The following is a 144,179-nucleotide window of genomic DNA, read 5'->3' on the forward strand; positions in this document are numbered from 1 at the left end:
CTGTGGAAAAGTTCAGTGATTCCTCAAAAATTAAACATAGAATTATTATATGATCCAGCAATTCCCCTCCTTTTTATGTGCCCCTGCGAATTGAAAACAGGTACTCAAAAAAATACAGTAAGTTCTCACTCAATGTTCCCGATATGTCCTTGGAACTGTGGCAAAACTACATATAAATGAAACCAATTTTACCACGGGCTAATTGATATAAATAAGAGTTAAGTTCCTACGGCATCTCATCAATGTTATAATGAATTGACGTTGAACAGAATGACAGTTCAGGACCTACTGTACTTATATATGAGTGTTCACAGCAGCACTATTCACGATAGCCAAAAGGTAGAAACAATCCAAATGTTCACCAACAGATGAATGGGTAAGTTTTATGTGTATATAAAATTGTTTTTCAGACATAAAAGGAATGAAGTGATGATAAATGCAACAATCTGAACAAATCTCAAAAGCATTATACTAAATGAAAGAAGCCACACTCAAAAGGTCACATGTTGTATGATTCCATTTATATGACATATTCAGAATAGGTAAGTCTGTAGAAAGAAAAAGCAGATTGGTGATTGCCAAGGACTTGAGGAAGGGAAAATGGAGGACTAACTGCTTAATGGAAATGGGTTTTATTTGGGGGTAATAAAAATGTTTTGGAAGTAAATAGAGGTGGTGGTCCACAGCATTGTGAACATACTAAAGGTCACTGAATTTTTCACTTTAAAATGTTTAATTTTATGATTTGAGAATTTCACTTCAATTAGGAAACATTTTTTTTAAATATGCATCTGTTCAATGCAAACTTCTAATTTCATCACTTTTCTGGGTTTTAATTTTATGATTCTATTTCATTTAAATTCAATGTGAGAGAATAAAAAGATGAGTTTATTTTAATTTTTTTGTTTTTACTTGCTTGTATTGTGAGTTTCCCTATGGATTTGAATTGATCTTATTAGTAAAAGAATTAATTAGAATCAGACAGTTTCTGTGAAAAATTAGTGTACTTAAATTATACTTATGCACAATTTTAAAAACTTTTTAAAGTTCATCTTACTTTTTGTTACTGATCTATTTAGAAATATGATGTCTGTTTAATCTTTAGAAAATTCTATCAGGAAAATATTCTATGTGACACTTGGAACTTAAAGTATTGCCCACCAGAGGGCTCTCATTTTTCTTTTCAGAGAAATGAAAATCATGTTTAATAGATTATAGCTTATACACCATTCAGTAAATCAAATATATTTTCTGAGTATATATACAAGCTCTCTGAATAGTATATTTAAAATAAACTTATTGTGATTTAGATGCAAATAAAACATAATTTATATACACATATTCACAAATGTTTTCTACATTTCTCTATAAAACTCTCTGTGAAAGGGGATTTGTAGAGTGAAGTATTATGACTTGAACAAGAGGGAAATGAAACAAATGCCCTTTAGGAATTCATAGAGCATGATCCCTAGTATAACTTAAATGTATAGTTAATTTTAGATGTTAATCTCCATCACCATGAAAGGAAATTTTACCAACTATGTTTGGAAGCAGAGCCTTAATCTGTTTAGAAGTACAATATAAAAATATAGGTACTACAAAAATAATTTTATTGTAGCTATATTATATACGATGGACATGAAGATGACTAAGATAGAGTTCCTTTACTTGAGAAGCTCAGTCTACTATGAGAAACAGGCCCGTGGATAAATAATAATAATCTACTTTAACTGCTATAAAGAAGTGTGACAATCAAAAGACCTCATCATTAATTCCGAGGGAGATATGAAGAATGCAATGGTGTACAAGTCCCTAGAGAAATTCTCATCCCATTCCTCATTCCACTGCTGAAAACCGCTGTGCCAAGTGAAATTATGGAGAGAGAAACCAGCTACCTAGGAGAATCAGGCAAGTTTCCTAAACTAGAAATTAAAGATAAGAGTTCAGTCCAATGAGCAATCAGAGCAGCGGGAAGAGAGTGATCAATGTCACAGAGCTAAGGAATTAAAAACAAAATACATGAAGGCCACACGGTGTCTTCGGGGATCAGAGCATGATCCAGGTGTCTGGGAGAACTGATTAGGACACAGCACATGGTGAAAGGGGCCCTTGGAGAGTGAGTTTGGGATCATATGTTGACAAGCCCTGAAAGCATGTAAGAGTTTGACTTTATCTTGTAGGAAAGTTGAAGTCTGAGATCATTTTTTGAATGAGAATGACTTAAGCAGATCATTAATTTAGTTGGCTAACTTTGAGGGATTTGAGAAGCAAATTAGTGGTGTGGAAGAGCAGAAGCAGTAAAATGTGAGACAGAGAATTGAATTAAGAAGGCATTTAAAAGCATTGAGTAGATAAAGGCCTTTTAATCCTGGAACAATGTGGATGGTGAAAAGGATACTGAATAAAAGACATCACTGAAGAAACATTTCAACAAGCTACAAGCCAAGCATATAACTTTGTCTCTCTGTGAGCTTGCTAGAGATTTATACCATTCATCCCAGAACTCTTTGAGAATGGTGCCTTGGTTTGCAGAGGTAAACCAGAGAAATAATCAACCCCAATGATATTTTATTATCCTCTTCTCAACCAATCAAACTATATCCTGCTTTATTTGAGGAACATTTCCTCCCCTTATCTTGTTAACAGAGATATGGTGAGGTGGGACCTGTAAAAGGACAGGTGGGTGTAACTTTAGGCGGGAGAGCTAATGGCATGTTTATGAGCAGGAGAAAAGGAACTAGTAGAAAGTGATGGTTGATACCAAAAAAAAACCAAAACAAAACTGAAAACAACAACAAATAAAGATCTGAATTACAGACCCTATTCCTAGAATTATAGTAACATTTAAATTTTTCAGCTAATATTATTGAGAACTCACTGTATGCCGTGTACTACTCTAAGTACTTTACATTTGTTAACTCATTAAATCCCCAAAGTAATTTCATTGTAGAAAATTCAATTACTAGTATGCCCATTGTGCAGATCAAAAAATGAGCTATTTATTAAGTAACTTGCCAATCATACACAGCCAATGACAGTAAAGCCAGGATTGGAATCCTGGCCAGGTGGTTATGAAGGCCATACTCTTAAATGCTATTCTAACCTGCCTCACATTCCAGCAGGAGGTTGTGTAGGACAAAGACAGACAGAACAGCAGGCTGGAGGAAATCTTGGCCTCTATCCACCAAACTTCCTGGTAAACATGCTAATGGAAGATTTTGTGGAGTTTTTATTTAAAAGATGATTTGAGCAGGATGTGCCTATCTATCTATATGGATTACTCTAAATAAATATGGAATTTATGCAATTGTGGGATTTAGATAGCTAGAGGTTGGAAATTAGTCTTGTAACATCTTTGCCCCTGAATGACTAAACACACATAAAAACTGAGAAGCTCTAAACCTAAGTGGCTGAGCTGACATGTACATCACCCGTTGTTGGTACTTGTTTGCTACTCCTAGTGTGGGAAAAGGAACAATTAGGAAGCTGGTTTGAAGGCTCAAACCCCTCAGGAAAGGAATACTACATGGGTGCGTGCTTCTTGCTTGTATCTTTTGAATCATTAGTAGTTTGGTGTTGGGCAAGACCTATGATTCACGTGAGTTTGTTTTGACAATTTTATCTTTTGTGGAAACTCATTGTGGGAAGAAAAGAGCACAGTGGCTTTTACCAGCTTGAGTCTAACCATAATTTAATCTATGATGGTACAGAATACAGTGGAACACCAGTTCATGCCTATAAATGTACTACCATGTCAACAATTTCCAAATTTCTTTCTATGAGTCATAGAGTCAGGTTTTTAGTTGGGCAGAATTCAGAGCACAAATTTTGGGCTGGTGCAAGTTGTTTGTTAAAATAAAAATAGCTAATAGTATTGAGCAATTAGTTTTTGCTTATGTGGCATCACTGTTAAAGTGTTTACTTCTCATAACAAAATTGTGAGGTCAGTACCATTAAATATTTGTTGTTTTATAGATGATGAAACTTACTGTGGCCCAATCATTGTGCTCAGTCTGACCAGTGTCTCTGTCCCACAGAGTAATGAAGAGGCTGGACCAAGGTTTGGAAAGAAGTATCCACCCCTTCCCTTAGAAGTATTGTGTATATCTCTCTCAGGTTCTACCATGTTTCCCTGAAAATAAGACCTAGCCAGACCATCAGCTGTAATGCATCTTTTGGAGCAAAAATTAATATAAGACCAGGCTTATTTTAATATAAGACCGATCTTATATAATATTATGTTATATAAGACAACTAGTCTTATATAACATAAGACCCAGTCTTATATTAATTTTAGCTCCAAAAGATGCATTAGAGCTGATGGTCTGGCTAGGTCTTATTTTGGGGGAAACACGGTATTCTGTTTGGTCAATTCATGTGGTTGCATTAGTCTTCTCAGTCTGCCACCACAGCATACCATAGACTGATGGCTTAAAGAACAGAAATTTATTTTCTCACCATTCTGGAGGCTAGAAGTCCAAGGTCACGGTGTTTTCAAGGTTGGTTTTGGGTCATGTTCTCTTCCTGGCATGCAGCCTTTTCACTGTGTCCTTACAGAGCCTCTTCTCTATTTGTTCAGAGAGAAGGATTTTTGGTGTTTCTTATCACATTAGGATCCACCCTTATGACCTCATTTAACCTTAATTATCTCCTTGAAGGCCCCATCCCCAAATATACACACATTGGGCCTTAGAGTTTCAATGTATGAATTGGGGGGATGGACACAATTCAGTCCATAACAATGGTTCCTCTATCTTTCTTTCCATCCACGGTTCCTTTTTCAGTACTTTCCTTTTGCTTTGACTTCAGCCTCAAGGGACTCAAAGGGGTGAGATAAGTTCTCCCTCTTCCTGCTAAGAATGGGAAAATCAGAGACTACCTTCGGAATGGATTCCCTTCTAGACTTCAGTCTCTGTCTCTACAGTAAAATTTCATATGACAACCAGAATTAGCCTCCTAAAAGTTAATTAAATGTCTCCCAATTAGCTAGACAATAAAATCAAGATTCTTCAGCATGGCTTTACAATCTTACCCAATCTATTTTCCTTGCTTTATCACTCTGTTGCAGACAAGATCTAAATCCCACTTGCATGCATCTGTCACTTTCCTTCCCACCATTCAATGCTTTTTATGTACCTCTGCTATAAGAATTAATTCCTTTCATATTGAATAAATGCTCATTGTTTACATCACTCATAAAATTAGAAACTCATTATGGCAGAGACAATATTTATTTATGTATGGATAATGGATACCTATATAGACAAGCATATACAGGCCCTCAATAATTAATTTTTAAGTTATACTATCACTCAATAATTATGTATTAACTACTACTATATGCTAGGCTCTCTGTTTCAAGATTAAAGCAAGGAATGTTCTCAGTAAATTTTTTTTTTTGCAGCAGAAAATGATTTCTTAATTTAGATGACAGTTCAAAGAGTATGACAAAATGTTTTAAGATTCTGGAATCCTTAGTCAAGGTTTCAATGGGTTCAAGCCTTAGCCAAAGAATGACATGGCTTCTCTTTTGCATCCATTAGAATTAGACATAGCTGAGTGTCACTACATCAAAACAGGTGGTTTAAATAAAGTACCTTCCTCACACAAAGTAAGCCCAGAGGAAGGCTTGCCAAAAACTGAGACACAGGGGCTCTGAGGTTTTCAGGCACCCATCCACCTCCATCGTTGGACCCACATTCCTTGGATATCAACCTACCTCCATGATATTCCAACCATCCCATGTGCTTTCCTGGCTGGCAAGTGGAACATGAAAATTCAAGAAGTCCCATAAAATAGTTCCATTTAAATCTAACTGGCAGCACATTATCATATAGCCTGACCCATGTTAGAGGGAGGATGAGAAATATAATCTTTTAGCCAGGGACATTGCCACCTTAAAGAAAATCAGAAATTCCATATTAAAGTAGAGAGAATATATGGATTTTTGAGTCTTGTTAGAAGTACATGTAGACTTCTTTAATGAAAATAAACAAGTCTATAGATCCGAAATGAAAAGGGATTGCAAAATGAGCTTTTAGGTATAACTGAGCTGAACTTAAACTGTTTACATTCAATGAAATTACAGCTTGAATAACCACATTATTAAAATGGAAAAAAATTGTCAATTTACTTGGTCAATGGTCCGAATATCTCTCTCTCTCTCTCCCACCTGTGGTCCATTGTCACCTCCTGACAATCTACCCACTCACATTCTCATTCACTTACTTTATGTCCTATGGACTGTCTTCCTAAGTACTCTCCTTCACAATCCCTTTCCTTGGCCTATATGACCTCTTACCACCCTTGACGTATTCACAGCTTTAGCTAAAGTTTAATAGCTTTCCCACACAGATTTGGGGTGATTAAGATTCATTTGCTGAACAGCAATGGAACTAATTACTCAAGTCTTGGGAAGAACCTGAAATAGACTTTTGGAAAACAACAGTGAGACTTGTAGGGATGGGGAAAAGAAATAGAACAGAAGTAAAGTCTAAACGAATGACTACAAATTCCTGCACTGGAAAGAGTGTTGTTTTGAGAGAAGAGTTCTAAGTGGGAAAAATATAACTCTGTAACTACAATCCATTTCATTTTTATTCTCTGTTGGTCCAGAATACCAGTGTTATTCTTCCTACAAATGTGCCTGGAAAAATTTAATAAATGTCATGTACAGTTTTGTAATATAAACCAATTTGAATGTTTCCCAAGGAAAAAATGGGTAAAAAAGAAGACAGCTGTTAGAAAAGTTAAATTTTCTGTAATTATTCTAAATGTATTTGGGTGATTAGCCAAGATCCTCTATCCTCTTACTTCTTAATGTTACTATCTTTAGTAAATATGTTCAAAATGTAAAATCACAATATCTTCTTCTTATAGACCATTCTGAATTATAACCAACCAGTTAAATGTTCTTCTTAATTGCAGATCTAGTACAAAAACAAAAGGTTATAATAATAGTTGAGACTCTTTACTAAGCATGAAGATTAAACATATGTGTTGACCTCCAATACCTCCCAAAACTACATTAAAATTACAGCAAATACATATATATGACACAATTTTTTATTGAGTTAAAATTCACCTATTTTAAAGTATAAACCCACAAGAGCATGGAGGATAAGAGAGAAAATACCAGAGAAAAATCATCAAATTTTTGGAAGCTATAAAGTAGATTGGTGAATGGTAACTGATTTGGCAGAGTATATAAAGGTGATATCTAAGTGTCCACCGAAGGAAATATCAAGTGGCAACACTCAAGACTACAAGGATATAGTGTCAGAGAGGATAAAAATAAAGACACAGAAGAGACAGAGAATGAATTAAAAGCCTATATAGGAGAAGTTAGATCCAATAAATCCTCTAGAAACTCTACCCATATAACCCTCCCTAAATGCAGCAAGAAATTGAGATTTGCTCCCTGGATAAAGTCCACAAAAAAGGCTTTGTGTATGGAAGCTAACAATGTACTAAACATATGAACAGAGAGAGCATCTGGGGAAATCCTACAGACCAGCAGGAGAAAATCAACACACAAATCCCTTCCCTATGTTTGGCCCCAAGTTCCGGCAGCAGGCCTCATCCCCATGTAGAATTATTCACAAGAGAAACTGACTATCGAAAGAGAGAGGACATTTGCAGAACTGCTCACGAAACAGATGAACTTAGCTCTGCCTCCCTACGTGAAACCAAGCAAAACCCTTCCACCCACAGACATTGTCCAATTTTGCCTCCTTCTGAAGGGCAGGCAAAATCTTCAGGCCTATTAGGAAATTCTTCACATAAAAATGAAAAAGATAAAGCAATCAAATAGAGGAAAACTTTCAGAAGAATACAGAAAGAGGGACAAAGGACATATATCTTAAAAAAATATATTAATTCACACATAGAGGGGGAGAATAAAGATGATATTGCTTCACTGAAAAGATTTTCAAATAATATCAGATCAAAGAAAAAAATGAATTCTTAGGAATTAAATATAGTATATATGTGTAAGTATATATCTGGAGGGTGTCAGATTAAATATTCTTACAAATTCTTTGCTTTTCCTATCATTGAGAGGTGGGGTGGGTTGGCCTCACTGGGCCAATAAAATGTAGTGGAAGTGACATTTGGGACTTCTATCATTAGCTCATCAGGATAGATCCCTACAGTTTCCACTGAAGACAATTGGCATATATTCTCTGAGTGCCACAGACACTGTGTTAGGCATTTGACTACCCTGATACCACCATGTTGAAAAGGCTCTATGTAGGCACACTGGTTGGTAGTTGGCCTCCTGCCAAGGCTCCAGACAGTGAGTAAAACTATTTTAGACCATTCAAATCATCCCATCTACTAAATGAGTATCACCAAGAAACCTCCATCATCATCACTTGAAACAAATGGGTGGTTACCTAAATTCTTGGTCCACAGAATCACGAGATAAAATAAAATAGATAATATAAGGCACTATGTTTGATGTAGTTTGTTATATAATAGTAGATAACCATAATAGGATTGGGTGATAAAGTTAAAGAAATTTTCTGGAAATTAGAACAAAAAGATCAAAAGCAAAACAAACAAACAAAAATACATGTAAGATTATTAATCCAGAGGTCCAATATTTAATAGAAGCTCTTTGAAGAAAGAATAAGTGCTAATGGAAGGAGGGAGATTATCGTTGAAAATATACAGGGAAAGTTTTCTTGAACTGGAGAACGAGTTTCCAGACTAAATGGATTTGACTGTCCAGCAAAGGAATATACAAATTTAAATAAATATAAATAAAAGTAAAATTATGAAAGTTTTTAGAAGGAAAAAAGAGGTGACCTATGTAGGACTGATGCTATCAAATAACAGCATCAGACATCTTCATGGTGATACTGCAGCAAAGCAATGCTTTCAAAACTCTCAGGGAAAATGGTTTCTAACCTAGAATTCTATACTTCTTTAAACTATCAATCAAATTTGGTGATAGAAAAAACATATATTTTCATTTCACAAAATCTCCAAACGTATATTCCCCATGAACCTTTACTTTGAAAGCTAGTTGATATGGCCTATCATCATAGTGATGGCATAAATTCAGAAACAGCAATATATGGAACCCAGAAATCACAGAAGCAAGGCAGAGACAACTGCCAACATGTAGGCAGGGATATAGCAGCTATGTGACTGGTATGGAGAGCAACCAGCCAAATTGGAGCAATTGGACAGAAGTCTGCAGATGGATATAGCAATGGAACTGACAGAGTAACTGATGCATGCAACTGTTCCGAGAGGGCTTGGGGCAGCTCTCTAGGAAAGTTTAAGAATTAGTACTAGTCACACAGAAATTTAAACAAATACAAAACAAGGTAATTTCCAACTCCAAGAAAACCAAGTTGTCAAAGAAAGGAAATATAATGGTAGTGTGCAATGAGTCTCAACTACAAAAACTGCTTAATCATAATGATGTAAATGTTGACTATTGATGCAATAAGAAATTGTGGTATTTTGAAAAGTTAGGGAGAAGTGCACATGTGCATGTGTGAGTATATACTAAATGCTAATCCACTTTAACAAACACAAAGTAGATAATATTAGTTTTTTTAATTCAAGGAATAGCATTAAACATATTATTTAGAAATGTAGAGGCTAAAAGAACAAAAAGTTGAAAGATTTCAAAGTGGGGTAAACTTGGGAGGAAGAAGAGTAGGCAGGAAGTCATTCTTTTCCTTTTAGACTTGGAGTACTATTTGTTCCTTTTTAACATAAGCATATGCATTATTTTAATATGAAAAATTTACATTTTGTTTCATTTCTTTATTTCTTGACTCTCTTTACTTATCATAGATAATTGAATTTCATTTGATTTAGTTGCAAACTCTGCTCCTTATAAAGTTTTATCAATAAAATATATTATTTGTACCCAGAAAATATGGACAATGTCCACTTTGACGAACAAAGTTTAAAATTAAACATCCCACAGCATCATTTCTACTATAGGGTATTATCAGCTATTGTGTTATTTATCCCACATAAGAGATGAAAACTTGATTTCTCATTGTTTAAATATGTATTTATTTGATTACGAATAATAGCTAAAGTAAATAACTTGCCAGGCACACTTCTTAATGCTTTATATATATATTAAAGGCTATACATGTGCTTTACAAATATTTACTCAGTTAACATATGAAGTATGCAAATGAGCTTGAATTAGATTTGGCAGCAAATGAGAGAAAACCCCAAATAACAGTAGCTTAAACAAAAGACAGAGACAACTGCCAGCATCTGGGTAGGGATATAGAAGCTATGTGACTGTGCACTGCTCTCACACATAAGAAATGCCTGAAGGTGAGAAGGCAAAGGCTGGCGGAGGGCTCTACTCCAAAAAGTCTGCAAGAACCCAGGGTCCTCCCAGCAATTTTCTGTGTCGTGCCCAGGGGGTGGCCCACATCCTCATGGTCAAAGATAAATACAGGCAGATCTCAGAGATGCTGCAGTATCTCTGACCTCCACAATAAAGAGAGTACGGCAATAAAGTGACTTGTAATCTTTTTGCTTGTGAATGTCTTGCCTTCAATTTGTAAGAAATGCAACATCTGTGAAGTACAATAGAACAAAGCACAGTATAGCTACATATGCCTGTACATTACAGACAACTTCTAGCCACAGGGTAGGACAATGGATGAAGAAGAAGGGAGGCAAAAGGTAAGCTTTGTCCATTTTTTCAAGAAAGCTAACCAAATCTCTTACATGCCAGTTTTGGTAATTTCCTGTGGCTACATATTAGTCACAATCACACAATCTCTCTCTCTCTCTCTCTCTCTCACACACACACACACACACACACACACACACACACACCTTGTGATACTGGGAGAACCATCCATATCAGTTTTGTGCCCCTCCAGAAAAATTCACTTACTACAGAATAGCGGGTTAAGTGATATCAGAGTACATTTGATTATTTCCTTTTTACAAATGAAGAAACAGAAACATGGAGGGGTTAAGCATCTTGCTAAAGGTCACAAAACTAGTATATAGAGAATCTGGATTAAGAACTCAGTCAGGATGGGTTTTTAACCCTGCACTTGAAAAATTCACAATTTACTGCCTTTCAATTGTTCATATGTTCACTTGTATGTCTCATTTGTGCTCTTTCTTGTAAACTGTGCCCATGAGTTTTGACTATAGTATCTCAATCAGGGCCTCTGCGTCAAGAATTAGTTCAGTGATTAGGCTTCAGGCAGGACCAGGTGACCCAGACCTCCATGACTCTATCAGGTTTGTATTCATACCTCTCATTCTCACATCTATGGCTTTAAAAAGCTCCCAATGACCAGTTGGAGGAGGAAACAGCCCAAGCCTATTTCAAGAATGAGTCACTTTCACATGCAGTGGCAAGCTGGAGATGAACTTCTGTTGCACTACAGCCCCATTCTCTGATGGCTCTGACATACAGTGTAGAAATGAAATCCTCCCAGGGCAGAACTTTGGGTAATGCCCTTGGTCATCCATTTTGCATAGAGAGAGAAGTGCTCTGATATTGGGATATGCAGGCAATCCTCACTTTACAAAGGTTCCAAATGTATAGATTTCAGTTACCATGGTTTGGTTAAAAAGCACCAGGTTTCCAACAACATGGTTCAAACTCCAGTTACCATGGCATATTAACTGTGAGTAACTCCATAAAGTACAAGCTCTGCTGCTAACTCGTCAGTCCACAAATCACTATGTAAATAATAGATGTGTTTTGTGATCAGTGACCAAACACATCACTTCTTTCAAAATATAACAGCAATCGGTCACTGCAGTTTGTTATTCAGTTCATGCGCAGATAGCAAAAATGCAGTTGTGTTGCCAACATTCTTCCCAGTGAAAACCCATAGGACATTTTACTAAACTGGGTATTTAAAGAAGGGAATCAATGAACAAAGATAAAAGTGCAGCAAAGAAACAAAAAGTGATAACATTCATTGTGAAATTGAATGTGATGACCAGATTTAGAAATGGCAATAGCAAAGTGAAGATAGACTGAGAGGTAAATCGACATGAAGCTACAACATGAATCACATCGAAAAAGTCAGATTAAAATAAATATAGAGATTAGGTCACTTCAACACCTTTCATTTTAAATTTCACTAGGAATAGAAAGACATTTATAGTTAAAACAGCATTTGCTTCTACTTTAGATTGTGTGTAGTATGGTAGAAAGTTTTACTATGCTGTAGAAACAATTTTGCAGGATTTGAATTCAAATGAAATTGAGTTGCAGAAAGAATAGTTGGCCATGGAAATCTTGACATTGCCACCCATTGGTAAACTCCAGATACTCAGCCAGAGAAACTCAGTGAAGGTAAACTTGTGAACGCAAATGAGGAAAGTAGTTGTGAGGAAAAGGATGAAGATGTCCTCCAAAAAGTGACCCCTGTAAAAAGTCATCACATTAAAGGAACTCTTGGAAGCATTGCTTGTCATTAAAGGACAAAATGTTTGAAATGAAGGCATGGAAAAATCCTTGTTCCATATTGTAAGTTATACAATGGGAAAAAGACAAGTAACGTTCAAATTACTCTTAATAATTTTCACAAAGAAATAAAACACTTTTAGTTACAAGATGAATAAGTTCTGAAAAGCTAATATACAGCATGGTGACGATAGCTAATAATACCGTATTATATATTTGAAGTATTTTAAGAGAATAGATATTAAGTGTTCTCACCACACACATATGAAGGTAGGACAATTAATTTCATGAACTTTCCACCATGCATTCACAGTGAAAAGTTCGCGAACTTAATTGTCCAACCTCCATGTGTGTACACACACAAACACACACACACACACACACACACACACACACACATAAAGTTAACTGTGAGGTGATGGATGTGTAAATTAACTTGATTTTGGTAAATATTTCACAATGTTATATGTATATAAAACATCATGTTGTACATTTTAAATATATATAATTTTATTTGTCAATTATACCTCAACAAAGCTGAAAAAATGCAAAAAATAATAAAGCACTTTAATTCTCAGTGTTTCTAATGCTTTAAATTACAGTGTACTAAAGATTTGCTTTACAATTTTCTTTTCATTTTTCTATATATTCATTATCATCAGAGTTTTTACTGTCTTTTAAATATTTTCAAAGGCAATGGCAAATGGCCTGGATAGTTGGTCATGGATGAAAAAGGAGAAAAGGAGAAAGGCTGGAAAATCAGAGATGAAGATGCCCAGGAAAGAGACATGCAGCTGAGCCTGTGGAAGATAGAACAACATATGAGAATCTTAGTATTGTAGTTCAATGCCCACTAGAGACCATCCACTGTATAAATGAATGAAACCACCAAGTCAACAGAATGACTCCACCAGTAGATGTCAGCCAGACTCTATCCTTAGCCACCCCAATGCTCTAGCAATGAGGTCATAAACAGAGTAACCATATTGGGAGAAATGGATGATATCAATGGGCCCCAAAACATGAACTCCCTCACATCAAAGCATTTAGCTATTGCCAGCAAAAGAATCCAATGCTGATCCCCTAATAGGGTAACATCCTTTAAGGAAATCAAATTTGAAGATAGCAGTAGATATTTTATAGATGCCCTATGACAGTTTAAGTTCCCTCTATTCTTAGTTTTCATAATGAATGCATATTGAATTCTGTCCACTGCTTTTTCTTAATCTATTGCAATCATACAGATTTTCTTTTTATTCTGCTAATATGGTAAATATGTTGGTAAAATATGGTAAAGTGTTTGGTTTTCAATTGTTAAACCAACTGTGCATCCTAGGAATAAACAACACTTGGTCATGATTTGATTTGTTAACATTTTCTCAGTAATATTCTTGCCATCTATAATCATGAGGAATATTGGTCTATAGTTTTCTTATATTGGTATCAGGGTTGTGCCAGTCACATTATAAAAAAAAAATTGGGAAGTGTTACATTTTACCATTGGGTAAGGTTGGTATTATTTCTTCTTTAAATGCTTACAAGACTTCACCAATGATGTCATTTGGGCCTTGGGCTTGCTCTGTGGGGAAGATTTTAGTTATCAACTTTTCTAGTAGACATAGACATATTCATTTTTTTTCTTCAATTTTGTCAATCTTTCAAGGAATTTGTTCATTTTATCTAAGTGATCAATGCATTCACATAAAATTATTCATAATATTGTTTCATTATTCTTTTTAATGTAGGACTTTGTGATATCCCTTCTTTCATCTGATATTAGAAATTTGTTTCTTCCTTTTTTCTTCATCAGTCTTTCTACAGGATTAACAATTTTATTGATAGTTGATTTTCTGTCATGTTTGTCCATTTCCTATTTAATCATCTTCTGATCTTGTATTTATTTTCTCCTTTCTTCTCATTCATTTTATTTTATTTTTTTAACTTCTTTAATTGGAAATTTAGATCATTGATATTAGATCATTTTTTTCTAAGTAAGCATTTAAAATTATAAATTTTTATTTAAACATTGACTTAGCTGTATTTCACATAATTTGATATGTTTAATATATTGAGTTTTTACTTTCACCCAGTTCTAAATATGTAACTCCCTTTGCAATTTCTTTTTTAATCCATTGATTATTAGCAAAATATTATTTAATTTCCTAATATTTGGTGATTTCTAGATATTTTTCTGTTATTAATGTCTAATTTAATTCTTTTTGATCAGAGAACATATTTTATACATTTCAGTTCTTTTAAATTTATTTTATAGAGTAAAAAGGTAAATTTTAATGACCTGTTTTAATGACTTAGCTTGCAGTGTATTTGGTGAATGTTCACATAAATTTGAAAAAATCTGCCTTCTGCTATTGTTAAGTGTTCTGTTAATATCAGTTAAGTCAAATTAGCAGATAATTTGTTCAAACTTCTTATTCTTACTCATTTTATGTCTACTTAATAATTCAATAAATTGTTGGAAGAGTAACATGAACATAATTGTAGATTTTTCTCTTTCTTCTTTCATATCTGTTAGTTTTTGCTTGCTGTATTGTGAAACATTATACGCATAGACATTTCTGATTGTTGTATCTTTTTGTTTAATTGATCTATTTATTTTATGAAGTATTTTTCTTTATCTCTGGTACTGTTTCTTGTTTTGAAGTATCATAGTATATGGCCAATCCTTTGGTTTTCTTATAGTTCCATGGTATACATTTTCCAAACTTTTAACATAACTGTCTTTAGATTTAAAGTGGGTGTCTTACAGACACGCTATAGCTGGGTCTAGGTTTTTTTTTTTTAGTCCAGTTAGACCCAGTGAAATTTTACTGAAGTCTTTGCCGTATACCTTTAACGTAATTACCAATATAACTGAGTTCCCATCTGCTATCTTTATGTTTTTTGTCTATTATTCCATCTGTTCTATATCCCCATCCCTGGCTTCTCTGAGATTAGGTGAATGTACTTTATTATTGCATTATTTTCCAGTATTAACTAGCCATTCTTAAACTTTTAGTGGTTTCTCTAGGGTTATATTGTGCATTCTTAACTTACCACCATCTACCTAAAATAACATTATGCTTTTTCACATATAGTGCAAGAATCTTACAACAGTGCATTCCATCTCTCCCCTCTTATTACTGTTTTCATATATTATACTTCTATATATGTTATTAACCCCCAAATACTTTATTTAAATAGCTAATTACTTTTTGAGAAATTTAAAAATAAAAATAAGAGTTTATATTTACAAACTTTTTACCATTTCTAGCATTCTTTTTTCATTTCTGTAGGTCCAAGTTTCCATCTGGTATCATTTTTCTTTAGCCTGAAGAATTCTCTTTTATATTTCTTTTGGTTCAGATATGCCAACAACTAATTCTCTCAACTAATGTATTTCTGAAAAAGATAATTTGGCCTTTGTGGAGGATATTTTCACTTGTGTTCTCTGGCCATTTTCACTGGGAATTCCTGGTTCACAATTTGTTTCTTTAAGCGTTTTGAAGATGTCATTCCAATGTCTTCTGGTCTGTATAGTATCTGATGAGAAGCCAATAGTCCTTCTTACCTAGTTTTCCTCTGTGTATCATGTGTAGTTTTTCTTTAATCCATTTTTAAGATTTGTTTTACACAGCTCTTTTTCAGAAATTTGATTATAATTTACCTTGGTATGATTTCTATACATTAAATCTGCTTTAAGTTTCTTGAGATTCATTGATCTATGAGCTTATAATTTTCATCAAATTTTGAAAATTTTCAGCAATTTTTTTTCCTAGCATTAAAGTATGTCTCTAGCAATTAAATTAATACCTGGAGTTCTGCATCTTAACCAACATAGAACCTAATTTCATCATCATCAGTAACCCAACATCATCTAAACTGTGATAAACTGATAGCATGTAGCTCCTAATAAAGTACACTGAGAAGGATATAACATCAATTCAGTGGTATTCCTGTCAAAATAAATATAAGGTAAATCTAATCATGAGAAAACCAGAAAAAAGAAAGAAACAAACTGAAGGACATTCTATAATATAACTTGCCCATATTCTTCAAAGATGTCAAAGTCAAGAAAGATTTTAAAAAATGCTGAGGACTGCTCCAAATTAAAAGAGATAAAGAGACAGGAAAACAAAATGTAATACATTATACTGGTTGGATCCCAGAACATAGGTATGAAGGATATAATTGAAACAATTCATTATATTTGAATTTTGTCTATGGATTCAATAACAGTATTATATCAATGTTAAATTTTCTGATTTTGATAGGTAAACTGAGATCATATAAGGTAATGCCCACATTTTTAGGACATATGCACTGAAGTATTCAGGGTGAAAAAAAACACAATCTCTCAATTTTCACTTGTTTTAGAATAAGCAAAGTGTGTGTGTGTGTATGTGTCTGTGTGTGTGTGTGTGTTTGTGGGGAGAGAGAGAGAGAGAAAGAGAGAGAGAGAGAGAGAGAGAGAGAAAGAGAAGAGGAGAAATAATATGATAAAACAAATGGGGTAAAAATATAACCAATTGGTAAATCTGAACAAAAGCCATATTTGAGTTACTTGTAACTTTTCTATATATGTAAGAGAATAGTACAATAAAATTTACCAAAATTCATCATAAAAACAGTGTTATAGGGTTGTAGTTGCTAGGATTGTGAAGTAGCTACTGAAAAGATGTACAGTTCTGATTTTTTTTATTATTAAATTTATTGGGGGTACATTGGTTAGTAAAATTATATAGGTTTCAAGTGTACATTTCTATAATACATCATCTATATACTGCATTGTGTGCTCACCACCCAGAATCAGTTCTCCTTCCATCACCATATATATGACCCCTTTACCCTGTTCTACTATCCTCCTACCCCCCTTACCATCTGGTAACCACTGAACTGTTGTTTGTGTCTATGAGTTTGTGTTCATTCGTCTTGCTCGTTTGTTGCTTTCCGTTTTAACTTAATTAAGTATTCCTTGAATTGAAAGTGTCTACATAGCGCTAAGTTAACACTCATTTAATAAAATTTAATAAAAAATAAAAGCAGTCATTATTTAGATCTTATTTTGTACAGGCACTGGACAAAATACCATTCATTTTACACACTTTGTGTTTATTTTGCACAGCAATTCTTTATCATCAGACTGTAATGGTGCCCATTTTACGGATAAAGAAGTTGAAGTGACAAGAACTTAAATAATCTACTGAACATACAGCTAGTAAGTAGAAAGGTAAGGATTTGAACCTCAGATTGTATCACTATAAAATGTTCTCTGTTAAGTATTGCATTATACTGATTTTCAAATATAGTGTGTGTGTTTGGAAGTTCTGTCCATTAATTAGTTACTGGAAATTGATGTGTTGGGATTTCGGGGTATTAATTTCCAATAGCAAGACATATAGTGTGTTTTTCACTTTAGCAGAGGATCTGCTCAGGCTTGTCTAAAACGTTGTGGTCTTTGGCTCACACCATCTTAATAAAACCCAGGTGTATTTAGCCAGATTATATGACACATGCTCAGGTTCATGTTTGATTTCAAATTAAGTACGTAGATTATTTATGGTAAAGAGTATACCTTCTTCTTTCCCATGTGTATTCTAATTCTAATTTTCAATCTGCTCTTCCAACACTTTCAGCACTTAGAGTTTTCCCATTTAAATCCTTCATTATTATTTTTATAATCACAAGAGACTTACCTAGCCCAGCATCTGTTATTTCCTTGATTTTTTCTTTTAAGAAAGAAACTTGTAGTAAAATGATTACACTGTATTTTACCATATTTCTAGGAGCAAACATTGTTTTTTTGGTCCCCTAGAAGTATTGATTACATCACTACATAGCTTTATAATAATGGGTGTCATTTAAGCCGTTTAAAATTTTAAGTAATATCAATTTAAATTTTGATAATATGTAACTATATGAAATTTACTCTATATTTTTTCACATTTTGGAGAAAAGGCAAATAGGTATATTTTAGGGACAGATAATTTAAATTCCAATATAGTTAATAAATCATAGATTACACAAAATCTAAACATACTAGAGTCTTCATCACTAAGATGAACTGAAATCCAAACCTACATGAAAGTTGAAAACCACTTTATGACTAACTTATTTTATTCATTCTAGTCTTTTTATGGTTCCTGATTAGCCTAACGCCAGAGTCACTATTTCCACAATTGTGTAAGACCAGCTTTTGAGCTGACTAAAATTAGGAAGCAGAAAAAAGTCTCCAGCCAAAGGCTGTTTTCCATTGACTTTGTTTTAGTGCAGTTTTATGTACTTGAGAAACCAACAAAGAAAAACCCTCTTTCACGAGTTTTCCAGATTTTTTTACAGATAGAAGTTCAACAAAATATGTAAACACTGGCATTATTACTAAACTCTGAGTTGTTGAGTGTCATTTTGGCTCATTAGATAAGATCCAGCAATTTCAGATAAAGTTCAAGCAGTAGGTAAAATTGTCTCCAATGCATAATGTAGTTGAAAACACAGGTTTTGCTGAACATGCACCAGTGTGCCATATCATTGAGAGGCCTGGTTTCATCTGCATCAAACTTAGTTTCTTTCCTTAATGGGCAGGATAGTCATGGCTCAAAGTCCTTTTAGAATATGAGCTGGTTGTCCATTAATAGGATCTGGTTTAGACTCTGGTAGTTTTAGCTATGCCACTGCTAAATTTTTCTAATTTTGGACCCAGATGAACCTTAAAGATAAACTGATCCCTAATTTTGAGTTTATATATTAAAGAAAAAACACTCAGGTAGATTAACTGACTTGTACACTGGGGTTTTGTGCTCTAGCTACAACATAGATAGAATACTTATTTCCTGATTTAGGACTTATTTTGGCAGTGTGTGTACACCAACAAAAGCAATTACTTTTCAGATTTTAACTCATTCCTCTCCGTGGAAATGTGAGGTGCCTATAGTAATTGCCAAGTTCAAGTTTTCTTCCATCCCTCTTCTCAACAGGAATGGCCCTAAAGCATGTGAGATAAGCAAGTACCATATCAACAACAAAATATTCATTCATTATGCATTTAGTGTGTTCAGATGTTGATGATGATGTTGGTATTCTCTCCCCGGAGTTCGATCCTCTTTTCATGCAAGGACTCAACTCCCGCTCCCCGCACAAGAAAGCAGGATATGGTGAGGCCAAAAAAGAAATGCTCAACCTCACTAACCATCAGAGAAATGCAAATAAAAACCACAATGAGATACCACCTCACCCAGTCAAGATGGCTATCATCAATAAATCAACAAACAACAAGTGCTGGTGCGGATGTGGAGAAAAGGGAACGCTTGTGCACTGTTGGTGGGAATGCAGATTGGTGCAGCCACTATGGAAAACAGTATGGAGGTATCTCAAAAATCTGAAAATGGAACTACCTTATGATCCAGCAATCCCACTCCTAGGTATCTATCTGGAGAAATCCAAAACTCCAATTCAAAAATCTTTATGCACTCCTATGTTTATTGCAGCACTATACACAATAGCCAAGACATGGAAACAACCGAAATGCCCATCGGTAGATGACTGGATTAAGAAACTGTGGTACATTTATACAATGGAGTATTATGCAGCCATAAAGAAGAAAGAAATCTTACCATTTGCAACAACATGGATGGACCTAGAGAACATTATGTTAAGTGAAATAAGTCAGACAGAGAAAGACAAATACCATATGATCTCACTTATATGTGGAATCTAAAGAAAAGAATAAGTGAATGAACTAATCAGAAACAGTTTTGGAGACAGAGGAAAAACTGAGGGTTGCTAGAGGGGCGGGGGGCTGGGGATAAGGGGGAAGGTGAGAGGTTTAGAAAATAGTCGGTAACCACAATATGGCCACGGGGTTTTGAAAATTAATTTGGGGAACGTAATCAATAATGTAAAGATTTTGTAGGGTATCCGATGGACACGTGTCCCATTTGGGAGACCACCTCAGGGATGATGTAGATGCCTGATCTCTGCACTGTACACCTCAAGCTGAACAATAATGAATGCCAACTATAATTTTATATAAATATAAATATATATATGTATATGTATATATTTGTATGTATATGGTTACAGGAAGCGGAGTACAGCATTATGAATAGAGACAGTGGAAATGTAATGGCTCTGTGTGATGTCAGAGGGATAGTGGATGGGGGAGGGGGGTTCAAACGGTGTGAGGGATATAAATGATAAACGTCTAAGTTTTCCTTTGTCTTGTGCACCTGAAACTAATAAAATTATATATATATAAAAAAAGGAACACCAACGAAGCCATGAATGGGGGGGTTCATACCCCTATTTCTCACTGGCTGCTGGATTAGAGATACAGGAAGCAGGAGTCACACAATCTGCAATCCGCCATCCGCATTTGCTAACCCCACAGTAATCTGCAGCCCACTTCTCTGCCAACCAACCCGCTAGCCTCAATCCGCACTTGCTAGCATAGCCAGTTATATTAGTGGCTAATGGCTAACTGATTACAGCTGATGGCCAACTAGTCACAGCTGACAGCCATCTACTACCTGAGTTAGCACCTTTCCACGTGAAGCCAAGAGCCTGGAAACTGCTCTCTGGGACTCTGTCCCCACACTCTCATAGGTAGTTAGAACAAGGAGAACTAACTAAGCAATGAGCCAGCTCACACATGTGGTAAAAGAAAAGATGTATTACAGAATTGTACACTTGAAACCTATGTAACTTGAGTAACACTTGTCACCCCAATAAACTTTAATTTAAAAAAAAGAAAGAAAGAAAAGTGAGCCTTTATGTTTACTCCATTCTGGTATCCTCCAGGCAGGGGCATTAATCAGTGGTACAAGAGAGGTAACCTGCCTCTGCAATTACATGCTTTATTAATTATAGCTACCTGCATAGAGAGAGCAGGTGCAGCAACTGGTGTGAAGTTCCCCACATGTGTGTTCTAGTGAATAGACTTGAGTAAGTGTTTCCTTTCTCCACTCACAAACCTGGGTCTCTCTTCACACATCTTCCCTGAAGATGGAGCTAACTGCATTCTTAAATGCTTTATGAATTACCTCATTTAGTTTTTATCATAATATTGTGAGGTAGGTATTATTCTTTCAATTTTACAATGGATAGAAACTGAGTCTTAAAGAGGTTAAGCAACCTTCCATAGTTCTCTTGGTTCTGCATTGTGAAACCACCAGTTTAAAGCCCTAATTCCTAATCAGTATGCCTTATATCTTCAAATGTGATTTTAAAGTACCAGGAATGGAAATATAGTAATAACCTTAGGATTAAAGTTCCTTATAGTTAGGATAATTTCTAGTTAATGTATTGACTTTGAAGTGCAAGGAACATAGTGTTTTTAATCTAAGACCTGCAGACAAAAATGTGAAAGAAATAAACTAAAATGTTCCATGAAAAGATTAAACTAGTTGTTACCTTCTAATCTAGTTAGAGTGCATTGGCACCACAAAATAGCTAAACAGGTAGTAATTCATCAAGGATTTCTGTACAGTTAATAATATAAAAGAAAAAGCTATATACATCATTTTCCAGCTCATTTTCATTTTTTCCTAAATCAGACTGCACATTACATATTGGGAAACCCTTTAGAACTCAAGTGAACTATTTGTTTACCCCATTAACTAAAATCCACTTAATTGAAGGGAAGTGTGTTTGTGTGTTGGAGTGGAAGTGGAAATAATAATATACATGTTAAGTGTACTAAGAAATTCAAAAAGTGCTTCTTACACAACCACAATATATATATACCAAATGAGAGAGAGAGAGAGAGAGAGAGAGAGAGAGAGAGAGAGAGAGCTGGAAAGAGTTAAGTAAATTTTAGATCAAAATTTCTTTAAAAACAAAGAACATTAGGTTTCTTTCAATATAAGAGCAACAAAACATTCGTTTTAAAACACACAATCAGTGCTTCATATTTGTTGTAAGAATACCGTATGTTAACTGCTATGCTGTCCTGTTCTCACGCATATTAATGATTTTGGTTTTGACACAACACAAATGGGAACTGCACAGCTAAAAGCTGCTAAATCCACTACTTCTCGTTAAGCTTTTCACATGGCTGATAGAACTAGGTTATTTAAGCAGTAATAGTTGCTATAACTTTATTGTTGAGGTCTTTACCCACTATTATCACCCTTGAAAAAGAGGAGCTCTGTACAAATGATAAACAGTCAATTCAAAGAACCAGACAACTTTTATCTGTTTATTGAGAAAATACATGCTTCAGTTTTCTATCTATGAGAACCTACACACCATTTGGATAGCTCACAAAATCTTGTTTTAATGAAACACATTTGGAATCTGATTTTAATGGAACACGTTTTTAGCTTTATGTCATGTTTTCTGAAATAAATTACAGGTTTGCAGCACTACCTGCGGCTCATCCACAGACTGCTGGCAATCTCAGCCATTAACAACCACCTGCAAACCCATCTCTCATCAACACTTTCATTTCCTTTAGTTTATTATAAGCCACTCTACATTTCCCAAGATGAAAAGAAAGGAGGAAAGGCTTCCTTACTTTAAATTAGGGTTTAATCTTCTAATAATAGTGTTTTATATCTATGCAGTGCTTTTCTCTCAAATGTAACCTACATGTACAGTAATTAGATTGCCTCCCTGTTCTAGCTTTACTTTTAAGGCAATATAAAAATGTTGAAATGACAGGGTGTATTGGAAAGATCTTGCACAGAGGAGCTTACTCTGAGCCAAGTGTTATAGGGGTATTTAAGAACCCAGGGAAAGAGATCAATTTACAATTTAAGAAATCCATGAATAATCCACAAATAGCAATATTAAAAGTCTACTGTCTTTTACATAAAGGAATGTTTGTTTTGAAAATTGTAATAAGCAAATACATCTCCTTCATGTGTTAATTGTTTAAAAATATGTGATAGGATAAGTGAATTATAGATTATAGCAGTCTTGTAAACTGAGATTAAACAGAAGCCCCCTATAAAGTCTCCCCCAATTTAAAATCACACTACAATATATTGTATTTTCATGCTTGAATGTAGACCAGATCCCAACTGTATGAACAATGATATTTTAATCGATGCTCTTCTGCCTGGTCATCTTTTCAGCTCATCAATACAACTTTGAACTCCAGTTGATAGTAATTAATTGTGACAAGTTAGTTTAACTTTGTATTCATGAAAGAGACCTGTCAAAGATATCTCTGACATAACACCACTACTTGATGACCAGACACCAGATATACTTTATTCCACACTTTTTATAGCATTTTCATACTTTCAACTACATCAGAGGAAATCCAAAGCATACACAGAAATTGACATGAAAGAGTACTTTTTTAAATGTATATATTTCCTCAGGTTTAAAAGTATTTTTCAGGTAAATGAAATTAAAGATGAAAGGCATTAGCTTGCTTCAGGGAAGAAAAAAATCAGATGGATATACCCACTTATACTAATCATTGTGTGATATTCTAATATGAATATAAAACATAGATAAACTTGAAGTTTGTTGGATTTGGAATACTTTTTATTTCTCCATTTATTATTGGTCATTTCTTCAGCCTGCACAGCAATAATTTTTACACTGTAAACCTTAATTCTAGTTTCTCCCTTTTCACTCTATGGACATGACACAGTCATATAATTTTCCAAATTGAAAAAAAAATCATGTTAACTTTCCACAATGAGAACCATCAAAATGATTAATACAAACCAAATAATTTATGAGCCTATTGCATCTTTTATGTTCTTTATCTTTTACGCAGTTGGTTAATAACCTGTTAGCAATATTCCAATTGTATTCTGGTCTTTTAAATATCCATTGATGGCCTGAAAAAATAATCTAATGCCTTCTGTAAAGTAAAAAAACAAAAACAAAAACAAAAAAACCTCAAAACATTTGAATGCTTGCTGCTGAACATACTAAATGAGCTAAATAATGGGAAACACATTTACAATATATTTTAATGGTAAGCCTATCCAATTTGTGATTTAAGAGGTCAAGCTATTGGTTATTTTTGCATTCTTAGTAATTTAAGGAGAAGCAGTGGGGAAATATACACTCACAGGCCTTATAAAACTGCCGCAGTTATTTTGACTAATGGACATTTATGGCCAATGTTCTGCTGGTAGAAAAACACCCTTGTAAGGTTGTAAACTAGCAGGAGAGCTCACAGAAACTTGAAGTGTCCATAGCCACAACTGTGCAGATGAAGCCATGCAAGGGATGAAGCAATCATCTATGCTAGTGAGTTTACATAATGTGGATAACCCATTAACAAGTCAAGGCTCATTCTCGTGTGTGTGTGTGTGTGTGTGTGTGTGTGTGTGTGTGTGTGTGTGTTTAACCTTGGTCACCTAAGTCAACAGTGGAGATTCTGTCAGTAATTTTCTATCCCCTGAAACCACCCTTTATTCCACATCATTCTTGATTGATTAATAGAACTCCCATTTCCCCCACTTGTATCCTGTGCTCCAGTATGGGAAATGTCTATGATTAATAAAGGCAAAAACTATTAATTTTGCTATACTGAATGATTTCTTCAAATAGTGTGAGCCAATAAAAGAAATATCTGTTTTGGTCACATTCCCAGAGAAAATTACATACCAGAAATTATAACTGAAAATAAATAGATTCTTAGGTACAAATACATTCATGTTTGCCCAAAGGCTTTCACTTGAAGAGTGAGAAAGAGACAAGATGCAGAACATTAACTTTTCAACAATTGACTAAAATTTGTCATTTCCGTCCATACTATTCCCACTCAGTCTTTCTGAGGGGAAATGTGATTTGTTAAGAACACATAAACATTTTCAACTTAGGCAAATATTGTAATTGCTTCCATTTCTTCCTTTATTAGGGATTTTTTTCTGCATAATGTATTATACTCTATTTATGAACAGTTAAAGCATCCTTTTCCAATATTTTTATGTAATACACTCAATAAAATCATTTAAATGCCTGTCTACATTTCAGATATAGGGATAACTATGAAGAATGCGTGACAAAGAAAATCTATTGTGTTTCTCTCTCCCAGAATGTGTCAATTTTATTTTAAGGAAGAAATTTCTCTATGCAATTATGAAAATGCTGTTGATATAAAAATATTTGTTCATAATTTATTGGAGAATATAATCAATTCTTTAAAAAATAAATTGAATAAGGAAGAATATGGACCAAAGACGTTATGCATAGATATTTGAAATTATACATTATACAAGAATCTATGCAGATAGTTAAATTTGGCATGATATATTATCAATAATACAGTTAAAATTTGATGAGCAGTTATTACACATCCAGAATTACAACTATTCACATTTTATCTCACAATAATCGTACTATTTTATCCCTGTCATAGCTGTGGAAACTGAAACACAAGAGGTAAATAGGCTTCCAAGGTCATGAAGGGGCCACGGGGTCAGTGGTGGGTCCCTCCCTCCTTCCTAACACTGCCTCTAACGATACACCCTAGACCCATATTACGAGTAGGGTTTTCAATATGTATTGATGTTTTGAAGTTTTCAGGCATAAAAACACATTATTAATGAATTTAAAGAATGTCCTGTCAGCACATTTTAACCAAGATGCTTGTGACTAAATGTTCCTTTGCTGCACTTCTACTCAGATAAATTTAAAAGGTATATTTTATCCACTGAATTTTGGCTTTCTTCACTTCATTCTGCTGACACTGTACTTTAATGAAAGAAACTGCTTTTTCAACAAGTTAGAGCTTTGGGTACATACCTAGAGTTGTTATCAATTTTTATTCCCTTTTCTTTTGTTCTTAAGGGAGTCTATTAATAAGGTAAATGTCCATGTGGTGGCCCCAGTGGTCTGGGCTCTATAAAAAATAACTGTAGATTATTTGGCAATGATAATCTTCTATTAACAAGGGATAGAACTGATTTATTAATAAAAATTCAAGTGAGCAAATACTTATAAATTCACACAAAAATAATATATCAAATGTTCTGCCATTCAATACTGTAATGCATAACATTGTATTATGAGGGCAATTTTATTTTGTATTATCATATATCATTTTTAAAAAATCTGACTTTAACTCTGAATTACTAAAATCGAGTCAACGATAACTCCAGATTTATTACCTTTGTTGGTCAAGCCAAATGATAGGAAACCAAGGAAATATTTTCCTGCATAATGTCAGTACCCTCCACACTCCTAAAATGTATAAAACTTAAAGCACTTATTTAGGCAATGAATCCTGGCAATAAAAATAACAATGATTAAGCAATAACATCAGTATACATCAGGGTTTTTAGTGGCTGCAGGGAATAGAAACCTACTACAGTGTTTCCCCGAAAATAAGACCAGGTCTTATATTAATTAAGGTTTGCTCCAAAAGACGCATTAGGGCTTATGTTCTGGGGATGTCATCCTGAAAAATGATGCTAGGGCTTATTTTCTGGTTAGGTTTTATTTTCGGGGAAACACAGCATGTGGTTGGAAATGGAATTGTCAAGGAAATTCGATAGATCCTACAGTCTTTAACAGAAGTGGAAAACCAGGTTAAGCAAATAAGTCAATCCAAGCTTTGTAGCAAACATAATATACTCAAAAAACTGTGTCCTCATTATTTACAAATCCCGCCACTGACCACAGACCTAATATCTACAAAGCAAATCTCAGCTTTCATGTCTGTCTGACATTCATTCCAGTTTCAAATTCAGTAGAAATAGAGTGTCATTAGTGAAGGTATCCTGGGTAGGGGAGGAAGGGTTTCTCCTCTGCTAAGGGGGTGGGGTGTCGGGAGAAGGGTCAGGAATGGGAAGGACAGGACCAGGAGGACTATGGCTCCCACCACTCATACATTGGGAATTCCACAACACAAGAACGATGTGCCCAACACTGGAAGCAACCTTTTATAAACAATCAAAACCTGTGAAGCAGTCATTATAAAAACTATAGCAGAAATTTTTTCTAGCTCTGTGTCAACTTTCCCTCAATGAAATGTTTATGATCATACTTGGGGTGGCAAGATACTAGTGCCCCATTTCCACTCGCCAAATTCCAAGAATGCAAAACATTTTATAAGAGTTGTACATAAGACAGATCATCAGTGATAACATAAAATCAACTATATAAAAAATAATAGTTCTATTTGTTCTATAATGGTATATTACATTTCCACCAAAATAGAAAACATTTTTATAATACTATAAACATGGCATAACTCATTTAGTGATTATATTCCAATTTTGCCTTCTCTAACAAACTTGGATTCTGCTATTGCACTTCTCCACTCAGAACTTTGTGATTTTGAGTTTAGCCTAACATTGACTCAGGAAGGAGGTGGAGCTATTGGACCAAGTCTGGCCAATCAAAGCACTATATTAACCTCAGCACAATGATTGGTTTAAGAAGGGGTGGCTTGTGGTCATCCTGAGAGCTTCTTTCCCAGACTTTCTGTGTTGGAATCCTTTTCACGATTTCCAAATCTTTTTGTTTGTTGGTTTCTTTGTATCCTTTGTTGTACTTACTTCCTAAGTAAGGGTGGAAGGGATGTATATTTTGTGCTTTTTTGCTTTTATGAAATGTATTTATTTTACCTTCTTACTTTATTGTTAATTTAGCTGTTTATTCAACTCTGTTTCCTCAGAATTTTTAAGGAGTTGAAAAACCTGTTAAAAAGCAACTGCCTTTCTGATGATTAATTTTATGCTACCAGACAATTTTTTTCTTAAAATTTTCACACATAGTATGAATCTATTTTTATGCATTGTTTTATTTACTGGACCCTTTTAATAAAAATACTTGTATCTCTTTATAATGAAGAATTTCCCATTACTTCTTAATATTATTATCTCTCTTTTTTCTTGAACTCTGATATAATGAATATTTGGATTGATCCTCTGGGTCTCTTATATTTCCTGTCCTGTTTATAAAAATCTTTTTTTATCTTTTGTGCTATTTTCTGGGGATACCTTCAGATTTACATTCCAAAATACATGTTAAATTTTTATTAGTCAATAGTATTTTTAACTTCTAAGAGTTCATTCTTTCTGCATGATTGTTCCTTTTTCAATTTGTTTTGCAAATGCAATATCTTGTCTCATCTCTTTCATAATATTACTTGCATGGTTGTGAACATGCACTGAATTTCATGAGTAAGGAAAGATAACTCAGAAGGTCATCTGAGCTTAGAAACACAAAATGAATTTCAGTCCTTGAAATCAAATAGAGTTACCTGTCTAGATATTGAAATTGCTTAGGAGAAGTGATTTCTTTTCTCCTTCTAGTTTTTCTCTTCCTGTATCAATGTCTATTACTAGTACCCTATGACTGGCCCACTATTGTTTAATTGAAAAAAATAACTTGTTGCTTGCTTGAGTTTCACATGTTCACAGATGGAGAGAATTGTGACCCAGGGTAAATTACACCCAGAGTCTCAGCTTATACCTGACTGAGATGCTATGATTTGGGATTTTTGAACTGATCAGACTTAGATGCAATTTGGACTTTACTTGATGTCTAATTAGTTGAGATTTTGGGGTATTTGGGGATAGGATAAATGTATTTTACAAATGAATCTTTGAAGGCTAGGAAGTGCACTGCAGAAGCAAAATGGTAACATATTAAAGATATCCCTGTCTCAACCCTTGGAAACTGTGAATTTGTTAGGTTACATTACAAAGGGGATTTGAGGTTAACTACATAAGTAAATATAAAACACGGTAGTACAAAAGTATTTTTTAAAATTTGTTCTCCTATCTGATTTAATAGCATAAAAAATTATTATGTATAATATATAAAGATGAAATTTGTATGAAAATATAGCACAAATGTGGGGAAAGGAACAGATTTATACAGAAACCAAATTTTATATATTATGGAAATAAATTGGCATTGATCTGAACTAGATTTTTATAAATTAAGATGTTAACTGTAATTCTCAAGGGAACCACTAAGAAAATAACTCAAAATATATTGTAAATAGCAGGGAATTAAAATGGTACACTAGAAATTATGTGGCACAAAAGAAGGCAGTAGTACAGGAATAGATAAGCGTAAAGACATACAGAAAAATAACAAAATGGCAAACATAAATTTTATTTTATCAGCAATTACATAACATATACATGCATTAAAGATGACAAGTAATAGGCAGAAAATGGTAAAATAAATAATAAAAGCAAACAAACAAAAATCCAAAATCCAAATATATGATTCCTACAAGAGATGCACTTTAGATTCAATGACTAAATATGTTGAAAGTTGGACGATGGAAAAAAAAATGATATGCAAACTATAATCAATGAAAGCTAGTGTGGCTATACATACACAGACTTTAAGATAAAAAAATTGTCACTAAAGAAAAAGAGGGATAGTTTATTGACTGATAAAAGTCAATCCATGAAAAAGGCATAGCTATTATACATATATATACATCTAATAACAAAGCTCCAAAAAACATTTAAAAATTGAGAGAACAGAAGGGAGAAATAGACAATCTTGCAATCATAGTTGAAGATTTGATACCTCACTTTTAATAATGAAAAAACAACTAGACTGGTGATTAAGAAAATAGAATATTTGAGCAATACTAAAAATACCAGATGTATAGAACACTCCACCCCAAAGAAGGAGAATAAAATTATTTTGTTTTAATTAAAGTTTATTGGTGTGACAATTGTTAGTAAATTTACACAGATTTCAGGTGTACAATTCTGTAATACATCATCTATATATCACCTTGTGTGTTCACCACCCAGAATCAGTTCTCTTTCCATCACCATATATTTAATCCCCTTTACCCATATCTACCACCCCTCTACCCCCTTTCCCTCTGGAAACCACTAAACTATTGTCTGTGTCTACAAGTTTTTGTTTCTTCATGTATTTGTCTTGTTCTTTTGTTGTTTTTGGTTTTATATACACATGTCAGTGAAATCATATGGTTCTCTATTTTTTCTGTCTGACTTATTTCACTCACCATAATAATCTCAAGATCCATCCATGTTGTCACAAATGGTACTAGCTCATCTTTTCTTATGGCAGAATAGTGTTCCGTTGTGTATATATACCACATTATCTTTATCCAATCATCTATTGAAGGACACTTTGGTTGTTTCCATGTCTTAGCCACCGTAAATAAAGTTGCAATGAACATTAGAGCACATATGTCTTTATGGATCAATGTTTTCAGATTTTTGGGGTAGATACCCAGGAGAGGGATTGCTGGGTCATATGGTAATTCTATTCTTAATTTTTGAGGAAGCTAGTCCCACACCCATGTATGGCAGCTGAAAATCAGGAGAGCTACCTTGGCCATAGAGGTTCCCCATGAAAGAGTGAGGGACCCCAGTACCCCACACCAGTCTCCCCAACCCAGAATACTGGTGCTGGGAAGAGGAGCCCCCCACAACTTCTGGCTGTGAGAAACAGTGGGGATTCCAACCATCCAGGAGGGACAGAGAGCTGAAGGAAACCCAGAAATTCTTTTAAAGGGCCCATGTAGGGACCCTCCCTAGACTTTGGCAAAGGGACAGTGACTCTGGGGGCATCCGAAACATATGGGGAGAGACTGAGTAGTGTAACTTCAGGGCGAGGACTGCAGGGACAGTCCCCATATTCCCTTTGTGGGGACCTCCTCCCCTGCAGCCATCTTTCCTGTGTTGAGCCCGTCCTCACAGATCAATCTGATTCTGATTGGCCTGGTGAGCTCCGCTGCTCCACACTGCTGACTAACTGAGACCCTGCCTCACCCAACTTGCGTACTACAGGAGGCTTTCTCAGCAGCTGAAACTTAGAGGAGCCAGTAGGTAATAGAAAGCCTCAAAGTGTCCTGGCTTTTTGCAGAGCTACCCCAGGTCCCATACTGGTGGCAGCCATCCTGGTTCAATATGTGGCTCCGCCCACATGCCTACAGGTTTAGCACAGGCAATGAACAACTGAGGATCACTTTGTACCTCCTACCAGGATCTCCCCAGCTGGTAACAGGCAGTGACTGACCTGGGCCAGCACTAGAGCTCCTCCCAAGAGGCCCCAGAACCATCATACTTGGAAATTGGCTTCAGACCACAGCAGAGCACCACCCAATTAGTGTCATACATCATACATACAAAGGGCAGTCTCAACAGGGACCAGAGACCACTGGGGTAAATCCCACTCCATGGGGTAAATCCCCACACCCCCTTGCACAGGAGCCCATAAGCTGTGGACATAGCCAAACCCCACAGCCAGTCAGCCTGAGGGTCAATCCCACCCACTGACATGCCAACAGTAATCAAGGTTCAGTTATAACAGGAGGGCTCACACAACACACACAAGAGACATTCATGGAGCACCCAGACCAGGTAACCAGTGAGACTGTGCCAAGACCCCACAGGGAACCTACCACATAAGTCCACCCGGCAAGACTAGGAGACATAGCAGCCTTCCTAATACATAGAAACAAACACAGAGAGGCAGCCAAAATAAGGAAACACAGAAATACATCCCAAACAAAAGAACAGGAGAAAACTCCAGAAAAAGAACTAAACAAAATGGAGGCAAGCAACCTATCAGATACAGAGTTCAAAACAGTGGTTATAAGGATGCTCAAGAAACTCATTGAGAACATCAACAAAGAGATAACAAGCATGAAAAAGGACATAGAAACCATAAAAGAGGAACAGTCAGAAGTGAAGAATACAATAACTGAAATGAAGAATGAACTAGAAGGAATCATCGGAAGACTAAATAAAGCAGAGGATCAAATCATCAATGTGGAAGACAAGGTAGCATAAAACACTCAACTGAAACAGCAAAATGAATAAAAAAGAAATAAGGATAGTTTAAGAGATCTCTGGGACAACACCAAGTGTAACAACATTTGCATCATAGAGTTACCAGAAGGAGAAGCAAGAAAGCAATGGATTGGATTGAGACCCTACTTGAAGAAATAATGACTGAAAACTTTTCTTACCTGGTGCAGGAAATACAAGTCCAGGAAGCACAGAGTCCCAAACAGGATGAACCAAAACAGGCCCACACCAAGACACATTATAATTAAAATGGCAAAGGTTAAAGACACAGAGAGAATTCTAAAAGCAACAAGAGAAAAGTCACTAATAACTTATAAGGGAGTTTCCATAAGACTGTCAGTTGATTTCTCAACATAAACTTTGCAGACCAGAAGGCATTGGCACAAAATGTTCAATGTGATGAAAAGATAGGACTTACAACCCAGTCTACTCTACCCAGCAAGGCTATCATTTAAAAATCAAAGGACAGATAAAGAGGTTCCCAGACCAAAAATAAAGCTAAAGGACTTTATTACCACAAAACCAGTATTACAAGGAATGTTAGATGAACTTCAAGATGAAAAAAAAAAGTGAATAATAAAATGGCAATAGCTACATATCTATCAACAATTACTTTCAATGTAAATGGATTAAATGCTCCATTCAAAACACAGAGGAGGGCTGAATGGCTAAGAAAACAAAACCCTTACCCATGCTGCCTATAAGGGACTCACTTCAGACTGAAAGACACACACAGAGAGAAAGTAAAGGGACAGAAAAAGATTTTTCACGAAAATGGAAATGAAAATAACAAAAACAATCTGGGGTAGCAATACTTATAGCAGATAAAATAGACTTTAAAACAAAGGCTATAAGAAGAGACAATGAAGGACCCAGTAATCCCACTTCAGGGTATTTAGCTGAGGACACCCAAAATGCTACTTTTAGGGGACGTGTGCATCCATATGTTCATTGGATTGTTTACAATGGCCAAGATGTGGAGGCAGCCTCGGTGTCCATCAATGCATGAATGGATATAGAGTATGTGGTACATGTACAATGGAATATTGCTTGGCTGTGGAAGGGAATGGGTTCTTGCCACCTTTGGTGGCATGGATGGATCTGGAGGGTTTTTTGCTGAGTGGAGAATATCAGACAAAGGTAGACAGCTACAATGTGATTTCACTTATGTGTGGAATAGAAGAACAAAATGAACAAACAAAACAGAAACAAACTCATAGATACAGAGAACATTTTGATGGTGTGGGAAAAAAGGGGAAGGGATTAAGAAGTACAATTTGGGTGTTACAAAGTAGTTATGGGGATGTAGGGTATAGCATAAGGAATATTGTCAATAATATTGTAATAACTATGTATGGTGTCAAATGGGTACTAGATTTGTTGGGGTGATAGATGGGAGGGGGTTGAGGGCAGGGTGAAAAAGATGAAGGGATTAAGAAGTACAAATTGGTAGTTACACAAAATAGTCATGTAGATGTAAGGTAAACCATAGGGAATATAATTCCTGATATGGTAATAACTATGCATAGTGTTAGTTGGGTACTGACTATTCAGGGGGATCACCTCTTAAATTATGTAAATGTCTAATCTATAGGCTGTGCACCTGAAATGAATATAAATTAATACTGAATGTCAACTGTTATTGAATATTTTAAAAAGGGGGGGAAAGGTGAAGCGGACTAAGGGATCCAAATTTCCAGATATAAAACAAATACGTCATGGGGATGTAATGTGCAGTATGGGGAATATAGTCAATAATATTGTGACAACATAGTATGGTGTAAGATGGTTGCTGGACTTATCATGGTGATCACTTCTTTAGGTATATAAATGTTGAATAACTATGGTATACCACTGAAATAATATAATAATGTATGTTACATAACTATATTTTTATAAAAATCTTTTTAAAAAGAATTTAGAAAATATGTAACAATTTGGGTTTCCAATTTGATGTGATTATTTTTCTTAAACCACAAAACCACAGAAATTTATTTACTCTCAGTTCTGTAGTCTGGAAATGCAAGATCAAGGTGTTGGCAGGGTTGGTTTCTTCTGAGGCCTCTCTTTGGCTTACCAATGGTCACCTTCTCCATGCTTCTTTATATAGTCTCCCCTCTGTGTACCTATGTCCTTATCTGCTGTTCACCATTGGTGTTGAATTAGGCGTACTCTAGAGACCGCCTTTTAATTTAATTACCATTTAAAGGCACATCTTCAAATACAGTTACATTCTGGGGTACTGGGAGTTAGATCTCCAACATATGAATTTTGAGGGAACACAATTTAGCCCAGAACAGGTTCTCAGAGTTGAAAATGGAGAGTATGACAGACAAGCTTTGACATCCACAAGAAAAGAGAGCACACAAATAGAACATTTCTATCTAAGGTGGAAGAGCACAGGCCTAAACTATAGCAAGAGCATTTTTAATTTTTTTTATTTATTGAGGTAACATTCACTAATAACATTATGTAAATTTCAGGTATACAACATAACTCCATACCTGTATCCTCTATTGTATGCTTACTGTAAGTCTAGTTTCCTTTCATTACAGTATATTTGACCCTCTTACCCAGTTTTCCCTCCCCCCCAACCCCCTTCCGCTCGGTTAACCAACATTCTGTTGTCTGTATCTGAGTTTTGTTTTGTTTATACATTTGTTTCTTTTTTGTTTTATATTCCACATGAGTGAAATCATAGTTTTTGTTCTTTTCTGTCTAATTTAAATTGCTTAGTATAACACCCTCAATATCCATCATGTTATTGCATATAGCAATATTTCATCCCTTATGACTGCATAGTGTCCCATTGTGTATATATACATATACATATATATATATATATATATACACATATATGTATATGTATGTATATATATATATATATATATATATATATATATATATATATACACACACACACACACACACATATATACACTGTAACTTTGTTATCCATTTACCACCCGTATATTGACACTTAGGTACTTTCCATATACTGGCTGTTATAAATAATGCTGCAATGAACATAGGGGTATATATATTTTTTAAAATTACTGTTTTCACATTCTTCAGATGAATACCCAAAAGAGGAATTCCTGGATCATATGGTAGTTTTATTCTTAATTTTTTGAGGAACATGCATACTGTTTTCTATAGTAGCTGCACCAATTTACGATCCCACAAAAAGTGCGCACATGTTCCCTTTTTTCCACATCCTCTCTAATACTTGCTCTGTCTTGTCTTTTTGATAATAGCCATTCTAACAGGTTGAAGTGATATTTTATTGTGGTTTTGATTTGCATTTTCTTAATTTGTGATGTTTAATATCTTTTTCATATACCTGTTGGCCATCTGGATGTTTTCCTTGGAAGAATGTCTATTCAAATCTTCTGCCCATTCCTTGATTGACTGTTATTTTTTGTTTTTCATTTGTATGAGTTATTTATGTATTTTGGATATTAACCCCTTATTCAAAGTATCATTTGCAAATACCTTCTTCCATTAGGTTGATTGCCTTTTTGTTTTGTTAATGATTTTCTCTCCTGTGCAAAAGCTTTTCAGTTTAATACAATTTCATTTATTTATATTTTCCCCCTTGTTTCCTTTGCTTTTGAAGTCAAATTCACAAAAAACACTACAGAGACAAGTGCCCAGAAGCTTAGTTCCTATGTTTTATTCCAGGTATTGTATTGTTTTAGGTCTTACATTTAAGTCTTTAATCCACTTTCAATTAATTTTTGTGTACAGTGTAGACAGTGTTCTGATTTTATTCTTTTGCATGTGGCTATCCAGTTTTCCCAACACAATAAATTGAATAGACTTTCCTTTATCCATTGTATATTCTTGGCTCCTTTGTCATTTATTAGTTGCCCATATATACATGTGTGAGTTTATTTCTGGGCTCTGAATTCCGTTCCATTGGTCTGTGTGTCTGTTTTTCTTCCAATACCATACTGTTTTTATTACTATAGCTTTGTAGTACAGTTTGAAATTGGGGAGTGTGATACCTCCAGTTTTGTTCTTCTTTCTGTAGACGGCTTTGGCTATTTGGGATCTTTTGTGATTCTATACAGATGTTAAGATTTTTTGGTTTATTTCTGTGATAAATGCCATTGGGATTTTGATAGGTATTGCATTGAATCTGTAGATCGCTTTAAGTAATATGGACATTTTAACAATGTTAATTCTTTCAATCCATGAACACAGAATATCTTTCAATTTCTTTGTCTCTTGTTCATTTACTTTTAACAATGTCTTGTAGTTTTTAGTGTACAGGTCTTTCACCCCCTTTATTAAGTTTATTCCTAAATATTTTGTTTTGTTGTTGTTGCAGTCGTAAATGGGATTGCTGTCTACATTTTCATTTCTGAGAGTTTGTTGTTAGTATATAGAAATGCAACAGATTTTGAATGTTGATTTTATATCCTGCAAATTTACTGTATTTGTTTATTATTTCTAATAGTTTTTTTGTGTGAAGGCCATAGTATTTTATATATATAAATATATATACATATATATACATATATGTGTGTATATATGTATATTTATATATATACATATATACACACACATATATATACATATATATGTATATATATATATATATATAATCATGTCATTTACAATCACAGTTTCACTTCTTCATTTCCAATTTGGATGATTTTTATTTCTTTTTTTTGCTTAATTGCTCTGGTGAATACTTCCAGTACTATGCTGAATAAAAGTGGAAAAAGTGCAAATCCTTGCCTTTTTCTTGATCTTAGAGGAAGAGCTTTTAATTTTCACAGTTAGGTATGATATTAGCTGAAAGTTTGTCATATATGGCCTTCATTATGTTGAAGTACTTTCCTTCTATACCTATTTTGTTAAGAGTTTTCATGATAAACGTATGTTAAATCTTGTCTAATGCTTTTTGTGCATCAATTGAGCTGGTCATATGGTTTTCATCTTTCAATGTGTTAATGTGACATACCACATTAATTGATTAGCAGATGTTGAAATATCCTTGCATTTCTGGAATAAATCCCATTTGATTGTGATGTTTGATCCTTGTTAATATACTTTTGTGTTCAGTTTGCTAGTATTTTGTTGAGGATTTTTGCATCTATGTTCATCAGAAGAAGGGGCCTATAATTTTCCTTTTTTTTTTTTGTGATGTCCTTACCCCATTTTGTTATTAGGGAAATGTTGGCTCCATAAAATGAGTTAGGAAACATACCCTCCTCTTCATTTATTTTTAAGAGACTGGTGAAGATAGGAATTAAATCTTTTTTGAATGTTAGGTAGGATTCTCCAGTGAAGCCATCTGATCCTGGACTTTCATGTTTTGGGAAGTTTTTTGCTTACTGTTTCAATTTTCTTAATAGTGATTGATCTATTCAGATTTTCTAATTCTTCATGATTCAGTCTAGAAAGGTTATATGTTTCTAATAATTTGTGCATTTCTTCTCGGTTGTCTAATTTTGTGGCATATAGCTTTTCATAGTATTCTTGTATAATCCTTGGAGTTTCTGTGGTATTCAGTGTAACTTCTCCTCTTTTATTGATGATTTTATTTATTCTAGTCTTCTCTCTTTTTTCCTTAGTGAGTCTAGCTACAGGTTTGTCAATATTGCTTATCTTTTCAAAGAAACAGCTCTTTGTTTCATTAATTCTTTCTATTGTCTTTTTATTCTATATTTCGTTTATTTTCACTCTGATTTTTATTATTTCCTTCTTTCTATTGACGTTGGCATCTTTTGTTCTTCGTTCCTAGTTCCTTAAGGTATAATGTTAGATTGTTTACTTGATATTTTTCTTGTTTCTTGAGGTAGGCCTGCATTGCTATAAAGTTTCCTCTTAGCACCACTGTTGTAGCATCCCAAAGACTTTCGTATGCCACACTATCATTTTCATTTGTCTCTATGTATCGTTTGATTTCTTCTTTTATTTCTTCACTGACCCAATTGTCCAGTAGCATGTTTTTATTCCTCACATATTTGTAATTTTTCCAGCTTTCTTCTTATAGTTAATTTCTAGTTTCAAACTGTCATGGTTAGAAAAGTTGCTTGATATGATTTCAATTTTATTAAATTTATTGAGACTTGTTTTGCATCTCAAAATATAGTGTGTATCCTTGAGAATGTTTCTTGTGCACTTGAGAAGAAAATGATCTGTCATTTTGGGATGGGAAGTTCTGTATATTTCTATAAGTCCATTTGATTTAATGTGTCATTTAAGGCTGCTGTTTCCTCATTGACTGGATCATCTATCCATTGATGTAAGTGGTGTGTTGAAGTATCCTACTATTATTGTGTCACTGCCCCTTTCCTCCTTATATCTGTTAATAATTGCTTTATATAGTTTGATGCATCTAGGTTGTATGTATATATATTAATAAATGTTATGTCTTCTTGATGGATTGTCCCCTTTATCATTATAAAATGTCCTTTGTCTCATTACCTTTTTTATCTTGAAATCTATTTTGTATGATGTAAGTATGAATATACCTGCTTTCTCTGGATGCCATTTGCTTGCAGTATGATCTTCCAACCCTTCACTTTGAGACTATGTTCATCTTTGGAGCTAAGATGGGTTTTCTGAATGCAGCATATTGTTGGATCGTGTTTTGTAAACTATCCAGCTACTCTCTACCTTTTGATTGGTGAGTGCACTTTAATTACATTAAGGGTGACAGTTGATATATGAGGACTCACTAAAGTAATTTTATCTTTTGTTTAGGGTGCTCTGTATCTCTTTTGTTTAATTTCCCTTGTGTTTTTGTGTGGTATTAATTTGGTGATTTTTTTAAATAATGTTTTTCTTTGTTTCCTCTTTTTATGTTTTATGTCTCAGCTTTGAATTTTTGTTTTGTGGTTACAATGAGGTTTGTATAAAATGTCTCATAGATAAAATAATCCTTTTTCTTTTAATAATATCTTATCATCATTCATTTATACAAGTTCTGGCCTTTTTCTCCTCTCCTTTTATGTTTTTGTTGTCACAAACTATTTATTTTTATGTTGTGCATTTGTTATCAAATTGCAGTAGCTATAGTTACTTTTAACACTATTATCCCTTTATCCTTTATAATTGTTTAACACTGTTGAAGTGGAGTTGCAATTTTCTACTTCTGTATGCTGTTTGTTATCTTACTTAATGTTTTGTATACATTTGTCTATTTTTAGGTAGCAGAGATCCTTTTAACATTTCTTGTAATGTAGGTCCTGTGGTTGTATATTCCCTCAGCTTTTGTTTATCTGGGAAAGACTTTATTTCTCCTTCAGATCTAAAGGACAAATTTGCTAGATATATTATTCTTGGCTGGTGGTTTCATTGTTCCATATTTTGAATACATCATTCCTCTTTTTTTCTGGCATGCATGGTTTTTGATGAGAAATATGGTGATAATCTGATGGGGTTTCCTTTGTAAGTTACTGTCTCCCCCCCCCCCAACTTCCTTGAGAATTCTTTCTTTATCATTGATTTTTAACAGTTTTAATGTAATATGTCTTGAAGGTCCTTTTGTGTTGAGATAATTAGGTGTTCTGTTACCTTCTTGTCTTGAATGTCTTGGTTCTTCCCTAGGTTTAGGAAGTTCTCATCAATTATTTGTTTGAATATGCTATCTGTTCCCTCCTCCCTCACTTCTCCTTCTGGGATACCCGTTATCCATATGTTGCTGTTTCTAATGGAGTCAGATTGTTCCCATAGAGTTCTTTCATTAAGCAAACAAACAAAACAAACAAACAAACAAACAAAAAATCTTAGTTCTCTCTCTTCTCCTATCTGAATTATTTCTAGATTTCTATTTTTGAGCTCACTAATTTTCTTTTCCAGATGATCTGCTCTATCTCCAAACTTTCTAATGCATTACTCATCTCATTTATTGAGTTCTTCAGCTTCAGTATTTCTGTTTTTGTTTTTCTTTTTTTAGTTTAAATCTCTTTGGTAAAGTACTCCCTTTGTTCATTAATTTTATTTCTGAGCTCATTGAACTGCCTTTTAGAGTTTTCTTTTATCTTGTTGAGTTTTTTTCATTAACAGATATTTTGAATTCTGTCATTTAGGTCACAATAGTCCATTACTCTGAATTCTGGAGAATTCTCATTTTATTTCTGTATCTCCATGTCACCTTGGTTGTTTATGGTGCTTGATGGATTGTTCCTCTGCTGTCACATTTGAAATAGTGAACTCTTTTCTTATTTAGGTACCATTTTCATTTTAATAATTGGGCAGGTTGATAATGGTCTTTCTTTTGTTTTCCAGTAGATGGTGCCATAGCACAAGTTTTTGTTTTCTTTCACCTGTGCTACTTGTGCGTCCACCGTGGTGGTGAGGGACTGTTGCTGTGGTCCATGGAGTTACAGCCTGACTGACTAGGGTGGTAGTTGTTCTTGCTTGTCTGTGTTCCTTCCATTTTAGGGCACCACCATCCATGACGGGGTATGTGGTGTGTGGGAGGTTTGGGATTCACTAGACCACAGCACTGCTACCTCATTACCTGTGGATGCTGGTACATCTGTGCCATTGCTGGGAGGCTGTAGATGCATCTCTGTTGCTGCTATCACCACAAGCAATTGGGGGAGGGAGACAGATTCTCAGGTACCAATGCTGCTTCTGCCCCTCTTAACCTCCACTGCGATATAACATAGGAGCCACACCCAAACTCTTCCACTGCTACCATATTAGCTGGGGCCAAAGGCTCAGACACAGCAGGCTGAGAACCATATCTGTGAGTGACATCCCTGTCCTTCCCCCTGTCTTGCCTCCCATGCCATTCCAATATGCCCATCTTCAGATGTACCAATGTGTGGATCTCTCAGGCATGCTAGTATGTTGAGCAGACAAACCTTTGTTGGGATATGGATGTCCAATTAATTGCAGATTTAAGGGAAGATACAAAGGGGGTCAGCTCACGCTACCAAGGTGTTGCCATCACCTGATGTGTTAACTTCTAAATGTAGCTTTATGATTCTAGAATGTCAAACCCAATTTACAAAGTGCTGTATCATGGTTAAATAAAGTGAAAGATATTCATTAAAAATAAAATAACAAAGGATAGACCTTATATTGAGACGTAAAATCAGCCTCAGCAAATTTAAGAAGATTGAAATCAAACCAAGAATATTCTCTGATTACAAGGCTTTGAAATTGGATGTCAACTGCAAAAAGAAAGCAGGAAAAACCATAAATATGTAGAGATAAAGAACAACCAGGTGAAAGAAGAAATAAGAGGCGAGATCAAAAGATACATAGAAACAAATGTTAATGATAATACATCCTACCAAAATTTTGGGGATGCAGTGAAAGCAGTTTTAAGAGGGAAATTTATATCATTACAGGCCTATCTCAAGAAACAAGAAAAATCCCAAATAAATAACCTCACATTACATGTAAAAAACTAGAAAAAGAAGAACAAATGAAACCCAAGGTCAGCAGAAGAAAGGAAATAATAAAAATCAGAGCAGAACTAAATGAAATAGAGAACAAAAAGACAATAGAAAAAATTAATGTGACAAAGAGCTGGTTCTTTGAAAAGATTAACAAAATTGACAAACTCTTGGTTACAGTCACTAAGATAAAAGGAGGAAAGACACTAATAAACAAAATCAGAAATGAAAGAGGGGAAGTTACTACTGATGCCACAGAAATACAAATGATCATCCAAGAATACTATGAAGGACTATATGCCACCAAATGCAATAACCTAGAAGAAATGGACAAGTTCTTAGAAACATATAGCTTCCTTAGGCTGAATCATGAAGAATTGGAAAATCTAAATAGACCAATCACCAGTAATGAAATTGAATCAGTCATCCAAAACCTTCCCAAAAGCAAAAGTCTGGGACCAGATGGCTTTAATAGTGAATTCTACCAAACATTCAAAGAGGATCTAATGCCTGCCCTACTCAAACTCTTCCAAAAAAATTGAAGAAGAGACAATACTCCCTAACTCATTTGATGAGGGCAACATTACCTTGATACCAAAACCTGGTAAGGATAACACACAAAAAAGAAAACTACAGACCAATATCTCTGATGAATATGATACTAAAATCCTAAACAAAATTCTAGCAAATCGAATGCAACAATGCATTGAAAGGATTATTCATCAAGACCAAGTGGGGTTCATCCCCGGGGCACAAGGATGGTTCAATATCCGCAAATCCATTAATGTGATACATCACATAAACAAAATAAAGGACAAAAATCATATGATTATATCAATTGATGCAGAAAAAGCATTTGACAAGATACAACATCCATTTATGATTAAAACACTTAATTAAATAGGTATGGAAGATAAATATCTTAACACAATAAAGGCCATATATGATAAATCCTCAGCTAATATCATAATTAACAGTGAAAAACTGATGCCCTTTGCTCTACATTCAGGAACATGACAGGGCTGTCCCCTATCCCTTAGGCTTTTCAACATAGTATTGGAAGTCCTCACCAGAGCAATCAGGAAAGAGAAAGAAATAAAAGGCATCCACATTGGGAATGAAGAAGTTAAATTGTCACTCTTTGCAGATGACATGATGTTATATATAGAATACCCTAAAAACTCCACCAAAAAGGTATTAGAAACAATCAATGAATACAGTAAAGTTGCCGGCTACAAAATCAACGTACAAAAGTCCATGGCATTCCTGCATACTAACAATAAAATCTCAGAAAAAGAAATTAAAAAAAAAAATTCCTTTTGTAATTGCAGCAAAAAGAATAAAATACCTAGGAATAAACTTAACCAAGGATGTGAAAGACCTATATGCTGAAAACTATGACATTTTTCAAAGACATTGAAGAAGACAAAAAGAAATGGAAAGACATTCTGTGCTCATGGATGGGAAGAATCAACATAGTTAAAATGGCCGTATTACCCAAAGCAATATACAGATTTAATGCAATCCCCATCAAAACCCCAATGGCATTTTTTAAAGAAATAGAACAAAAAATCATCAGATTTGTATGGAACCACAAAAGACCCCGAATAGCCAAAGCAATCCTAAGAAAAAAGAACAATGCTGGAGGTATCACACTCCCTAACTTTAGCTTGTACTATAGGACAACAATAATCAAAACAGCATGGTATCGGCAGAAAAACAGACATGCAGACCAATGGAATAGAATTGAGCCCAGAAATAAACCCACATAAATATTGACAGATAATTTTTGACAAAGAAGCAAAAAACATACAATGGAGAAAAGACAACCTCTTCAATAAGTGGTGCTGGGAGAATTGGATAGCCACATGCAAAAGAATGAAACTGGACTGCTCTCTGTCACCATGTACCAAAATTAATTCAAAATGAATCAAAGACCTAAGTGTAAGACCTGAAACAATAAACTGCATAGAAGAAAGCATAGGTACTAAACTTATGGACCTTGGGTTCAAAGAGGATTTGATGAATTTGACTCCAAAGGCAAGGAAAGTAAAAGCTAAAATAAATGAATGGGACTATATCAAACTTAAAAGCTTCTGCACAGCAAAAGAGACCATCGACAAAATAAAGAGGCAACCAAACTAATGGGAGAAGATTTTTGCAAACAACACCTCTGATAAGAGGCTAATACCCAAAATACACAAGGAACTCATACAACTCAACAACAAAAAAACAAACAACCCCATTGAAAAATGGGCACAGGACCTGAAGAGACATTTCTCCAAAGAGGACATACAAATGACCAATAGACATATGACAAAATGCTCAACATCACTAATCATCAGAGAAATGCAAATAAAAACTACAATAAGATATCACCTCACCCCAGTTCGAATGGCTATCTTCAATAAGACAATTTGTAACAAGTGTTGGAGAGGCTGTGGAGAAAAAGGAACACTCATATACTGTTGGTGGGAATGCAGATTGGTGCAGCCGCTATGGAAGGCAGTGTGGAGGTTCCTCAAAAAATGTACACTAGAATTACCGTATGACCCAGCAATCCCTCTCCTGGGTATCTACCCAAAAAATCTGAAAACATTTATCCATAAAGATATGTGTGCTCCAATGTTCATTGCAGCTTTGTTTACGGTGGCCAAGACATGGAAACAACCAAAATGTCCTTCGATAGATGATTGGATAAAGAAGTTGTGGTATATATACACAATGGAATACGATTAAGCAGTAAGAAAAGATGAAATAGTACTATTTGCGACAACATGGATGGATCTTGAGATTATAATGCTAAGCGAAATAAGTCAGACAGAAAAAGTAGAGAACCATATGATTTCACTGATATGTGGTATATAAAAATGAAAACAAAAGAACAAGACAAAAAAATGAAGGAACAAAAACTCATAGACATAGACAATAGTTTAGGGGTTACCAGAGGGTAAGGAGGGAGGGGCTCTAGAAGAAGGGAAATGGGGTCTAATACATGGTGATGGAAAGAGAACTGACTCTGGGTGGTGAACACATAATGAGTGATATAGATAACATATTACAGAATTGTACGCCCTAAATCTACCTAACTACTAACAATTGTCACCCCAATAAACTTTAATTAAAAAATAAACAAGTAAAATAACATGTATCTGCTTAAGTTGTAGCCATGAGAATATTTACATTATTTTTATATTTTATAACCTACATGCAATTATATAACATTTTTTGAATATAAAATTATTATATTCATTATAAAAAGTCTGAAAAATACAATTAAAGAAAACAGACATAAAGTATGTATATACATTTGAGTATATGAGTTGCATATGTGTGTACACACAAACACAAAAACTAAATGTGTCCATTTTTCTGACAACCACAGGTGACTAATAGACATTTTCATGTAGAGTCCCCTTTTTTCTTTTCATTCAATTTTTTTCTCTTTTATCAGATTTATGTTCTTTCTTTTGGTTTACTTTCACCATATTTACAGTATATATTACAATAAATTATGAACTACTGATTTATAATCCTTGAAATAAACCTATTGAAATTTTTATTTATCTCTGAAAATCTCTGAGGGAATTTTCTTCCTGGCACAAAGGGAACCAAGTCAAACAATGAAAAAAGAACAAATAAGTCTGAAAATACCAAGTGTAATAATTATTTCGTTGTAACATAACAGAAATTATGTATTTGATATCTTCTTGGATGAACTCCAATGCCAAAACAAACTGCAGAACTGTAAACACATAGTACTTAGGCAATTTTTCGTATGCCCTTTGCTTATTAAACCAAAAAAAAGTTAATATTTAGAAGAAACTGGTCTTTAAATTCAACCTGTCAATCCAACACAAAGAGATACTTTATAGCCACAAAAAAGCACATGCTTTGGTGGGGAAAATGCAATTTTTTTTTCTTTTCGTTTCTTATTATTGACTTTACCTTGCTTCATGAAATAGGTTTTTGAAATTTCTCAATGAAAAATGACAGTGAAGATTTGAAAGGCTAAACAATAATGCTTCTAGAAGGACATTTTCATGAGACATTGGAAGTTAAAAAACAATTTAACAGGACATAAAATGGATTAACCATAAAAAATTCATAAATATGTGTACATTAAATCTAATAATTCTTATTTGTTAAAAGATACTAATGTGTACATTAAATTGAATAATTCTTATTTGTTAAAAGATACTATTAAGAGAGAAAACTGATCACCCAGAGATTGGGAGTTTATTTGAAATGCGTATTATCAGCCAATATCATTTATCAAGAATAGATACAAAGAAATAAGAAAAAGTCATAGAACTCAATAGAAAAACAATAATTTTGAAAGGCTGTTTACACCCGCCACTCCAAAAAAGCCTATCAAATGATTAATAAACCTCTGAAAAGAAGCTCAGTTTCTTTATCTGAGAAATACACGTTAACCATTATGAAATACCATCACACACACACACACACACACACACACACACACACTCACACTCACACACACACACTATAATGATTCAAAAGAGATAAAATACTAAGTGTTGGCAAAGATATGGAGCAAGATATTATATACTTTTTTGGTGAGTGTAAATCAATACAATCACTTTGAAAAAATTGTTGGCACTATCTAATAAAACTGAACCAAAATATATCCTATGACTAACAATTTCACTCCTAAATATTAATAAGGACAACCTTCGACAGCAAGTATTCCTAAAAATAAATTCATATTTTGAAATGAATTTCATAGTGTAGACATGTATGTACTGACTTCCAATAACAAACAAAAAACAGGTTTATGCTTTTATTTTGTATCTAACAACAAAACCTACAATAAAATGTTGAAACAATCATCACTGAATCCTAACAACAACAATACAACACAAACAACCAGAAATGCATATATATGTTCAGCTCATTACAAAAATATGCACAGAAGCATCATTTATAATAGCCTAAAACTGGACAGAACACAAATGTCCACCGACAGTAGAATGGATAAATAAATTGTGGTATATTCATATAATGGAATAATATATGGCTATGAAATGGACAAATTAATATGACACACAAATGCTACATGTATTAACAGATAAATCTCATTAGTGAAAGAAGCTAGATACAAAAGAATACATGCTAACTCCATTTTTATAGAGCTGAAATTCTGGTATAAACTAATCTATAGTATAAGAAGTTAGAACAGTGGTTAACTTTGGGATGAAGAATGGGAATAAGTATGCAGGTGACTTTTTGATTCTTGATAATGTTCTTTTTTTAACTTCAGTAGTAATTACATATCTTTTTTTAATTTTTTTTATTTTATTACAATGGGATTTATAGATGATGTAATACAGAATTGTACACCTGAAATCTATGTAATTTTACTAACAATTGTCACCCCAATAAATTTAATAAAATAAAATTTAAAAAAAAAACAAAAAAAAAATATCTTTTTTATGCTGTAATAATTCTTGAGTTTTTCACTTATGAAATTGTACTTTTCTGTACGTATGTCATAATTTAATTTAAAAAATTTAAATGAAGTTATAATGCCTTAATTTGTTTCTAGTTCAAAGCATTGGCACAGAGATTTATTTTGCCTAATACTTACAATATTTGATCCAAATATGTTATCATATATATGTATATATATGATACATATTTTTAAATTTAGATTTAGAGCTATTTTGCAATTTACTTATTATCAAATGCTTAGTAAAATTTTTTAAAAGAACACAAATATTTTTGTTCTCATTTGTGTGTGTGTGTGTGTGTGCATGTGTGTGTGTGAGAGAGAGAGAGTCAGAGAGACAGAGACAGAGAGACAGAAAGAGACACAGAGAGGAGAGAAAGAGAAATACAAAAATAGTTCTTTTTCTAACTGTGTGGCAATATGTTGTGAAATTATTTCCCAAGTCAGATTTTTCAAAGCCTTTGCCTCAGTTATCAAAGCCAAAGTTAGTTTTCATGGACAAATGTCTTAATTACCACAATTGTTGGAAAAACAGAGTTTAATGCTATTAGTGAAATTTTTCAGAATAAAATTCTGAGACAAGATTAAATTTGATCACCAATAACAAACTTTAAAACAATCAATGTGGTATGTATACAACTTAAGGAAACAAAATATATAATCTAAATTTACAAATCTAAGAATTATAAAAACTAAAAACAAGTAAGAGAGGCATAGCACTCTACTTCACTTAGTCCAAGCCTTTCATTACACAAATGAGGCAACAGGTCTAGACAGTATAAATTAACAACCAACATCAATTTATTAATGGTGGATTAGGTATGCTAGTACTCCTGACATTGAAAGCACTTTCCTATTCATCATTGGGTCTCCCAATGTGTGTATACTGTAATGAACCTGTGGTTAGAAGAAATTTTTGGAAGTAAATGCCAGTGAGCCTCTATTTATATTCACATGGAGTTTCAACCCTGTACCAAAACAAAGCAAAATAAAACACATTCAAATCACTTGGTACTTTGAACATAATCTAGATTCTACTTCTCTATATGACAAATCACCACATTGGCTATGAGCTTTGTTCAAAATAAATGAATGAATTATTAATAAAGGGACAACTCATCCTGAAGTAAGATTCAAATTCATCTTGCCCTGGGAATAAATGTCCCTGAAACATAACTGTTATGATAACACACACCGGATTACCACAAACAATAACTGTAGGTCAAGTTTCCTTAAAAAGAAAAACCAAAAATAATATTTATATCTCTTTAAAATTTTGTTTAAAAAATATAAAATGGTGAGATACATTGCATTTGCCAGAGGTTACTAAACATTTTTTCTAATATAAATTATTGCTTCTTTTAATGATTCTCTCTATGGAAAACAAATAAACTTTTTCATATAGATGGCCTAGACTTGTCTAAACCTTTAAAAACAATTTTCTTCAGAGTTGAATTATTTTATTCAATAAATATTATGGGGTAACTATGACATACAAATCAGTATGCCATTTTATGGTGGACATAACATCCACTCTTCCAAAAAAGTTCTCAGCCATTTTACAAACTTCACAATTCCTCTAGCTGGTGGTACCCAATGTCTTAGAACAAGATCCGTCAATCATTATTGAAAGCTAAGATCCTTCTAAAAAATATGTTATCTAAGTGGTGGTATTCTGTAATACTTTGGATTATCCACCTTTTCATAGCACTTCTCCAGGAATACAGCAGTGGTAGGCAAAACACACCTGCCCTATCAAACAACTTCAAATTTAATTTCATAAGCTTTCATATCAAATGACTACTACATCCTAGGCACTTTCAGATATCCACATTGTCAAGTAAATTTTTCTATACACGTTTATTCTACTATTCAGCCTTGTACGAATTTTGTACTCTTATTCCACATTGAGTATATTCTTAAAGTGTTGCAGAAGTCATACTAGTTTTCATTCTGCTTTTTTTATCACTACAGAAATACTAAGAATGTGAAACTGGTCTCTTTAAGTTATTTGAACCATGTTTCTTTTCTAATTGCAATAATTCTGGCTCTTGAGTGTGTTCTGCTGACATTTTTTCATATCTAACATGGAATTGTTGAACTCAAAGTGCACTGAGAAAATATTGACGTTAAACTCACTATACACAACATATTAAATCCATGGATCCATGATACTCTAGGTTCCCCAACATTAATGATGCTGAAACAAAACCCAAAACTGTTTCCAACTGTAGAGTAGCACAATTCTCAATGGTATTTTTTCAATTGAATACTTATTTTATGACTTGATAAAGGGCTCATTCCTAACTTTCTCTCATATGCTCTGCCTTGGAGAATTAAAGAAATCCTGCTTTTGTCCTTGATTTTTTTTAACTCCATCATATTATTATTTCAAATTATATGTCAAGGTATAGATTTGCAAACAACAAGCACTTGAAAATGATTTCTTAAATAGTCAGGAAATTTGTGGTGTGAAGATTATATTTATTACAACTTATTAATACCTTTGTGAGCACACATAGACAAGCATTAGCATCAAGATGCTGGTTTCTACAGAGTACAGCAAGTTTCCCAACTTTAATATTTATGTGTGTTTTTCTAGATACAACAGTTACCCAAATTTTAAAATGTGACCCATAACTTAAATTTAATGTTGACAAATGTGTTATTGCTACTTATGTTTCATAACAGATTTTAAACCACTAAAGAAAATACCAAATTAAAAAAGCTTCTTTTATTGAAAATAGCTGTTGCAGACTCAAAATATTTCAAAGATTCACAAAAGGTTCTAGAAGACAGGCCAACAATTTAAATGATGCAGAATTTATAGCATTTTTATATCAGAGTTGTAGGGTAAATATATATTTTCACTTTATAAATTTTATTTGCTTGAGGATAGCCCATACTAATATTTCTATGGTCATTTTAACACATGCATTATAAAATCATTCAAAACATATTGCATATATGTATATTTTAATTAAAAGAATTATAGAAATAAATTAAAATGATCATAGGTAAATAATAGAAAGAACATAGGAAGAGAGGGTAAAATCAGTAAAGCTTTTTAAGCCTCAATTTTCTAATTTACACAATTAAGAATACTAATACCTGCTATGGTCTCCCTATAGGGTTATTACTGTGAAGGCAAATGTGTCCATATAATATAAAAACACTTGTAAACTATAAAGTGAATTAAGACTAAGACTTGAAGGCATCTGTTCAATTACATGAGAAAGGCTTCAGCTCATAAGGAAATAAACAGCTAGTGTGACATCTTCATTGGCAATGAAATTTATCCCCTAGTATTCTCCCTAGTGACTCAATTCCAGAAGACTGAGCAGAACTCTATGGGAAAATGCAGAACCAAATCTGACCTGGTTCAAGGGTGGTGAGAGGCTGTGTGGCACAGCTGGTTTTTCGAGGAAAGCCTGCACTGATACCCTGGGGAAAGGAACACAATGACCCACGGAAGAATCAAGACTCCTATATGCTCGAACAAAGTGGGATTGGGGAAGAAGTGTTCATGTCCAGATTGGCACTAGATGATTGAGGAAAATTCACATCTCAATTCCAGGTCTGCTTTCTCTCATAAGTGGTTGTGCCTATGAACATTAGTATTGTCTCTTCTCAGCTCCGGTGGGTTTCTTTTTTTCCTTCTTCTTTTTCATTTATTTCAATCATCGACAGCTTAGCAAAACTTCAGAAGTTAGCCAAAAAAGTTACTTCATTTTGGACCTATGGTTATAGTTTTTAAAATAATGTTGACTTTGGCCCACATTTCACTTTTGTTTATATTTTTCTCTGACAATCTAAATTATACTTGAAAAGAGTCATTTACAAGGCAGCATCTGATGCTGGCCTCCAAGAATAACATGAACAAAACCTGACATCAGCAATAACCAGATATGCCATGTGAAGTACTGTAAGACAGTTTCTCAGACTTAATTCCTAAGAGCTTCCTTATAAAATTTATTGACATAGATGCACACTGAAAACCGAAGAGTGTTTGTTTTTATTTCCCTTTCTTTATTAAACTTGATCTTTTTGATAGATGGATCCGTAAGGGAAACATTAGAAGAAATTTGGGAAGAGGTTTGGACTCTACAAGATATTTACCTATAGGGCTTGATGCCAGAGATCGTTAATAAACAATATGAATTTATGATAAAGTAATCAGGAGAATGTGATAGACTTCTGGGAGCTTTAGAACAAAAGTTTTTTGCATGGTATTCACTGAAAAATGTTCACTTAAGAGGTCATCTGGAGATTCTTCATAATAGATATGCTAATTTTCAAAGCAAGCTTATGCTTGTGTATCATAAGTAAATGTGTAAAAAGACATTGTAGTTTCAATGCATCTGAAGAATTAAAGTGATTAGATTGTCTTTTGCTTTAACTTTCTATAAAAGAGAAAACAATAATTTTTTTGCTGCCATCATGGCCACTTTTATCTCCATTTGATGCATGCATGCGCAGTGGGTTGCATGCCAGAACAAGAACCCTGGGCTCGGAAGATTTTCTGCTTTTATAGACTGCTTTTTGTCCAGAGAAAGAAGTGTTACATCATCCTTCAAGGTGCCTTGCAGCAAAGACCTGCTGAGAAACACAGTCAGGGACTTGCATTCTTGAGATACTCAGTGAGAATGTGCATGGAAGTGCATTGATCATGGCAGATGGCTTCTCACAACAGGTGAGATTTTTTTATATGCCCACCATTATCCCAGCTATGTGCACTGGGAGATTTGAATCCAATCCAGCCTGCTTTGTAAAGACAACTTTTTTGACAAGCCTTTATGATACATTTGAAAAGAAGTAATCAAACATTTAGGTTCTGAGATAAAAATGATACTGGCAAAAATATTTAGAGATAACAAATGGAATCTTAAAGTAACTCCTTCTTATATTTGACTACTAATCTGACTAGCTCTGAACTACATCTTTTCAAAAAAAATCTATTTTTGAAAAGTGAAAAACATGCATATAACTACTTTACAGATTAAGAAATTAAACATGAAATGTATCCCCAGATAACCCCTGACCCTTCTTGATAAGAACTGAGATATTTATACTAGTGCATTTACCAGTCCATAAACTTGGTATATCTCTCAATTTATTCAGATCTTCTTTGATTTCTTTCACTAATGTTCTGTAAGCTTTTCTTGAGAGGTCTTACCCACATTTATTTTACAGCTTGGGTTTGTTGTCTTTGTTCGTTTTGTCCTGCTTTGTTTTACATTTTTTGAAGCTATGCCATTAGGTAAACTCAAATTTAGAATTACTATACCTTCTTTTTTTTTTTTTTTTTTAATTAGTTTCAGGTGCACAAGACAAAGCAAAACTTAGACGTTTATCATTTACATCCCTCACACTATGTGAACCCCCTCCCCCCATCCACTATCCCTCTGTACGTTCCCCAATGGATTGGCTTTTTATCATGAATAAATGTCATTCTTTTGTTAGATTCCTTAGAAGAAGAGCATGAGATGAGGATTCTTGTGTAAGTGCTTTTTTGAGAGTGCCTTCTGAAAGAACCTGAGAGGAAAAGAAAAGCAGGAGAGCAAAGGAGACAAGCAAAGATTTGGGTTCAGCTGGAGTCTAGCCTCAGCCTGATCCCCTAGGAGAATAGAGTATCTAAACCTGTCTGCCTTAGGGAGTTTGAGTTTTTATATCATAATGTTCGCTACATTTGTTAAGAGTGTAGATTTCATCTTATATGTTACATACAATGATATAGATACAGAGGGTGTCAAAAAATGTATACACATTTTAAGAAAGGAAAAAACTGTATTAAAATTGTAATACTCAATATATACTGGTAACAAAAGACAAATACAAGTCACATTTGACTTTTGCCATTACAAGAGGTACTCAAAGTGATTACCATCAGTGTAATTTTAATACAGTTTTTTCCTTTCTTAAAATGTGTATACATTTTTGGTACCTTCTGTATACATTATATAATATATGCATATATATATATATATATATATATATATATATATATATATACATATATATGCTGCAGGTCCTGCCCAGGGAGGGGTATAAACCCCCAGCATGCTCTGGGTGACATGGTTCTAGTATTTCTCCAGAGAATAGTGTAGCTGAGAGCTAGTAGCTACCAACACTCACAGGAAATGAAGGACAGGAGAACTAGCCTGGGAAAGGGATCTGCACTGGACACCAAGAGTATACAGGATAAGATTCCAGTCTACCAACTCTTTCTTTACTGTGTACCCTATTACCTTAAGCCCATCATCTATTGAGTCCTTATTGTCAGTGTAGGTAGTTTTCAGTTTTATAATTTTTTTCTTATATTCTAGTTCTCTTGTGTAATTTGTCATTTTTTCATCTATATTTTTGAAAGCAATAATCCATTTTTTAAAGTCTGTATCTGATAACTCCAATATCTGGATCAACTGTGGATTTCTTTATATTGTCTCTTTTCCTCTTCATTCTGCCTTGAGGTTTGTTGTTGTTGTTGGTTTTTTCTCCTTTTCAATTAGACATTCAATATCATATTGCTTTCAGATGTACAGTATATTGGTTAGACATTTATATAACTTCCAAACTAATCCCCCAAATAAGTCTAGTACACCCTGACATCATACACAGTTATTACAGTATTATTGACTATATTCCCTATGCTGTACTTCACATCCCCACAACTATTTTGTAACTGCCAACTTGTACTTAATCCCTTCACCTTTTTCACCCATTCCTAATCCCCCTCCCATCTGGCAACCATCAATTTGTCCTCTGTATCTGTGAGTTTGTTTCTGTTTTGTTTGTTCATTTTTTTTAATATTCCACATTTAAGTGAAATCATATGTTATTTGTCTTTCTCTGTCTTATTTCATTTAGCATAGTACCCTCCAGGTATATCCATACTGTGACAAATGGTAATATTTTGTTCTTTTTTATGGCCAAATAACATTCCGTCATATATATGTACCATTTCTTCTTTATCCAGTCTATCGATACACACTTAGGTTGCTTCCATATCTTGGCTATTGTAAATAATGCTGCAATGAACCTAGGAATGCTTTTTTTTTTTCAAATTAGTGTTTTGGATTTCTTTACATAGATAACCAGAAGTGGGATTGCTGGGTCATATGGTAGTTCTGTTTTTTAATTTTTTGAAGAAACTCCATACTGTTTTCCATAGTGGCTGCACTAACTTGCAATCCCACCAACAGTGCATGAGGGTTCCCTTCCACCAAAACTTGTTTGATAATTTTTTTTTAAATTGAAGATCAGTGTTTTTTATAAGGTGTAATAGAGGGACTGGTTGAGGTTATCTCCCTCAATAGCGAATTCACTCTCTACACTTGAAGGCAGAACTGAGACATATTACCCCAATCAAACCAAATGCCAAGCTAATTGAGGTTTGATTATACTACCAGCAAAACGCAGCTACCTTTGAGGTTCCTCCTAGAACATAGCACTTGATAGTTTGTAAATGAGAGCCTTGCTCTTTCCCCCTTGAATGGTCTTAAATTAGAATTTTTGCCTTTCCAGGATTACAATATAGAAAAAAAAAAGAAAAAAAATCCACTCAGCTCTGCTTTTCAGCTACTTTCTACTTGACTTTTAGCTTCCCTTTCTGTGGAGTTTAAAACTAATGTTTTTTGGCTCACTCCAGTTCCCTAGTCCCTCAATCCTTGGCTGCCTTGGAAGCCTCATTCCAGTTTATCTCTTCAAGACCATGAAATTGCTGAAAATGCTGTTGGGTTTTCTATCTCTAAGGCTTTTCTGCTTCTAAGCAGCCATCTTCTGCCCAGTTTCTTATTTTTTTCTACTGTCCTTTGAGTTGAAAAATGCATACAGAATATTGGGCTTACTCAATACAATTATAAAATCTCTGGAAAGCAGGCTTCTAAATTTGTGGCTGCCTAAGCCATTTCATGATGCCTTGGAAACTGAATATATATATATATATATATATATATATGTATATGTATGTATATATGTATATATGTATATGTGTATATATATGTACATATATACATATATATGATTATATATAAAATCTATCTAATCTATATCTGGCTTTTCTTTTGATTTTTGCTAGAGTAGTTGATGTGCTACAAGCTACTCAATCATAACTAAAGCAGCAGTCACCTTAACAAGTGTTTCCAAACTTCAATCTTCAAAATAGTTCTCAATATTCATTAAGCAACTGAGCACCAACCTTGTTAAAAATTTTGATCCAGATGTTGGTAAAATAAGGAAATAAATAAGGTAAAGTCTATACTTTCAGTAGGATCTTATAATCCTCTGGGCTCATTGGGAAACCTTAATATATAGTTTCCTATAAAATTTCATTATTTCTGCCTTAATGACAATGCACTCCCCACCCACCTCTCCATCTCAGAATGACTCCATGGCTATTCTTTTATACGGTTAATGTAAGAAAAGTTACTAACATTTATGGAGCATTAAACGCTTTCTATATATTATCACTGATAATTTTTACTGGTATTAAAATTTTTTATCCCTATTATATAACTGAATCTACATCAGTTATATAGATATATACTGTAGTCAGTAGCTAACTACAATGTTTATATCTTTCTGCTACTAAGCATATTCTCTACATGGTGTCTACCTAGGATAAATGCATTATAAGCTCTCAAAAGCACATAGTCCAATCAAAATTATATGAAGTAGAAAAGATGCTTTATTATTTAATTTTTTGATATTCACTTCTTCTCTGCCTCATTTTTATTAGATATGCTGTCGGATTTCTATTTAGTCCTCTACCACTTTATTAGTATCTAGTCAAATCAGCCTCTATTTCTTCTCTATAATTTATAAATGTATGTGTTACAGCATGAATAGATAATCATAAGATATTTTTCTATATTATCATGCCTCTTGAACTATAAAAGCCTTGAGAGTAGAGATTGAACTCACATTATATTAAGCATGAAGCTTGGGTCAAATAGGTCCTCAAAAAATAATCAGTGATATAGACTCAACAAATAATGTTTGTCTTCTTCAACTGAAAAAAATGTATATGTTTAATATTATTCTTTTGCCATGTAATCAAGAACATTGCAATTTGTTCAAATGTATGAAGCTAGTAATCAATTCTCTCTCATAATTCCTGGTATCTCAGATAGCTTGTGGGTCTTTTCCAGAAGCAAACAGGTGGATAAAATTATTTCTCCAGGTTCTTTTCAGACTTCCTTAGGAATCTATGCTCTAATGTCTTTCATATTAGCACCTGTAATAGAGTTCACGGTTAACAGAGAGTTAACACATGTCCCTCTATACCTGGTTCTTGTCTGGGATGTGTGAGCAATTACAAGTCCCTAGACAAAGATAACAACTAAAGCTGGACAGATGCTTGGCTCCTCCAGTGCAGTATTTCTTTTCATCTATGATAGTCCCTGATACTACCCCAATCCTCTTTTCACTGAAAATGTCAAAGCCACAAACACAGTATTGGGAAATAAGGTGCATGTACTATCTAACTGTATAGTATACCTACAACATGAGATTATCAGTATCACAGAAGTACTTTCACTCTTAGGAAAATAATTTTAGGTGGCTTGTTTACAAATGAGACTCAAAGAATCTCTTGCATCTTTATCAGCTATGAAGATGGATTTTTTAAATGTGTATATCGATCTAAGAAAGAGATAACAAAAGCATTATTTCCTATAGACAAAGAAATGCTGTTCTTAAGGAATAACTGAATTTTGTTGGGTGTGATATTGGTATTATTATATTTGGGGGGAAAAGTAATAATCTATTAGATATATGTAATGAAACATTTATAGATAAATAATGTGATTCTAGGATTTGCTTTAAAATAATTGAGAACAAAAACAACACATGATGGGGCAATAGGCAAAACAAGAAATGTCAGGAAGTTCATGATTGTTGAAGCTAAGATGGCACCTGGTGGTCCATTGTGCTACTCTTTCTATTTTTGTGTATATTTTACATATTCCAAAAAAAAACTTTAAAATGTTTTTTCTTCTCCCATGATGAAAAACAGTTAGTTTCACCTCTAAAAGTCAGTATTGAAATATGTCTATTTCAAATGCAACTGAAGGATTTCTTTCATAATGTTTCCCTATTATCTTGCTTACTTTTCTATTAACCAACATGTTAGATCGAATCATAGAATATGGTCTCCAAGAATTCATAAGATCTAAATGCTACATTGAAAGAACGAAAGGAATGTAATTTAATTAACTTCCCCTGCAACGTTTTTTGCATGAAAAGAGCACTTTTCACACCCACATTGTTTCTTTCTACAGGCTTTTGTCCTACATAAACTGTTCCAAGCCATTCCCAGTTTCCAGTTTTTGTCCCTCAATCTCTGTTTCTTATTTGTCATGCCAGGATCCATCTAAGCAACCAATCCCTCCTACCAAGTTAACCTCTCAACAGCATTTATCTGAACCACTTGCTCAAGGAGAAATGCAAAATTGGCTTGCTTCTCCTAAATAGGTATTTCTTGCTGCATGATTTCTGTTACTTGGTACTGACCCCACTGCTGACTGGTCTTTAAATGCCTGTGTTGCTTTCCTCTCTGCTAGCAATAATCTATTGACTCATCCTGGCTACTAGGTTTTGACTCTCCTCCTGAAATAAGCTCAAGCCTTCTGCTCGAGTTTCAACTCTAGACAAATTGTCTGGCTCTCAGCTTTGATTTCCAGTTTCCTGGCACTCACCTCTACCAGCCCATTCTGGCACTTGTCCTTAACCAAGAGTTTCCAGCTTGGCAAGGTACTCATGGTCCTAACTCATCTCTGTGACTACACACTTCTCCTGAGATAATATGTTTAGACAGAGGTGTTGGCTTTTGGGGAGAATACTACCAACTTAGCTTTATAGCGAACATTCAGTTTCACGTGGGTATTTCTTATATAAAAAGGATCACACACATGCGAATGCACTCATAATTTTCTATTTTGTGTCATTTGATAATAGTGAAATTATATCATACATTGATACTAGAAATACATTCACAGTATATAGATTCTTCTGGGTCTCAAGCATATATCACTACCAAGTCAGAATTGAGACAGATGCTTAATATTTTCAGTTTTTCCCAAAATAAGTGTCTGAAGTGTTGACGAAAGAATGTCCAAACTTGTAGAAAGCTTTATAAGAATTTATTTGAGCCAAGATTTGAAGACATGCCTGGAAGCGAGATCTCAAATGGATTGAGAAAATGCTCTGGAGAATGGCACTTTTGCATCTTATTTTATACATTTAGAATCAAAGGGGGAAAATGTAAGGAAGGTTGCATGAAATCTATTAGTGGTAGATTAAGGAAATGGGAGAAAGCAAAGTGGGGAAACTCTATGATTGGGTAAAAAGCAAAATAGAAGGATACATGTTTCTTTTGCATTGGTGGGTACATGATAGTTAACATTTAACATTAAGTAGAGATGGTATGTTGGCCACATGATAACAATAAGGAGTTTCTTGGTCTCATGTTGGTGGTCTTGTGCTCTGGTACTGGTGGTTATGACTTTGAGGGGTCTTGAAAAAAATGTACTCTGACATTTCAAAGGTATGTTATCCTAGATGCATAAGAACAGTGTACAGGGCTGCTTAAGGTAAAGACTGACCTTTGCTAAGGAAGCTATCGGCCTGGGATGTAACCAACCACCATGACTTGCCCAGTATTATGATAAGACCATCCTATGTGGTTGCTTTCAGTCACTGAGCTTCTCAAGCCTGCCTGTAGCATCCTGAGCTTGTCAGGTTTATTGCACAGCCCCTCTTCCTTTCAAAGAGAAAAGACTCATTTCATATCAGTCCTCTCTACAACTATAGCCAATATGAAGGAAAAAGGATAAAAAATAGAGTACCTCTTGTAAAACAAAATGAAACAAAACAAATATATAGTAGATAATTTCTCAAAGAAGTGCTTGCATGTCTTTTTTTCTATTTATTTATTTATTTATTTATTTACCTTTTTAATTAAAGTTTATTGGGCATGTCTTAATAAATTATTTAAAATATAGTATAGTACATGATGATGTTCGTTAAAAGTAGATATTATTTATATATTGTGAATAAATCCATTTATGAGCTTATAGTTTATATAAACTTTTAAAATCACAAACCTTTTAATTAAAACTTTTCAGTGAAGAAAGTACAGAAAACAAATATCAGAGAGCATAAAATAAGACAACAAAACAAAATATATTAATTTATGACAATTCTAAGAGTTAAACCTCATCTATTAAAATATTTCAAAGTAGATCAAAATACACACACACACACACACACACACACACACACAAAGAAAACTATTATATCTATTTTCAAAAGTGATATTGGCTCTCAATTGTCCTACACGTGGAAGATACTTGTCAGTTTGGGTCATCCGGTGTCTATTTCCCCTCTCAAACAAAATCACAGTTCGTTCCACACCCCCCAATAAATGAACTAAACTTGTGCAATTGGATAATATCTTCTGGACCTTCAATACTGAAATCATTATACAAAGATAAAAGGAAAATCATTAGCTAATTCCACTCAGTGGCAGCACCTGGTCAGTGCTGCTACAGATCTCTCTCTCTATTTTGAGCTCCTTTAACTCTCCAGAATTCCTTGGTTTCAATCCATTTTCCAACTTTGTTCTCCTGCATTGTCCAAAATTCTGAAAATTCTCAATGTTTTCATTCTATAAGTTTCTTTATGCTTTCAACAAATTTGCTTATTGCTTAAGTTAGACAAAATCAGTTTCATTTGTTTGCAAAGAAAGACTCCAAATAATACAAATATTGAAACAAGAAAGAGAACCAAAAATTGGCACTTAACAGAATTATTGGGTATTTGGAATAGTGCTGTTGAGATGTGGTGAAAAAGAAATATATATTTAAATACATATATAAAATACATACAGATAGATAGAGATAGAGATGTAGAGATACAGATACAGATATATAGACATAGATGCAGATACAGATAGATACAGATAGATGTAAGTATAGATATAGATGATATAGATAGATATTGAGAGATAGAGATAGAGACAGAGATATACACATATTTAATGTACTCCAGGATAGAAATTTTGGAGTCCTATGAGAAAATAGCCAATTAAAGTATTCCTCTAAAACACCTAAAGTATTCCCCTAGAACACCTCACTGAGAGCAAGTTACTGGCACCATAAAACAGTTTGAAGAGTATGAGGAATTCAAGCACGCTATGGTAAGGTGGCTGATTTCCATAACATCACAAAAGAATGCCAAGCTTAAAACCCCAAATTACTACTTTAAAGAATGAACTTATGCTCACTCATGGAAGAGTAGGTATTCAACTGATTCTGTAGTTTAGTAAGGAACCACTTAATTCTTTGTTTTCTTTCTGTTTCAGGACCTAAGAAAATGATCACAAAGACAGTACTCTGGCTACTTAAAAGGAGAAATATGAAAGGAAGGAATGAGTCACCCAGCCTCTCCTATGAAGCACCCTCCACTGACTGTCATTGCCTAAGAAAGTTATTTTCATTCTTTGTAAGTTGCCCTTCCTCCTTGGCTTTAAAAAAAAAAAAAAAAAAAAAAGAAAAAAAAAAAAAAGAAAAGTTATTATTTCCTTATTTCCTTGCCTGAGGAAGCTCACTTTGAAAAGGTCGATCATTATTCCTCTCATGCCTTAGCCCATTGTTATTAAGCCAGTAAGGAGAATTAGAGAATTAGACTCCTGAATGTCCCAGGGCATTATGTAAAGGACTAGACTAAAGCTGTGTAGAGAAGAATACAAACCAAAAAAAAAAAAAAAAAACGGGGGTGGGGGGGTAAGAATTTATTCATTTATACTGTCAAAATATATTATTTTACAATTTAGATTGGTTTAAATTTGTCAAAATTGATGTATTTAGCAAAAATATATTTATAACTTGCCATCTGAAACACCTAGTTTGTTCCTAAACTTTATGCTTAACAAACTAGGACCCGACACTGACACTCTAAAGGAACTTGAGATGCCAGAAATCCTTGAACATAGTATAGACAGAATTCAAAGTCGGAGAGATAATAAAAATAAAGTTTTGCTGTTACCATTTATGAATGTCTCATCATTCTCTCTCTAACTTGCCCTTAAAAAGAGCTTCCCTTTGCTAATATGTTGCAACATATATCAGTACAAGAAGCATCAGTAGCTGTAAAAGTCACATTATTGATGGTTCTTCCCAAGTTTAGAACCACCATGAAAGACACTATAGTTAAAACAAGCTCTACAGTCTTAGTGGGAATGACAATAAAAATAATACCTATAAAGTCTAGGGCATGACACCAGAAGGAAAGTTTTTCAGATGATAATGAACAGGACTCCCCAAGATGTGCTCCTTTGGTATGTGAATTATTTTGAGTTGAAGGCAATCAAGATCTTATAGATTCAAGAGAAACTTTTACCTCTTCCTTAAGGAATTTAAAATAGGGGCCTTGCCCATAATAAGAGTTATTATCCAACATGACTTTTTGACGTATTTAAATGCAGGACAAACTTCTAACTACTGAACATCTGCTCTTATAATCCTCTGAATGACCTTCCTCCCTTCTGAATGTCTAGGCACCTTACCTCATCCATATCTCAGAAGACCACATAGACATTTTAACTTTCTGTCTTTGAACACTTTATGTATGTGGGGTCTATGACTCTATCATATATGGGGGGTTCCCATACACACGTAGGTAGTTAACTTCGGTTACTTTTTCTTGTTAATCTGTCTCATGTTACCTTATTAGACCAGCTGGAAGAGCCTAGAAGGGTAAGGAAAAATTTGATTCTTCCCCACAGTTGCTGTTGTGGTCAGGATACCTCACTGGTGGGGCATTATTCATCCCAAAGCTGCTGTAGTCGAAAGATTGTGGCCCCTCTAACATGAGCCATCAAAGGTAAGAATTCTTGCCAAGTCAGATTCCTGGATCTCTACCTGCAGAGTTTGGTGGAAGTAGGGTGGTGACAGTCATATTTTGTTCTTTTCTAAATTTATATTAGCAGGAGAAAATATTTTTGGAACTTGTTGCTTGGGCTTAGGGACTCTGGGTTATTTGGCATAAGTGCTTTTGGTTTTTATCAATTATTTTCTCCTATAGATGGTCACTGTTCTGTCATGTTGTTTGTCTTGTTCTATATTTTAAGAGCTTGGCTGGGCTTCCTCTTTGGTCTCTGCCATCCAGAAGGTACATGTTTTGACATGCATTTGGCAGCCAATCCAATTAACTCTAGATTTCAGGCAGCTGAATCCAGTATGTCAGCTTGTGGCTGGCTCAGGTGTCACCAGTAAATACAACTGGCATCTCTATTTTTTGTCCAACTGTGCTAGCTTTCAGGGGAATTTACCATAAAGAGTCCTGGTCCATTAAAGACCTTTTGTTGTCTCAATGTTCATTGCTTAACAGCCTTTAGCAACAAAAGGCTTTTCACTGTCTTAGGTTATTCTGGGAGTGAAAAACTGAGGGCTGCATTTTTTTTTTTACACTTTCATGTGGCCCTTGAGTAAGCCATAAACAGGCTTATTGAATTGAATTGCTATAGATCCTACCACCAGTGGCTAGAGGATGGATGCTTTGAATTAGAAAAACTTCTAAATTTTAAACAGTGGTTACAAAGAAATATAAGACTTCGACTTAAGAATTCCCTTTTAAAAAAACCCAGTTTGAGAAGATATCGAATTTGCAGTTTCAGCTTCTCCTCATGGGTCTTGCTGATGAAAATATTAGGCTAATTAACAAGAGAATGAGAGTAACCCTAGGGGAGAATCAAAGGACTCTTCCCAATAAGGTGGACATCAAAAAAAAAAATTATTAAGAAATAGGTAAATAAAGGAAATATTGATAGAAGTGAGACACAGAGAAATAAGAAACGAGACTAAACAGGACTTATCCCAGCATGATGGAGATCTTTAGAGGGTTCTTTTTTAAAAAAATGGGATAAATAAAGTGGACACAATTGAGATTAAAACAAAGGTTTTACTACAGCACTACCAAAGACTGGATAGACCAAAGTGACCCCTGCTGATCCCTCAACACTAAAGAGCCCCAAACAAGTCTACTCTACTTACCTCAGTTTGGAGAAATTTAAAAAGCTGATAGGCAGAGGTTATCATGAGTAACTGACCAGCAATTGTCTGGGGCAGCAGTAAGGCTGATTACTCAAGTTAAAGACTGACAACAGAGATAGAGTCCCTTAGCTTGACCTCTTGAAGCTTGACCTCTTGCTAGGGACCCAAAGCCTTTTGCACAAGAGTGGGTAAAATGGACAAAGGTGGAGAAGAGAAGTTTCAAGGACTCTTTGATATAGGAGTCCTATAAACTGTGACACCAAAATCCAGTGGTGAAGCTCTGACTTATGCTACAATTAGATTAACATAATATAGAAATCTAAGGATTGATAAGATTATGAAAAGTGGGATGGTTAAACAGGCTTTATGTAAATAAATTATGTCAGCTTTATCTGAATGATTTATGGGAATGAATATTATTTCTGGCTAGAAATAATTGTTCTATCCAGAACTGTAAAACCAAAACCTATGCATAAAGTCCAAATGGATGCTAGAGTTAGCAATGTAAGAGTTGATGAAATTAAGATTAAAGTTTCAGGAGAATTGGTGTATTTAAACAGGCTTCACGTGAAGTGATTGTGTCTCTTTCACCTGATTGCATTGAAAGGTTAGACATTGTGTCTCACTAGGGAACATGTCCCCAGCCTAATATTTTAACGCAGAAGACACATAAATTCCTTCAAGCAATATTAATTAGATGCTAAAGGAAAAAAAAAATAGATTTCTTAAAAGATTTGTTGCAAAAGGCTAATGAAAAAAATAAACAGATAAAAGGTATCTAAACAAAAGACTAAGAATAACATTACTCTTTATAGGTAATTCTCCCCATAAATCTTTATCTCCTTGGTGTAAAGGGTAATCTAATGGCCACAAATAGAGACTTTCTAAAACCCAGGGAGGATCCTCAAAACTTTTTGTAAATGGATTAACTGCTGAGTCCAGTGAGAGAGGGAAATAAAACGTCACATTGTCTCTTCCTTCCCAAATCCACACCATTTTCTCCCATGGATAGCTATTACCTGGCCTGTGTCCTAAGGGCTTGACTTGGCTTCTGCCTGCCTGGGACACGCAATTTGTCAGTTTTTTCTTTCAACTCTCAGAAAGAATGAACTCTGGAAGTTAATCACTTTGTGCCCTCTTGAATCCATAGAATCATTTAATACTGTCAGAAATATTTACTTTTTGTCCTGGCTGAAACCTGATATGACATTGAATTTAATAGCTGTAATCAGATATTTGGCAAAATTGGAAGCTGAGATTCATATCCTTATAGGAATTTTTTTTTAGACTTCCTCCCCTAAGCTAAAATAAAACTGTGTTCCCAGAGGGAAATAAGCAAATTAGGGACGATGCAGTGGATCTGTAGTTCAACCTATGATGTCACTTAAGTTATAGCCTAATTCTTTGGAGAATTGAGAGCATTTTTTTTCTGGACCATTTTCTTTTGTTTTTATTTTTAATTAAAATATGTTAGGGTGACAATGGTTAGTACAATTCTGTAATACACCATAAATATATTACATTGTGTGTTTACCACCCAGAGTCAGTTCTCCTTCCATCACCATATATTTGACCCCATTTTTCGTTGTTGTTCTAGTTGGTTTTTTATCTTACAAACTGTTATGAAACCAGAAACACAGCATTAGAAGCAGTTCGAAACTCACCTATCTCTAGCATCCTCAATTCCTCAGACTGAAGAAAAAAATAGGAAACAAGTTTGTTTTCCAAAGCACAACTGCTCTTTTGGCTCCAAGGCTCCCTTGCGAAGTATGAATACAAATCTTAATTGTTTTCTCCACAAATATTAATAAGAAAAAGCTTTAGCAATTTAATCAGATACTTATTTTAACTGTTCCTTTATAACTAGTGAATTTTACCTGTCTCATGGCAGTAATTTAAAATGAAGGCTCAGAAGTCTCTGTTTGCATCTGTCTGTATGTTCATCTGCATCGTGTGGCATTTTCTCCCTCAGGATAGTATTGTCCATTTGTAAAAGAGCCCTGTTTAATTGGCTTAAACAAGTGCTTATATAAAAATTCTCAAACATATAATAGAAACTAACCCAAATGTTTTTCAGGTTCATGTGAACTGGGGAAAAAATATTTGGTATTAATGCTAATTTGTTTATGGATTTAACTAAAATAGGCATGTCTTTAGAGTTATCAGAATTAAATATAATACTTTATTTACCTAGGTTTACTGAAATAAGTTCATGTTATCTCTTGTGCACAATTTGTCAGCCAGAAAAATAACTTAAGATGATGACTGATTTTGTGTAATGGCTAATGATGTGTTTGTAGGTAATCTAGATATAATTGTTAAGGAAAAGTACATTAAATAGATGTAAGCAGAATAAATGGTTTTTAGGTGAAACATTTCAGCAATAATTATGTGTTATGGTATGTACATAACATACCATGGTATGTACAACACATACCATGTGTTATGGTTATGTACTTAAAGGCAGTTTCCCAAAATCTGTGGTAACTTGAAACATTAGATTTTTGCTAAGTTAATTGGTAGAAACTACTGACTATCCAGATCATTTCCAAATAAGATACAATAATAAAACATTAAAACTGAACATAAGTTTATCTCCTTTTGGTTTCTTATTATGGAAAAATTGAAAAATAAATTTGGGTTTGTTACTACATATGTCTTATGATATAATGAAAGATTGTACTATGAAAAATATGTCTTTCTAGAGATGATAAAAAGTATTAATAAGAGTTCACAATTGCTTATTTCTTAGTTTTCACAAGAAACTAAGGTTTTTAATGGTTACGAATTCTAATGTATGTAACTAAAGCTACTAAAAATAATAAGGGAAATGTCTCTGTACACAAGAATAGTAGGATATGTTTTGGCTTTAAAAACAAAAACAAAAACAGGAGATATAGAGATACTCTTCATTAAGATAAACAAAAGTAATTTTGTCCTGTTTGTTTCAGAATGGAAAGAGAGAAAGATAATTGTACCTTGTGCAATTAAGCTGCCTATTTAAATTGTTATTACAAGGATTTTAAAGTTGAGTTAAACTAAACTTAGTTAAACTAAAACACAATTTTACTCCATATGCAAAAAGGAGAAAGTTTTCTTGAAGTGTCAATTTGCTTCTGATAAGATATTATAACAGATTTTTCTTTTCAAAATAATTTTCTCCATTTGATGTCATCTTAATCAGGTCTTTGATTACTTAAGAAAATGGAATCTTCTTAATAGTAAGAGTTACTATTTGACTTTGAAATCTTTTATTGTTACTTTGGTCAGATAGATAATTAAGTATTGTTTTTTGTTTTGTTTTGTTTTGTTTTGTTTGTCATCTGCCTAGTCTCTGAAAAGCGTTTAAATTACTCACCCATGATATAACAATAAATGTAAGTATTATTTCTTTTAATCATAAGGTAATAATTTTCCAGCTTTCTGCAAGTGGATGAATAACTACATGTAGTGTTCCCCAGTAGATTAGAAGCAGAGGAACTATCTGATTTTCTGTGTGTACATGAGGGAGCCAATTAAGTGCTGTTGGGTTTTTTTTTTAGTATAAATTATTAAATATTGGGAATAGGGATTCCAGAGGTCAGCCTGAATTGGGTGTGATAAAATTTCAGACATTTGTAAGCATATACAATAAATTAGTAAGGTAAAACAGCTGAAGGTTTTGCTTGGAAGCTGGCAAACTTTACAGAAATAAGACATTCCTAAAGGAAAGTGGAGTAAATACTCACTAAACTGGTCTAAGAAGAATAGTCAGTCATAAACACAATGGGATGATTTTTGAGTTTACTTTTTCCCAATAAGCTCCTGGTAATGAATGCAGAATAGGAAACTATAACAGATGTTATATCTCAAAGGCAAGATCTTAGGAGAGTTGATTAATATCCAATATAGCTCATGCCATGGAAGTCAAGCAATAATCCATTCAAATCCTTATTCAAAAGAGAAAGTTTAACAGCTCCAATAATTATATTATTTACAAAGCTTCCTCCCAATTCTTCCACCTTCCAGCAAAATCTAATAAATGTACCCATTCATCTCATACCAAACCTCAGATTAGGATGGTGGAGAGGCTGGGGAAAAACAATTTATCTGGAAAAATAACTTTGCTTTTCCTCGGAATTTCTTCTCTAGTTTTCTCTTGTGAGCTTATGTCACCTTTCATTTTTGGCACACATCAAAGAATCTAAGTGTTACTAGACCTCTTGTGCTTAGATTTCGGAATATGCCCAGCATCATCAGGAGAGTCAGCCAAGACCCAGGATTATCTAGACCATCTTGGGAAAAGATGAAAGGTGAGGAGGTTATCATAGGGGGACTCCATTAACTAGATGTAATGCAGTCTCAGGAGCCCATACCACTCCACTCTGGAACAGCTGAGACTCTGGACACTAGAATACTCCCCCAATATCTTTGAACCCTCCTAACACCTATATCTGCCTGAAAAGTCCTAATTATATTTTAAGTCACAATTCAAATACCCCTTTCTCAATAAGACCTTCACAAATTGAGTTAATCATAATTTGTCTTTCTCCCTCCCTCCATTCCCTCAAGGCTTCAGTTTTACCCCTATTACAGTATTCATTGCCATCTTTGCTATACTCATTGTTTATATCTGTCTCCCCAACAAGACTGCAGCTTCTGGGAGAAAAGATCAGTTTTATATCCAGTTTTTTCTTAATGAAATTGACTACATACAACCATGAAGCTCTTGAGTTTGGACAAGTACAGCATTTCTCACTCTTCCAGTCTGTTCTATTTAAAAGTTCCTCATTATATCCTGGACCTAAGCCAACCTCAATGTTAAAATCTGATTATCTGGCCAAAGAAGTAGAAGAAAAAGATCTAACTGTTCAGTTTTCTCATTGCCTATATCTTGAAGTAGGTCTCACTATTATCATCACTTCCATTTAATAATGGAGGTGGTTAATAAATGAACTGTTCATATGGGAGATGGTTTCAAACTGGGGAGCACAATCCCCAAATTAGGCAAAAAGGGAAATTGCTTCACACAAAATATCATCACATTCAGGAAGCATATTTCATAGGAAGGAAATTATTAAAGAGCATAGGTGAGCTCAACTAATACCTAAATTTATTTTTGGAACCAATCAAGGAAAATAAATAAACACAAATGGGAATTCTTTTAAATTGTAAGATTCCAATATTCTAATAAGTTAGAAAAAGACACTAACTGAAAACTCTGGAATCTTCTCATTTCTAAATAGATATTCAATTTTCCCCTTGCTCATAAATTGTCAAAGATGGAACAGATTTACATAATGGATATGTTTTCCAGAAGAACATTTAATGAGATGAACCCATTTCTTGTTTGTAAAGATAAAATGTTTAAGTAAAGGAAAGAAAATCATGAATTCTAAGGGCTATAAAATTACAAAATTTTATATAAAGATGATAATGATGTATAATTAACAAAAAGATATAATCCTGGAAAAAAAATCCAAGCACTCTACCCTAACATGGAACTCGAATACATAATGCTTTAAACTCAGTTATTGTCAGAATTCAATTCATGACTGTATGTGAGAACACTTGTATTCAGAGAGAACATGACTTGGATAATGAGCATGATAATAAGTTTATTATTGTTCTTGAAATATTATTTTTAATTATGAGCTCTCTATGTACTTATTACTTCAAGTTAAGTCTCTCTAAGTCTCTAATACCCATACATTTATGGGTATTAAACAAACTACATGGATTTAAGATGGTTATAATCCTGAAACATAAGGAAGTATATTTCATTAAAGATCTCCTCCACTCTTTCCTCCACGTACCTGTACCTCACTTCAAGAAATGCACCTACAAGCACCTGCTAGTTAAATTTTGGTTTATCATCACTACTAAAATATCAATAAAAGTTAAACATAAGTACCCATCTCTTCTAAAATCACTAGAAGGTCAACTCTCCTCTAAATAAATCGTACAACTATGTTATAGGTTTTAACGACCAGATGTACTTTGTTTCCTCAATTATCTGATAGCATAAGAAACATCTGTTAGCTCTTCCAGAAAATAATAGTTTTTCTCCTTTTCATTCTTTCTGAAGCTCTTGGGAGCCCAGTCTCACTGAGCAGCAAGAACAGAATAGAACCTTTCTAACTATGTTTATTTGAACCAATCAGCTGGAGTTCAATTATACAGCAGTAAAATTGACCAAGACCCAGGAGCATAGGTTGAAATTCAGCTAATAAGTTCACCCTACATCATCACTGCAATTGTCCTGTAATTGTTTTGCTGCTAAATTGTACATTCAAATACATGTTGCTATGCAAAGCTGTCTCTCCTCAAAAATACAAACACTCCCATTAGAGTTTTATCCTGTGTGCTACTTCCTCTCATCTCCTCCACTCTTTTTTTTTCATAATTTTATTGTGTTAAGAACACTTATCATGAGATCTACTCTCAAAAGATTTTTAAGTGTAAAATACGGTATTGATTTCTATACAGACAAAGTTGTACAGTGGATCTCTGTAATTTATTGATCTTATGTAACTGAAATTTTATACTAGTTAGTTAATCCCCCGTTCCCCTGCCCTCCATCCAGAGCAACCACAATTCTATTGGCTTCCTTGAGTTTGGCTGTTCTAGACACTGGGGATAATAGTATGTAAAAGGCAGACCCTGCCCACATGGAGCTTACCTTTATGGAGGACAGAGACAATAAAAGAGAATTCAAAAAAAAAAAAAACAAGAAAAGAAAAGAAACCAGAATTCCTTGGTTCCACATAAACTCGGATTCTCCTATCTTCTGCTGGAAACCCAGTGTCCCAAAATAATAAATGTGATCATCATCACTGACTTCTCATTTTCGTGCAATTTCTGTAGCCAATTAGTCATCAAGTTTTGCTATTTTACTTCATAAATCTCTCTCAACTTTATCTCTATTCCTACTGATAATACAATCATTTGGTTTTCATTTGTCTTCTGAACATAAATTCAAAATATAACCACCATATCAGCTGTGACCTTGACTGACCTTAACCTATCTGAACCTCAGTTTCCTTATCTGTTAAATAAGAGATATTAGATTCTGTTTACTATTTTGTTTTGACTATGAAATATAATGACTATAGGTTAAGCACCTGGACAATGCCTACGTTACAAAAAGTACTCATTAAGACTATATTTCCAATAGATTTTATTGATTTATATACATTAAAAAAAAAAAAACCTGTAAGAGTCCGTGTTACAAGTATCTGGCAAAGCACTGGACAGAACATAGTCCCTGTAGCTCACAATGCAGACCAGACAGGCAAGTATTTAGATAATTTCATGAGTGTTTCATTAGACATGGGCACATAGAGATACATAGGCAGGACATTTGATCAAGTCTTCAAAAATCTTGAAGATTGATTGCTAACATATGAATATAAACTCAGGAATCAGGAGGAATTAAAAGAAGAGTGTGAAGAACTTTCAGGAGATAGAAATGGCATGTGGTGTTTAGTGAATTAGCAAGGAATTTATCTGAGGATCTTCGAATTTAGTGAGATTGAAGCCAGGAGAGTGACAAAAGTATTATTGTTGGTGTAACCATATGCCTGGGAAACCCAAAAAAATAAGTGAAGAACTTTAGACAATCTGAGTATAAAATAAGATAAATATTTTAAAATATATGTATATGCATGTGTATGCACACATACACACATTTCCCTGTATTCTCTAAGTAATTAATTAGTTGATACGGTAAGAAAAATATCCCATGTATAAAAACAAAAAAGTGAATGTATAATATGTAGAATTATAAAAGAAATATAAAAGACCATAAAAATATGAATTCATAATTCTACGTAGAATTATAAGTTCTACTTAGGGATATTTAAGAGACCTTAAAAGAGTGAATGAGATTCTATGCTCACGAAAGAAAAAATTCAGTGTTACAAACATACCAACTCTGTCTAAATTCAAATATACATTTATTGTATAATAATCAAAATCCTATGAGCATTTTGTATATTTGTTTTAATGATGGAAAAGTACATCTAGAATTCTTTTGAAGAATTAACTTTGGATGAGGATAGTCAGAAAATTTATTTAAAAAGAAAGTTAAAAAAATTACTTGCCCCTAACTATGGAAGCTACTTTAAAGACTGAGCAATAAGTAGAAGAAATATTCAAGAAAGCAAATATGTTGTATTTCTATGTTATATTACATATAATATATGTGATTTTTGTTTATAGTAAATTTGGACTGTAAAATCAGTAAGAGATGAATTACTCAGTAAATAATGTAGATACTTCTATTTATTTTGCAAAAATTGAACTAAAGTAATATTCTACTTCACATCTCAAACAAAAATAATTCTAGAAAGAAGAAAGCATAGATTCATTTCTTTTCATAATATTTCGGTGAGATAGATATTTCTAAACATGGAACTAAAGGAAAGCATTAAAAATGATTGACAAATCTGATTGCACAAAAATCTCCATAAACAATGAAAAACAAGCAACAAACTAAGGTTGTGTTGTTTTCCACCAGATCTGAAATTGCATGATGCTGTATATTTGTGGCTTTTCTCTTCATTGCACAGTCCTTGGTAAGGATAGCTGGCATGCCTTAACACCAAAGGAAATCATATCCTTCAGTTCTGGAAAATTCTCTTGATTTGTCTTTGATTATGTTTCTCTCTTCCATTTCTTCTGTCCTCCTTTTTCAAATTCCTGATTTTAATGTTGGATTTTCTGTATTCGTCCTCTAATTTGTTTTCTTTCTTATTTTGTATTTACCTTTTTGCTCTGCTTTCTCAGGAAGTACCTCAATTTTATCTTCCATTTTTTTAATGACTTTTTCAACTCTGCTATCATATTTATAATTTCCATGAAACTTTCTCGGTTTTCCAATTAGTGTTTATTGTTTTTTAGCATCCTTTTGTTATTTAACAGATGCAATATTCTCACTTTCTACCTTCATCGGGCATTTCCTCCAAGTTTACTTTTGCTTTGGCATCTGTTTCCTCAATAATCTGATGTTCTTTTGTTATTTATTCATATTTATGTATGGGACCCAAAAAAGCTATATGCCTGAAAGTAGCTCATCAACTGTTGGCTGTAAAATAATCCGCTGGGTCATTTCAATATGAAAACCTGGACATCTTTATCCTTAGATCTAGTCCATTGTACTATTCAGAATCCCAGAGGACACACCATAAATCTGCTTCCTAGAAAAAATAAGCCTCGCTACCTAGCATTCTGTGAAAGAGATATGGAAGAAGTTTGGGAATCTGAGTAGCCATAAAATAAACTTTTACTTAAACTCTCTTTGCACTACAGTACCCCCTCCCAGCTGGGACTAGGTTTCCCAATAAACAGAATAAACCTCCAGTTTTCTCTGGAGAGAGACAGTCTGCTAGTCACAGAGTAGAGGAGGAAATCAGAGGGTTCAACTCATTCTTAATCTAATTTCCAAATAATTCATCATATTTACTCCCCACCTCAAAGGTAACTGGTATTACAGATTTATTAGACTTTGGGGTTTGTAGTGCAAGTTAGCATGCTTTAGGCTTTCTCCATGTCAATCTTAAGATTTAATTTTCTCAAGTCTAATATTTCTCAGTTACCATTCATCCATCTGTTTTCTAACTTTCAAAAATGTTTTCCTGATTATCCCAATTCATGCACTTAATATCATTTTAGGGTTTCAGGAAGAAACAGAACCAAATGAAAACCTAGTGAGTGCTTCAACGTACCATCTTTTCAGCAAGGCCGACTTAATGCTGAACACTTGAAATAGCAAATCCAGTACATGATTAAGCATGTGGTTCAGGCAAAAATGAACCAACCAATAGAGATAAATTGTCTAGCGGCAAAGGACAAAGAAACTTAGGGTCAGAAATACAGATAGATGGTCCTTCATTATGTAACAATGAAAGGATTATTTTATTGTTAAATAGATGCTTAACTACATGCAGAAATCCAATCACCAGAGACAAAAAAAAAAGGTAAAATTCTAATAAGTAACCATTCTTAGAAGCCATGTTTAAAAAATTGACCAATTAAATTTATTCTGAAAGATTAAAATAATGTCAAAAAATTTTACATTGCTAAAACTATTCAAATAATATGGTAGATAATTATTAGCAAATGCTCTAAATCAGTTCTTCTCAAAATTTTTTTGACACAAAAATTGTTCATCTTTTATCCCGTCAACACTGTCGATTTAAATAAAGAAGGTTCACTGTTGTTATTGCTGTGTTTTTACACAGAATTAAGAGTTTCTGGGTCTGAGATGTTGCATAAATCCTTTTAGACACGGTGTCCTGAGATAGAATCACCTATGATATGACAGTGAGTCTTAGTTTGTGTCTTGGTGGTAAAGGAATGACCCTTCAGTGATGGGTCAGGTGTATTGGTTCAATTTTGGGACCTGGGGACATTTTTAAACAAGTTCCCAGGTAATTCGGAGGCTGCTAATCAATAGGCCTCACTTTGAGTAGCTACCCAGGCATTGCAATTTTTAAAAGCTCCTAGATTATTCTAACATGCAAAATAGTTTGGAAGCCATTAATCTAATTCATTTCCTTCAAATCAGCAGTATTAATAAAGCAGGGTATAACTTCATCATGCTAACTGTGTTTTAGGTAAGTTGAGCCATTTGTGAAAGCAAAATTCCTCTACAGTTATTCTTCCTCTTCTTTGATTTACTCTCTTAAAAAACTATCCATTCACTCAGACAGAAAACATTTATTAAGTGCCCACTCAATGTTGGGTGCTGCCCTAGGAGAAACAAAGAAAAATAAGACTTGACAATTGAAAAGACAAACAAGCAAATAAATTGTTGTAGAAGTCCTATACTAAAAGATTCAACAAAGTATTATGGGATTGCAGAGGCACCAGTGATTGGTCCAGCAAGGCAAAACAAAGCTTATGTTAAGAAATAATGTCACTAGGAACTGACTCCTTATCTCACTTAATCCTATTGTTCAATCATTCCACCCCGGGAGCAATTCCCCTGACCTGCTTTCTTTCCCTAAAGCATTGAGTTGAGTAATACAGCCTTCTGCCATTTACCAAATGCAGCATACTCTGAACAAGAACAGCTTGTGTGGTGTTAAAAAAAAAAAAAAACAATGTTCAACTCAGTAAATTTTAAAGGTCTTATTGGCTTTACCCAATGATTCCTGAATCAGACAATATTCCATTTAGCGGACAGAAGGGAGCTACAAGGAGTTGCACAAAATGCAGACTTTCATAGGCAAAAGGAAGTGGAAACAAGGAGTTATCTTAGCAAAACGCAGATTCGTTAATGGTCACTTTCCCTTAGGGGATGGCAGGGACCTATCAGGCAGATTATCTCGCTATTGCTGATCAGATGATTCCCAGTTAGCAGGTTTAAGATTCTATTTCTGAGAGAGCTGAAACTGTAATTAATTTGTCTCATTTTGGTTATGTGGGAGCCTTAGCATAAATGACTTCATTTTGGGCCCATTGTCTCATTTTTAACAATGGTCCCTAAAACAGGTACGGACATTAGATAAAAAAAATAATTGTTGCAATATAATAAATTTGAACTATACTTTGATCCAAGCAAACTTGGAATTAATCATATTACCTATATCTTTAATTAACTCTCTAAAGCGATTTAAAAACAATTTACAAGAAGAAATATAGATACCTAATAGGGCTGTGTTGCATTCTGGGATAACTGGTCATCTGGTATCACCTAGATCAAGGGTGGAGGCAGAACGATTCTAGGACCAGTGTATTTTGGGAATATATGAAGTCTGACAATTAAGTTCACGAACTTGTTGCAATGATGTTGCTAACCTTTTTTGATATCAGAAGGATTATTTATTTTGAGTTTGTACCAAGTGGACAAACAGTTAAACAAGTTTACCATTTGGGAGTGCTGAAAAGGCTGCGTGAAAAAGTTAGACGACCTGAACTTTTTGCCAAAAATTCATGGCTCTTGCATCACAACAATGCACCATCTCACAGGGCACTGGCTGTGAGGGAATTTTTAGCCAGTAAACAAATAACTGCATCACAACACCCTCCTTACTCACCTGATCTGGCCCCCAGTGACTTGTGAAGATAAAGGAAATATTGAAAGGAAGACATTTTGATGACATTCAGGACATCAAGGGTAATACTACGAAAGCTCTGATGGTCATTCTAAAAAAAGAGTTCCAAAATTGCTTTGAAGTGTGGACTAGGCACTGGCATGGGTACACAGCTTCCCAAGGAGAGTACTTCGAAGTTGACCATAGTGCTATTCAGCAACGAGGTATGTAGCCCTTTTTCTAGGATGAGTTCGCGAACTGAATTTTCCACAGTGCCTGTATCATTTTACATTCCCACCAGCAATATGCAAGTGTTCCAATTTCTTCATATCCTCACCAATACTAATTTCCTGTTTTTATATAGATATACCATACCAGTATAATAACCATTTTAATGAGTATAAAGTAATATCTCAATGTAATTTTGATTTGCACATACCTATGGAATTAATGATGTTGAGCAACTATTCGTGTTCTTATTGGCCATTTGTATATCTTCTTTGTGAAATATCTATTCAAATCCCATGCTCATTTTTAAACCCAATTGATTAATTATTTTCATTGTTGTTGAGTTGTAGTTTATATATTCTACAGACTAATCCCTTATGAGATATGTGACTACAAAATATTTTCTCTCCTTCTGTGGGTTACATTTTTACTCTGTTGATTATATCCTCTGAAGTCCAACTTATCAACTTTTTCCTTTTGTTGCCTGTGTTTTTGGTGTTATATCTAAGAAATCAATGCCAAATGCAGTGCCACTAAGCTTTTTCCCAATGTTTTTTCCTAAGAGTTTTATAGTTCACCTCTTATGTTCAAGTCTTTGATCATTTGAGTTAATTTTTATATGTGGTATAAGGTAAGGATCCAACTTGATTCTTATGCATGCGGATATTCAGTTTTCCCAGCACCATTTGTAGAAAAGACTGTCCTTTGCTCATTATAAGGTCTTAGCACTCCTGTTGAAGTTCTATTGACTACATATGTAAGGGTCAATGTCTGGGATCTCTATTTTATTCCATTGGTCTGTATGTCTGTCTTTTTGCCAGTACCATAATGTTTTGATTACTGCAGCTTTGCATTAAGTTTTGAAATTAAGAAAAGTGTGACTTCCAAATTTGTTCTTCATTTTCAAGATTGATTGTCTATTTGGGGTCCCTTGAATTCCATACGAATTTTAGTATGGGTTTTTTCAGTTCTGTAAAAACATTTTTGTTACAATTTTGATAAGGATTGCATTAAATCAGTAGATTGCTTTGGGTGATATTGACATATTAACAATATTAAGTTTTTCAATCCATGAAACTTGATATCCTCCCATTTATTTGCATCTTGTTTTATATTTTTAGTGTACAAGTCTTTCACCTCCTTAGTTAAGGCTATACTTAATATTTTATTCTTATTGATGCTATTGTAAATGAAATCATTTTTCTTAATTTTCTTCTTGGATTGTTCTTTGTTAGTATGTAGAAACACAACTGATCTTGAAAGCTGAATTTGTATCTTGAAATTTTTCTAAATTTGCTTATTAATATAATGAGGTTTTTTGTGGCATCTTTGATATTTTCTACATACAATATCATGTTGTCTACAAACAGATAATTTTAGTTCTTCCCTTCCAGTTTCGATGTCTCTTATTGTTTCTTCTTGCCTAATTGTTCTGGCTAAGATACCCAGTACTGTGTTGAATAGACGTGGCAAAAGCAGGCATTCTTGCCTTGTCCCTGATCTTAGAGCAAAAGCTTCAGTCTTTCACCATTAAATGTTATGTTAACTGAGAGTTTTCACGTATGGCCTTATGTTAAGATGGTTTTCTTCTATTCATAGTTCTTTGAGTGGTTTTTTAAAGTCATGAAATGTGTTAAATTTCGCCAACTGCTATTTCTGCATGAGATATTTTTCCCCTTTATCCTATCAATGTAGTATACTACATTAATTGATTTTCATATGTTGACTCATTCTTACATTCCAGAAATAAATCTCACTTGGTCATGGTGTATAATCTTTTTAATAAACTGTTGAATTCAGTTTGTTAATATTTTGTTGAGGATTTTTAGATCAATATTCATCAGGGATATTGTTATGCACTTTTCTTACAGTATTTTTGTCTGGTTTTGGTATCAGAGTAATGCTGGCCTCATAGAATGTGTTCCCTCCTCTTCAAATTTTTAGAATAGTTTTTAAAAAATAGTGTTAATTCTTTAAATGTTTGGTACAATTCATGAATGAAGCCATCTGGTTTTGGACTTCTTTTTTGGTGGGGGAAGGGAAGTTTATGATACCAATTCAATTATCTTACTAGTTATAGGTACATTCAGATTTCCTACTTCTTTGTGATTCGGTCTTAGTAAATTATGGATTTCTAGGGCTTGCTTCATTTAATCTAGATTATCTGATTTTTGCCACACAATTGTTTATACTATTCCTTTATAATTCTTTTCATGCCTACAAAATCAGTAATGATGTCCCCTCCTGCATTTCTTCTTTTAGTTGAGTCTTGTTCTCTTCTTATTCACTCTAGCTAAATATTTGTCAATCTTATTGCATAGTTTGAGTTTTTGCTATTCTAATCTTACCCACACACTTTTTTTTTGTTCTTATAATTCATAGATATAGATTATTATTATATGTTATCATCTTATAGTTTATTTTCTTGTAAGAATAAATTGTTATAGTTGAATTTGTTTTTATCCAAATTTGTAGCATGCATTCATATACCTTCTGAATGAATGCTCACTCTCAGTCATGCTACAGCAAATTGAAGTCTTAATTCTATTTAAATGTCTAATCTATTTGTTTACATATTAAAAGTCATTTCTTAAAATGGAGATGGTATATGTGGTTGGTGTGTTTTCTGACCCTTTACATTTGAAAAATTAATTCTGTTGCTTTCACATTTTCCTTCAAATTTCTGTAAACTTTTTTTCCTTCTAAGTGTTAAGTGTCAGAGAGAAGACTGAGATTAGCTGAACTTTCTTCTCTATAGGTGTCATGTTTGACCCTGTTTCATCTGCCTAAATACTTAGAGGACTTTTTTTTTTACCTTTACTATGCTAACAAAAAAATTAGTTGAAAGTTTTGTTTGTTAATTTTTTTCCCTATAACTTCCTGAGTTCTTTTGTCTGATTATTAAAATGTGTTACTTTAGCTCAGAAAAGTTTTCTTATATCAGAGTTTTGATAAGAGGCCATATTATCATATAATTTTTTTGGCCCCAAAAGTATGTCTTCTAAAATACTGAAAAATATGTACTACATAATATATACTTTTGCACCTATTTTATAACAAGCCACATAAAATATCAATAATTTGTAAAAGTGGAAATTGTACAGATCTGATTTATGATTACAAATTCATTAAATTTTAAAATTAATAAGAAATTAAATTTAAAAATAATTAACCACTAGGAAATAAATGATCTTACACAACTCTTGCATCAATGAGAATATAAAAAAATAACAATATGATCTTTTTTACAATATAATGCACAAAGAAATAGAAGGTATGAGGAGAATTATAATCAAGATAGAAGCTAATGTTTGTTCAAAGAATTTTGTTCATAAGGCATATCCACATCAATAGTTTTACAACTGTGTTCTCTGAAACGCTCAAGGAAAAGATAATTCTCATCTATAAAATGTTTGAAAAAACAGCTATTAATATGATAATGTCAAAACATAACAAGATAATTTTAAAAATGAAGCAAGCCAATTTCACTGATGAGTATAAGTGCTAAATTTAAATAGCATTTTAGCAAATTGAATCCAGCAGTCTCTCATAATATAATACATTGCCAATTTTATTTTAAAAATACAAGATATACTGCACCCCTCATTCTCACAATTGATCTCTCCTCTTCACTCAGAAGACAGAGCTCATGCAGTGTACTCTGTGCTTTTTTTGTTTGTTTGTTTAATATTAAACATCTCTGCAATGTTAGCCCTCCAGCTGGCCTTTTAATCCCAACTCTTCTTGATGCTGTTAGTACTTTCTCCACTATTTTATTTGACTTCAATTTCTCACATCTTCAATGTGACCTCTCCATTGACTCATTCCTTTACATCTGCAACATCACGCTAGGACTACTTTTTCTCTTCACAGAAGTAGTTTTCTACTCCACTCATTCTCTTACCTTGTTCTTGTTTCTCAATCATCTTCAGTTTATATTCTGTTCCACCTTTGTCCCACTTCCCTCAACATCTCTAACATAGCATTTGTCCAAACAAATAAATTTTTCTCATACTCTGCAGTCATTGACTAATTTAAAAAACTAATGCTGTTGACCACTATCCTTTCCAGTAGTGACTCTACTCTTTCTTGTGTCTCCTTCTCTCAGAATGCTTTTCTCATGCTTCTTTGCAACCTCCTCTTCTCTAGTCATCTGTACTAAAAAATAATAAAAGTATCTGTCATTGGTTCCCGTCTCACCCAATTCTCTCTTCCTAATAGACTGATTCACTCTTCAGACTTCAAAAAACACTACCATGTGAATCTATGTTGTTTTGTAAGTAAATAAATTATGAAAAGTACCAACAAAAAAGCCTAAGGATAAAGCAATTTCCAGACATTTGTCTGTGCCCATCTTCCCACCCTTATAAAATTCTTCCTTCACTTACTTCCATTTTTCAAGTCCTTTACTATTTTGACTTCTAGATCCAAAATGTCAGTTCTCTTCCACACACACTGATAGCATGCTTGCCTCCCAAACTCAAGACATGCAATAAACAAAGATGCGTCTCACTGTTCCAATTTATTTTCTCAATCCTCCCAATACTTCAACACATCCGTCACACCACTACCAAAGTTATTTTTCTAAATCATGAATAAGATCAGGACATCTCTATCACAAAAACTTTCAATAATCATACTCCTGTCATTTTGTTTCCCTTGTACATCACTTGGTCTTGAATTGTAGTTAGTTTGCACATGTTTATTCTCCCCAACTATTATGTAAATTCTTATGTAAAATAAGTTCTATGTTTTGCTCACATATATCTCCATGAAATTTGTGAACATTTACATAGTAAAAGCTCAATAAACATTTGTGGATGGATGAATGAAATTGAGATAAAAGACAACAGATGATTTTGCAAATGACCTCAGTAAACACTTCTCTAATCAAATCTAACAGCATGCCTTTTCACCTTTACTGAATCCTTTTGTTACACCATAAAACAGAGTGAAAAACTAAAAGTGACTAAAATAATGTCTGACTTCAGGAGGAAAATTTATAATCTTCTAATCCCAAATCGAAGTCTGACATATGACATCCTCAGAAAAAGGAATTTTATCAGAAGCTGAGTAAACATAAAGAAATATTTAGGTAATAGGAAGATTTTCTTAGTTAACTAGGGTGAATTCTTAAGAGAGAAGCTAATGATAATTACTCACAGTTCTTACTACAACTACACTAGTAGCTGCTGAAGACTACATTTACTCATTACCTTCCCCTTGAACTTTTCAAATCAAATCCCAGCTGATCCATTGATATTCACTTGTGTACTATTACACAGCTTGCCAAGACTTGCCTCCTTCCTTAATGGAAAATTAATGAAAAAACAAACAAAAAAACTACCAAATAATTTCCTGCATTAGGATAAATGACTAATTAGAGAATCTGAAAACTAATGATATAGATTATGTGATTTTGACAGAATCCACAGGTCAACAGTTCATATTCTAGAATTTGGACAAAATATAACTACCAAATGAATATATAAAAATATATACTAAATTAGAATTTGGACAAAATATAACTACCAAATGAATATATAAAAATATATACTAAATTCTGAATAAGAGTATATATTTAAACTGAAAAGTTTATGGCTGATATAAAATGGGGCAAAGTTCAAAATGATTCTAAAGGAAATGAAGTTTAAGTTATCAGACTCCTTGTTTTGAGAACAAGAGGTGAGTTACCCTTTAATCCATTTGCCTAGAGGTCAAAATTCAAACCCTGACATCTGCCCCACTGCAGGCTATTATTATTCAGTGTATTCATCTAGACATCCCACCCAAAACTTGGAAAACTTCAGGCCCAACAGATGTGAAGTATGTCTTACCCACTAATCTGGCAGACCTAGAAAAATTATTTCCCATAACACATTCTGTATACTGTAAAGATTTCAGTGCCAGAACTGGTGTTGGCTCATTAAAACCTGTGGAAAAATCTGAAAAGTGTATATTCGCCCAGCAGGCCTTTCACTGCAATGAATATTTCAGAATAAGAACATAAATTTGGTTTGCAGTTGCTCAAATTCCTAATGTTATACCTAACACACTGTCCCCTTAGAACCAGATAAAATAACTCCTGTGGAATTTAAATCATTCAAATAAGCACAAGTACCAGTATTACACACAACATGAACTTTTTCTCCACAGTCACAAATGTTATTAATAAGGTTATAGTTAACAAAAGAACTAAAAACAACACCTACTAACTAATTTAGACACTTGGCATCCCTGATAGTCATGCCCACTCTCTTCCATTCATTTTGGAAGTTGCTAAATGTTTGTCAATTGAAACTTTTAGAAAGTATATCCATTTTATTAAGATATCCTAATACACTAGAAATAGGGGAGACTGAAGAGAAAGCCATTTTCCTGGACCTTCATACTGATCCGTCTCTGAGGCCTCACAAATGTGCTCTCCACACTGGATCCTCTGCTATCTTTTTAAAGAAAACCCTGATGGTCTCCTTTGCAGAATATTGCAATTGATGGAGAAACTGACCTTAAAATGGTTCCCTGCCACGTGGAACTGAGCTAAAATGGTGGCCCGACTGGAGAGAGAAGTCCCCAGCCTAAGCCCCAGCCCACTTCCACATAACACCCTCCAAGCCACACCTTGAGCCAATCACCAGAGGACACCTACCCCTTCCCCAACTCAAGGAAGTCCCCAACCCATAAAAACTTGCTCAAAACCTTGCTAGGGGCTCAGTCTTTTCGGAAGGATCCCGCTAAGCCCGCCAGCATAATAAAGCTGACTCTCCTAACTCTCTAAGTGCCGCTTGGGTTCTTTCCGGTCCTGGTATCCATAACACAATAATCCCATTTATTCTTTTCATTCTTTGTTTCACCCATCTCTACCTATCAATCCTGTTAGTATCATCATTTTACTTTGTGTTTATTTGGTAACATTGCTTTCTTGCAAAACACTTTTAGTGGCTCTCTGCAGCCCAAGAGCAAAATTTAAATTCTTTAACCTAACCTTCACTCCTCCAAAGTCAAGTGAATCTCTACAGTTGCATTGTTTCCAATAACTTACTCAAAAAATTAAGCTTTCAAGTACCCAAGTGCACTCCTTTTTTTCTTTTGCTCTTTTTCTCTTCATTAATTTAAAATACTTTCCTTTTCCTCTTGACCTAATTAAAACCCATCTTTTAAGAATCAGTTTATGTTTATTTACCTAAATAAAACTTCTTCTATATTATAATGATGTTTCCCTCAGCTGTAATAGAGCAATTATAGGCTCTATTATTTATTGAGGATTGCTCAAAATGTCTTAACTCTCCTATTATTCTCCTGAAATGTTATTTAAATTCTGTATTAGTATTTCACTTCTAAGATTATTTGGTTGTGCATGGTGATTTTCCCAGGTAGATTGTAAGGAGCTGGGAGCAGGGTTTTATGTTTTTTGTATCCCCTCTATCAATAAGTACATATAATATCTGTGTCCCCACCAACTGCTGACTTAGTTGAAAATAAAATTTACCATCCCTATGGTTTAAGAGATTATGGTTGAAAACTAAAGATGGACACATATACAGACAAATACCCCTCTACACACAAGCAAATCTAAAAGCATAATTGAGATCACTTTTTATTATGGAAAATTTCAAGCATATACAAAACTATAGGATGGCATAATGAATCTCCAGTGACTCATTATCCAGCTTCAGCAATTATCAGCACACAGTTAGTCTTTCTTTACCTTTCACCCACACATCTCTTTCCTTCTTGCATTGTTCAAAACTAAGTCCCAGACATCATATCAATATCAGAAATATTTCTAAAATTTATTAGCAATAAGATATGTAATCAAAGTCTAAGTGCGTTATTGGACTGGCAATTGCTAGAGCAATGTAGTAAGGTTGCATGAAAGTAAAGCAAACCACAATTTGACAGGCCAAAATAGTGGTACACACAGCTACAATAAATGCTTCTTATTTCTCAAAGAAGCCAGGAACTCTAGTTTCCTTCTCCATGGAATTAACAACTATGTGGCCACTTCTGTGAAGGGATGAACAATTGCCTTCCTCTTAGATTGCAGCTCATTTACTTAAATGTGTCTTTGTCCCAGAAGTTAAAATATTATTTTAAAAGACCATTATTTTTAAAATAATTTATCTTTCTTCATTCTCATTTCCTCTTTCTGCAAAATGCATTATGGGGGCTCTCTAAATAGCAATGATTTGTACTAGTCATGCTAGTAGGCAGAAACTCAGGTTCAGGAGCTGGTTAAATGTAATTAGCTCAAGAACTTCAGGCCTCAGATTTGCTGAAGTATTATATCTACAACAAAGAAAGCTGCACAGAGATTCATAAATGGAATCCACAGACTTCCTTCACAACTACAGGAATAATCTCAAATAACTTGCTGAAATAATTGTATTTCTTATGCTGTTTGGGGATGTCTGTACTAATAAATATACTTTATTAAATATATATTCAAAACACAAACCAGAATATATGGATTATAGGTTTGAAAAGTAATTTTAAAATAGAATTTTAGGGCAAAACAGTGAACTTTGAGATCTTGTAGAAAAGATGTCTGAATTAAGCAGGAAAGAAATTGTTAAATTTTATGACAAATCAAAGCAGGTGGTCATGCATTTTTGAAGACTGAATATTTTTTTATCTTCTGTCAAGTCTCAGTATATTTTTCAAATAATAGTTTTCATAAACTCTCTTATTTGCCATTAATATCCTTCTTTCATCTAGGTAGATTTTACAATGTTTTATACGCAATGTTTTTAATATGTATTACCAATCAGCTATGTACTTTGCCAGATATGTGCAGAGGACATGTGTGAGGCATCCTGATGGCAGGAGTTGCAGGGTAAGGAGGAACCCAGAAACTGGATTCCATGAGAGCAGGCTTTCTTTATGAGAGAAGGCAGAGCACGGGGAGGCTGGCAATTGTTAGCATAGGAAATACGGGAGCTTATTTCTAAACCGCTGGAAGGAATGGGGATGAGGGGGAGGAGAGTGAAAGAGAGAGATTGAACGTATAGAGAAGGGTTGATGCCGGTTCTAAAAGATATAAAAGAGAATCAGAAAAGCAGATGTAGGACTGAACATGAGCAGGAAAAGAAAGTTCATTCTTCTGAGACCAAATAAAAGGAAGTGACAGTAAAAACCAACATCACTGTGTCTATACTGTTGAAGATCAAAATAAATTCATCATTGATAGCCTCGATTTTTACCAGGAGGAAGAATAAATCCACATTTTGAGAGGAGACTGGGGGAAGCTAAAGGCCTTGAAATAGTTGCTTTGAAGAAATGGAATAAGAACCTGAACAGAGACGAGTAAAGCTCAGAGTGGCTGAGGGCCCAGCTGAGAAGGCCCACCACGAATACTAATGTGCTTCTCTCAACACAGGCAACTAAGCACAATTAAAATTCTCCTCGGCCTAGTCTAGATAACATAGTACTCTACAAACTTGCCATAGCAGGCTGGCTGACTGTTAAGCAGGAAACACTCTTTCACTAGAGAAACTGCTGTTCTCTAAGTATTTCTTTCTTGCTCATGTACTAACCCCAGTTTGGGAAGGTCAAGAGTCTCCCCAATATCTCAGAAAGATTAGCATTGGCTACAGAGCAATGGTATGAAGAACTGTCCACTGATCTGATTGGCACTGCAAATGTTTTACATGAGTGTTTTGAAATTTGGGAAATTAAACATAAAAGTCTCGATTTCCTTTTTTGATTTGTTTTGTTATAAAAGTCCAGAGATCACCTGGTTTATGGAGAGAATGGGCTACTGGAGAATTAGGACCGACGCACATTCTTTTCTTCCCCGTGCTATACTTTTCCCTGTTGTCTTCATTCCCATATTTGTACTTCCTTCTGCTAGAGAGGGAATGATGTTTATTAAGAGGATTATTCATCTAGTGTTTCATTTTCACCTATACTACACATGTACATAAGACCATAGAAATAGTCTTTAAAATAAGAATTTTGGCAATTTATTAATGAGTAGATTAAGGCAATTCTGGAGCTAACAGGCCTGTCCGCTCCTCCTCTACTTATTGATGAAACCATCCATCATTACTCATCAGGTGCGTGCAGAGACGTTATAAAGTTGTGAGTTGTGTTTGATGTGTAAAATCTCACCTAGACATTGCAATAACTCCCTGTTCAAGACTTCCTTCTCATGCAATCTTTCCTCCATACAGTAATATTGTTCACATATATTGTTTTACAAATGTGGAGAGACCAGCCCAACGAGGTCAAATAGCTTACTCAACGAAACAGCTATTGGATCTGAGACCAGAATGTGGGCTTTACTGTTTCTTCCAGTACTCTTTGTGGTCTGTCTTATTTTTTTAAATGCTGCTTAATTCTTGAAAACTGAAAACATAATTTTTTTACTAAACTCATTTAAAAAAATTAAATGCTCCTTGGATTTCATTATACAGAAGTGTAACCCTTGCTGCTATACCCCATACCCCAAAATATATACACACCATCTCATTGGGTAGTTCACAAACTGTAATGGTTTCTCTCAAATGAGACACATTATATACGAACAGGGTGATTGGTCTTTAAAAACATATTTCCACTTCATGAACAGGACAGCTAAATTTAGCACAAATTAAAAAATACTTTAAAACAAAATAGTCTTCCATCAACATTTCTTTTATGTATTTTGGATGCTGTTGCAATAGTTACTTAGCAAATCTGTGTCTTATTTGGGGGGAGGGAAATGTTTTAAGGTAGTGGGTAAATCTGGCCAAACTCAGCTCTAAAAACGTTCCATTCTTGTCATCTTCTGGAGTCTAATACATTTCACAGTGGCCTTCTCGAACTTTGTATGCATTCTAACTTTAAGGAATAATGGAACTGACACAATGAGAGCCTTGTATTAGACAATTAGTTGTTAATTATTCATTAATAATAACTATACTTGATTTTTTGATTACTATTAATAAAAATTAATTGTATGATATTCCACTGTAAATAAATTCTGAGTGACATTTATGAAAGCATATGAATGTGCTACTTCTACAGGATTCTCATTTTGGTTTTGTGATAAAACTTAATGTAACTTTCTAAAAGTTTTGCTGGTAACTTTAGGAGACAAATTCAAGATATAATAATCTAGGCAGCAGTAGATACAGTCAACTCCAGATTAATCATGACAATGGAGGACAGGGAAGTATTAGTTATTTATTTAATAAGTAAATAGTCAATTGCACTTACAGTGTGCCAGGCAATGTTCAAAACGCTTTACAAAATATTCAATAACTGAATCCTCACAACAAACCTCTAAAGTGTATGCACTCTTATTGTCCTCATTTTACCAATTAGGAAGCAGAGATATAGAGAGATCAAGCAGTTTACCCAGATCCAACATCTAACAAGTACCTCTGTCAGTGTAATGAATAATATTGTATTTGACTGTTCAAACATGTTCGGGTGACATAGAGGGAAAACAATTTTTGAATGAGAAAATAATACAAGAAGAGAAGCAGAGTTGTAAATGAGAAAGTTTCAAATGAAGAAAAGAGCAAAATGCAGGGAAGTAAAAAATAAAAATAATGTGCAGAATAAAGAACAGAAATTTGAAATGAACTTAAAGTTCTATCCCAGCCTCTCAGTTTTCAGATATTGTGGCCAAGGAAGATTAAGTGCTGGGTTCAAACTTCCACGGCTGATTAACATTAGGAGTTAGAACAGAATTCTGATGGGCTCTCTCACTGAGCACCGCCCTGGAGCCAGGCCTGCCCCATCCAGAGGTTGCCATTAAGAGGAAATGACCAGTAAATACATAAATAACAACTATAATGTGATGTAAGTGTTTGTGGCCCTCTGGACAAAGAGAAAAAAGTGATTAACAGGGCTTGAGAAGACAGGGAATATTGTACAGAGTAATTGACTATTTAGCAGCAATGTAAAGAGCAAGACAATTTTGCTGCGCAGGGAAGAGGGAAGACCATTGAGGACAAAATACTTAGCCCAAAAGACAGACTGGAATTCTGTAGCAGCATTTCATGTCCCGTGAATACCGTGTACATTAAGTCTATTCATTTAAATATATATATTTGTATTCAACCAACATTTGTTGAGAGCCTACTATGTGCCAGGCAATGGCACTTCAAAGATGAATGATAGGCTGGCCCCGTGTCTCAGGCAGTTGGAGCTCCATGCTCCTAACTCCAAAGGCTGCCGATTCGATTCCCACATGGACCAGTGGGCTCTCAACCACAAGGTTGCTGGTTCAACTCCTCGAATCCCGCAAGGGATGGTGGGCTCCGCCCCCTGCAACTAAAATTGAACATGGTACCTTGAGCTGAGCTGCCGGATGGCTCAGTTGGTTGGAGAGCAAGCTCTCAACCACCAGGTTGCCAGTTTGACTCCCGCAAGGGATTGTGGGCTGCTCCCCTGCAACTAGCAACGGCAACTGCACTTGGAGCTGAGCTGTGCCCTCCATAGCTAAGACTGAAAGGACAACAACTTGACGTGGAAAAAAAAAAGTCCTGGAAGAAGTACACAGTGTTCCCCAATAAAGTCCTATTCTCCTTCCCCAACAAAATCTTTAATAAAAAAAAAGATGAATGATAAAAACGTTGCTGTCTTTAAGTCTCAGGGAGTTCACAGTCTAATTAGGGAAGCCAATTAGACTTAAGTATAAACTAGACTAAGTGTTAAGAGTGAGGTCTTAGTTTATTTTGTGGCTTAGGGTCTAAAGAAGTAATTTCTACCTGGAGAGGACATGTTGGTAAGTAAAGTGTTTGAGAAGAAACAACACCTGGTTTGAATCTTTAAAAATGTATAGGTGTTTCTCTGGAGTGTAAGTACATGAAAATCTGACTTAAATAATATCTTGCTGCTTATGTCAAAGGCTGTCCAACTTGATAAGGAAGGCAAGCTTGGTCATTACTTTGTAACTGGCTCCTCAAGGCATCTGGATGTATATCAGTTAGAAAGGCCCTGATGAGAAACAAATAACTCTAAAACTATAAACCTCAAGCATAACCCATCATCTCAAATGGTTCTAAGTGACACCAGATTTCATGAAGTGGCAAATTCCTTTTAAAGCACTCTGCAGATGAATGATTCACAGAGTAAAATGACCGTGGCTCTGGAAAATAAATAGAAACCCTGGCCTATTTTATTCTTTTGCTTTACACTGTTGGAAAATCTCAACCAAGCAGTATAGTTTCCTAAACCACACGAGCCTCACTGCAGACCCCGCCAGCTTAGTGCTGTATCCAAACACTCAGAGCAAGGCTTTGCCTTCATCTCGTTGGGTGGCTGCTGAGAAATGGTCCATGGAAAATAAGAGGAACAGATGTGAAAGGAAAAAAAAAAAAAAAAAAAAAAAAACGTGACCCTTATTTTACAGGTTGAAGAAACCAGATCATGCCCACACCCTTGCTGCACACGGGGAAGAGGTTAGTGGTGGGAACAAGTATGGACAATGTTGTGGTTTGCGTGGATTAATATGTTGGCTCAAAAGCAAGCAGGTTGATGACTGGATCTGTAGTCAGGGATCAGTCAGCTTCTGATGGAAATTAATTGAGTGCAGCAAAGGACACTTCTCAGCAATGTGCTTACCACCTGTTAATAGGGTCTAACCAATCCTAAACATCTCCAAGTTTGCCTTAAAAACCCAAATGATTTGTCAAACACCAAGCATGTCTGAGAACATAATGAGCCAGGCTGAACACCAATAAATGCCCTCGGATCTCAAGCATTTTTGAACCAAACATCACAGGGGAAGAAAGAGAATACCAGGAATACATAAGCCATAAAAAATGAAAATGAACAGAAGGAATAAACATTTTGAAACTCACTGCCTCAAATTAATCAACCAGTGCCTAAAACTAGCATTCCCTCTGAAGCCTCTTTAATAAGGCCACAAATCAACCCTGCTGACACAGCACAGCAGGCAACCTTTTGCTGGATGGGATCCTGAAGACTGGACATCTGTTGCCCAAAGAAACTTTTTGAAAGGGGCAAGTTCAGTAGGCAAGAAGCAAGACCCATCATCCTGTAGAGCAGACTTGTATTTTAATGGGAAACCAATGAGAGTGACATGGTGATATATAAATAAAACTCTAGTCTTCTGATTGATGCATGGGCTTTGCAGTAAACTGTAAGATCACCAAAGTGATGGTTTGCTTTACTGATTTATGTCAGCTTTAGTTATACATAATGAGTGACAAATCATATCTGTAAGTTACCTGAGGTCAGAAATAAATCTCATCATTTTATCTTAAAGTTGGCTGCATTATCCTATGAACTTTAAGTAATTAAATTTGTTTCAACTAAATAGATTATTTTAAGTTCTCCAGGACCTTTGCTTTGGATAACGTTTTAGGACAGTGGACTTATAGTAGTTAAAGGTTTTTTGTGTTGTTGTCAAAACATTGCAGCAGAAATTTATTTGAAATATAGGAACTAAAGGGGAGGGAGAGAGGAAGGGAGAGAGAGAGAGAGAGAGAGAGAGAGAGGATTTTGTGAGGAAAACAGTGCTACTTTTAATTAAATAGGAATGGTTAGCATCTATATATAACTCATTAGCTTTCATTGTATAACAGATGATTGGCTTTTATTTGCTCAGTGATAAAAAAAGATTTCCCATCCCCAGAATCAAACTCACATGAGATGTTATATCTTTTCATGTGAATAATTATTCATTGGTCAAAAAAAAGACAGAGTCTTTGTCCACAAGTGGCTACCAGATTAAATCAGAATTAAGAGTTCCAACAGACTCTGGTATGACTTCCAGCACAACACATTTCTATCCTTAATTTATTCTTTTCTTCATTATTTTCAACAAATATTGAGTGAGTAGTGAACAAAACAGGCAAAAATCCCTTTCCTGATATTCTGGTGAATAAAGATAATCAACAAAATTTACAGTATTTTACATGTTATATATATATTAGATATTAATAAATGCTAGGCAGAGATTTCTGGCCAAGATAGCAGAGTAGGTAAGTGCTGTGCTCACCTCCTCTCAAGATCTCATCAATAACAACTACAGAAAAACCATTATCGAGAATTACCTGAAGTCTAGTTGAACTGAAGCCCTACAACTATGGACAACAGAAGAACTCACCTCAAGTCTGATAGAGGTACAGAGACACAGAACAGACTGGTCCCACAACTGCATGTAACCATTAAAAATCCTGAGGGATATCTCAGCTGTGGATGTCACCCATGAGGAGCGAGGGACCCCAGTCCCTCCCCACCCCAGGGTTTCAGAGCTGGGGAGAGAAGGCCTCATAACTTCTGCCTGTGAAAACCACCAGATATTGTGGTTGAGTGAGAAAAAGAGCAGCTGTACTCCGAGGCACTCCTTTTAAAGTAACCACACACAAACTTATTCACTGATGGACTTACCTGCTCTCATCAACAGCATTGGGGAAACAGCTCAAAAGATGCTGAGGACATATGGGGAGGAACTGAATTGTCTAGCTTCAGAGTGAGGGCTGAAGGAGCAGCTTTCTCCTGGAGGGGGAAGCTGGCAGAAGCCATTGTTACTTTATTGAGCTCTCCCCCTCCCTGTGTGCAGATGCAGGTAGATGCCATATCTGAGTCTCCATCAAACTACCACCTTTTGTCTGACCCACCCTAGTGGTTCCCTGAGACCATGTCCCACCCAACTTTTGAGCACTGCCAAGCCACTTCCAGTGGCTTTTGGTATAAACAGGCTGCCTTGGTTCATGCTATGGACTTTCCTAAAATCTCTCAAAGGTTCACAAAACACTAACAAGCAGCATCTGGTTTTGGTGTGCCCCCTACCTCTGTCCGAGCAACCCTAAGTCCAGCACAACTGGCTCTGTTTTGTGGTTTGGCTTCTCAAGACACCTCCAAGCACAGGGTGGGTGGTGGCCATCTCTGGATTGTTTTGTGGCTCATGACAGGTGGCCCCAGGCAGGGCAGAGATTGCAGCTGAATTTAGTGTGAAGCAGTCCTCTCCCAAGAGGCATCGGGGCTGGCAGGCTCAGTGGCCAGCTTCAGGGGACTGGGTCAGAGCATCATTCACCTCCAAAGACAACATATCCAAAGGACAGACTGGGAAGGCACCAGGGCCCCTCTAAAGCAAACCCTGCTCTATAGCATCAGGCCCTGCAAAACAGTTCCTCTACTGTAGTCACACCAGTTCTCACAAGCAATCAGCCTGAACGTGAATACCTCCCACTGATGTGCAAACAGCAATCAAGTGTCAACTATAACAGAAGGGCACATACAACCAACCCAAGGGTGTGTCCTGGAACACCTGGCTCTGGTTACCAGGCAAATTGCACGATTGGGTCCCATAGGACACCTACTACATAAGACCACTCTATTAAGACCTAAGGCATAGTAGCTCTACATAATACATACCAACAAAACACAGGGAGGCAGTCAAAGTGGGGATACAAATAAATATTTCCCAAATAAAAGAACACACCAAAGCTCCAGAAAAAGAACTAAACTAAATAGAGACAAGCAATCTATCAGATGCAGAATTCAAAACACTGGTTATTAGTATGCTCAACGATCTCAGGGAGAACTTCAGCAAAGACACAGGAAACATAAAAATGGAGATAGAAAACATAAAAAAAGGACCAGTGAGAAATAAAGACAATAATAATTGAAATGAATACATTAGAGACAATGACCAGTAAATTAAATGAAGCAGAGCACCAAATCAGTGACTTAGAAGATAAGGTAGCATTAAACACCCAACCAGAACAGCAAAAAGGAAAAAAAAAAATCCCCCAAAAATGAGGATAGTTTAAGGGGCCTCTAGGACAACATCAAGTATACCAATATTTGCATGATAGGGGTACCAGGAAGAGAAAAGAAACAGCAAGGAATTGAAAACCTATTTGAAGAAATAATCACAAAAATCTTCCCTAATTTGAGCAAAATAAATGGATATACAAGCCAAGGAAATGCAAAGAATCCCAAACAAGTTGAACCCAAAGAGGCCCACACCAAGAAATATCATAATTAAAATGCCAAAAATTAAAGACAAAAAGAGAATATTAAAAGCATGAAGAGAAAAGTAGTTAGTTACCTACAAGGAAGCTCCCATAAGACTATCAGTTGATTTCTCAAAAGAAACGTTGCAGGTCAGAAGGGATTGGCAGGAAATATTCAAAGTTATGAAAAACAAGGAACTACAACCAATATTTCTCTACCCAACAAAGCTGTCATTTAAAATTGAAAGACAGATAGAACTTCCCAGATAAGAAAAAGCTAAAGGAGGTCATCACCAATAAACCAGCATTTCAAGAAATCTTACAGGGACTTACTTCTTTTAGACCAAAAAAAGATAAAAAATATGAATAATAAAATGGCAATAGCTACATATCTATCAACAATTATGGTACTTTAAGTGTAAAAGGATTAATGCTCGAATCAAAAGATAGGATGGCTGAATGGATAAGAAAACAAGACCCTTACATATGCTGCCTAAAACAGACTCACTTCAGATCATAAGAGACACACATACTGAAAGTAAAGGGAAGAGAAAAAGATATTTCATAAATATGGAAACAAGAAAGCTGTGATAACAATACTTATACCAGACAAAATAGATTTTAAAACTAAGGCTATAACAAGTGACAAAGAAGGACCAATAATCCCACTTCTGGGCAATTATCCAAAGAAACCCAAAACACTTCTTCAAGAGGGTATGTGAATCCATATGTTCATCACAACATTGTTTACAACGGTTAAGATATGGAGGTAGCCTGGGTGTCTGCTGATGGATGAATGGATAGAGAAGGTGGTATATGTATACAATGGAATATTGCTTGGTCATGGATGGAAATGGGTTCCTGCTATCTGCGGTGGCATTGATGGACCTGGAGGGTATGGTGGTGAGTAGAGTGTATGATGGAGAAAGACAGATGCAATGTGATTTCCTTTATATGTGGAAAAAGAACAAAATAAACAAACAAAACAGAAACAAACCAACAGATACAGAGAACATTTCGATGGTTGCTAGGTGGGAGGGGGGTTTAAGAATGGGTGAAAAAGGGGAAGGGATTAAGAAGTACAATTGGTTTTTACAAAGTAGTCATGGGGGATGTAGGTTATAGCATGAGGAATATAGTCAATATTATTATAATAATTATGTATGGTGTCAGATGGGTACTGGATTTATTGAGATGATAGATGGGAGAGGGTTTGGGGGACAGTGTTAAAAAGATGAAGGCATTAAGAAGTATAAATTGGTAGTTACAAAATAGTCACAGGGATGTAAAGTAAAACATAGGGAATATAGTCAATACACTAGTAATAACTATGTATGGTGTCAGATGGGGACTAGACTAGTCAGGGGTGATCACTTCTTAAGTTATATAAATGGCTAACCACCATGCTGTACACCTGAAATTAATACAAAATAATATTGAATGTCAATTGTAATTAAAAAATTTAAAAAGAAAGGGAAAAGATGAAGGGGAATAAAGGGTTCAGATTTTCAGGTATAAAACAAATAAGTCATGGGGATATAATGCACAGCATGGGGAATATAGTCAATAATATTGTGATAGCATAGTATGGTGTCAGATGGTGCTGGACTTATGGTGATCACTGCTTTAGTTACATAAATATTGAATAACTATTGTGTATACGTGAAACTACTATAATATTGCACGTAAGCTATATTTTAACATAAATCTTTTTTTAAAAATGCACCCCCCAACAAAAACAAAAAGAAACAAACAAAAAAACTCTGAGTCCTTTAGCAGTCCTTCCTCATTGCTCTTTTCTGCAGCCCCAGCAACCACTAACCTGCTTTGTCTCTACCACGTATTTGTAGGTTTGGCTATTCTTTACATTTTATATCAATAGAATTGTACAATAAAAAAAAATAGATAAATGCTAAGGAGAATAATAAAGTAGGGACTAGGGCCAGGAAATGTGGGGGGGAAATGCATTTTAGATCAGGAGATCTGGGAATACCTTGTTGAGAGAGTGTCTTTTGAATCAAAATCTGAAAGAGGTGAGGGAGTGAGCCAGGTGGATAAATAGGAGAACAGATTCCAGGAAAAGAAAGAGCAAAGGCCAAAGGCCCTCAGGATGGAGTATTGGAGTATGTGATGGGTTTACTAACACTAAAGAGGGTTGTGTGGCTGTACTGGAGTGAGAAGAGGTGCGGCCATGAAAAAGGAAATCAGACAGCTCTCTGGGAACCAAGTTATGGAGCACCTATACATTAACAGGATTTGTCTTCTCTGATTCTGATGGGGATCCATTGAAACATTTCAAGCAAAATAGTAACATAATATGACTTATGCTTTATAACAGGATCTTTCAAGAAGACTATTAGCCACACTGTGGATGGTTACGATATTCAATTCCGAAAATGTTTGAATATTTTAAATCTTCAGGACTGATCTAAAATGAACTTCAAATTCCTTATTTTATGGTGATGAATTTAAAGTCCAGTGACGGTGAGTAACTTTCCCAAGGTTATGCCAGTAGTTGGTGGTTGAGCCAAATCTTTTCAATCTACAGTAGACTGGAAGTAGAAGTGATGAGTTCTGTTGTTTGAAACAGGGAAATAGAGTGATTTATTTTGGAAGAGCCCACATATAGAGGTCTAACTGACAAGATCTAATCACAATCTGGATTTCTACTTAATCTGGTAATTGTAAGTAGTCATAGCCTACGTCTTCATTTATTAGTGATCCCAGTGAAAATAATATTTCACTTTTTCCATATTCTAGATACTCATTACTTCTAGCAAAATTGGGAACTGAGGAATAGGTTTACCACGGAGTAGAAAGGACTAATTTGACTATACGAGGTGTGACAATTAAGTTTGTGAACTTGTTGCATTGCTGTTATTAACATTTTTTTTTTATATCAGAGGGATTATACATTATGCATTTGTATGAACTGGACAAATCAGTTAACCAAGTTTACTATTTGGAAGTGCTGAAAAGGCTGCTTGAAAAAGTTAGACGACCTGAACTTTTCGCCAACAATTATGGCTCTTGCATCACGACAATGCACCAGCTCACACAGCACTGTCTGTGAAGGAGTTTTTAGCCAGTAAACAAATAACTGCATTAGAACACCCTCCCTACTTACCTGATCTGGCCCCCAATGACTTCTTTCTTTCCTGAAGATAAAGGAAATATAGAAAGGAAGACATTTTGATGACATTCAGGACATCAAAGGTAATACGATGACAGCTCTGATGAACATTCAAGAAAAAGTTCCAAAATTGCTTTGAAGGGTGGACTAGATGCTGGAATCGAAGCATAGCTTCCCAAGAGGAGTACTTAGAACGTGACCACAGTGATATTCAGCAATGAGATATATAGCACTTTTTCTAGGATGAGTTCGTGAATTTAATTGTCCTACCTCGTAGACAAGATAAATTAGACATGATTCTAGGTGTGGGAAAAATCACCTTGACTAAACAGAAAAGACATCAGCAGGAATAAGAGCACATCTCAGCTGCTTGAGTGAGTAACATTTGAGCACGCAGACCATAACCACCTTTCACATGGCCGTGGCTTCTGTTTCTTTAAAAGTTAGACCATCCAAGGAAGATATAATTTCCTGATAGAATATGTTCCTCTTTATCTAGACCAAAGTATGGAGTTCCTTTGGGGCACGGTTTGTTTGTTTTCTACTACAAGAAGCTACATGTTCTTTAAAGATGGCATCCTTCTCCTCATAGATGGAGCTGTGGTCGTTCTGCAGCCTGAGTTCTGGCTACATAGACCAAACTCATAAATTCCCATTTGGTGGGAATCTGAATACCTTTCATCACACCAGAAACAACATACAGTTTTAAAACTTAAGCCGCTCAAGAAACAAGTATCACTAAAAATAAACCCAAGAAAATGTAAAAGCCCAGACAAATTCTGAATTAAACAAGCGCTGTCAAAACCCCAGGGATAGTATGTCAGTCTTTTGAACATTGCCACCATAACCACATCAAGGCATGCAGTAATGGGATCAAATGAATCAGAATATGAAATAGATCATTAGGCATCCACACATTATTTTGTCTTCCAATTAAAAAAGAAGAGAGAGAAAAGTGGCTAGCATTCTCACATAGGTCTTATCAATAAGACTAACTTGTCAAGATAGAGACCACCAGCAGTTGCACTGCTGCAACTCACTCTGTCGGAAAAGACAATCAAGGACTGCAGGAGGGATTATAGAAAGAAAAGACTAGAGAAAGGAGGATTCCCCTGGAGGCTGTTGTCATCCAGATGTGAAGCCATGGGGAGGGTGTGAGGCGATTGATTCTAAAGCCAACATAACTACAGTGGAAAGATTGGCCTCTGTAGGGATTTCAAATGAAAAACTGATAAAACATGGTGATTAACTAGATCAACAGTCAGTCAATAAAGGGATAAATTAAAAATAACTAGCACTTCAAATCTAGAATGTTAGAGTAGAACCACTGCCAGATGTAGGCGGTTAAAAAAGGAATTTGGATTGAGAAGAGAATAAAAATAAAAGCTGCTTTTTATTGACTACTTCCCATGTTCTAAGCACTGCATTCATTATCATATTTAATCCTCTCAACAACCCTATTTATTCATTAGTTTATTCATGTATTTATTCATTCACAAACATTTATCAAGTGCCTATTGTGGACCATGCAATGTCCTATGTAAACATTATTATTTCTATCTTTATACATAAGGAAACTGAAATTCAGTAACAACTAAAGTTAACTTGTGTAAGTTACCATAGTCAGGACATGAGTACATGGCAAAGCTGGAAGGTAAACACAGGTTGGATGGATTCCAATGTCACCATAACTACTACTATGAGTTTTAGTTTTGGATTTGTTGAATTCAAGAGATAACGGACAAAAACAAAACAAAACAAAGCCTGTTGTGAAAAGACAAGGTAAAAAACAAAAGTGGGGAGCCATAAGGATAGTGGCAGCAGATGAATAAGGGTGGGATCAGGACAATAGGAGTCAGATGTGTATATATGTGGGGGGATAAAAGGGAGAAGCAGCCTTTTTAACAAGCACCTCACTGAGGGCGCTGGCCTTGGTTAATGCAATGGAGGGTTAAGGTTATTAAGTCAGGTGCAACTGCTGCTGGATTTTCTGGTCTCCAGGATGAGAAAGGGTGTTGTAGAGGTGAGATGGCCCCATATCACCTTTGAAATTCAAAACAGAAACTGATAGGCCCCATAATATTGAATTACTCAATTGAGTTACTCAATTCATACAAACAAGATAGCCTGGGTTATTTACATTTTAAATTAGTATCATTTTCATGTGTCCCCCTAAAAAAAAATATGCTGATGTCCTAACCCCCAGCACCTCTGAATGTGACCTTATTTGAAAATAGGATCATTGCAGATGTATTAATAACTAAATGAGGCAATATTGGAGTATAGTGGGCCCTTTCTTCTTTCTTATTTTTAATTCTCTTTTTAATTTTTTTTACTAGAAACCTAAAAAAAACACTTTTTTTCAGTTACAGTTGACATTCAATGTTAGTTTATATTAGTTTCATGTGTACAGCATAGTGTCTAGACTTTTATATAATTTATACAGTGATCCCCCCCATTAGTCTAGTGCACCCCTGGCACTATACTTAGTTGTTGAACATTATTGACTATATTTTTTATGCTGTACTTCACGCGTGACTATTTTGTAACTACCAATTTGTATTTCTTAATCCCTTCACCTTTTTCACCCAGTTCCCCACCCTCCTCACCTCTGTCAACCATCAGTTTGTTCTCTTTATCTATGAGTCTGTTTCTATTTTGTTTGTTCATTTATTTTGTTCTTTAGATTCTACATACAAGTCAGATCATATGGTATTTGTCTTTCTTATTTTGACTTATTTCATTTAGCATAATACCTTCTATGTCCAGAGTTACCCTAGGAGACACCAAGTGATGATAAAGGCATAGGTTACCATTATGCATCTCCTAGCCAGGAACTGAAAGGATGGCCAACAACACCAAAAGCTAAGAGAAAGGCATACCATAAGTTCTCCCCCAGAGCACCCAGAAGGAACCAACCTTACTGACACTTTGATTCAGACTTCTAGACTCCAGAACTGTAACAGAATAAATTTCTATCATTTTATGACACTTTGCTTTGTGATACATTGTTACAGCAGTCCTAGGAAACTGAAATAAGTGCTTACCAAACCAAACACTAAAATCATGCTTATGATACCCTAGGAACTGTTCCAAGTGCTATCCAGAATTAACTCATTTAATCACCTTAACAACCCAATATGTTAAATGCTGTTATCTTCATTTTACTGGTGAGGAAGCCGAGGCATAGTGAATTTAGGTAACTTGCCAAAAGGGTGACGTAGGCTGGGAACTCACACAGTCTGTCTGACACCCAAGGTACTTAACACCATGCCCAGCCACATGCCATTCTCCCAAGATTTCTTATGGTCCCTGATTTTTAGGATTCCATTGCTTGCAACTTCTCAGTCTCATTCCCGAAGCACGGGTAATCTTGAAGCACATAATCTTCAAATGACAACAAGAAGCCATATTTATGCACCAGTATAGCATTTTGGCAAATGTTTTTCACACACAATATCACATTTAATTTTTGGAACAACCCATGGTTGGCCTAATTATTGTCTATTTTATAAGTGAGGAAACTTAAGCACTGAAAGGTTGAAAACTTAGCTTTCACCCCACAAGTGGACCTAGAAGTGCTGAACATCAAACTCCGGTCCTGTGACTGCAAAGTACCTGCTCTTCTCACTCCATAATCCTTTCTCTAAAGCCATCCTCACCCCCACTGCTACACCTGACATCCATTGAATTGACTGGTCCTTTCTTTATGTTCTCATCATAGTCTGCACAAATATATATTTACGCTGCCTTCCCTGCCACCTGAGAAAACAAGCAAGGAACACAATCATTAATTTTTATGTGCCTAATACCTCTCACAGTGCAAAGAGTAATTAAAAAATAGGTATTTGTTAAATGAAGGAATGAATAAACAATCAATGGTCCTGAAACACAAAGTCTTCCTTCTTTTGTTATCAAAAAATGAGGTGTATGAGGGTGACTACTGCATAACAACTTTCTTCAATACTGCCACAATAAACAGCAGAAAAAGCTAAATGTGTTCACCATGTACAGTACGGAAAAATGCATTGTTGTGGTTTCTATAAAATGCAGGCATCAGTAGACCATAAATTAATTTTTATATATTAAGCTTTTCCTCCTATCTCATTGAGTTTAATTTTCTGTAGGTTCAGAACCCTGGCAGAACGCTGTGTATTTGCTGATCATAGAATCTTTTGTTTTGTGGAACTTGTTGATAAGATGGTACACAGAGATTTGAATGACAATTATATGGTATTGGTAAAGGTATGTATATGGTGCCCAAAAGTTTTGCTGGATTAATAGAAGTTACTCTATCTTTTTGACTTTAGTGCACTGCTCAGAAAATTGTTATAAAATAAAACAAAATATAGCAAAACTTGTGACTAACTCTATCAAAGACTACTGAGAGATTTCACAAATCTGCCCAAGAGGATAGGTATATGCATCAGAGGAAAAGTGGACATTGTCCCCATTGGTGGCTGCCAATTCTCTTTTGTAGTCATCTTTTTGCTTCATTATTAAGAAAGACAGGACACTCCCTTCCTCAAGGGGCCAGAAGAGACCCACTCCACAAGAGTCCAGGACCAATGTGCCTTCACAAGAAAGCTGAGCTAGGTTTTCTTCAGGGCAGAACACTCCCACAAGCCCTATAAACTTTCCAGGAATCCACCAGATTAGCCAAAAGAAACAATACTGTGAAGTTGAAGGAAAGGAAAGAAGAAAAAATAGAAAGAAAATAATCCACATGCAACTAAACTATCTTTCCATGTAATCCCCAGCTGCCTCAAATTGGCAGCTCTGTGACAGCAAGAGTTAAGAACAAAAGAGTTATCAGAAACTTCTTTTCCTGATGTGGGAACCTTGCACGTGAAGATCCAAACCAACTCATAGAACAATGTGGAAAACACATGTAGGTGTTGTTGATTGACGAGAGGATACAGTCAACATCTTGTCAGCTTTGTCAACTGCCTATGGGACAGCTGTTTGACTCTCAATTCCTGTTTGCTCTCTCACCTCTTTTGTCAATTTACTCCATATGCAGCCCACAGGCAAGAAAGGAAATTTGAAATCTACACTGTAGGACAGCATTCATTGCAGTAGATAAAACTATCTCCATTTCCTAAGAGATTCTAGAGAAAACCATTTGAAAATGCATGAGCATGAACACACACACACACACACACACACACACACACACACACACACTCACATCATATAGTAACAGAGTGGCCTGATATACAATGAGTGTGAATTGATAGAGGTTATTTTAATAAATAATGATTTATGGATATAAAAACTGGAGATCAAGGAGTTGAGCTGAGGAACAAAAGGGAGCAAATATTGCACATGAAGAGCAAATGTGTGTTCTCAGAACAACAAATAGAAATACCAAGCCTACATTTAAAAAATGTTCTTAAAAAAATGTTCTTTGCTCTTAAGTGTTTTTATAAATACAGACATAACTCATTTCATTACATTTGCTTTAGTGAACTTCACAGATTTTGCATTTTTTTATAGACTGAAAGTTTGTAGCAACCCTGTGTTGAGCAACTCTATTGATGTCATTGTCCCGACAGGCTAAGATGGTTAGCATTTTTTAGCAATAAATAATTTTTAATTAAGATATGTAAATTGTTTTAGACATAATGTTATTGTATTTTAATAGACTATAGTATTTGTAAACACAACTTTTATATGCACTGGGAAACCAAAAAATTTGTGTGACTTCCTTTATTGCAATATTCCCTTTATTGTGAAATTTACTTTAATGCAATATTCACTTTATTGCGGTAGCCTAGTACAAACCCACAATATCTCCAAGGCATGCCTGCATTCAAGTGCATAAACAAGTGTAAGTTTATTAGTACACACCTTCCCATTTGTGTTAATCAGGTATGTTTGGTAAAAAAGAAAATAATAATTTAAATAGCAGAAGCTACTCTACCCTCCATTCTACTCAGTGTGAACTCATGCCCTGCACTAAACATGAACCTCTGTGCTTCCTATAGTGCAAAGAGCTTGCCCAACAGACCTCAAAAGGCCCCAAACACAAGCTAACCACTGCATCTGGTGCTCAAATGGAGAAAAAGTCATCTGTTCCAATGCTGGAAGAAAATCTGCCTGGGTTGGATTTAATGAGAAACAAGTTTCTATGGAGGAAACCATGTATATTAAATAAACTAAAAATTCCAAGGGATTTTTATATGTAATTTTAAATTAGGTAATTTTGAATGCCAATGTTTATTATCGAATCCAGCATAAAATATAATCTCATTATATATCTTTGTCAATATTTATCTATTATTTTGGATGGTCCATGTCATTCCTCTCCTATATGCATAAGACTGAGGACTAATTGTAATCTACAGTTCACAATAGGAATTTCTAGAAGTTAATAAACTTTTACTTTTTTCCCCCAAATCATGTAAACTACAAATTAAGTTACTTTTCAAATTTTTTAAAAATTATTTTTAATTATAGCAGACATATAATATTAGTGTCAAGTGTACAGCATAGTGATTCAACATGTCTATCCCTTACAAAGTGATAACTACTTTAAGCCTGGTAACCAACTCTCACTATGCTCGTACATAGTCATTAAGCTATTATTGACTATATCCCCTATGCTGTATGTTTTAAAGTTACTTTTTAGATGAGACCATATCAATGGAGGTTATTTGATAGAGAAGATTATAATGTCTATGTGCTAAAGTATCTGACTTTTTAAATGCATCAATGAATGTCATTATTTCAGAGATGATGTCACAGAAGAATAAACAGAGACCAAAAGGAAGTGGAGTATGAATGGAGTAGTTTATTATACAATTGAGAAAGTGTTTTGAATTTAAAGGGTGACGACACACAAAAAGTGCTGTTTTAAATGATGATTAAGTTAAGGGCAGGAACCCTTATTCAATCGTGATAAACTGCTTAATTTTAGCTCTTCAAGTATTACAAAGCTTGCATACACACACACATACACATACACACACACACACGCATACATAATTTAATACTTTCACCCACTCTCCATCATTGATATAACAATTATTATAGACACAAATAAGTTAAAGAATACTGTACGAAGCAATGCAACTAGTTCATGAACTCATGTCTTCTTACTCAAATTCAGGCCTTTTCCCATGATGAACCTGGTTACATTCCCGATAACCAAACACAGAAAGTAAATACCACCTAAACAGTTGAGGAACATCAAGAGTGAAGTCTAAAGTAAAGTAAGGTGGGTATTGAAATAAAAGTAGAAAATCGTCTGTAAAACTCTTGAGCAGAGTGGGCAAAATAAAGAATAAAATCATTAATATATTTAATTAAAGCTTTATAATCTGGCTTGACGCATGACTACTAGTTGTGTTGCATTTATCTATAGAGCTCATCCCCTTCATTTATTTGTACCTCTTCAGAATGTGTTTTCAACTTTGAGATGAACAATAATGTTTTCCAGTTAGTCATTAAACATCATCAAGCATGTACCAGACAACAGCTGAGTACAAGGAATGCAAAGAACAAGTGTCATGCATCCCAATTCTTGCCCAAGAGGAGTTTACAAGTATAGTGTTCAGAACCGAATACAAAATAATTTTCATTAAAATATGAGGATATCTTTGCCAACTTGAAGGATGGGGAAGCAATGGTCTAGACAAAGCAAACTCCAAAATATGTAAACACATTGCCAGGGTTTGGCTTTCCTACAAGTAAGTTTGAACTGGAAGAAAAGAATGAGATGTAAACAATGGAATATAGCAACCACCAATTGCTTAAAGACAAAATTCCAAGTAAAGTTTCCTGTGGATACCTGAGTAAGGCTAATTCTTTGTTATCCCTAAAGACTGATATATTTTAAATATTTAACATTTATTTAGAGAAGATGCAGAGTATCATATGGGAAAAGAACAGAGAAGTAGCTCCTCTTGCGATTGAACTCAGCTTATCCTCTAATTGTCTCAAACAGTTAAGTTCTAGTTCCAACCTGTACCTTCTACTACCAGGAAAATAGTAGCGCTCCAGTTAACTGCCATCCTTCTTTAGATGGCAGATTAGGAACAATATATTTTATGCCCCAGGTGGTTTATGAAAGTATTACTTTCAACCATGTTTTTACTAGAAATGTTACAATGATATAATTTTATATATCTTTTTTACATATTCCAAAATATTTTAGCAACCTAATAATATCTTAGCCTCCTTTATAATTTAGTACCCACATAAGTAACCCACCTTGCCGGCTTCTTAATCCAGCAATATTCCTGTACCTATTCCATACAACTATACAACTGCAGAGTGAACTTCAGAGCTCTTAAGAATGTGTTTTCAAATTTCAGATAAACAATAATATTTTCCATCTAAGACAAGTGTTCCATCAAAGGCCTAACCCTACTTTAATCTTGTCAGGAATTAGAAGAAAAGCTAATAGTTTACCTCTTTTGCTGATTTCAATCAGTAAACAATGAATGTGTGAGTAAGCTTCAGAATTTTAATATGGGAGTTTAATTGAACTTAAATACTGTAGTCAAAATAAAAGGGTAAAATTGAGAAAATAACTTGAAATAATAGAACTAAACGGAAACCTTCTCAGGAAATCATCAGGTCCAAGTCATTTCCAAAACAGAGGAATTATTCCCCAAACATGATGGCTTGGTCTACTATGAAAATTACCTAATATAAGACGCACTTCAGTTTCTTTAGAACAAGTACTCCTGTCTCCCTAACCTCTGTACACAGAAACTACTCCCTTTTTATTCATATGTCTTATTTTTGTATACGTAAATTTATGAAAAAAATAAACTGCTTAAAATTTTGTTGGCAGTCCTTCTCCTGACCAGGATGATGTTTTCATAATGACCCTGTCTATCACCATGAAATGGATTCTCAGTATCTTCAGAAAATGGCTAATGCAGCCTTCCTAGCAATGACAAACTGTGTGGAAGCAGAAGCTCATATTTTCTGGTACAATAAGGCAACCCAGCTATTTGTTTTGGTTCAGTCTGCCTTTTCATCGGCTACTGTCATCACAATATTCCCAAGGGTTGGGTTTCTAGCCACATGAATGAAGTAGACCTATGCAGTTGTCTGCTCTTGTAGACAATGCTACTGTAATGTGGGGCGGCCTGCGGGGTCTCAGCTCCTGCTCCCCACACCAGAATGCAGGATATGGTGAGGCCAAACCGGAACACCCACAGAGCCATAGATAGGGGAGTCATACCACTATATTCTCACTGGCAGCTGGGTTGGAGACACAGGGAGCAAACATCCATGAGTAACCCAACAAGGGGTCTTCCTGCACCCCAGTCTCACTGGTGGCTGGGCGAGACTCAGGAAGTAGGAACCACATGATCCGCAATCCACTGTCTGTTTTTCTGCCTGCCAACCAACCAACCAATCAACCAACACATCACGGCAGTTATATCAGTGGCTAATTGGCTAACTGGTTACAGCTGATGACCAACCAGTCACTGCTGATGGCCACCTACTACTCAAGCCAGCACCTTTCCACGTGAGGCCGAGAGCCTGGAAACTGATCTCTGGGACTCTGTCCCCACAACGACCAAATTCTTTGTATTGAACTTGTAATCATGCTGAATGATTCTATGCCTCGCTCCTGAGTACGTGCTCAGTCCATCAAGAACATTGCCCAAATACAATCTATTTCCATATACAATTCATTTATTTACTTACTTACTTATTTTGGGGGGAAGAATTATTGTCCAAATAAGATTTGGGAAAACCAATCCAGGACATTTAATCTGACTGAGTTGACAAACAAATAAAATGCTGCAGATTATTGCTCTGAATGTTTGCTTTCAAAGTGAACAGTCATTAAAAGAAATTGTATCATGCAGAAATTTTGTAAAACATATGGGAAGCAGAATATTAAGAAAAATACATGTAGCATGTATGAAAACAATTATTCAATTCGACAATCAAAATTATATTTCCAGCAGAGAAGATAAAAAGAACATATAAAGTGCTAAAATAAAATTTCTGGCACCAAGTTTTATATATAACCTAAACTGGATTAAATGTAAAATGGAAAAAAAATATGCAGAACTCTTAAAATCAATAACATAATGAAAGAAAGTACAGTATTCTAAATACAGAGTAATTTAAAGCTGGAGAGCTTTAGAAATAATCTTAGTGTGTTGTCTCATTTTGTCAAAAATAAACAGAAGCCCTTGTCTAAGATTATACAGTTTAATTGAGGAGAGAATTAAGACAAGGTTCTCATGGCTATCAGGCTGATGCAGTCTTTCCACTCCCACTTAACATAAATGATGGCTGAAGTTAAGCCTTAATTTGCATTAGAAAAGGATTGAGTGTACCTAGGGATCACTCCTTCTCTGTTCTTTTCTTTTCTGCCTCTAACCCAGTTTACCTCAGCCAGTCCTGAGGTTAAAAACAGACTACAGAAACAAAGAAGATCCTCCCTCTATGCAGAGCTGTGGTTGTAACTCAAGATAGAAGAGTAGCCGCCACCATTTTTGATGGCAGTGATGACATGGGGGGATGGTGAGACAGTCGTACAAAACATATACTGTCTTTCCTTGGCTACAATAATAATTAAATTTAATTGATTCAAATTATAAGTATTACATGCTTGGTAACTTCAGTACTCTTCTTATCTCTTAAAAAGAAGAAAAAAAGGAAACCTTTATATATTAACGTAAAAGGAAAGACTCATAAGCAAATAAGCATGACTATGACTGAGTTTCACTCTAGCAACTGATAATTATGCATTGAAGCCAAGCATGGGAAACGGGCAGATAGCTACATACAGGGAGTCTATTTGCATATTTTTAAGGCTGCCTGCTATACTTCAGGGCTTGTCACCTGGAATGGAAGGCAGCCAAGTTACCTAGAAGAAATCCTCATGGATAGCAGCAATGAACTCTTCCTAGTTCAACAGCCTCCTTGAGCCCCACAGTGAGGTTATGCACACAAGTGCAGCTGCAGCTGAGAAAGATCAGTCAGATGGCTCTCCACATGGAGTTGTATTTTTCAGACCACAATTTGTTATCCTCAGATCATACTGTGCAGGAAACAGAAGGAACAGGGAAGAGTGGCAGCCATGCAGCCCATAAAGCCGGCACTGTACGGGCCTATATAAAATAGAGGAATGTATTTTCCAACATTGTGTTTTATATCTTGTACCTAAAGGGAAAGAAAGATTGTGCTACTTGTGATCAACAAAACCATGCAATCTTCAAAGGAACCACAGGCAACATCTTACCAAAAGTACTGTAAGTACAAATAAAACAATAGCAAAACTTTAAATTAAAATAGAAATGCAACCAATAGCTCAGATACATTGTTTTTAAACTTCCTGATGTTAAAATTTGACTCATGACTCTGGCATCAATAAGAACACTAACTTCAACAAGACCATGAGAGGATTAAAGATGATAGTGATTATACAAATGACTAACACATACTAGCATATTGTATGTAAATGTTAGTTCCCTTCCTTCTTCCTTTCCACTATCAATTGTGAGACCTAGATAGCTTTCCAAAGATAGCACTCTCCTTTACTGGTTGCTTATTCTTTACAGCATACTAGCAAGTACAGAAAGTATCCGATGTAACTTGTACTCATCCAAGAGACAAATCTCACTGAGCAGAGAGGAATAGAGAGGCACTTATTTGGGAGATAAAAATCTCTGTAAACATCAATCTGCCATTGGTGTTACAAATGTCTCCCAGTATATAGGAGCAGAGTAATATGATTCAAGGTAATCACTAGAATTTTTTTTTATTGGGGAATGGTGTGCACTTCTAGGACTTTTTTTCCAAGTCAAGTTGTTGTCCTTTCAATCTTAGTTGTGGAGGGTGCTGTTCAGCTTCAAATTGTTGTCCTTTCAATCTTAGTTGTGGAGGGCGCAGCTCAGCTCCAGGTCCAGTTGCCATTGCTAGTTGCAGGGGGCGTAGCCCACTATCCCTTGCGGGAGTCGAACCGGCAACCTTGTAGTTGACAGGATGCACTCCAATCAACTGAGCCATCTGGGAGCTCAGCTGCAGGTCAGCTCAAGGTGCCATGTTCAATCTTAGTTGCAGGGGGTGGAGCCCACCATCCCTTGGGGGACTCAAGGACTCAAGGAATTGAACCGGCAACCTTGTGGTTGAGAGCCCACTGGCCCATGTGGGAATCGAACTGGCAGCCTTCGGAGTTAGGAGCACGGAGCTCCAACCACCTGAGCCACCGGGCCGGCCCCTAGAATTTTATATAAAAGAACCTGGTTTGCCCTATTAGGGGCAGAGGAGGACATTTTTCCAAGAGACAGCAAAATTTCTAAAGCATCATTGGATGCCCTGTGCCAGAAACTATGTAACTCTCCACCCCTGCACTCTCTTACTTCAACCACTTGACCTACTTTCTTCCAATTTCCAACCAGCGCAGTGACATTGCCATTCCAGAACACAGTCTCAGATTTAAGGAAGTATCATGATTCCTTGGGTCATTTAAATAAAATAAAAATGAATGAGACTTTTTGGTGCTCACATTCTAAATCATGATATTCAAGAAAGCAATCATGCCCACGGTCATTTCCTGGGTGACTAATGTGGCAGGTACTATGTTGGTTTCTGGACACACAGCAATGACTAAGATATAACAAGGGGATAGTGGTGGCAAAGGAAATGAAATAATCAAGAAACAGTCAGAAGCGAATACTGTATCAAACTTGAAGATGACTTGTACTTGGGGATACTAAGGAGAAGAAAGAGTCTAGAACGATTTCTAGATTTTTGGCTTGGATGATAGACTAGGTGGTAAATATGATTTACTAACATAAGGAGAACAAAATGAATAAATGTTTGGGTTTTGTTCTTTTTTTTCCTTTGAAGGAGGTAAAAATGGAGAAAGAATATATTTGTTTTGATATAGCTTGGTATACAATTCTGAAACTCAAGGGAAAAAATGGTATGTTTAATTGCAGAACTATACCAACATATATACTGGAAACAAAGCAATGAAAACAGATGAGATCAGCCAAAGAGACCTTGCCTCTCATTGTTACGCATAACAGGAATGTTAAGAAGGAGAGTAATCTTTAAACATTTCTCACTTTCTATAGTACTTTACTCTTGCTAATGCAACATATATAGTTGTAAAGAATTAAGTGGTTTTTAGAGCATTCTCTTATCCCAATTCTGTGCACTATTTTCTCCTATTTTCTCTAGGTAATGAATAGGAGTATCATTTCAATACTACAAGCCATGTGCTTCACAAGTAAATAGTTTAGGGCCTAAGTTTATTGACTTTGATAAGGAAAGATCTTCCTTGAACATTTCTGAAGACTTTTTTCTATATCACATCCAAATTTCCCAACAGTGTTGGATCAGTGAACCAAACCAGCAAAGTCAAACTGAAAAGGAACTAGGTCAAAAGTTGAGTACTATTCCTGCTGGTTAGAGGGATTATGAGTGGTATTTTCCCCCAGTTTTTTTTTCTGCTTCTCTATATTAAAAAGAAAATACTACTAATAAATATAAATTGCTTTAATAATCAGGAAAAAAAGTTTTAATGAAGTCAGTCTGGAATAAACTTTGAGATGAGCCAAAGCTCTGGCCTAGTCAATTGAAAGGGGGTTTCATGAAAATCACAGTGGATTATGCTCAGCTCAGAATTATTGCATGGATGAAGAAGACTAAAGCAGGGAATGTCATCCTATAGCAAGCATTCTCAGGTCCTGTTTTAGTCTTACGAAAAATGGTCTAGACCTCCCAGAAGAGCTTGTAACAAACATAACCTTCAAAATAGAAATTATTCATCTAATGATTTCTGCAGGCAGCAAAAATGACTCTATCCTCTGCAGAAGTAATTTTCTGGAAAGCAAGTTAAATCATTTATATTCTGTTAGTTTCACACGCCAGGAACTTTGAATCTATCTAGAAGAGGCAAGTTAAGGCCCACTTTGCACCCAGAAAAGAACTAATGGACAGTGCCAATGCCCTTCAAGTGAAAAGAGGTTTTTTCTGTTTGTTTCCAAGCACATATAGTCACAGTACATTAAGGAAATGAAATGGCTTGATAATAGTTGTTTGGATAACTCTGTCATTTATTACCAATAATGCAAAATAAAAGCAAAAAGAGTTGCTATTTCTATGGGTTTTCTCAGAATTATTAGAATAAGCATCATTGCCATTTTGTTCAAGAATTTCTTTTCTTTTTTAGATATAGCACATCAGTTTTCAACTTAAAATGACATATGAGTCTTCAATCAAAAGAAAATTATGGAAACCAAATACTGAACTTATAGTACATGACAGAATACGCAGCCTATAGATGGAAGGAAAATAATAAACTCTTTTGCCTATGTTTGTCAAAAAGAAAAGAAAATCAAAATCATCAAGTACTTATATACCATGTCTACTATTTAATACAATATTTACACACAGCAATAGAATACGTGAAAACCATTTGGTGTACTGCTGAGGATTATGTAAAACAGTACATTTCTAGCCCCACATTAGACGGTCTAACTCACCAACACTTGCAGTTACATAAACCAGGATGTAGTTATGTTTTGACAACCAACAAGCTCCTAAGAAGTGTTTTCACTTCCTAGGAAGATTTTGTTAAAATATCAGACATGGCTGCTAAAAGCTAGCTATTATAAAAAAAAAAAAAAAAAAATGAGTTCAGTTTTTCTCTATGAAGAGACCCATCATAAATGCTAGGTGTTTTTATTTTTTTCACTATAGGAAATGAATTATAATTAAGGAAACATTTCTTTCCTCAGACACATTTCTTCATGCTTTTTAAGCTATATTATGAGAGCACGGCGTCACTGTCCATAGAAATACCTGGGTCAGTGATGTCAAAAACATGGCAACATGAGAGGTGCTCCTTGAACTCTCCCCTTGAAGCTTCAACAAGTTGAACAGCTATAATTCAACGAAAGATGCCCTACACAACACACAAATACAGCTGAGAGATCCGTGCATCAAAATGTCTGAAGGTGGGTGAATCAGGGCAAACAGGGGAGGACAGAAAGGAGAAGTACAGAGACTGAGGCAGTGGGATGCAGCCCAGAGCTCTCTGCAGTCCCAGGAGAGGGCAGGATTGAGACCGTAGTTGCACTCTCTGTGGTCCCAGCAATTTGGCCTGAGGGATCAGCATATGCTACAGCTGAACCCAGGAATTGGGGCAGAGACCTCGTGGTAAAGACCGAATACAGAAGCACCCAACTGCAGTCTAACAGCCCTCATTGCCAGACAGAAAACAAAGCAATGGCCTGGCCACCTCCCCATACCCTTCTAGAGCTTGCCTCCCCCACATACTCCCATTGTTAACAGCAAGCCCCAGAATAAAAGTAGCAGTGTTGTATTAAAGAGCAGAATATCTAAATCCCTGAGAACTGGAGAGACAGTTCCTGAGCTGCAGGTGCACACTGCAGTTAATTCCAGTGACATGGGACAAGCTATAGGGGTGAGACAGCTGTGGTCTGGCATTTGCCATTACTTGGAGGAGAACAAAGCCCCAAACACATTTAGTCAACTCTTCCAGCTCACCCTGCCCCCACCTTTTGCAGCTGATCTCAGCAGAGGTACCCAGGGCTGCTGAGGCACATAACTCCACATCTGGCTGCAGGGGCAGCACTGGGATTTCAGGGGTCCAGAAACCCCTCACCTACCACATCCTCCCATGGGGATGGTGCTCTGAGAACAAGGCAACCTGATCACAGACGAGAAGCTCACCTCCCCAGGAAATCTCCCACCATATGAGAAGCCAGAATAGGGCAAGAGAACATAAATTGTTCCAGCACTTCCTACTGGAAAGCAAAAGAAAGACTTCTTGATATCAACCTGCTGCAGATCACTCCCGTAGATGCCAAGAAAGAGAAATAATCCATTAATTGTTATGATTAACCAAGGTAAAAAGGCAGCTCAGGAAGAAAATAAAAAATCTCCAGAAAATAAACTTAAACATGGAAATATATGACTTTAATGACAGAGAATTCAAGATTGCAGTTATGAAAAAACTCAACAAGATGCCAAAAAACTCAAATGGGCAGTTTAATGAGCTCAGAATTAAAATCAATGAACAAAATGAATATTTTACCAAAGAGATTGAAATTTAAAAAAATAACCAAATAGAAATTCTGGAACTGAAGAACTCTAAAAGAGAGGAAACATGAAATACCAAGCTTAAGAAATAGAGCCGACCAGATGGAGGAAAGAATTAGTGATATTAAAGACAGAAATCTGAAAATGATGCTGATGGAAGAAGAGAGAAAGTTGAGAATTAAAAGAAATAAAAAAAAAACAAGAGTTATCTGTGTCCATAAGATACAGCAATAAGGAATAATGGGTATACCAGAAAGCCAAGAGAGAGAAAAGGTCACAGAGAGTCTACGCAAACAAATAATTGATGAGAACTTCCCAAACCTATGGGAAAAACTGGATCTTTGATCCAAGAAGCAAACAGAATACCTAATTACCTCAACCCTAACTGGCCTTCTCCAAGGCACATTATATTGAAAGTGTCAAAAATTAATGACAAAAGAAGAATTCTCAAGACAGCCGGGGAAAAGAAGACAGTAACCTACAAAGGAAAGCCCATTCAATTATCATCAGATTTTTCAGTAGAAATTCTACAAGCCAGGAGGGTGTGGAATAAAATATTCAAACTATTGAAAGAGAGAAATTACCAGCCAAGAATAATATGTCCTGCAAAGCTATCCTTTAGATGTGAAGGAGGAATAAAGACCTTTCCAGATATACAGAAGCTAAGGAAAATTTCCACCACAAAGCCTGCATCGCAGGAAATAATAAAAAGTTATTCTACTTGAAACAAAAAGACAAAAGGATACAAAGTGTGAGTAAGATTACTGATAGACAGACAGAAGAAATGGCAACCCCTACACAGAATAGGGCACTATACACTTAAGCATAACATACAGTATAAGAAAGATAAAAACATGGAAAAAAAAAGAAAAATGAAAGAAGACAATTTGCTATTGTAACTCAGAAATGAACTCATGGCCTAAACACGGATAATTTGTGACAAGAACATAAAAGGGGAGGAAGTAAAGATCCAACTTTGCAAAGGGAAATGGAGATAAGATACATGCTGGAAAAAAATGACTACTGTACATATGAAAATTTATTTTACATAAGCTTAATGATAACCATTCAAAAAAAAAAAAAATCCAGAACTGAGACACATAACATAAAAAAACAGAGGAAACAGAGGAGGAATAAATCATAGAATACCACCAAACTAAAATAACAGACAGAAACACAGAGGCAGAGAAAGAGTGGAGACACTGAACTACCAGAAAACAAAAGATAAAATGGCTGTAGGAAATCCTCATATATCAATAATCACCCTAAATGTTAATGGACTGAACGCACCAATAAAAAGGCACAGAGTAGCAGATTGGATCAAAAACAAAACCCAACCATATGCTGCCTCCAAGAGACATATCTCAGCTATAAGGACAAACATACGTAGACTCAAAGTGAAAGGCTAGAAAACAATACTCCAAGCAAACAACATCAAGAGAAAATCAGATGTAGTCATCTTATGAAACAGACTTTAGAATGAAGAAAGTAACAAAAGACAAAGATGCACAATTCATAATGATAAAGGGGACAATACAACAAGAAGACATAACACTTATCATTATATATGCTTCCAATCAGGAAGCACCAAAATATATAAAGCAACTACTAACAGAACTAAAGGGAGAAACTGATAAAAACACAATTATAGTAGAGCCCTAAATATGTGATTGACAGGTATGGATAGATCATCCAAACATAAAATCAGTAAGGAAATATAAACCTTAAGTGACACATTAGACCAAATAGACATAATTGACATTTACAGAGCCCTAAATTCTAGAACATCAGATTGTACATTCTTTTCTAGTGAACATGGAACATCCTCAAGGATAGACTGTATGTTGGGAAACAGAACTAGCTTTAGCATTTAAGAAGATCGAAATAATATGAAGCATATTTTCCAACCACAATGCTTTGAAACTGGAGATCAACTATAAAAAGAAAGTGGGAAAAACCACAAATACCTGGAGATTAAAAAACTACTAAAAAATGACTGGGTCAAAGAAGAAATAAAATGATAGCTCAAAAGACACATAGAAACAAATGAGAATAAAAATACATCATAGTAAAATTATTGGGATGTGGTATTAAGAGGGAAATTTATATTATTACAGGTGTATTTCAAGAAACAAGAAATATCCCAAATAAATAAACTAACACTACATCTTAAAGAACTAGAAAAAGTAGAACAAATAAAACCCAAAGTAAGCAGAAGGAAGAAAATAATACAAATTAGAATAGAATTAAATGAGAAAGGAACAAAAATACAATAGAAAAAAATTAATGCAACGAAGAGCTGGTTCTTTGAAAAGATTAATAAAATTGAAAACCCTCTGGCTAGACTCACTAAGGGAAAATAAAAGACAAAATCAGAAATGAAAGAGGAGAAGTTACGATGGATACCACAGAAATACAAAGGATCATACAAGAATACTATGAAGGAATATGCCACCAAATTCAATAACTAGATGAAATGGTCAAGTTCTTAGAAATCCATAACCTTCCTAGAATGAATCACAAAGAGTTGGAAAATCTAAATAGACCAACCAATAGTAAGGAAATTGAAACAATCCTTCAAAACCTCCCCAAAAGCAAAAGACTAGGACCAGATGGCTTCACTAGTAAATTCTATTAAACATTCAAAGATGATTAAATACCTGTCCTCCTCAAACTCTTCAAAAAAAACTGAAAAGAGGTAACACTTCTTAATTCATTTTATGAGACTAATATTATGCTGATACCAAAACCTGGATATCAGCATAATGGATATGACAATTATGCAGTCATATCCAATAAAGGATAACACAAAAAAGAAAATTACAAACAATATCTCAGATGAATACAGATATAAATATCCTTAACAAAATACAAGCTAATCAAATACAACAAGACATTAAAAAGATTATACATCATGATCAAGTGGGGTTCATCCCAGGGGTATAAGGATGGTTCAACATACACAAATACGTCAACGTGGTGCATCACATAAACAAAATAAAGGACAAAAATTCTACGATTATATCAATAGATGCAGAAAAAGTGTTTGACCAGATACAACATCCATTTATGATTAAAACACTTAATAAAATGGGTATAGAGGGAAAGTTCCTCAATATAATAAAGGCCCTATATGATAAACCCTCAGCTAATATCATGCTTAATGGGGAAAAATTGAAAGATTTTCCTCTAAGATCTGGTAAAAACACAGGGATGCCCCCTCTCACCACTGTTATTCAACATAGTATTGGAAGTCCTGACCAGAGCAATCAGGCAAGCAATAGTAATAATAATAATAATAATAATAATAATAATAAAATGGTATCCAAATCGGGAATGAAGAAGTTAAGTTGTCACTTTTTGCATATGACATGATGCGGTATGTAGAAAACCCTAAAGACTCCATCAAAAAGCTATTAGAAACAATAAATGAATATAGTAAAGTTGTCGGCTACAAAATCAATGTACAAAAATCCATTGTGCTCCTATATACTACCAATGAAGTTTCAGAAAAAGAAATGAGAAAAACAATTCCTTTTGCAATTGCAATTGCAAAAGGAATAAAATACCTAGGAATAAACTTAACACAGGATATGAAGGACCTATACAATGAAAACTATAACACATTATTAAAAGAAATTGAAGAAAACACAAAGAAATGAAAAGATATTCTGTGTTTACGGATTGGAAGAATCAACATAGTTAAAATGGCCATATTACCCAAAGCAATATACAGACTTTTATGCAATCCCCATCAAAACCCCAATGGAATTTTTTAAAGAAATAGATTTTTTAAATCATCAGATTTGTATGCAATCACAAAAGACCCCAAATACCAAAGCAATTCTAAGAAAAAAGAACAAGTCTGGAGATATCACACTCCCTGACTTCAATTTATGCTACAAAGAGACAATAATCAAATACAGCAGATACTGGCAGAAAAGCAGACACACAGACCAATGGCATAGAATTGAGAACTCAGAAATAAACCCACATATATATGGGCAGATAATTTTTGACAAAGAAGTTAAAAGCATACAATGGAGAAAGAAAACCTCTTCAATAAATTGTGCTGGGAAAATTGGAAAGCCATGTGCAAAAGAAGGAAACTAGAATGCTATCTGTCATCATATACCAATTACCTCAAAATGGATCAAAGACTTAAACATAAGACCTGAAAAGCTAAATTGCATAGAAGAAAGCATAAGTACTGAAATCATGGACCTTGGGTTCAGAGAGGATTTTATGAATTTGACCTCAAAGGCAAGGGAAGTAAAATAAATGAATGGGACTATACCAAACTAAAAAGCTTCTAAACAGCAAAAGAAACTGTCAACAATACAAACAGACAGCCATCCAAAAGGGAGAAGATGTTTGCCAACAACCCCTCTGATAAGGGGCTAATTTTCAAAATATATAAAGAACTCATACAGCTCAATAACGAAAAATAACAAGCAATCCAATTAAAAATGGGCAGAGGACATGAACAGACACTTCTCCCAAGAATACAAATGGCCAACAGATATATGAATACATGTTCAATTTCACTAGCTAACAGGGAAGTGCAAAAAAAAACACAATAAGATACCACCTCACACCTGTTAGAACGGCTATTATCAACAAGACAAGTAATAACAAGTGTTGGAGAGGCTGTGGAGAAAAAGGAACACTCATATATACGCCTGCTGAGACTAAATTGGTACAGCCACTATAAAAAACCGTATGGAGTTTCCTCAGAAAAATAAGAATAGAATTACCATATGACCCAGCAATCCCTCTTCTGGGTATTTACCCAAAATAATCTGAAAACATTGTTCTATAAAGATATAATATGTACTCCTGTGTTCACTGCAGCATTTTTCACGGTGGCCAAGACATGGAAACAACTGAAGTGTCCTTGAATAGATGATTAGATAAAGAAAAGGTGGAGCATATATACAATGGAATATTAGTCAGCCACAAGAAAAGATGAAATACTGCCATTTTTGACAATATGGATGGATCTTTAGAATATCACGCCAAGCAAAATAAGTCAGACAGAAAAAGTTGAGAACCGTATAACTTTATATGTATGAGTATAACCATATACTCATATATGTAGGATATAAAACTGAAAGCAACCAATGAACAAGACAAACAAAGAAAAACAAAACAAAAACATAGACACAGACAACAGTTTAGTTGTTATGAGAGGGTAAAAGGGGAGAGGATAGAAGAGGGAAAAGGGCCTCAAATATATGGTGATAAAAGGAGAACTGACTCTGGGTGGTGAATACACAGTGCAATATATAGATGATGTATTCTAGAATTGTACACTTGAAACCTATATAATTTTACTTACCAATGTTATCCCAATAACTTTACGACAAATTTAAAAAAAATAGAAGTCTCTGTGGAACACTGTATTTTTTCTTACATTGTTGGCCCTGCTAGATTTTTTAGCTATATATTTATTCAGAGGTCAATGTGTTACTCTGTTCTCTTTCTAAGATGTACTTACAAGCTTATTTAGAATCATTTCAAGGCCAGATATGGATAGTTGAATTAAATGGAAAGGTTTGAAGAAACCTGGAAGAAGAAATCATGAAAGAAAATTAATAGCTATTTTTAGGAAGAGGTTGCTTGAAAAAAGTTGAAGAGTTACCTTGCCAGTGGTGAAAGTATCACCACATTGTGAGTGTACTAAATGCCACTAAATTGTGCATGTTAATGGTTAAAATGATACATTTTATGTTATGTGGTTTTTATCACAATAAATATATTAGCCCAAGTTAGAGAAAAAATTAGTAATCCTGTATACAGACTTGTGGCGTCACAGAATCATAAGTAACCTCAAATGTTGCCCAGGTAAGTGTTTTTCAAGCTGCTGGTAGCAACCTTTTTGTGGGTCATGCAACCCATTTACATGAGACTAGCATTTTTTTAATAAAATAGAAAATAGAAGAGAGAACATGTGAGTGTATCACATATAGTAAGGGAAAGTATAGTTTAATGAAACCATGCCTCAGTTGTATGAGGTATGATCAAAAGATACGGTGAATGTTTAAATTAAAAAAAAATTATTACAGTAAAAGACACATTGCCATTAATGCCCCTCAAAATACTCCCCCTTTTTTTGAACACACCTATCCCATCATTCTTGCCACTTTTGGAAGCAGTTCTGGATGTCCTCTTTCATGAGTGTCTTTATTTCATCCTCCATCATGACTGTGCTCCATGTCACACATCTCTTCTGGTATGGCATTTCTGTCAAATGAAAACATTACAGTGTGTCCTCATCCACCTTCTTCACTGAATCTGGTACCGTGTGACTTATGACTCTTCTTCAAAGTCGAAATGACCACAAAAGGAAAACGTTTTGAATTGATTCAGGACATTGAAGCAGCTATGACAGCATAACTAAAGACACTCATGAAAGAAGACTTCCAGAACTGCTTCAGAAAGTGGCAAGAACGATGGGATAAGGGTGTTTGAAGTGAGAGGGAGTATTTTGAAGGGGATAAATGGCAATGTGTCTTTTACTGTAATAAATATTTTTAATTTAAACATTCACTGTATTTTTTTTTATCATAACTCATATGTGCATGGATGTGTTATGGACTGAGTTATGATATAAAATGTATTTTTCACCATATGTTATAGTTTAAAATTTAAAGGTATCTAATCTGGCCCAACTTTTCATCCTATGCAAATATTCTTTCCACAGAATTTCTGATCCCTACATTAAAGGGACAAAAGTAAAAAAGCATAAATTTAATAATGTTAAATACATAAGTGATAGTATACCTAACTAATAAAGTCATATAGAGACAAATAACAGGATTATAGATGTGTCCAATTTTGAAACAACTCAACCATAAAAACTGTAGAACTGTTGTCTACTGGTAGACAGCCTTTGTGATATATCATTTACAAAAATAACTCAGGATGTGACCCTGAAAACTGCAGGATGATTCATTCCCACACCAAGGAACACAGTAGGATAGAATGAAGGCATGTGCCTTTTGAACACTTAAGCAAGCAAAACCTTGTAGGGAAAGGCAATTGGCATCCTGCAGAAACTAATCTAAAAATATGTCACAGATATTCTGGAGTTCTTTAAGCAAGTAAGAAGGTAGTAGGATGACATAAAACCATTAGAAGTGATTTATCTATATTTATATGAGAGCCTACTAAAATCTATAATAAAAATTTCTGTTTCTGTAGAAAAGGGAAACAAAATTATTTGCCCTAGTAAAATAACTGAAAGGGAGACAAGAATAAAATAAAATGAGCACTTTTTTCGATAAAGAATTATAGTAAATTTCTTCTAAAAATCTTAGGTAAAATTTAAAAAGTAATAATAAACAAATAGGAGAAAGAAAATGTACTAGTAATTTCTATATTTACACATGGTACTTAGCTCTTTCAGATTGTGAAATAGCCATTAAGGAGCTCATGTGAGTATGTAAATACATTGAGCAGCCATAGGTGATGTTGAGGCAGGATAAGGTCATACATTTGGGGGAAAAAATGGTTAAATTCTACTTACTATAGTGGTAGGATCTAACTTCTCAGCTATGCTCCCTGTGAAAAATACAGTAAGTTATTTCATCTGTTTTCCTGAAAGAATCTACAGCAAAGGTCTTGTAGACAAAATAATTCATAAATGGTTAGAAATCACCAGCACAGATATTGTAAACCTAACAAAAAGCATTCTACCCTCATGCAAAATCATGGTGAATATAAACCTAGACTATTGTATTGCAGTTCTGGCCACAGACATCTGAGAAATATACAATGTAGTTTAAGAAAATTCAAGCAGTTGGACATAAATGAATTAATATTTGATTAATTTATAATAAATAGTTTCAAAAAATGGATCAAGCATAGTCAGTGTTATCTTCATATCCAGTAAGACCAAATACTCAGCGCTCTGTAAGGGTGCACCTCTCTAGCAAAAGTCAAAGTTATCTTAACCTCAAATTCTTAGTGGTTTGTCATAGTCAACCAAGACATCTCAATGAGCAATAAGGTATTGTTCTCCAGGATTCATCTCTATAGATAAGATGTACACATATGGCCTTCATTCCTGATCTCCTGAGACTAACTAGACTTAATATGAACTTCTGGGGAACATGGGACCTACTCCTACTCTAAGTCACCCAATGAGTGTCAGATACTTTCTGGGGAAATATGACAAACGAGAAAATGCGAAATGACATTTACTATATACATATTGGGTACCAATAAGAACTTTCTGATAATTTTGACTTAAAATTTCCTGCTTCCAGAAATGTTGAAAATAAAATTCAAAACCAAAGATATTTAAACAAAATTATCTCTTCCCAAGAACTGAAAATGTTTTGTAGAGAACCACTCATAAACATTTCACAACTTTTCACTGACAGAGAAGGCTTTTACAATAAACTAAGAAGCTTTGCAGTAAAAATGTTTAAACAATCTCTACTTGAAAGCATTAAGGGTTTATAGCTTCCTTTACTTAGAAAATAAATTGGAAAATAGGAAATGCTGTCACCTCCTGAAAACTAAAATGATAAATTCTAAAATGGTGAAACTGGTTACTGAAAAAAATAACCAAAATGACTACAAATTAGTAAATGGAGAATGTAGAACACTTAAAATTCCAATTCAAGTGATTTTGAGATGGAAAACTGAAATGTGATTTTCAGTAGAAATAGTGAAATCTAAACTATTATCCCCATCCTGAAGAATAAGTCTAATCTATAATCTTGATTATTATGGAAAAAAACTAGTTTATAATAGAAGGGTAACCAACGTGGAGTCTATGTAAAAGAAAAAGATACCAAAATATGTCAAATGTTTTCCCACTAAAATCTAACAGGTGAGGTATTTGCATCTGGCTATGATAGATAAATAGGCCTCAGACTCACCCTCCAGTTGTAAACAAATTATAAAACTGAACAAAATACATAACAGACAAAAAATAAACCAAAATTTGAAACAACCCTAGTAGACATAAGAGGACACCACAGGACTGAGATCCCAAAAAGAAGCAAACAATGTGAATCCTAAAATCATCTCATCTTTTGTCTGGAAACTTACTTTAGATAAAAGTAGAAAAAAGCAGAGTGTAGAGGTTTCGCTGAATTGATGAGACAGAGATTGTAGTTCAGAGAGGGAGGCAGAGGAAACTGGAAGTTACAAAAGAGATTCCAGAGAATAAAGAACAACAGTGAAAAAGAATTCTATAAATCTGCGTGGGACCCAATTGAGGCTTTGCTGAATACTAACCTGTGCATACCTAGAGTGAAACTCCACATGGCTGCACAAAGAACCAATGAGTCATATGACTTCCAGAGTTCCCATAATTGGGAATGTATTTGAGGTACAATCCACTACAGTGGAGAGTCTTTTTTGATCACCTAGGAAAATCTGTAGAGACTCAAGGAAAATCAAGCATTAGCAGTTCAACTAGCTATGCTTAGCTAAAAGTCTACTAAAGGCTTGCCTTAACAAAGTTTAAAAGCATACTGAAATTATCAAGTTAATTTGTAAATAGCTTAACTGCTTGCCAGAACAAAGCCCAGCAATCATTAAAGAAAGACAAGAAGACCTACACACTTAATAATATAACATTAATCATGTCCAGTATCCAATAAAAAAATCCTAAATATGCCAAGTACCAGGCAAAAAGACCAATAAATCAGGAAAAATTCAGTCAATAAAACAGACTCACAAAGTACAAAATTAGCAGATAGGAACTTAAAAAAAAAACACACATTATAAATATGCTTTGCAAGTTCAAGGCTCTAGAAGAAAACATAAAATAGCGATGAGAAAAACAAGAGATAAAAAGTAAACAAAATAGAAATTCTAGAGATGCAAAATACAATATGAAATGACTGTTCCACTGGATGAGTTTAAAAGCAGATTAGGCACTGTAGAAGAACAGTTCAGTTAACTTGAAGTTATAGCAACAGAAACAATCAAAACAGACGCACAAAGAGGAAAAAAAAGATAAAAAATTGAACAAACACAGTGATCTGTTGACCAAAGAACATATTGCCAAAATGTTTAAAATTTGTTGAGAATTATACACTTAGATATTGGAGACACTCAACAAAACCCAAAAATGATAAACATAAAGAAAACCCAAACAAGATACATCATAATCAAATTACTAGAAACCATTCATAAAGAAAAGCAAAAATCTTAAAATCAGCTAGGAAAAAAGAGATACATTACATACAAAGATAAGAATTATCAAAGAATTTTGTCAGCAACTTTTCAATCTGAAGACAGTAGAACTCCATCTTCAATGCATACCAATTGGAAAGAAAAAAGTAGCACAGTCTTCATTCTCAGACAACATGATTAAGTATGTAGAAAATTGGAGATGATGTCATAGAAACAACAGCATGAGGTGAGCCCCTTGAAATGTCCCTTGGAATTCACAACAAATTGAACAACATAGGTACCAAACTTATGGACTTCGAATTCAAAGAACATTTTATGAATTTGACTCCAAAGGCAAGGGACGTAAAAGCTAAAATAAATGAATGGGACTATATGAAACTAAAAAGCTTCTGCACAGCAAAAGAAACCATTGGCAAAATAAAGAGGCAACCATCCGAATGGGAGAAAATTTTTGTAAATAACGCCTTTGATAAGGGGCTAACATCCAAAATATATGAGGAACTAATACAACTCAACAACAAAACAACAAACAATCCAATTGAAAAATGGGCAGAGGCCCTGAAGAGACATTTCTCCAAAGAGGACATACAGATGACCAATAGACATGAAAAAAAATGCTCAACATCATTAGTCATCAGAGAAATGGAAATAAAAACCACAATGAGATATCACCTCACACCAGTTAGAATGCCTATCATCAACAAAACAAGTAGTAACAAGTGTTGGAGAGGCTATAGGGGAAAAGAAACCCTCATACACTGTTGGTGGGAATGCAGATTGGTGCAGCCGCTATGGAAGGCAGTGTGGAGGTTCCTCAAAAAATTAAGAATAGAATTACCATATGACCCAGCAATTCCTCTCCTGGGTATCTACCCAAAAAAATCTGAAAACATTTATCCATAAAGACATATGTGCTCCAATGTTCATTGCAGCTATATTTACAGTGGCCAAGACATGGAAACAACCAAAGTGTCTTTCGATAGATAATTGGATAAAGAAGTTGTGGTACATATACATAATGGAACACTGTCCTGCCATAAGAAAAGATGAAATAGTACCATTTGCGACAACATGGATGGATCTTGAGATTATAATGCTAAGCGAAATATGTCAGACCAAAAAAATAGAGAACCATATGATTTCACTGATATGTGGTATATAAAACTGAAAACAACAAAAGAACAAGACAAACAAATGAAGAAACAAAAACTCATAGACACAGACAATAGTTTAGTGGTTACCAGAGGGTAAGGGGGGAGAGAGGTGGTGGATGAGGGTAAAGGGGATCAAATATATGGTGATGGAAAGAGAATTGACTCTGGGTGATGAACACACAATGTAATATATAGATGATGCATTACAGAATTGCACACCTGAAATCTATGTAACTTTACTAACAATTGTCACCCCAATAAATTTTAATTAAAAATAAAAGTATGTAGAAAACCCTACAAAACATTAGAACTAATAAATGAGTTTAGAAAGATTGTTGGATATATGGTCAATATGTAAAAATTGACTGTAATAAAATAATGTGGTAGTAATAAACATATCAGTGAAACAGATTGGAGAGTCCAGAAACAGATACATTCTTAGAAGTTCAACTAGTCTTTTACAAATGTGACAAAATAATTCAATGGGACAAAGAATAGATTTTATGACAAAAAGTGTTAGAACAATTGGATATCAATGTATAAAAAATATACCTCAAACTTCATCTCATACCACAGACAAAACTAACCTGAAATATATCATTGACCTAAAAATAAAATCTAAAACTTCAAAGCTTTTAAAGGAAAACAGGAGAAAATCTTTAGGGTAGGCAAAGTCTCTAGAAACAGGTAAACATAAAGCACCAATAAAAGTGCAAAATAAAAAATGATAAATTGGAATGGGTCTAATTTAAAAATTCCGCTCTTACAAAAAATTAGGAAAAATAAAAATAAAACCACAAAGCAGGAGAAAATATTTGTGATGCAAATATCTGACAAAGGACTTCTATCCATAATATATAAACAACTTGTAACACTTAAGAAATTAAGCAACACATTTAAAAAGGGCAAAAGATTTGAACAGAAATTTCACAAATGAAAATATACAAATGACAAGCAAGCATATGAAAAGATGTCATTATTATTACTCATTAGGGAAATGTCAATGCCATCATCATTACTGATTAGGGAAATGCCAATTAAAAAACACAATGAGACTAAAATTCAGAACATTGATAATAGCAAGTGTTAATGAGGATGTGGAGCAACTGGAACTTTTATAAATTGCTGTTGGCATTGTAAAATGTCTCAAATTTTTTTGAAAATAGTTTTGCAGTGTCTTAAAAAGTAAAGCATACCCTTAGCATACTAACCAACGGTGTCCTTAAATATTTTCCCAAGAGCAATGTAAACATATAGCCACACAAAGATGTTGCACATGAATGTTCAGAGCAGTTTAGTTCATAATAGGAAAAACCTGGAAATAATACAAGTGTCGACCAAGAGGTGGACAGATTCACCAAGTGTGAGTACTACTCAGCAATGAGAAGGAACAATCTACTGATATGCACCATAATCTCAAAATCTTGTGATGAAAGTAATCAACCTCAAAAGAATACATACTTTATCATTCCATTTATATGAAAATTTAGAAAAGGCAAATCTAATTCATAGTAACAGGAAGGAAGCATATGAGTGGTTGCCTGGGACGGGACATTAAGTAGGGGCCTGAGGGAACTTTCACGAGTGATGGACATTTTCTACATCTTGGTTGTGGTGGTGGGTACACAGATGTACACATATGTTAAATTCATCAAACTATATACTTAAAATGGGTGTATTTTATTGTATGTAAATTATACTTCAGAAATAATTTGAAATATATATTAAGGGACCAGATGTGTATAATGAATGAGTGCTTATCTAAAACATCCGAAGTATAGAAGGCAGTTAAGTAAAATACTTAACCAGGGGCTACCATGCATATCATTTCTATTCCTTCATATTCAATGAATCAGAAGGTGATACAGTAAATTTTACATTGTAGCTGTGCTAATTGAAAATTTATTTGTTATTCAAAAACCCCTTTTCAATATTGTAGTGCCTTGGAATCATTTTTATGAAGAGGTATTGTGTTATAGAAAACGAAGGCATAGATAATTGGATTGACTCCATTGTGAAAGTAAATGTAAATTAAAATAAACTATAATGTAGCTATGTAACCAAAACATTACATTTGTATAAGTGTGTAATAACCTTTTTCTGAGTGTCCTACAGTTCAACTCAATTCTGACACTATGTGGTGATAACAATAGATCCCACAGGTACAGGCTCAGTCCCGCAAGATCACCCTCCCTTCAAACACCTATTGCAAGCCCAGGTTGTCCCCTGTGCTTCTGACCAACAGTATAGAAATTGGAAGTTCCATTGGCCCACTCCAACTCAGGGAGCCAATCCAGCTTGTTATCTGTGCTTCTGACTGACTGGCTATAAATCAAAGGTTCCTAGACCTCCCTCCTCAGGTTTCATTAAATTGCTAAAGTGGCTCACAGAACTCAGGTAACCTATTTACTCACTAGATCACCGATTTATTGCCCGGGATATTAAAGGATAGCCAGATGAAAAGGTACATAAGTTGAGGTTTTGAACACAGAAGCTTCTGTCCATGTAGTTTGGGGCCCTGCATGGTGGCACATGGAAACATTCTGGTTACCTAATATGGAAGCTCTCCAAACCCTCTCTTTGGGGTTTTTATGGAGACTTTATACATAGTCATGATTGATTAAATCACTGGTCATTGGTGATTAAATTCAATCTTCAGACCCTCTCCCATTCTGAGATCACTGGGGTAGGGCTGACATTTAGACCCTCTAAAGTCTTGGTTGGTTTTCCTGGCAACCAGCCCCCTCATTAGGTGGGAATCCAAAGTCACCTCATTAACAGAACAGAAGACTTTTGTTACTTTCGTCATAGGAAATTCCAAATGTTTTAGTAGCTCTGTGCCAGAAACAAAAGGGTGATAAAGATCAAATATATATTTCTTATTACAAATCACAATATCACACGGAGTTACTTGATTGACACACCCAAGAGTTCTCAAAGAAAGCAAATTATAAAATTTTACATCTAAACATTCGAAAAAAATAATAAAAAATGAAACATTTTTCCCATGTAGAGCACATCTTATCCATGTATATCTCACTGGCTTTATTTTCTGTCTTTTAAGTTTTTTTTTTTTTGCTTAGTAAATCGTTATATTGTATTCACTCTAGCAAATAAAATGCAGAGACATCAGAGAGAGCTATTTTTCAGACTGCTGAATAAATTCTTTAATTCAGATCTGCCATTTACAAGCAGAATTAGCTAAGCGTGAAGGTTAAAAAATAGGCGTTTTGACTACCTATCTTCAAGTTATATTCATGGCATCATTAATTATTTTATTTTACATTTTCTGAGAATGTACAGTGTAGCAGACACCAGGCACACTGATAGTGGTATAAAGATAAAGCAGAATTGGTAACACCAAAGAGCACATGGGAGACACATTTAAAGGGAACAGATACTTCCCTTTAGGAATCTCCAAACATTTTCAAACTAGCCATACAATAATTCAAGTATATTCTCTTTCCTCTATGATTTTATTTAAACTCAGTATGCATGTACCCATTTAAAAACAACTAAAATTATCCATGGAAATGGTATGAATTACTTCATAATAAATTAGAAGCAGAAAGATTTATTACATATTATTTAAAATTATTTTCTGCTGCAACTCATCCATCAATATGGGCATCTTGTTTTATAGGTTTTGTTAAACCGTTTACTTGACTACTCCATAAATATTAGGGTTATACTATGTGCCTTCCTAGCCATCATGACTGGGAATATATTAGATGAATTAGGTCTTTGCTTCCTTTTTTTGCATATCACCCCACAGTTTTGTCTTACCCACTTGTGAGTGACCTATCTTTTAACTAAAAATAAAATAATAATACTAAATGGCAGCAATAACAAAGTAAGTGTCCACTTTAACAGCCAAGGAAAACATCTGTACTGAACACAGATAAATTAGTCTCTATTCACATGCAAAGATGGCTAAAATCAAGCTCAGACATTCGTAATTGATCCAGGATGTCTCAGAACTCAATGACCCATGGCTGTCAAAAATCATTGCTATTAAAAACAAACAAACAAACAAACAAACAAATCAGGAACTGTGGCTGCATTGATGGGGTGGAGGTGGGGAAGAGTTTCCAAGGTAAATTGGCAAATATACGAAAGGATTGAAAAACTAAAATGGAAGAATCCATATAAAAAGTAAGCCAAAACATATAACTGATTTTTTTTTTTTTTTTGTAAGGCACTTAAATCAATTGTTCTTTTCTTTAAAACCAAAAGGAAACACGGAAAAGTGAAGGAGAATAGATGCTTATACTTTTTGGATGGAATTTTGCCAAGAAGGAAATCTTCAGAAAGCTATAAAACGCAAAGCAGTCAAGAGGCACTTTTTCAAGGTCATTCTATGGATCCTGAGTGTCCCTTTCTCCTTTTCCAAAGGTCAGGTACCACAGAACCATTCTCAATCTTCACAGAATGATGTTTGTGGGGCACACCTGAAGATATTTCAGAGGTGATATATTTATGATTCTTTTACAAACAGATGACAAACCAAAGCAACTTTTTCTATTTTCAGGACAGTATGATTACATAATAAAAATATAATCTGACATCTGTACATTTAAGAATATTACATATTTGGTTTGATTCCTACTGTGGGGAAAATATATCATATATATTATATGTATTATATACATATGCATATGTATATGTATATTATATATAAATAATATATTATAGTATGTATATATACACACATATGTGTGTGTGTGTATATATATATATATATATATATATATATATATATATATATACCTAAAATGCTCCTACTTTCTTTTATGCTCATTTCCTTGCTTCTTATCCCCAATACACCTTCCTTCTCTCACCCTAATGGAATGCCATTTTCCAAAATGCCTTAGTGCAAAATATAATAGTCATTTGGTTCATTACAAGTAAAGAGGAAAAGAGAAAATCCCATATATTATAAATGTTTTCCCCAGGATTACTTTTCTGCAAATATGGATTCTTTTGGTAGCCTTGAATTTTAATAGCTAATACCAAAAGTTCCTATGTGCAAGGCATTTTCTAATATTTTAAATATAATAATTTAATTTTCACAACAACCCTCGAAGGCATTATCATCCCACTCTCCAAATGAGGAAACTGAGTCACAGAGAAGTTAAGTGACTTACTAAAGGTAAGTGGTAGAGTTGAGATTGATACCAGGCCTTACCACTGAAACCATGTGGCCCCTGAGGGACCTAGCACTGAAATCAGACTGTAACAGTTTTCTTCTCTCTAGATTTCTCTCTAGTTTGTTTGTTTGTTTGTTTTAGTGTTTTTCAGAAGATAACATCAGAGCTCCGCACAGCACTCCAGAGATCACCAGACCTAGCTGGATCACACCCGTCCTAAAGGCTTGAGAGACACAGTTAGCAGCTAAGTGACCCTAAACTGACCTGGGGAGCATGGTATAACTGGGGTTCTTGGAACTCAAATAAGAGAAGTGCCTTTGTTTGCTATCTGGAACCCTTTTAAAAGTGAGAGGTCCATCAGTAAAAATGATCCAGTGCCTAGATCCAATAGGGACACATATAGAACTAATCAATCAAATTGCCAGATTGAAATTACTTTGTTCTATCCTGCCCTCTTTTGTGTTCCTGACTTTAGATGGCTTAGCTACAATACTATCCAATCAGACCCTCTGTATTAGAATTAATGAGTATGCATAGCTCCTTACCTTATTGTTTCAATTTGCTTCAAATCATGATTGGGGAGATAAATTTTGGCTTTCTTCCTGTCTCCTCCTCAGTCCGCCTCAAGAATAAAAACTGCTTTTCTCGGCGAAAAACCTGTTGCTTCAGAATCTGGCTTCTGTGTATAGAACAGGCAAAGGACTCACAAACTTTGGTCACTACGAGTTTGTAGACTGGCATTCTGACTTGATCAATATGCTTTTAACAACAAGGAAATCAGGAAAACATAAGTTGTTACCAAAAAGAAAAGGCAGGGGGCTCATCTCATCTGCATAATATGTGTATTAGTCAGTCTATCTATCTATCTATCATCTATCTATCTATCTATCATCTATCTATCTATCTATCTATCTATCTATCTATCTATCTATCTATCTATCTATCTATCTATCTATCTATCAAGACAAATAGCAGTGATATCTGCACCTCAGACCCCAATTTACCACCTCCATTTGGGTACTGCCTATGCCAACTACTTTAAGTCAACTTAGACCAGATGCCTACAGATCCTTTTAGAAAATTCCAAGGTGTCATGAGGGGGTTAGACTAGAAAAAAGACAGGGTGTGGGTACATGTTTTGGCACTGAAGTATATAAGTGCAAATGGTAGAAACTGCCAAAGCAATGGTGGTTTTCCATGTATCTCCAAGAGACACTACATAATTTTTAAGATTCTAATAAATGGATTAGCTAAGATTCAGCAAACAATTCCCTATTTATTTCATTTTTTATTCATTTGCTCATTCCAAAGATATTTATAGACTATCTGTCATATACTAGGCATTATTCTAAGCATTGGTCTTTTAGGGGATACTGGCTTTATTCTAGGAGACACACAGACTTTAAGGGACAAAAATTGCTCTAATGAAATATGACTAGTACAGTGTAAAATTTGTTTGGTCTATTGGATTTATTTATGGAGTTTCTGCTGTATAGAAGTTGAATTTGTTATTCTTTTCCTTTTATGGTTGTATATTTTGTGTATTTAGAAAAGGTTACAAAATCATTCATCCATCATTATGAGTTCTTGAACTACTTGTTTTGGGGAACTATACAAGTATAAACCTTAGTGACACACTAACAATTAAAAAATAACATAATAATATAGTTTACCATCTCCTGTTTACCTACTACAGTATCTCTCAGATCTATAAGTACAAGGAGGCAATGATGTTCCCATTTTACAGATGATGAAATTGAGGTTCAGAGAAATTAAACTATTTTTTCAAAGCTATAGAGCTCTAAGGTAGTGGTTCCCAAACTTGAGGGTGTATCACAAACACCTTATTAAAAACGTACACCGTTGGATCCCATCCCCACAGTTTCTGGCACAGTAGCTCTTGGGTGGGGTCTGAGAATTTGCATTTCTAGCAGTTTCCCAGGTGAAATGCCAATGGTTTTAACAAAGTGCTATGAGGACACAAAGGAGAAAGGAGTCCTTCCCAAAGTTAGGAAAGAGAAAATACTATTACAAAATAGGGGATACTGGAGCTGGACTCTTAAAAGATGATGAGACGTTCCCCTAGGAGGAGATGACAGAGGTAGGTCCAAAGTAATAGATCCAGACTTACTAGAACTCAATATACATTGTTTGGGAATTGACTGGGAGGGGACATGAGGCAACTTCCTCAGGTGATGATATTATTCTATACTTTTTCCCCCTTGAGATGAGGGTGCAGAAGAAAATGATGAATAGCAATAAACAAATAAAATTGGAGAATAAAGAATGGGATATTGAGGTAAGTTATACCTGATAAAATCCAAGTTTCCAACCTGAAAGGCCAATTTCAAGAAACATGTGTTTTAGGACTATTATTATAAGTATATTCTCATTTCTGGGCTTCTCTAAACATCACTACCTGGTACTCCATACAAGGGGCTTCTATTATATTTTTACATCTGTTTCTACTGTCTTTACCATGTCTATTACAACTTTTTTACTTTCTTTATTACTCTCTCATATTCACTTAAATCTATACTCTCTTTGTACAACTAATCTCAGGAACACCCCTTGCTTGGTGATAGGATACATTAAGTTTACACTGATTCACAGTGCATACACTAATGTTCACACTTGTTTGATATTAGCACTTTTTCAAAAGGAATCTGAATTGGTTGTTAAAAATTGATGTTTATTAGCAGAGACAGTTAAATTTCAAGTTAAACCTAATGCTGTGGTCTTTGTGGTTGTTTTGGAGTGCAGTATAAGCATATTGCACAATGCAAAACCCAGCTGCTTGTCTTTCCTGTGCCATGAAGTATAATTCTTTGGGAAGCCGGATATCTGGTTATTAGTATATATCCATGCTCTGGTTCCACTCTCTCAAATAAAATCTTTGTCTGACAGATGTTGTGCAATCTTCTCCAGACCATAACCACATCTGGCACACAAAGAAGGTCATTGTCAATATTCGCATGGAGCCATTATGTTTGCCCCAAATTTTCTTTCATATCGTCATAGTCCTACTTGAGACAAAAGTCGAGACGTTTCTAAGTCCAGGAAATATTTCCAGGGTACTATTTCGCTGGTGAAAGGAGAAGAGCATCACTAGAATTTCCAATAGTCATGTCCATTGCTTATTTGAGTAAATAAATATCAGTGTGACTTTGAGCAAGTTACTTAAACTCCCTGTACCTCAATTTCCCTATCTATAAGGATAGAAATTATTTTCATATCATATGGTTCTTAGGAATATTAAATCAGTTATTATAACTTTTAAATCAGTTAATAGAGACCAGTGACTGAATCTCAGTGTGATGTCTCCAAATTTTTTCTCTATTTGTTGAGATCTGTTATTATGAAAAAACATTGCAGTAGATATATTTAGTCTATTGTTTTCCAAAACTGGTGGGGGGGGTGTGTGTGTGGAAATGCTAAGCACTGTAGAACATTTGTATTGCACCAATCTGGATGTGTTTTTACAAGATTAAGAAACAACTTGAACTTGTACAGGATGTACATTTGTTTCTATTTGGTTTACTGGCCTTCTGGGCATGTTGGATTTGAGGGTGGTCAAAATTAATGGTCCCTGGAGTTTACAGTTTACCAGGGAAAAGGAGGAAGTTTTACATGAAGCGTTAGGAACACAATTTTGGAAGTAAAATTTGTTTATGTTGTTAATTCAGACCAGTAATATTAAATCAAATGTATTCTGATGTGTCTAGGAGGTTTTTTTCTACTTTATTTTTCTTTTTTTCAAATCTTGCCAAAATTTCTCTCTTCCAGACTAATAGAATCTTAAATTAAGTACATAAATATAGCTCTGTAATATTTTTTGTGACCAAAAGCAACATAATTTTATTAAAATGTGCTTTTTGGTCATGGTAAAACTATTTTGTATATTGTCATGGTAGATACATGACATTAGCACTTATCAAATCCAACAGAACTTTACAGCACAATGAGTGAAACTTAATGTATGCAAATAAAAAAAATATTTAGGAATTGATAGGATCCCAGAAAGGAATGACAACAGTAAAAAGAGGATACAACTGGATTACAAATAAATGGGTGAGAGGGGAGGAAGGATTCACTGAAAGTGTTGGGAGATTTGCAAGTACTTAAGTAACGTCAGGAATATGAGGTCTGGCAATTATGTTCGCCAACTCCTCCTAGAAAAAGTGCTACATACCTCATTGCTGAATATCACTATGGTCAACTTCGAAGTATTCTCCTCGGGAAGATGTGTACCCATGCCAGTGCCTAGTCCACACTTCAAAGCAATTTTGGGTCTCCTTTTCTGGAATGGCCATCAGAGCTGTCATCATATTACCCTTGGTGTCCTGAATGTCATCAAAATGTCTTCCTTTCAATATTTCCTTTACCTTTGGGTAGAGAAAGAAGTCATTGGGGGCCAGATCAGGTGAGTAGGGAGGGTGTTCCAACACAGTTATTTGTTTACTGGCTAAAAACTCCTCACAGACAGTGCTGTGTGAGTTGGTGCATTGTCGTGATTCAAGAGCCATGAATTGTTGGCGAAAAGTTCAGGTCGTTTATGTCTTTTTCATGTAGCCTTTTCAGCACTTCCAAATAGTCAACTTGGTTAACTGTTTGTCCAGTTGGTACAAATTCATAGTGAATAATCCCTCTGATATCAAAAATGTTTAGCAACATCATTTTGACGCTTGATTTGGACTGACAGAACTTTTTTGGTCATGGAGAATTGGCACTTTGTGGAGAATTGTGCACTTTGACACTTTGTTTTAGGGTTGTATTGGTACACCCATGTTTCATCACCAGTGGTAACATGGCCCAAAACAACGTCTTGCCTCTCCAAAAGGTCTTGGCAAACTTTGACTCTCCTTTGCTTTTGTTCATCGGTGAGCTCCTTTGGGACCATTTTTTGTACACAGCTTTCTCATGCCAAGATTTTCAGTTAAGATTTTCCTAACTGTTGCTCTATCAATGTTTATTTGGCCTGCTATGCTTCTCACAGTCAGCCGATAATTTTGATGCACAATTCAAGGAATTTTTGCAATGTTTTTTGTCAGTTTTGCTTGTTACTGGCTGCCACGACCTCTCTTCATCAGTGACACATTCTCTCCCCTCAGAAAAATGTTTAATCCATTTGTACACTCCCATTTTCTTCATGGCATTATCCCCATAAACTTGGACTAACATGTCCCTGATTTCACTTCCATTCTTGCCAAGTTTAACAAGAAATTTAATGTTTGTTCATTGCTCTAATTCAAACTCAGACATTCTAGTATTGATGGCACACAAAAACACACAACAACAATAATGAATGCCATTCATCAAGACGCTGTCACACATCTACACGAACACAGCTGTGAGACACTGATATACCAAGGTTATGAAATGTTACCAAGCTGTTTGTACAGTGCTGCCAATGTAAGCGGATGGTGGCAAGTTTGCGAACCTAACTGTCACACCTCATACATGTAAAACTTAAGGCAAAATAAACTACGCATAAGCACTGTACCTAGTTGTCAAATTGTTTTTCATGGGAGTATAGGTTAACAAGTTTGATACTGTTACGTGTATGTACTGGAATTGAACAATTAAGTTAATGGATGGTGGGTAGTAACAGCCAGTTTCTCATCATTGGGATGGGAATTTACAGACAACCAAGGTGAAGAGCTTTGAATGTTCCATGTGTGATAGATTGGAATTTGAGACATCAATAGGAACACATGTTTATTTTAATATAGATGCAGATGATTACATATAGAAATATTTATAGGCATGTGTATATAGATGGGTTAGTATACACACACATATATTTATTTGTTCTATCAGCTAAGAAGGCCTGAAAAATGGTACCTTGTTGGCAAAGGGCATGCATGGAATCCATATCTTGATTTCTAATACCATTCTCTAGTAAAAGGATAAATGGCTGATTCTAGGACTATGCCAGGAAATATACAAGATAATCCTGGAACATACTGTAGTGACAGAAAGTAAGAAAGGGCTTTAGAAGAGAGAAAGAAAGAAAACGAAAAATTCACACTGATGGAGTTATATCAAAGAGGCATAGCAGCCAAATGAAAAAGATCCCAGTGGTCAAAACTGGAACAATTCGAGCAACTAAAGTACTGTTGGATAATTACCCAAAATATAAAATAAATATTTATAGCTCCAATTTTTATATAAATGAAAGATTTAATAAATAAATATGTGGGGGATAACAGAAATTCACCCATGCAGAAAAATTCCAAAGAAGTTATGTAGCTACTCCACTCTCAAGCTGGGGACTATAACTCCCCACTCCTTAAATGTAGGCTATGCATAATGACTTCTTTCTAACGAGCATATTATAGACAAGGGGAGAAAAAAATAGAAGTTTTACAGTGGAGAAATTTGACTTACACTACTTCAGTCAGATGAAGGTCAACATCAATGAGGAAAAATCATGTTAATATTATACTACTAAAAAAATCATATTAATACTCTTAATGCGATGTGTTGAGAATAGTATTTTACCTCTGTGGTCTTCCTCCCCAAAACACGTAACAACTTTCTGAAAATGAGGGGAAAAAATCAGATAAATTCCAAATGGGAAAATCCTACAAATACCTGACCAGTGCTCCTGAAAGTTGCCTAAGTCATCAAAAACAAAATCTGAAAAATTGTCACAGCCAAGAGGTACCTAATGAAAAATGATACATTATTGTAATGTGGTATTCTGGTTGAAATCCTAGAAGAGAAAATGAACATTGTGCAACAACAAAGGAAATCTGAATAAAATATGGACTTTTGTTAATAATATGTCAGTATTGCTTCATTAACTATAACAAATATACACATACTATACCAATGTAAATAATGCTAATGTGAATAATAGGAAAAATTTGGTATATGAGAATTGTGTACTATCTTCTGAAAAGTATTCTGTAAATCTAACATATTTCCAAAAAATAAAGTCTATCTTATTTATTTATTTATTTTTCTTCTTCTTAAGGAAGTCCCTTAAACAATTATTGTAATACTGATTTGGTGGCGATGAACTCCTTTAGCTTTTTCTTGTCTGGGAAGCTCTTTATCTGTACTTCAATTCTAAATGACAGCTATGCTGGGTAAAGTAATCTTGGTTATAGATCCTTACTTTTCATAACTTTGAATATTTCCTGCCAGTCCCTTCTGGCCTGCAAAGTTTCTGTTGAGAAATAAGCTGATAATCCTATGGGAGCACTCTTTTAGGTAACTAAGTGCTTTTCTCTTTCTGCTTTTAAGATTCTCTCTTTGTCTTTAACCTTTGACATTTTAATTATGATGTGTCTTGGTGTGGGTCTCTTCGAGTTCATCTTGTTTGGGATTCTCTGCGTTTTCTGGGCTTGTATGTCTATTTCCTTCCCCAGGTTAGGGAAGGTTTCCATAATTATTTTTTCAAATAGGTTTTCAATTCCTTGCTCTCTCTCTTCTCCTTCTGGCAATCCTATGATTATTGGTGAATATTGGTGTGCTTGATGTTGTCCCAGAGGTACCTTAAACTACCTTTGGATTCTTTTTTTTTTTTTTTTTTGTCTGTTCTGAGTTTTTTTTTTTTTGCTAACTTACCTTCTAAATCACTGATTCAATCCTCTGCTTCATCTAATCTACTGTTGATTCCCTACAATGTATTCTTTTTTAATTTACTTTTTATTTCATATATATTTTTTACACTTTATTTCAGCATTCAATATTACTTTATATTATCCTCTAATGTATTCTTCATTTCTATTTCTTTTTTATGTTTTCTATCTCTACTTTTACGTTTCCTATCTCTTTATTGAAGTTCTCCCTGAGATCATTGAGCATCCTTATAATCATAATTTTAAACTCTGTGTTTAGTGGCTATCAGAGGGGGAGGGGGGGAGGTAGATGAGGGTAAAGAGGATCAAATATATGGTGATGGAAGGATAACTGACTCTGGATGGTGAACACACAGTGTTATTTATAGATGATGTAATATAGAATTGTACACCTGAAATCTATGTAACTTTACTAACAATTGTCACCCCAATAAACTTTAATTAAAAAACAAACAAGCAAACAAACAAAAAAACTCTGTGTTATTAGAGTGTTTGTTTCCATTTTGCTTAGTTGTTTTTCTGGAGCTTTGTTCTGTTCTTTTATTTAGGACATGTTTCTTTGTCTCTCCATTTTGACTGCCTCTCTGTGTTTATTTCTATGTATTGGGTTGAGCTGCTATGTCTCCTGGTCTTAGTAGAGTGGCCTTATGTAGTAGGTGTCCTGTGGGGCCCAGTGATGCAATCTTCCTTGTTATCTGAGCTGGGTGCTCCAGGTGTGTCCATTATGTGACTTGTGTTGTAGTCAAGACTTGGTTACTATTTGCATGTCAATGGGAGTGTTAGACCCTCTGGCTGATTCATGGTGAGGACTAGTGACTATAGTAGAAGAGCCGTTGTATAGGTGCTGACCATATGGAGCAGGTTTGGCTTTAGCAGGGCTCTGCTGCTTGCCCAGTGTGCCCTTTGGATGTGTCATCCCTGGAGGCAGCTGGGAGGTGCTCCAGCTGGGTCTGAAGCTGGCCACCAAGTGTGCCAGTCCTGCGGCCTCCTGGAAGGGGTCCTGCCTCAGGCCAATTTTAATCACAGACTATGCCCTGCCCAGGCCCACCTGGCAGGAGCCACAAAGCAATCTGCAGATGGCCAACAGCTACGCTGGGCTTGGAGGTGCCTGGGAGAGGCTAAGCTGCAAACTCATGCTGGCTGTTGCTGCGGCTGGGCTTGGGCCTGCTTAGCAAGAGAAATGGGGCACACTGAGGCCAAATGCTACTGGTTTGGGGTTTGTAAACCTTTGAGAGATTTTAGTATAAAATGGTAATAACTACACATCTATCAACAATTATTTTAAATATAAATGGATTAAATGTTCCAATCAAAAGACATAGGGTAGCTGAATAGATAAGAAAACAAGGCCTTTACATATGAGGCCTACAAAAGACTCACTTCAGATCAAAATCCATATACAGACTGAAAGTAAAGGGACGGAAAAAGATATTTCATGAAAATGGAAAAGAAACAAACAAACAAAAAGCTGGAGTAGCAATACATATACCAGACAAAGTAGACTTCAAAACAAAGACTATAACAAGACTTCAAAACAAAGACTATAACAAGAGACAAAGAAAGACCCAATAATCCCACTTCTGGGAATTTATCTGAAGAAACCCAAAACACTACTTTGAAGTGTCATATGCATCCATATATTCATTGTAGTATTATTTACAATAGACAAGGTATCGAGGAAACCAGGGTGTCTATTGAGAGATGGATGAATAAAGGAGCTACAGACACACAATGGAATATTACTCAGCCATAAAAAAGAATAAAATCTGGCCATCTGCAACAACATGGTTGGACCTAAAGAGTATTATACTGAGTGGAGTAAATCAGAAAGACAAAGTCAAATCCCATATGATTTCACTTATATGTAACATCTAAAGAACAAAATAAAAAAAACAAATAAAACAGAAACAAACTCATAGATACAGAGAACATTTTGAGGATTATTAGATGGGGAGGAGGGGTTAAGATATGGGTGAAAAGGGGAAAGGGACTAAGAAGTACAAATTGGTAGCTACAAAACAGTCATGGGGATGTAAAATATGACATAAGGAATATAGTCAATAATATTGTAATAACTATGTATGGTGTCAGATGGGTATGAGATTTATTGGGATGATCACCTCACAAGTTATATAAATGTTTTATTATTGTGTTGTACATCTAAAACTAATATAATATTGCATGAGGTGTGATCAAAACACAATGTGATTGCTTAAATAAAAAAATGTATTACAGTAAAAGACTCATTGCCATTAATTCCCCTCAAAATACTTCCCCTCAGTTCGAATACACTTATCCCATCATTCTTTCCACTTTCTGAAGCAATTCTAGAAGTCCTCTTTTGTGAGTGTGTTTATTTCATCCTCTATCATGACAATGCTCCATGTCACACATTGCTTCTGGTATGGCAATTTCTGTCAAATACAATATTTTGCCATATATAATGCACACCTATGGTTTTGGCCCAAACTTTCAGGGAAAAAATCTTTTGTTTTAATTTTTTAATTCAAATTTTTATTTGTTTATATTTGGGTACTTGTTGTTTGTATTATAAAGGAATTTTAGCAATCATTTTTTCACATATTACGGTACAAGAAATTTTACGTAACAAACAATTGCAAAACACAGAACAATTACAAGGTACAAGAAATTTTATGTACCAGTAACAAATTTACAATATTTATGCATCATAAAATGCCAAGAACTCTTCCTCATTGCAAATTCATCCTAAGTTGAACAAAACTGATTACCATATTCCAGGGTATTATTTTGCATACAAATATTGTTATTGATTTCTAGAGTTACACTTTTAACTCATAAGCATAAATAAAAGAATTAAAAACATTTATGTAGATACAGAATTAGCACCACCCATGTATAATGCGCATCATTATTTTTTCTTCACAAATTTGGGCAAAAAATTGCACATTACACTTGGCAAAATACAGTAAAAACTTTACCGTGTGTCTTCATCCACCTTATTCAACAGATATAGCACCATGAAACTTCTGGCTCTTCCCTAAAGTCAAAATGACCATGAAAGGATAACGTTTTGAATCAATTCAGGACATCAAAGCAGCTACAAAAGCACAACTAAAGACACTCATGAAAGAAGACTTCCAGAAACTGCTTCAGAAAGTGGCAAGAATAATGGGATAAGTGTGTTCAAAGCAAGGGGGTAGTATTTTGAGGGGGATTGATAGCAATGTATCTTTTACTGTAATAATTTATTTTAATTTAAACATTCACAAAAAAATAAAAATAAAACAAATATTCACCATATTTTTATCACACCTATATGTTAACTGTAATTGAAAAATAAAAATAAAAAATATGTATTTTAAAAATTTGAATAAAGTCTATCTTAAAAGACGTGTTTGTTGGTACCAGCAAATGTGATAAGATGTAGAGGTGGGTTTTTTTTGGTTTGTTTTTTGTTTGTTTTTTTAATGTCTGGGATATTTCTTATATTAGTTTAGTGGAAGAACACATTCTAAAGTAGTAGCTTGTATCAGCTTTGCATTAAGTTTTCCAGCTGACATGATTTCAAGAATGTCATAGGATGGATGGTACCACAAACTTTTTTCTTACTGTACACACTTGTGGGAAATGAAGACGAGTGATATAGCCTTAATATGGTGTTATCTGCAGTGGTTGATAGATGTAGAGTATGGGAGCAGCTAGTAGCATTTCTGATCATTGATGTGATATAGAAATTTCTATGTGTCACACAGATCAAGAAATCAAAGATTAGAGGCAGGAAGGTGAATGAGGAAACTTCTATATCCAGTGAGGCATTGGTAACACGATTGGTTAGGTGGGAAGGGATTCAAGAAGTGTTAGAAGAGAAATTAATTTTTGAATATAGGGGGTAAGAAGAGGAAATGTCAAGGATAATAGCCATGTTTCCAGCTAAAGGAATTGAGTACAAGACTATGCCACCAAAGAATTCTGAAAGAGGAACTAGTTTAAAATTGGAGCTGTGGATTCAATGTTTTTGTTGTTGTTGTTGTTGTTTATTTGTTTGTTTTTTGGGGTTTTTTGGTTGAAGTGTTTCTGGCACATTCATGTGAAGTTTTTGTCAACAGTCAGATGAGGCTGTAGCTCAGTGGTATGGTCATCGTAAGTCTTTTCTCATTACCCTAACTAGATGAAAGTTCTTCACACAGAGATTCCCTATAACTCTATTAAGGGATGTTAGGGTATTTCTTATGACACAAATATAACTCTGCCTTATAATTCATTTTTTCCAAGCTCTTGCTATATGTGTCCTATATTGGCAGCTTCTTTAATGGAGGAAGTGTGTCTCATATTTGCACTCTTACATAAAAGGGCCTAACAAGTGTCCTACACATAGAAGATGCAATAGTGCCAGGCATGTAATGGGTGTTCAATGTTTACTGAATGAGAGAAGGAATAAAATATATACTGAGTTGATGTGAATTATAAATAATGAATGTTCAGGTTGCACAAGTTTTACTAATTACATTTACATTTAAATATATGTATTGTTTTATATGATTCTCCGATTCTTTTATTAAGTGTTAGCATATTCTGACAATATAAATAGTAGCTGCCATTTTTCCTTCTTTTTTCCTTAAGTTCTTGTTAGACTAACCAGAAGGCTCACAAGAACAGAGAGTACAGCTGGTCAATAAAGAATCTTTAATACTGATACAGAGTATTTGCTTTCCATCACTTGGCATACCCTTCTGTCTTGGTACTATCACTGGCATATCAATTTCTTTACTACAATGATAATATCCTGCAAGTCATTTTCTGGGGACCATTCTCTTGGGGAAAAAAGTAATAAGCGCCTGATAGTAAAAGTCATATAAACATTTTTAAGCCACTTTGTTTGTATATGCTATTTCCTAGATACCTGGAGTGGAACTTAACTAATGATAAAAATAAATACATTTATGAGGATATTTTAATCATTATTATCAAATAACCCATCTTTGTTTAATTTAAATGATTGCTGGAGTCCATAGGAAAAAAATATGTCTGTCTTGCAAGTTGAACTTTACAGACCACCCCTTAAAGAGAAATAAACATGATTGGGGTTTAATTTAAGGATCTAGTTTAATTGATCGCAGATGTAGGTAAACTAATTGGACTCATGAGCATATTGCCATTTAATAACTTGCTGGTGCAGCTCATGGTTTGTTTGTTTTTTGGCCATTATTAAGACTTTTGAGCTTTTTGGTTCATTATTTAATGCCTAGTACTGAATCCATAGTTTCAGTAAAGTTCAATTTAATGTTAAAAGATAATATATCTCCACGTGTGCTTCTCTTAAAGATTAATTGAGGTGACCTCTAATACATTTTCTGAAGCCAAGATGAATGAAAGAACACGTTTCAGGTGAATGCCTGCTTTGGGGCTGTGTGACAATGGATCACATTTGGCCTTACATGACACTATTGCAGCTACTTTCCCCCAAAACATTCCCACCATAACATAGGTATGATGGAAATGGGGATGAAATGTAGATGTATGAATTTACTCCTTTATACATCTATGGTCATTTTTCAGGAAAGAAGTTTACATCATCCATGCCCCTCTCTGGAATGTACACTCCCTCTGTGAGTATGCAATTAATCCAATTTTAATTTCTAGTATAAGTCCAATGTAAGTTCCACTTCTTCTGGGACTCCTTCCTAACTTTCAAACTCCTTCAGTCCACAGTGATTTCCCTTCTATCTGTACATATGCTTTCACAAAAACATTTAGTGTAGGCATTCTCTGTCAGGTACTGTGTTAGGCTCTGGCGACACCAAAATAAGTCTCAATCTCAAGCTCAGTAAGGTCTGAGAAGGGCAGAAAGACAGAAAGTAAATTGATAAATAAATACAGTGACATGATTACCATGATAAAAATGTGTATTTGTTGTTGGTGTGTGTGCATAGGTGAAGGTAAGAGGAGAATTACTTAGAAAATTCTTTAAGAGGTAACAAATGTGCTGAGTTAAAGGTTAAAATTTTTCTCTTAATAAGATTATAATTATTAGTACACAAGTGATTAAACAACATAAATATATAACACATTTTTAAATCATTATTAACAATATTTTGTTAGAAATAGATCTCAGATATTGTTTTCAATAAGTTCATGTGTCTATACATTACTATTAAATTTTGCTAAAATGGGACATGGAGCAGCATCAATTCTGTTCCTATTTTTCTAAGATAACATGTGTCCTTATAAATAATCAGACATAATAGAAAATGATTTATAATAGTAATATCATTCAAATTGTTGAACTCCTTCTGGGCTTCTGAGTCATTGCCCAAATCACCTAGTGATCTATCACAAAAAATAATTTTTAATGATCTATCAGCTGGCAGTTTATTACTTGAAATTTGTTAAAAGCAAAAAATAGGGAACCACCTGACTTTAAAAAAGGATTTAGAAAAGTTTATGTCCACTCACTGTATTGCCAGAAAAGATGCTCTATAAATATTTTCACATTTCTGCAAAGAAAGGGTTTTCTGAACAAAACTGCCCTACGGACAACCTGGATTAAGGATGACTGAATGGCAAACAAGCCTTGAGAGTTCGAGATCTCTAGAGAAATTTAGTGACAGTTCCTCTGGAGACCTTTGTTTACATTTCAGGGGTTGTAAACCCAGAGATCATCCCTCCTTTCCCTAGAGGGGATTTGTTAACATTCTAGAGCAAAGGTCTCTATCTTTATCTCTAGAGAGGAGGAGGGTCAACTGTGCCAGCTGCTCTATATGAGCTTCTAAATTTTGTCAGGGTTGCTATCCTGTGATACAAACTCCACTGTGTGCTCAAATGATATCTGCAATCGTCACTTCTCCCCTTGGGCCTTGTGGCAGGAAGAAGAGATGATGCAAGATTTTCTGTGAGTAATTAAGTCTGTCTCTGGTCCTGAGGTCTCATGATTCTGTGTGTGTGTGTGTGTGTGTGTGTGTGTGTGTGTACATACCAATAGATAGAAATATATAAAACTATGCAAGTGGGGTAATATCTTAGACCCTTCATAGTTTCAAACTCAACATAGATTAATTCACTTTCTCAAGTCCGATATTTCTAACTTCCCCTCTTTTGAATCCCTGAAGGTTTTGACGTTGCAAGATATAGGAAGGACAGGTGTGCCTTTATTTTCTAAAGAAAACAAAAAAAGATGTTGTGAAAGTAGAGATGCAAAAGTAGTAACTGAAACTCTATTATAGGTACTATTGATTAATTTTAACAAGTGACAGTATATTCTTTGGAAAGTCTATGCATATTTGCATACCATAGTACCATTAAACTAGAGCTAGTGAAAACACTTACAGAGAAATAATTGAAGATCATTCTATTTATACAAAGTAAAAGTTACAAAATTAAATTTCATATTTTCAGAGTTGCACATTTCTGTGGTTAAACTACCAAGAAAAGTAAGGAAATAAAAACTCAGGACAGTGGCTACTTTCTGAAGGAAACGGAGGCATAATTATGGAAGGCTAAATGGGAGGCTTCCAAGATATTGGTAATGTTTTATTTTCTAAATGTTTTTAATTGATTTTTGTAAACTATCCAGACATTATATTTCCGTGTATGAAATATATCATAATTTTTAACTTACCAAATTTTTAAAAGAAAACTGATAATGTCGCAACTGAGTGATGACTGAGAAGAACTTAGTAACACCATGAGTACCTATGTTACATAAGACACAGCAAATATTTTATTTATTCATTTATTCACTCTACAAATACTTACTGAGCACCTATTATGAACCATTGTTCTAGGTGCTTGTGAAACTGTTAATAAAACAGGATGAAACAAAGGAGAGCAGCTAACAGGCTATTGCAATAATCCAGGCAGAAGATGCTGGTGGTTTTAACAAGGTTGGTAGCAGTGGAGATGAGAAGTCATCTGATAGTGGTTATATTTTAAATGTAGAACCAACTGGATTTCCTGATAGTTTAGAAGTAAGGTGTAAAAGAAAATAAATTGAGTACAACTCTAATGTTTTTACCTGTGTGACTGGACAAATGGAGTTTCTATACACTAAGAGAGGTTACAGTATGGATGAAGCAGGTTTTATGGAAAGAAAACTTGATATCTCTACTAGATACCCAAGTGACACTGGATGTATAGGTCTGGAGTTCAAGAGAGAACTATTTAAACACCAGATGTGCTGCTTACCAAGTCTGTCAACTAAAAGCATCTTACTCTTACTTGAAATTTTCATTAGAGCTCTTTTCCTAGTAAGATATCACAATTAACAATACCAAAAGTTCTCTTTTGGTTCAGAACTATACAAAGAAAACAAAATGTTGTTTTAATGGCAAGGTATGCAATTTTCTAAACACATAACTTCAGCACAAATATGTGTGTGCGCGCACGTGCCTGTGTGTTTAATACAGTACAGTGCTAATATGGGTTTTGGCACTCATTTCCTAACAGCCTCACTGGGAAATTAGCCAGTCATAGCTAAGGAAAATGTCTCTGTCACCTTCTAACTCTGCATTGTCTTTCCAAAGACCTCTGCTGTGACCCATGGCATACTGGGCTGAAATAGATATTTCTCTCTGTCATGATTTTTAATACTAATTACAAAGCTGTTTTGGTCTGTCTGTTTGTAAGTGCTCAAGTGTCACGCTTTAAATAGAGAGCCAATTATCTCTCTGGCTTTAGTTATCTTGGTCCTTTGATTAATGTTCTG

This window comes from Rhinolophus sinicus, linkage group LG02, assembly GCF_036562045.2.
Source record: "Rhinolophus sinicus isolate RSC01 linkage group LG02, ASM3656204v1, whole genome shotgun sequence".
In the NCBI taxonomy this organism is placed as follows: Eukaryota; Metazoa; Chordata; class Mammalia; order Chiroptera; family Rhinolophidae; genus Rhinolophus; species Rhinolophus sinicus.